This window comes from Blennius ocellaris (genome assembly GCF_963422515.1).
Source record: "Blennius ocellaris genome assembly, chromosome: 17".
Classification (NCBI taxonomy): domain Eukaryota; kingdom Metazoa; phylum Chordata; class Actinopteri; order Blenniiformes; family Blenniidae; genus Blennius; species Blennius ocellaris.
In genome coordinates, this window is record NC_137666.1 from 18441153 (window position 1) to 18585331 (window position 144179).

The 144179-nt window shown below is 42.2% G+C and overlaps 7 protein-coding genes across 8 annotated transcripts in view; 3 read left to right on the forward strand and 4 right to left on the reverse strand.

Moving 5' to 3' along the window:
• The window catches only part of slc35f4 (solute carrier family 35 member F4), a gene marked incomplete at both ends in the record, with an annotated part of 23307 nt that extends 6819 nt beyond the window's left edge, over positions 1-16488 (reverse strand). The window contains one exon of one of the 2 annotated variants that reach the window (XM_080513525.1): positions 16253-16488. In XM_080513525.1, the coding sequence (XP_080369651.1) occupies positions 16253-16487 (235 nt within the window). Of the gene's footprint in view, positions 1-5212; positions 5289-16252 lie in introns of those variants that run through there. The other variant, XM_080513526.1, reaches the window with a different exon arrangement.
• A 28877-nt stretch (positions 16489-45365) lies between these two features.
• On the forward strand, positions 45366-66989 carry pgfb (placental growth factor b; the record flags this gene model as incomplete). Its single annotated transcript, XM_080513423.1, has 7 exons — positions 45366-45428; positions 61434-61470; positions 64241-64437; positions 64520-64599; positions 66257-66286; positions 66381-66443; positions 66633-66989. The coding sequence occupies 7 exons, from the start codon at positions 45366-45368 to the stop codon at positions 66652-66654; spliced, it is 492 nt and encodes a 163-aa protein (XP_080369549.1). The 3' UTR covers positions 66655-66989.
• A 1770-nt stretch (positions 66990-68759) lies between these two features.
• Positions 68760-73230, forward strand: cipca (CLOCK-interacting pacemaker a). Its single transcript, XM_080512456.1, has 4 exons — positions 68760-69006; positions 69643-69756; positions 70926-71095; positions 71212-73230. Exons 2-4 carry the CDS (start codon positions 69654-69656, stop codon positions 71968-71970), a joined length of 1032 nt encoding a protein of 343 aa, XP_080368582.1. The 5' UTR covers positions 68760-69006; positions 69643-69653; the 3' UTR covers positions 71971-73230.
• Positions 73231-75549: 2319 nt separating this feature from the next.
• Positions 75550-76960, reverse strand: zdhhc22 (zDHHC palmitoyltransferase 22; the record flags this gene model as incomplete). The annotated part of the gene is made up of 2 exons (XM_080513532.1): positions 75550-75827; positions 76405-76960. 2 exons carry the CDS (start codon positions 76958-76960, stop codon positions 75550-75552), a joined length of 834 nt encoding a protein of 277 aa, XP_080369658.1.
• Positions 76961-95018: 18058 nt separating this feature from the next.
• Positions 95019-125749, forward strand: tmem63c (transmembrane protein 63C; the record flags this gene model as incomplete). The annotated part of the gene is made up of 22 exons (XM_080513520.1): positions 95019-95228; positions 101046-101125; positions 103121-103208; positions 107200-107237; positions 108751-108893; positions 109524-109575; positions 109683-109791; positions 111305-111378; positions 111494-111574; positions 111666-111786; positions 112090-112223; positions 112309-112431; positions 117380-117533; positions 117629-117735; positions 118170-118256; positions 119229-119294; positions 119395-119557; positions 119648-119753; positions 122352-122519; positions 123378-123490; positions 123573-123647; positions 125486-125749. 22 exons carry the CDS (start codon positions 95019-95021, stop codon positions 125747-125749), a joined length of 2556 nt encoding a protein of 851 aa, XP_080369646.1.
• Positions 125750-137528: 11779 nt separating this feature from the next.
• Positions 137529-138583, reverse strand: ngb (neuroglobin; the record flags this gene model as incomplete). The annotated part of the gene is made up of 4 exons (XM_080513017.1): positions 137529-137681; positions 137789-137908; positions 138005-138113; positions 138486-138583. 4 exons carry the CDS (start codon positions 138581-138583, stop codon positions 137529-137531), a joined length of 480 nt encoding a protein of 159 aa, XP_080369143.1.
• Positions 138584-141158: 2575 nt separating this feature from the next.
• fam161b (FAM161 centrosomal protein B) overlaps positions 141159-144179 on the reverse strand; it is a 6711-nt gene continuing 3690 nt past the window's right edge. The window contains 5 exon segments of the mRNA XM_080512680.1: positions 141159-141257; positions 141497-141639; positions 142838-142937; positions 143040-143207; positions 143303-143421. Of these exon segments, the coding sequence (XP_080368806.1) occupies positions 141176-141257; positions 141497-141639; positions 142838-142937; positions 143040-143207; positions 143303-143421 (612 nt within the window). The 3' untranslated portion in view covers positions 141159-141175.

The following is a 144179-nucleotide window of genomic DNA, read 5'->3' on the forward strand; positions in this document are numbered from 1 at the left end:
GAAGTGCCTTTGACCTTTGACTTATAGACCATATAGACCAGATTCAATGAATCTGTAATAACGTCAACGTTCAAAGTACATTTCTCAAACAGAGTCAAATCAGAGATTTTACTGTTGTTTAAATAGATTATATTGTACTTACTGGCAGTATTGGTTAACATTGTTAAAATTTACAGATGGCATTGGTACAGGAAATACACTTCAACATGTATTTCAACTTGCTTCCAGCTCTAGTTTTACCTCCAAACATCTGATGTGTCAGCTCACCATGTGCTCCTGCGATGTTGTCTGCAGGGTGACTCTCTGGATGGAGTCCAGCACATAAGGATTTATTGACCGATCGTCCTCAGTGATCACTACCTTCTTGCTGTAAAGGCACTAACGCACGGGGCAGGGCCATTGTTTAAAATGTGTGTGGTTAGCACGGTGGCCGTGCGTGTGTCAGAAATAGCCTGGTGGCCTCATGATGCAGCAAACACTGCACACTCGTCGTAGGCAGGTGTGCACAGAAACCCGACGCCCAGAAGGCCAGAGTAAACCTGAGCACACGACTTTCCACGAGAAAGTCATGACAACCTTGATCCTCACCGAGAAAAGGTAGGTAGAGAGATAGATAGATAGATAGATAGATAGATAGATAGATGGATGGATGGATGGATGGATGGATGGATGGATGGATGGATGGATAGATAGATAGATAGATAGATAGATAGATAGATAGATAGATAGATAGATAGATAGATAGATAGATAGATAGATAGATAGATAGATAGATAGATAGATGATAGATAGATAGATAGATAGATGATAGATAGATAGATAGATAGATAGATGATAGATAGATAGATAGATAGATAGATAGATAGATAGATGATAGATGGATGGATGGATGGATGGATGGATGGATGGATGGATGGATGGATGGATGGATAGATAGATAGATAGATAGATAGATAGATAGATAGATAGATAGATAGATAGATAGATAGATAGATAGATAGATGTTTTAGAGGCTTTACTTTAATCTTATGCCAGTGACGCATGGCCGATCTGGCCCGGTGCCCTAATGGACAATTCAACTCTGCTGTATAATACGTGAAGTGCTGTGTCTGTGTGTGTGTGTGTGTGTGTGTGTGTGTGTGTGTGTGTGTGTGTGCGTGCGTGTGCGTGCGAGCATTTCCGGAGAGGGGCTCAGATCCGTTCTTTTCCTCTCAACAGTGTGATCAATTTACACAAGGCCAGGAATAAAAGATGACATGTGCAGGGTGTTGGCTGGCCTGTGCTCCCTCTGCTCAGTCAGCACGTGAATCTCTACCATTTCCACCACGGCTACAGACTCCTGAGCCCCGCCAAACACTGGAACACTGCACAGGATACAGTGTCGTTCTCTCCAAAGCAGCAGCAGCAGCAGCAGCAGCGCCGAGCCATCTCAGGGGTGCTCATTATTACATCTCATAGTATTTTGTTAGTTATCTGCACAGAGGCCTCAGCAGGATCGTACACACAGGCACATAGATCTTGGTTTCATCTGAGGAAAGATGCGGAGCACGGCACAAACACTCTGGTCAAATAACCAACCGGTGCCAGGAATAGTGAGAGCTGTTTATTCATTGTGGTGTTATCTGACATATTTCTTGATTTACAAGGAGGGAAAAGAAAAAAATTTAATCAAAGCAAGTGGTGTAAAAATTAATTGACGTACGAGATCGTAGCACTAGAGCCTAATTAAACTGAGTCTTCAAATGTACCTGAGTGATTGTAAAGTCAAGGTAGTGGTGCAATAAGTACAATGGAACAATGCTTCACAACTTTCCTAAAGAAATGTGACTGATTTCATAAAAAACTGTATTTATTTTGGAAAACAAATAAACTTTATAAGTCATACAGTATCATATTATTTTCTTTCACTATGTTAGAATAGTTTCTAAATTCCATGCTCTGCCCAGTTCCAGACATAATCTGGAATTATAGAGCAAGGATGTGACTTTGAGCCTCACAACACATTTTCTTCACTGCAAGAATACAGTTGGATTTATTTCTGTTTTTAGTTTGCATCTTCTACCCAAACCAGGGTTTGAATCTCGACTCTCAATCTATCTGTCTCTTCTCTATCCTCCACTTTCCTTCTATCTCTTAACACTAACGAGATGCCAGAAAGTCTCCTCCTCTGAGTCCTTCTACAGGTTTCTTCCTGAGAAAAGGGAGCTATTTTCCTTTCCACCGTCTCCTCTGCTTGCTCAAGTGGAATTGTTGGGGCTTCTCTATCAAAGTGCCTTGAAATGACTGTGTTGTACTTGGCACTGCAGATATGAAATAGAATTGAACTGAGCTGTTCTCAGATTTCATCTCACAGACCAAAGACGTGCTTATTAACTTGTGTCTCAGGGTTTATTTGGTCCGCATTATATCATGGCATTCATTTTATATCTATTGAGTTGTTGCTCCTCTATCACAGAGCACAGCATAGTTGTATCCTGCCTTTCACTCAGGTTCAGCTGCGATCCTGCGCTGGATGAAGCAACCGAGAAGATGGATGGATGAATCTGTCTTTGGTTGAAGCACTGACTGCTCACTGACAACAGAAATATGATGCTTGTCTGTTTTGATATGAAATCTCGATCTGGAAAGGGTCCAGTAACCAGAGCTGGCAGATAAAAGTGGTGCAAATAGTAAAGCTGAACAGTAGTAAAAGTATTCAATTACTTTGTACTGAATGCATTTTTCAACAGGAATCCTGAGTCCAGCTTGGTGGATTAAAAAAAACAACCCCTAAAACTGTAAATGACAATGAAAGTCTTTTTTTGTAATAAATCCCGCGCCAAGTTGTTTTTCCACTTCAGTTCCTCTGTAAACATGCTGTCGGAAAAACTGTGAATAAAAAGCTCAGACAAGATGTTTAACCTCGCAGTAAATCCCAGCTGGCAGCGGTTCGACAGTATGCGGTGGAAGCAAAGTGTTCAACACTGATACAGTTTTGTTTCTGCCGGATCATCCAGGGATTCGGTCTAATTACATTCTGTCACAGCAAGGATTCCTAATCAACCTAATGAGGCCGCTGGTTGCTAACTGGAAAACTGAGATCTGATATTTCTGCAGGAGAGAGGCAGCACTTTTATTCCTTTCCCCTCCTTTCTTGTCTGCTTTTTCTTGTCCATCAAGCGAGGCGGTTAGTGTTTCACAGCACTGACAAAAAACCTAAAGCTTTTAGTGTTGGATGGGAGCCCACTTGTCCTGAGGTAAAAACCACTACAGGCTCAGCCGCTGCCAAGACGCAGTAATATTATAACGCTACTATTCCCCCGTCCCTTAAAGGAGCTATAATGGCCACAATTCTGCTCTCATAACAGACAGTGTTATTGCTGACTGATCACGGTGGTAAAGAAATTGCAAAGGAAACAATAAATCAGTGAAAAACACAGGCTGACAGCAGAATGCTGCAGAGGAATGCTTGGAAGTACTAATGTCAGTGGACCCTGTGTTTTTGTGAAACTGCTCAAAATCAGCAGTCCTGCTGTAGAAATAGTTTACAGTAACTCCTACCTCGGCAATCATTATGAGTCGTGGGTGTTTCTTCTGATAATTAGTCACACTGCAGATCACCGTGCAGCAAAGCACTTCTATATGCATGAAAAGTAAACGTATAAAGATTTCCATCTGTATATGAGCCACAATGTCGTTGGATTGTTTTCAAATACTCATGTGAAAGTAAACCGGACACTGTAGCTGCACTTTCATTAGAAACCTTTGAAATTAGTTTCTCTGGATGAAATATCTTCTCAAACTATTTAAAAATCATGCAATGACATTTTCCCTGTAATATCAAGGTATCTCATATACATACATCACTACTGATTCAACAGAGGCTTAAAGAGCACAGGAAGTATGTATTTTAACTATTGTTACACTGCTTAGATTATGATAAATGATAAAAAAAAGGTTAAATTACTGTCTCAAGAGTATAAATTTTTACTGGATGTTTTAATATTTTGATTCATTTACTTTTAACAAGCATATTGAATTAGATATCTGTGTTACGTGTATATACGTATGTATAGGTGTATGTGTTTTTGGATATGGGTTGTTTATAGATGGATAGATAGATAGATAGCTAGATAGATAGCTAGATAGATAGATAGATAGATAGATAGATAGATATGCAGGCAAATATTGATAGAAAATGTGAATTCACACAGAAGTAACGTAGGACTCCACGAAAAGTACTTAAACATGATTTAAAACTAGTTGTTTTGGGAAGAAAGTAAAAAATGTCAACTAAATTAGAATAATGTGAGTAATCAGTTACCTACTACAACTACAGACCTTTAAGAAATTGAGATATAAGTCATTGAGAGAGTAGCTGACTGTGTGCTAGCATTTCATTACAGAAAATACTGTGCGGTACGGGATCCTCTGCCCGTTAACTGAGCTGATCCACTCTGTGTGACGCAGTGCCTGAACCTCACATTTCAATCCATTCTTGGTTTTATCCCCAACACTGACAGTGACGGATGGAGCCCTGCTGAACCCAACGACAGGCTCACGTTCACGTCCGCAGTGTCGGTCAAGCTTAACGCAGGTCAAATGCATTCACTATTTAACTAACTTGAAAAAAAATCTAAACATATTTTAAGTTTATTTGTAACTTTTCTCTCTTGATTAGAGAAGTTTTGGCCGTACCATCACACCTGCTAGATTGGCTGAAAGCGTATATCACTGCTGCCGTACATTTGTGATCATGCGTGTAGCGAATAAAGCAGCGTGGTTCAATAATCTTCATTATACAAGAAGTGGAAAGATTTCATGACACAGTTGAGAGCTGGAATGCTCATCTACTGATTGGCCACAAATTGCTTTCTCAGCAACAAGAGACACAGCAACTCAAATCCTGCACACGTGTGTTAAAAACATTCAGAATCTGTTTGTAGATTCAAAGCTAATCTGCTTTTACACCTGTATGACATCATAGTCTCTGATTTCAGATATTCCGAGTCCATTCATCGTCATACTTTATGTGGCTCAATAGAAATATCCTTCCTCTCGGGACATGTGATGCATTATGGGAAACTAAACTAAGATAAAAGTTCTTCTGAGCTTCATGCATGCTGATGATTCAGATCATGACACACACACACACACACACACACACACACACACACACACACACACACACACACACGAATGTGGATGAAGCTCCGTGGTTCCTCAGGTTTACCTTCAGAGATGGGGCAGGTGAGGACCTGAGTGCTGTATGAGCTGAGAGGAGCCACTCGGGCCGAGTGCTTCTTCATCCTCCGCTGGGGGCACCACACACTGTCCTCCCCTGAAGGTGTGTGTGTGCGTGTGCGTGTGTGTGTGTGTGTGAGGGTAGAAATGTGTTGGGGTGCTGCACGCTCAGCAGCTCTTCCAGCACGAGCCAAGCATCCTCAGACTCCTGACTCCTCCGCTGCTGCTGCTTCTCCTCCTTCTCCTTCTTCTTCTTCTTGGCCCTCCCCCCCCCCCGCCCCCCTCTCCTCCCAGATCACTGCCAACTCTTCACTCTTCCTCCCGGCTCTCCGGTCCAGACACTCTCCCCTCCTCTCCAGGCCAGCGCTGCCCGTCTGACTGCCGCTCTGCCTCCTGTCTGTGTGGACGGCGACCCGGCCGAATGCCGACGGCTCAGTGGAAGTGCAGCGGAGTGGAGACTCTACTGTTGCGCTGTCATGCTGCGATCCGGCGCTGTTTCTGTCTCCAAGGGAGACTGAGCTTCAAGTGTGTGTGGCACGGTGCAATCACTCCCCTCATCTCTTTCTGTCCCCCCCCCCCTCCTCCTCCATTCTCTCCGACTCACGCGCTTTTACCCCTCCTCTTCTTTTGCTCCACAAATCAGCAGCTTTGTTTGGAAGGTAACCAAGCAGCCCGGGATGATTATGCTGTGCTGGCTGTGCTCCCTCCTTCCCTCCATGTCCACCTGACCAGGCTCTCCTCACTCTTTTCCCTCCCTGTCACTCTCCACACGCTCTTGTCCTCTGTCTTCCAATGACTCTCCTCCCTCGGCACATCTCCTGCTCTTGACGACTCCTTGAGTCAGATTATTATTAAGGCTCTTTCTCTATTGAGTTACAGTCTGAAACTGACGTTCGCTGCGAACATCAAGCACATAAAACAATCCCTTAGATATGAATTCTTTCAAGTAGACGGGTAATATTAGTGCTCTCGATTTTCAGAGGAGGGATAAGAGGCCTCTCTGCCCACATTGCTGCGCCATAACTCCATATTGCTCTAATATGCGGCCCACAGGAATTCCTAATTTATGCAGCTTAACATGGTAAAAGCAAAAATGCTCGGTTTCAAATTGTGGTATAAAAGGCCTCCCGATACAGCTTTAGACCTCCTATCTTTTGACCACACATGCTTTGTCTAAAGTGTTTTTAACATTCTCTTATATTCCAATCCTACTCACCATTATTGGCACTACTGAATTTAGCAAAGTTGCCAAAGCAATGCTTTGTCATCCATAATGTGACAAACGTAATCGTAGAAAGTTTTGAAAAATTTGTTAAGACAGCTGAACAAGCTATTTGTTCCCACTTTAACCCAACATACCGCACTTACTGTAAGCACTTTTATTTCAGGTACTGTAGATATTCCTACTCGGACTGTAAATGGAGCATTTTTACATTAAATATTTACATTGTGGTGCTGATACCTTGATAATTGTATTACTTGAATGCATTTTTCCTGCAGAGTGGAGGGAAACCCTCCCATCAGCGATCAGCGTCCATGTGGACTTTGCGGAGGGTCGGTCTGGGTCATGCCAGTCAGCTCCAGGATGGTGGTCAGGAGTTTCCATTTCAAGGAAAACCCTCAGGTCATTCTATCTCCAGCTGAGCGTTATGTGCCTGACGTCTTAATGGATTTCGATATTGCTTGGGCCTCTATATCAACAACATATCGACGGTTCTGCAGTCAGACACATGAAGCCGGACCGCCAGTAATTTAATCTTAATATAGCCAATGTTATGCAGTATGCTCACCAGTAAAATCTATACGTCAAAGACAACACAGGAGCACAGTGAACCCGGGGAGGTTAAAAACCGAAAAGATGCGACGGAGTTTAGGCTGGTTTGTTACGAAATGCTTCACGAGTGCTGTTCCACCGTGTGTAAGCTGCTGGGTTTCCGTCAGCATCACTCCGAGCCCCTCCTCTCCTGTCTGTCTCCTCTTTCCAGTGCTCATCAGCCAAAATCCTGGTGAAACTACAAAGAGCATAGCAGATCAGAGTGCTTTCTGTGCATTCTTCAGGCCGAGAGAGAAACGAAAACAGCTCAGTTATCGTTTGGCTGTTTGTTACGATGGACGAGAATAAATAAATAAATAAATAAGGCCACGTTCCAGTAAAACAGCAGTGTTAAACTGCAGGTTTTAATTCTGCCTCAACACTTTGAACAGGCGGCTCTCTGATGTCATTTTTTTTTTTTTTTTTCTTTCAGGACAATGCCACTGTGGTTACACAGTGAGACAGAATGAGTGTGACACTAATGCAAAAAGCATTACACGCTGTCACGAGAATGTGCTCTGTTTAAAATGTTTGTGCATTAAATCTGTGACAAGCACGAGTGAATAATGTTTGATCAGGTGTGAGCAGGGATAAGCTGGGGGGGTATGGATCCCCTGAGGAGGGCTAAACTTAAAAATAGCTCTGCTGATGAGAGGAGCCAACAAGCACTCGAGGAGGGTGCAGGGAAAAGACGGTGTCAGCACAGCCCAGGACGGTAATCGCTATCAGATTAGGAGAAATACCTGGAGTACAGACACTGGGGGGGGGGGGGGGGATGTCAATCTCAAATATTAGACATAAGGCTCAAAGTTTCGATTCTTCCTCTCTACTCAAATATCAATTCACAGATTCACATGTCACATCACCTCTTAACGAATCACAATATAAAAGTCCAATCAGAACCTTCTTCCAACAAAAAACCGAAATGAAACGAAATGACAAGCTCAAACCAAATGGTGGAGATGTTGTGTGACAGCTTCGTTTACATGTGTTTCAGATGGAAGCAGCCTTCCTGTTTACCTCCATAGCAACAGCGCCTCTCCTGTGCACACTGACGCACTCAACCCATTCACTCGCTTTTGTCATTTAAATGAACAACGAGCACCTCGGTGTATTGTCTCTTTGTCTTGAACCTCCTCTCTGTTACTCATCATATCTACATTAGGACCCGGAGGAGGGAAGCAGCGTCCGGTTGGAGCTCCAGTGAGACATCGGACAACCTCTGAATAAATCTCTCCTTGTCAGCTGAGTTTCCTGTGACAGTAACTCATCCCGTCAATTTGAGTGTGGACAGCACTGGAAGATGAGGCCACCTAGTGGCCAACAGGATCTGATGCACCAAAGGTGCAGCGCTGATCAGTGTGAGGGAAGTAAAAAATGGCATCGATACAACCTGAGGACCAATATCTGAGAAATATAGCAAAAAATTCAATAGGGAAAAGTATGCATGTGTTATTTTTCCCACTAAAATATGCTTGGTAAACTGTATAGTTGAAATTTTAGGGTTATTATGAAACTTTTTTCCTGTCCAGCCCACTCAAAATAAACTAAAATGTGTTTGACACCACTAAAAGGTTGATAAAGTCAAAGTTTTAAAATGCATTTTGAGTAAATTTGATCTTTTTAGTGAACACCTTTTAAGACAGTAGTATGATTTGTCATGCAGCACAGACTTTATGTGGATAAATTCACTTTTTTGGACTTTTACATAAACATCCACACTCTCTCAGTACGTGTGAGGCATTTTGAGAAACTATATTTTATATATTTATATTTTATAACAAGGATCTTTAATGGTGCAAAACAAGAAGAAAATAGTTTTACCAGTTTCAATTATCGCATAGTGTAACTTTGATTTCCGAGTCAACTTTTATCCTGAAAGTCAAATGAATAACATAATGACACACATATTAAACTTCCTGCTCACGTATTTAATCAATTCTGCTCCTATGATACAATGATGGATGGTAATCTTACACAATGGAATCTCTGCTCCTACGGAGACTGAATTCCATTATAGACCCTCAACAGGTCATCGATCGTCAAGCAGAGTCACAGCAATTTCTGAAATCACTCTGCTGGTTTGTTTGAAGCAGAGCTGGACAAGCGCCAGTGAAGCAGCTCTGATTGTCCTGCATGTGGTATAATTAACTATTTGTTCACATAATGCATGTAACAATGTGTACATTTTGCGTTTTGTGTGCTGTCTGCAGACAAAACATACCAAAATACAGAAAAACCTGACTGACGCAGTAACAGAGGCTTTAAATAGAATCAATGCAACGTGCAAGTTTTTATGATGAGGTATCGCCAAGATTGAATGTGACAATCGATCATCCCCTGATTTAAAGTCAACATAATAAACTACACATAAAGAGACCAGCAGATGTGAACCAGGAGTATTCTTGCGGTGAGTTGACAGTACTAACCACTTCTCCACTGTGCTGTGTTGTTATCTAACGGGTGTATCTATTCTTGTTATTAGATTTCCAAACCACAAGAGGACAGTGTTAAGCTGTGGATGTGCCTCCAGCGCTGGAGCTGCAGAGAGAAGCCGCCACAAACAAAACTCCCCTCACACTCCCTCTGTTATGTAATATTACTTTTCAAAAAGTTCACAAAGTGAATTTGCTGGGTCCAAGCAAAATAGGAAAATCACCTGACATGCAAGTACCACCATGTCTGACCGACTGCGGCGTGGCAGGAGCACAGGTCAGCACTTCTGCAACTCCAGAGGAGAAATAATGCTTCCATTACTCGCATGGTGTTTCTGCTCGTTCCCATGAGCGCGCAAGACTAACAGCACTCCAGGAGTCATTCAGGCAAACCTCATATCCCATTCGGTCGGGCTCAGTTAAAAATAGCGGCGGGTGAGCAGGCATGGGAACGGAACAGTCCAAAATAAGTATCAGCGCACACAGACTATCTGAGGAGGAAGAGATTCACCTGCTGCGAATCTGAGTGAAAACAAATACATCAGCTCCCTTTGGTAGACAGAAGTGCACATATAAAACACACTCCTCTGTGATGAACGCTTGCCTTTTTTGGCTCCTCAAACATCATTTCTCTCTGAGTGTGTCGACCTGAGGGAACAACGCTGGGAGAACCTGCCACGTCTCCTGCACTGGAGCTGCTCGCACGCACCCGACATCATCACGAAGATGCACAGGAGATTACGGGCTCGTTTTAGAGAGACGCTGAGGAAGTGGTCATGGCACACACTATCGTCTTCTGCTCCAACCAGGAGCCGGAGATTTAAAGTCAATTTGATTTTAACTTTTCTCTGGAGCACGCTTTTGTGTGGTTATTTACCCAGAGTGGTGGGGTAGGAAATGGTGCACTTTACTTTCTGAGAGTGGCATTCACTTACTCACAATCGTGTCTTTTTCACAACAGATAAGCCGTTATATCATGGCCGTATTTGTGTGTTTGACAGCCTAGACCCTGCCTCTAAATCTAGTCCATAATCCCCCTCTGAGGCATCTTCCAATTTACCACAGATGGCAAGTGGCGAAAACAACAAACTGGCAACAAGATCTTACTAAATTTATCATTACCCCAGGGGCTTGGCAGCATGACTCTCTATTTAGGTGCTCTTGTATATTAAATCATAGTTTATGGAAAATGATGCTGAGAAACAAGGGGTGTCAAGCACATGGCATCCAAGTAATAAATGACTCGATCTAGGCCAACAGGTGAGCAAGTTGACGTTAAATATTACACAGAAAACATTAAAGGTCCTATATTGGGCAAACTTCCCTTTCTAATGGTTTTCTAATGGTCTTCGTAGCATGTGTGTTAAGAATGTCTTCTCCTCCACTGGCTCGCTCCACTTTTTTGTGGCAAGTCAGAGATTTTCCCTTCATGACATCACGCGGGGAAATAATCAGTCCCTCTGGTAGTGGACACTCATTTTGACCCTCCCACAGGTAGATGAGCTCTGCCCTCTAAAATTGTAAGTGGGCACCATGTTGCTCTCCTGGCCAAGGCTACTGGAAAACAGAACCAGGAAACAGCCTGTTCTCAGTAGAGTTCACTAGAGGGACTTTTAGACTGGCTGAAAGTCAGAACCAAGGCTGAATTTGGGGAAATACACTTTGAAGTCAATGTTGTTGGACCTCTGACACCTACAATACGTGAAATGGTTAAAAAGATAAGTACAATATGGGACCGCTAACTATAATTTTCAATAAGAGTAACTTCAGTTTGTGCTTCATTCTCTTGCTTTAGAAACTTAAAACAACGGTCATCTGTTCAGATGTATCATGTCTTCAAACATAGTAAGCTGGGAAAGACTGCCGTGCCCCACAACCCTGCACAGGATTACGTGGTATAAAGATGAATAGATGGAAAGATCTGATGATGAACTGGTTGCATGGGTTTGAAAAAATGTGCACAGTGCTGCAAATTGACTCTTTGAGACATTTTACTATATTCTGCACCAGGAGGCGTCAATTTAAAATGATGTCATGCAAATATTTGCATTCACTTTTCTTTGTTAAAAATGGAATATAATCAGGTTTTGTGCAAATATATTCAAATGAATGTTAAAAAAAATTTCCATTATGAACTAATATCTATGTGCACATAAACAAAAAGAACAAATGTAGTTGTTGGCATGTACTCATTATTTTAATGATTTGGCCAAAGATGCTGTATGTGCCCCAAACTGATGTTAATGTGATACTTTCAGACAGAAAATCATTCGTCAGGAAAGTCACTTCTCACAATTGTGTTTCTAAAAATTGGCAAATAAGTGGAAGACAACTGTCTGCAGAGGTATTTCACTCAGCCTCCTCATAGTGACAGCACCAGCAACAGCATGTTTAATAGCCATGCAAGCAGAATAATGATGATAATGATGATAAGTATGTTGCCCTGAGGAACACCTTCTGTCTGACTGACATTCAGCTGATGGCAGGATGGAAAACCACAGGGGCCACAGATGGCATTTTTCTATCACATCCAATAACCCCTCCGCTCCCAGACACGATAACTTTTATGAGCTTTCTGTTGCCAACCAACACCTGCTTCTTACAGCTGCAGTGCATACAGCTGACACGCCATCTTTTATTATCCATGTTTTGAGTAGATGAATTAAAAGGATAGATACATTTGTGCTGTGCTTGGGCTGGAAATGGTGAGTCAGATCTGGCAACCCGGTAGCACCATGCGTTAATGTTTACGCTGGATTTATCGCTGTTTTGGTGATTTTTTTTCTGCGGCTGCAGCAGGACATTTACGAACAGTTAGTTAAAATATTACATTTCCAAATATGATACTTAGTTTGGTCATACAGTATGTGAAATAGCTAATGCGAGCTCCTGCTAACTGTAAGGCTCACTGCTATGGCTTTTCATATCATGATGAATTTATTCAGTGTATCAATAATCTTTGTAAGATTTTATCTACCTATGGGAGGGTCAAAGTGAGTATCCACAACCAGAGGTTATTTCCCCGCATGATGTCATGAAGGGAAAATGTCTAAATAGCTTCTCGGACAGACACTGGCTATGGGGACATGTTACTGTTCGAAAACCATTAGAAAGTGAATGCATCATATGGGACCTTTAATATACTGCACAGTCTAGAAATGTTGCTCTTATGATCTGTACTTCTAAGTATTGTATCATTTCAGTGAATTACATTGAACGAATGAACAAATGAACGAACAAATGAACGAACGTACAAATTAATGGCTTATTTTTGGTCATAAATCGACACATAAAAAATACAAACACCAATAAATACCATCCACTTTATCTGACCAAGATAAGGAACCTAGAATATATGCAACTTACAAACAAAAGTCCAAAAGGACAAAAACCAACAACAAAAAGAAAAACAAAACAAAAGAAAGGTCCAAAAGAACAAAACATAAGAATAACATGATTAATGATATTCCCTTTCTCTCATCCTCATTCTGAATTTTAACCCTTAATCATTCTGTATTTTGCAGTGTTTTTGACCGTTGACAGCGAGCTACTTCATTTGTTCCTCACTGAGAGTTTAACTCTCAGAACAGAATCACACTGTACTTTAATGTACATTTTACCGAGCTCAAATATGAACAGTCCTCTTAATGAGCCTTTCCTCTACTTAAATATTCTTGGACATTTTGTTGCAATAAACCATCCATATTTTCCGTTGTATCCTTTTCTCTACTTTAAACTGATATTAGATTATCTAAACCAATGATTCCCACCCATTTTCTTTTGGGACCCAAAATTCTGAGGATAAACGTTTTGGGTGTTTTGGGGTGTTTGGTGGACTGGTTCAGCTTTAACTGTTTCAAACTTTTAGTCTCCAGTTTTTAACCCCAAAAGATGTATTTAGCTCAAATTTCATCCAACGCTCAAATGAAGCTATATTCTATGTAACTCTCTCTAGTACACTGTTTTCTGATTTTTGACGGAGTCGTGCTTCTCAACAGCCTGATGCGCCACCATTTTCCCCGTGCTGCTTACACAAGGTAAACACTTCATCTGAATAATTTAATGACATAAACAAATTAAATGCTGACTCACATATTTTCAAAATATAAAAAAAGTTACACTCCTGAAAACCAAGAGGGCTTCGCAATGCCTCAGAAACCTTTCCTTTTACATAATTAGCACAATACACAAAACAAATACGGAAACACTCAATTTTGTTTTCAGGATTTCAGCCAAACTGTTGGTGCTGTTTCACGTCACCCTGTTTGTCTCAGAATCCATTGAGCTGTTCAATCAGCCTTCAATTTAAAGTAAATCAGGTCTTCGTTCACCAGATTCATCTGGACGAGTGGCAATATTCCCAAAGGAAACGTTTGATTGCTGTCTTGGTTAATCGACTGCAGATGGTAAGTCATTTAGTCGAGCTGATGCCTTTTGTCACAGTGTCAGATTTTACCAGTAAATCTGCGGCGGGAAGCCAAAATGTTGAGAGTGCACGTCTTTTCTCAGTGTGTGTGTTTGTACGTTAAGGAGTTTGTTCACTCAAAAACAGGAAATGCCACTGTCGTTGGCTATAAAACACAGTATTGTGTTGTAGTTACGCAAAAACCATGCTTTTCTTATATCGAGAGTTAGTTGTGTTGTTTGAAAGCATTGAGTAAATTGTATGAAAACTGGTTTATTATTATCTACTTAACAAAGTTATGTGGAACAACTTGAAACAAATTAAATCCAACATATCTTTTTTTGAGTGTTATTGTGCTTTTATGTAACAACCAGAGAGAGATGCTTGGGAAGCTTACGTGACAAGTCCAACTCAGTTGTAGTGAAGGATTTCAGCATCTCAACCTCAAGACAGGAGCAAGTACCGCCGATTATAATTTGTGAGGATTTATTTACAAAACAAATGTCCAATCTTTGCGTACAAATGACAAAAATATGAAATGAACAGGCCAATCGTAGAAAAAAAATTAATTTGTCTCAATACTAATCCTGCAGAAGCTGCATACAATCGCATTCAATAGACTGGACTACAATTATGATATAAAATCTAAAAACATCCACATGCCTTATATCTATCGACTAACACTTAATTCAGATCATGAAGCTGAACTGTTATTACAGCAACTCTCAATTATAAAACCACCAAGTCCCAGGAGATCATGGACTGTGAGTCACGACACTCTGGAGGAAAACACTGTTGTTATTGTCCATCGACTGAGCATGTGCAGAAATACTATTATATATGTGCAGAAATACTATTTACTACAACCTTAGTGCACATGCTTCACAGCAGCGTTTTCACCCTGCACACGGAGGGTCTGAACGTTTTCAAAAAGTTCCGCTTTGGGAACCACATGGCTTCGAGCACCGTCACCATGCAAATGGACCCCGAAAACATGACTTATATTGCAAATAATGTGATCATAACAATTAACTGCTCATTCAAATATACTTAAAAATGTCATCATAGTACCATTATCTGTGAAACCAATATCTTATCTTTATATTGCATGGCTTTGTTTGCAGTGAGTGTTTATGTCTGTTTGCTTGTTGGTCTCCATCTTTTCTAGGTTTTTCCTTCCCGTCGTGGCTCATGTCTGCTCACGGGGAATTGTTGGTTTTACTCTTTAAAAGGGCCTTGAAACAACAGTTGTATTTGAATAAAATTTAACTGAATATCAATATCTTTATATTTGTCCACACAATATGAGGACAAGGGCCACATCTGGGGGAATCTGGTTTATGACATTTAGAAAATTCTAAATCTTTTCAAAAGAGCAATGAAAAAGCTTTACGCCAACATTGTGATCACCAGGACAGAGTAACAATCCAATCACAGATTAAAAAAAAAGAAAAAAAAAGTTAGTTATTGTGATAATTACGCACCCATATATTCTGAAAATATCTGACCAGCTGAATATATTCATAGTCATAACAAAGTTGTTGTGTCATGTAAGTTTTACTATTATCATCCTTTAGCTCTGATTAGACCTTTTAATGGGTCAGTTTAGGCCCTGGGGCCCTAGTTTTGACACCCTTGCCTTGGCAGAACAGGAGGGCAAAGTTTTCACAGATCCTCTCAAATCAAAGTGCACCATCAGCTCCCTCCTTCAATCCCTGCTATTGTCTCAGCATCAGCAAAATCCACACTATTGCCCCACCAGTCAAAACCACATCGACAAATGGAAATTATAGGAGGAGCTGAACATATGGAGGCTCTGCAATACCTCAGGCGTGCAAGAGATAGCCGACAGCATTTGCGTGCATCGCAGAGGGAGATGTGTTATTCTGTAAATTTATGGTTTTAATTAAACGTGTGGCACGAACTCTCCATCAAGCTGCCATGCGGAATGTGAGTGACTGCGGACTGAGGCAACATGGGAGGACAACATATAGCCACAACTTTGAGTTTGAATATGGGAATATGATTTCAGACTTTGAATGTGTAAGTGCATAATACAGCAGTGTTAAATCGGCGTTGTATTTTACCCTCTGTTACCAGGGATCACACCAGCGTCCAGGTGAAATCATGATCGACACCAGATTGCTCCCAAATGGCCATCAAACCTCCTAATTTGGCCTAACTATGACGAAAACTAATTGATTTTTTTTTTTTAAATGCATAAAATAAACAATTTTTTTCCCCTTCCTGTGTTAGTATTACTAATGCAGCAGTTCTTTCTGTCACAGTAACCATGCATGCGCACGACCTCACACCTGGAAAAGAAATGCGTAAAAGTGTCGCATCCACTGACGCTCCCGCTTCGGTCCCACTCACTTCTGTGGCTGGAGTAGCCCGGGTTGTAGCCGTAGTAGCCGGTGATCCTTAGAATCCGGTCCTCGATGTCGTGCACCCCGTTGGCGGTCACTTTGTGGCCGCTGTCCACGGTGCCCGCGCGGCCGCCGCCGGTCGGCGTCGCATTGTTGCCTGGCAAGTGCGCGCTGCTGAGCGGCTCCAGGCGGATGCACGGCTCGTCTCCTGCGCTCTCCAGCACGCTCTCCTCCGCGCTCATCATGGTCGGTCCGGGCGGACAGAGATCACCAGAGACCGGGACGAGCTCTTATCGCCGTGCGAGGGACCCGTCGGGCTGCATCAACAATTAGCAGGAGGAGGAGGAGGAGGAGGAGGAGGAGGAGGAGGACGACGACGACGACGATGACATCCAAATCCACACTCACATTCCTCCAGTGACGCTCCAGGACGCAGAGCAAGGTTATCAAACTCCTGGCACACGTCAAACACTAGGCGGCGTGTTGCTACTGTCACATGTTTGACTTCAGTTTATCAGAGAGGAAAACTTCGCTGCAGACATTCGTCACATAAATGCAAATTCCTGAACACGGAAAAGAAAGTTAGATCATAACGGTTGGAAATACCAAGTCTGGTATTTTGATATACATATTTCATTTTGTGAGGGCCGGATGGCGGTGCCAAAACCAGAACAGAAAGTCTCCATCTCTGGTTCTGCAGGTGTCTTCCTGTTAAAAGGGAGTTTTTCCTTTCACCTCCTTTTGTTCATGAGGAATTGTTGTGTCTTTTTTTTTTCCCTGTAAAAGTGCCTTGACATCATATTTGGCGGTTTGGACATAAAATTTTATTGAATAGAACATTAGGACACTAAAAAAAAAAAAATCCCTCCAACGATATGGAGAAACAGTTTTGATGGTCCAAACATCAGTTTGGGTTATTATTTCCACTGGCACTCCTGTGTGACGCTAATTAACAAACTTGTTTCGGGAACACATCAGACATATTGCTAAACAGCTTTTCACATTCATAAAACGAGTCCAGTAGGAGTTCCCAACAGCCAAGATATGTTTATTCTGTTGAAATGAGAAACCATTTGTCTGACAAACTGAAGATCAGTTGGTCTTATGGGGATTATCAAAATGAGAAGGATTATTAATTCCAATAGCATCCATCCATCTTCTATACTGCTTTATCCTGGAGCACGACAAGGCAGGAACAAATCACCAGTTCATCACAGGTCATAACACACTCACACTCAATGAAGGCCTGTGGGCTGTGGGAGGAAACTCACACTGGCTTTAAGCCCCAGATGAATTAGACTCACTGATTTTTCACATAACATAAAAAATGTTGTCCTTTTTTTTTTTTTTAAAGAAAAAAACCCAATCCTGATTCTTTTCATTTTTATTGCTTTTAAATGTACTTCATAAATAAACTGGAGGACATGCAGACTCCACGCAGACAGGCTCCCCTGCCCACGATCAAACAGGGGATAACCGTACTGTGATTTGAGAGCAGTTACCGCGAAACTTATCATCTTGAAAGTGGCAAAGTAGTCAGAATTTCATTTTGAAAATTGTATTTAAGTAAGAGCCAAGTGACATGCTTGAAGAAAATGTTTGAAGAAAAGTAGATTACAAACATGTCAAGTGTAACTTAATTACAGTACAATGACGCAAATATGAGTGACAAGCCAGAAAGAGTGACATTGGTATATTATCTGTGAAAATATGATGGGGAACATTTACTGCCTGCATCAATGACATATCCTTTTCAACTTAATCAAGAAAACATTTGTAAGAATGAGCTCATATTCCACAAGTTAAAAGTCAACCACACCTCTGTTCAGAAAGTTTCGTCTATTGATACTCTGTAAACATCCATATGTATGTATACATTCATTATCAACAATATTTTTGGTCCTGAGCCAGCTCTAAGTGTAACCTTATCAAAACAGAAAAGTCTTCAGCCTAAAAAAGCCTTTAAAAGTAGAGACTGTCAGCCTCCTCAACTGAAACTGAATGTTCTGCCTCTCACCTTAACCTCTTTCTACTTTGTGCTGTCAGAATCATTCATTGTATATATAATGTTGGAAATATCTCAATATCTGTACTCTGTATCCCAGTACAAAGTTATCTCTTGCGTGTACTTGGGGGATATCAAACTATTTTAAGTTAGAAAAGCTCACGCTTGAATTTCAGTTGTTGTGCTTTCACTTGTCATTGAGGATTTTAACAGCAATTAAATTAGAGTGTATATTAAAATTTTTAACACAGTGTCACTTTCTTGTGATATCGTCACAATCTCATAAAGGCTTCTTTAACTTTTACATGTGCAGTATGTGCAATATATCGTCAAAGCATTTTAAAACAGGAACTATGGGTTATACATGAAACATATTTTTGTTTCCTGTGCTGCAGTGATATTTACTGAGGCCCCGTTTACGCAACAAAAAAGTGTCACATTTGCACGGCAACAATGTGAAACCAGTGTAAGTTCACACAGAAACTGTAGAAATGCCAAGAAACTAGCATGTTGGGCAACTAGTAGGTGCTGTTGTTTGTTATTGAATTGAAACCACACACACACACACACACACACACACACACACACACACACACACACACACACACACACACACACACACACACACACACACACACACACACACACACACACACACACACACACACACACACACACACACACACACACATGCATGTAGAGGACTGTCAACTATAAAACTACCAAGCCCCCGGAGAATATGGACTGGAGGTCGTGACACTCTGGAGGAAACGTTGTTGTTATTGTTGATCTACTGAGCATGTGCAGTAGCAGCAGTTCTACCATCCACTCAGACTGGTGTTTCCAGAAGTTGCATTTTCACCGGATTGCAGATTGAGAAAACATAGCATTTTGAAAAAGTTCCATTTTGGGAGCCATTGCATCAAATTTTCAGTGGCTCCGAGCACCGCTGTCATTTAAACAGACACAAAAAAACACAGTGGAAGTTTTGAATTTTCACTTGAAAACGTTGTCGAGCGAAGAAGGCCTTAGAGATATGAGCTTGCTAATTTGTTAGCCTTGCATTATTTCCATCTTGCGATACCTCTCCTGGGATGTACTTTGTTTTTGTGCGCTTCAAGACAGACTTTCTCAGTTTCTGAAGAGTCTGAAAATGAAAGCCGATGAGTCAGGAACCTCTGTCTGCAGCACTCTTTAATATCGACATGCCAGTCCAAGGAGAGAATAAATAGATATCGACTTCTCATGCACGCAAATAAATCAGAATTTATTTTTAAGATGTTATTTTCTGCATCCTCCTGCCTGCTCGTATTTCTGGACTCGTGCCGAACCTCCCAGTCATGCTTCCATTTGTTGTTTGCTATCAAATATGCATGTGTGTTGAAAAACAAACGCAGCTTTGTCCCGCACGCTGGTTCCCAGCTATCGACTCCTCTACATTTGAACGTGGGCCACAAGTGTTATTTCTATTTCCACGCCTTTTTGAAATGTTCTCCAAAAGCTCACAGATTATGAAGTTTGTGCACATAGGAATATGCCATACAAGATATAGGTTTTTCTTACTATTTTCAAGCCTTTATTATGAATTTTATTCTAAGGTAAACCCCAGAACAATCTCTTTTCCTCAGCTGGCCACAGGTTCTCTTTGCTGGCTCGCTGAAGCCGCTTCTTGACTGGATCCCCCAGCTTGCGGATGCTGTGGAAAAAAATTCAGGAAAAACAGTTTTTTTTAAATCCAATAAGAGAAGATGCAGTATTTCAGTGTCTCTCTGATACGCCTCTTTCCAAGTCCTCCCCTCTCTGTGTGAAATTGATTCCCAGCGTGTGGAGAATTTGTGCCCCTGTTGGCATTGTTGTGCAGACACATGCCGGGGTTTATGATGCCCTTGGACGGCAGAAGTGCTTCCTCCCCCCTGTCTTACTTACTAAACCAATCTCCACCTCATGTTCCTTTGTTTCAGTCTGTTTGCGCTCCAGAAGCACTTATCGCACACATTCAGTTCGGGGACAGCTTTGTGGCGACAACAATGAAATGCCAATGCCCAGAAACTTCCTCCACGCCTTTTGAGAATCGCTAATTTATTATTGGAGACTTTTCTTACAAGTCTGTGCAGCCGCGCTCCAAAAAAAAAAAAAAAGAAGAAAGAAAGTTTTCTTCATCTGTTCACTTTTGTTGTGGCGCTTCCGTCTGTTTCGACTCCCTATAGTTCAGGCAATGCAGACTGTAAACACTTTTTCTTTTTGATGTCCAAGGTGCTCGTCCAGGTTACTGTTTTCTCCCGGCTGCTCACGTCGAACAACGAATAACAACAAAGGGATAATTGCTCTTTGACAGCAGCGAACTGATTAGAAGTCTTTGCAGCTATAACCCGCGTCACAACGGCAATTTATGCACGAGCTGCGACAACGCAAGTCCTGGGTTATCAGATTTAAAAACAGTCTACTAGGAAGTCACGCAACGCCTTGCAGCAGTTTTTTTTTAAACAGCCGTCATTAAAGGATGATCCTCACATCGTTTTCTTTAATATCGCCTCTGATTTGAGTTCGAGTCCAGACAACATGATTATCATTCACAGCATCTCCACACAAGAATCCTCCGTGCACCACGAGCATCATCCCGCCTTCATTTCCTCTCACCTCTACTACCGCAGGAGGAGAAATTAAAGCCTGAAAACTCCAATTATCGCGTTGATGAGCTCCTCCAACGTTTCCCGCTATTGGCCTTAGCTGTGGGGTGACGAGGGATTTTACTATTGCTGTACAGCCGCGCTTTTCCACAGCAGCGTGTGCAGCAATGTGTGGGTTCTATTTTTAGATCCTGATTTTTGATGCAGACAGATGTGTATTTTTGGCCTTTTTTTTTTTACAGGCTAAAGTCATGATATTCATTTGGCTCCTCTGCAGGCAGCTGAACATAAAATATAATCCCTCGCCTGTAAGTGGACTAAAAGGACAGACAGAGGAGACAATATGTGCCATGCGACTGAATTCCAGCCCCCCCGGCACATCAGCACCCCCCACAGAGCCTCAGCAAGTCACCTTAGAGATCAGTGACCGACTCCCCAGCCGCCTGCTGTATAAATATTCAATGCGCACTAAAGATAACCTGGCATGTACGGTGGGGAGAGAGAAACGGGGCTGTTTGGTTGTCATTTGAATACTGTGGTTGCATGTTGTGTTGGCCTGCAAAGGTCATGTTTAAAAGCTTGGTAAATATTTTATGCCAGAATCACCACGCGTCTGTGCTGATGAATGGCCTTAATTGGAGAAAGAAAGGAAGGACTACCAGAGGTGAGAGGAGTACTAATAATTTATACCACTGTTAAATGGATTAAATTGCAGTCAACTACCAGTAAAGTACTGCTGTTAATATTTTAACCACATGAATAGAAAGAGTAGAAACCTTGATAGTAAAAAAACATTCAAACCCTAAGGATTTTTTGAATATTATTTAAAGGATCAATTTATATCCAAGGCATGTTAAAGTCTTCAAAAAATGACCTTTAAAAATACAATCAAAAAATGACCTTTAAAAACACAATCCTCCAGATGTTGATTAAATCTATTGTCACTTGATTAAATATGGTTTCCCAACCTGTAACATCTGATCTATTTTTTTCTCCAAAAACAAGCACCATTCTTGTGTAAGAGGTGCTTTTTCTGAGGAAAAAACAAACGAAACACGTCGTTGCTGGTTTGAAAGAAATTAGAAAGTTAGCAAATGTGGTAAGTTGTTTCAAAAAACATCGTCAAAAGTTTTATTTATTATTTATTCAAATTCTGGTGGGGTTGTGACTCGTGACTCATTAGTAGATTTTTTGATGTAAATTGCAGTCAAGTATCAGTCAAATTACATACTTGAAACATACAAATCCCACTAAATACTGCAGCATGGGAGTAATGTGAGTATTATGAGGGGGGGAACATGCATATTCAAGAGAAAAAGGATGGATTCAAACTGGGGATTTTCTGCGTGTGAAGTAAGAATGCACTGAATGTTGTTTATTCTTTCTAAAACCTGACATTCCTCCCATGAGACCGCCCTCTCACAACAATAGGTAGTGTGGATTCTTCCTCTTCATCTGTTGCAGCTCTGCACCAGATAAAATATCATAATGTCCTTTGAAGCCTCATCTGACCTTTCTTTGTTGTTTCCATGCGGAGGAAAACACAGTTGCTTGCTCGTGAAGTTACACAAAGCACCAGACCGCCTATAGCAATTCCTCCTCCTCCTCCTCCTCCTCCTCCTCCGAAACAAAAGTTGATTTGCCTGGAGGAAGCAATCAGGGAACCAGCCTGCTTGCTCTCATTTAAGGATGCCAGTCCATGTATAAATAAAATATACAATGACCAGACTGCATTTTTAAAAATAGCCCACCCACTGGAGCTATTCCTCCACTGCTTCACGCCTGTTTGAGCATGCTTTTAGTGGAAGACACTCAGGTCGTGAATTGAGAATACACGCTACCGCTGTAGTTCACACCACTGTCACATGTAACTCAGCGGGCAGTTTGCCTCGCGATCACATGCCCGATACATTTAACGAGAAGCACATGAAATTTTCATTAGCATGCGTGTAGGTGTCCACTTAAACTGAAGGTCATTGGCTCCATATGTGGCCATGCAGTAGAAAGCGGGAACACATGATTAAATGTTGACTGGACCCCCCCCCCCCCCCCAGTCAGCAATATGGAAATCACAAGATGTTTTCAACATGTGGCTCATATCCATGAGGAAGCACTTAGCATCTGACCTCATAATACATATTAAAGGAACAATCGATCAATGCACCAATCAAAAGCAGTCTGAACACTGCAGTAAGCACTTCCATCTCATCAGCTGCCAGCCACTGGAGTACTTTAAAAACTCTTTCTATGAATCTGTGCAAGATCACTTCTTCTGAGTCAAACATAATGTAAACGGCACTCATATATAAAGTATTTGCAGAGGAGTGAGGACAGTTCAGAAATTGCGAGACCGAAACAAAAAAAAGAAGAAAAAAACCTCAAGAATTTTGGATTGTTTGTCATATGATATCGTGTTAACAGTCTGCTTCGGTCTGAAATATTTTGAGGACATCAAAAATGTCTCGCTGAGGAAAATATCACGATACGTGTATAATCTGACACTGTTATTTCTTACTGCACATCGACAGCCTTCAGGCTATGTTTTGTGTGGTCATATGAATATGAAATATATAAATGACACAGTGCTTAGTGCTTTCTTTTTTTTTTTTTTTTTCTACAAGCGGGTTTCCTTACTTGATCTCACCTGCTGGATGTGAGATGCAGCAGCTGCAGATTTATGGTTTCTGGAGGTAACCGTGTTAAATCCCCCCGTGTGGCTCTCCGGCATGCAGCATCCCTCTCGGCTGCAGTCAGGATGATGGATGAGGCCTCTGGTGTGAGCAGGGCGAGGAGCAAAGGCTGGGTGACAGCAGCAGGGAGGGGACGTTTAGTCTGATTGACCGATGCAGGCGGGGGAGTAATGTTCATGCTCAGAGTCCGCCTCACCCTCACCGGCTCTGAATCCAGATTAGATCAGGATGGTTTCAATAACAACGAGCGTAATAGGGATTGCGCTATTCTGCACGTTTCGTTTTGATACCAATCTGGTTGAACAGAAACATACCTGGACACCAGGGCCGTCAAACAGAATTTCAAGGGTCACTTACACTCCATCTTGAGTGAGGTAGCCTCGTAGAATAGTGCCATGAGAATGTTTAAATGAAAGTTTAAGAGCTTTTCTTTGTTGTGGCAAAGAGAACACGTGATGAAAATGTCAATATTTTCACGAAACTAAACAATTACTACGGAAAATAACTACAATATTAACATAAAGCCAATTCTAGTGAAACCCTCTTCTGCAAAATACAGTGAAATGTTCAAAAAATGTCTCCTAGAGCTGTTACGTTATGGGTGCTTTTGCAAACTCCCCATGAAAACATGACTTTGACACTAGGTTTGATAGTAACGGGATCGATCGTCACTGATATCTCAGCTCCAGGTCCCAGTGTTGTATTGTTTCTGCTACTCTTAAACAAATTGGGAACAAACTAACAGAAATAGTTTTGGAGTAGGGGCCTCATTTGTGACACCCCTGACTTAAAGACCGAGACAGAAGTCAGACACACACCTGAGGAGCCCAGCCAGCCACAAGATGAAACATAAAAGTTTAATCAACTTGACATATTAATGTTAAAACCACAAAAGCAAAGAAACACAAGACAACATGAGCATGAGAAACCGAACTCACAAAGCCCCAAAACACAACAGTCATCCCCAGAGCTTTGGAAGATTGACGGCAAACAAAAAAACAAATTTATTTTAGAAAAGAGACGGGGGTCTGATCATCACTTGATTTGCATTTCTGCACCACGTACATTAGCATATAGAGAGCTTTGCCCGTCTCCAAAGATCTGCAGGTCACTATCTCATAATCGGGGTCAGTCGGACAGCCAGGCCAGCAAGACCTTCATTGTGGTGCAGCGCTGCAGGGTCTTGCTGACAATGAAGCACCTCACCTAACAACGTTTAACAATCTGATATCCAGACAAGTCTGTTAATGGTCACAGTGACACACACAATGCGCACATCAATATTTTCTGGCTTTTAATGGTGAAAAAAACACCATCAACAACAAGTTGCTGCACAATAAAACAATGTTCTTCAATACAAAACTATAATTTTTTCTATACTTTTGAATTTTCTCAGACAAAACTGCATTACATATATCTGTTTTTATGCGAAGGAGATTAAAAACATTTGTTGATGTTTTAAGCAAGCAAGCTATTTCATGACTGTTTGAGAGCCAAGGTTACAAATCTGTCTCGGATTGGAGTCTTTATGGCCTCTTAGGTTCCACATCCACATCGTTCTTTGAAATGCTGATCCTCTCCCCTTTCAAACCAGATGTAAACATGAGCACCAACCATTACGGCTCTTCTTTCCCGAAAGGCCCAGACTGATTAAAGCATCCAGGTCATCCAGCTGTGGAGGCGAAGTGTCACACGCCCTCTCCTGGTCATCGTCCCGGTACAGAAGAATGTACAGAGGATCGTTTCTCGCTGATCGCCACGACCCAGAGGAGTTGTGTCATCCAAAAAAAGCTCCAGCTTGGCGATGAAGAACTGACCAATAAAGCTTGTTACCGAAGCTTTTCATCAATACTTGGTTTTAGGTACAGAAGCTGCAGCGTTACATTGACAATGACAACAAACGTATTTGGAGAGACATTATGAAAACAATTCACTCAAGAAAGGTGTAACTGTATCATTGTGACACACTCACAATATGTATCTCACATTTCTGTCAGTTGGAGACACTTTTTTTTTAACTTTCAGGTTCTTACAAATACAAGTTATATTCAGCAAAACCATTGTTATAACTGCTAAAAGCTTGCAGAAGCCAGAGTCACATAGTAGCTGTAGTAATGGTGACATCTGCTCAAGTCTTGTTTCCACTTTATTATATATTTTATGGCTTGTCAATAGAATTTGCAACTCTTTGAGTTCAACTGTCTGTATGTAAACTGTGTGTTTACATACCGTGGTACAATAAAGTATCAGGAATGATGCTGTGATTTACAGTGAAAGGTATTGGTTTCATCTGCAGAAGTTTATCTATCCATGCTCTAAAATAGTCTAAAATCAGTTTCTTCTGAAATGTGTTTTGAACAAAACAGATATTTTTGTTTAAACTTACATTTTGAATAAAATGCTTGATGTGTCTGGGAAAGGAGTCAATAAACATATAAAAGACATGGCATATAAACTATAGTTGTCAGTTTTGTCTTATGATCTCTTATTGAACATCATAGTAATTCAACCTGCTTAATCAAAGTTACATATTTTGATAACATTTCTTTGATTATGTTTTTTTCTCCATGGACCTAATTGTCCATTGTATTGGATAGATATTAAGTTTCTTAACCCTTCACAAGACATTTATTAAAGTGCCACACAGTGTTATCCAATCATATTTGAATAATTTGAAGGCCATAAATTATTCAATGACATTATATAATGACCAGAATCACACAATTTCTGTCTAAAATAATATCTACGTTTGACTCCATGCTGTTGAGCACCACGATTAAAGAAAAAATAGCCTAAATTTGACCTATTTAAACATGCAGTGCAACGCCAGTCACAAAGTTTTCCGCCATACAATATCGTATAGTTTTGCCAGAACTTCCAGCTGGTACTCGAGCGCCCCCCTCTGGTCAAAATGCCACAAGCACAAGCGGGGCCTGTTTCCCAGAGGCATTTCCAGGAATGACAGGGAGAGGCCATGTGAGTCAGATGCAGCAAAAGTAAACCAGGATTAGGTTGTTGATGTGTTTGTAATGCGTAATTATAGACTTTGTTCATAAGATTATGGCTTTTCCCGGTTGGGGGGGGGGGGGGGGGGCACACCGTTTATTAAAGGACAACTCTCTGCTTTGACTGATGTTTGCCTACAACTCCACACATCAACACCATGAATTATTAAATTTAATGTTCACTTGTGTCAGTGTATTAATGCTGGATACTTTCTCGAGTTGCACTGCTCGGGTTAGAACTCCGTGGCATCCTTTCAGGCATTTTGGGAAAAATCAGATGACGTCCCCTTAAAGTATGCACAAGATGTTTCACTGCCTGGAAAAGACATACGACGACGACTCGCAGACGGATCGTTTATGCATATTTGATTACAACAGAGACAACTTTGTCACCAAACGAGGCTTATTTCGTCGTCTTTTTGGCTTGAAAAAGGGGCAAAGCTGAAATGAAATAAAACCTCTATTTGACTCCTATAATCAGGAGTTTCCTCGGTTCCCACCGTGTGTCAGCCTGCCGGCTCGGTGTCCATCAGAACACACCAGAATTCAACACACATGGCAAAAGTTATCACACTGGTATTACCACAGAAACACACTGTACTTTGCTCACAAATCCACGGCCAAACCGCGGTTCCCATCAGCTTTCTGAGAACCGAGATTAGGAGCAATTTCAGATGCTGGAATGACTGCCAGATCTCAAAAGCTGAAATTTGTCCAAACTCCAATTTTCTTAGTGATAACAATCTGTCTCTTAAGCATGGAACAAACTCATCGGCTCGACATGATCAATATCACTTCTGACAGACGGAGATGATTGCGTGGAACACATCCAGGGTGAGGGTCAATATACTCAGTAGTGAACTGAGGCTGTAATTAACCATGACCGTGCAATTTTTCAATTCTCATTAGGCAATCCAAACATGAGACATTTTCTCTCTATTTTTTATTCTTTTTTTTTTTTTTTTTCAATTTCACATCTCGTCTTAGTCACTTCTTTTTGATGTTTGTGTTAGTGTCAGTGAGACGTCCACTGGATCTGAGTGGTCTGCCACAGTCGGCCAGTGAGGGCAGTGCTCCACCACAGTGACGGAGGAGGAGGAGGAGGACGAGGGGAGCAATGGACAGACGACAAGAGGAGAAGGGAAGAAAAAGGCTGTGCTCGTATTGTGAGTTGGATACCCTTTTAACATAAAACACTAATACTTAGTAGGTGTGTGACATAAATGAATTAAACGCTGACACTGCTTTTTTATGACAAAATAAGGTTGTACCTCAATCGCAACCTGCTTGATAGTATGACATAGAACAGTGGCTGTATTTTTTTTTGTCATTTACCCATTTATTTCCCCTTTCTCTTTTAACTTTTTCAGTTAAATAATTAATATACCCTTAGTTTTTTGTTTTGTTTTTCTTGTCCTGCTTTCTCTTTTGTTTCAATTATGCAGCATGATACAAAGGCATGATTGCTTATTTGTGAAATCCAAAAAAACCCAATAAAACTCTGTTAAAAAGACAATAAAAAACAGATCCAGATGGCTTCACAACCCCCCCATAAATCTTTGCTCTGTGACGTGGCTGTCCACAGATGGGTCGATGCTGAAGAAGATAAGGATTAATGACATATCATTAGTCAGATCTCTATTTATGCATGTGGTCGTGGAGTTGGTATCCAAACTAACAGAAACAAAGACGTGACACATTTTTACCTGTGAAAGCGCTTCATCGTCATCATCATCATCATCATCATCATCATCATCATCACAGGCAGCTTTCAGTCAGAAAAACTCGTGTATCCTCACTTGACATTTTATTCATGTACAGCACCTGAATATTCTAATTAAAGATCAACATTTGTTTTTGCAGAAAATGTTTCACTGATGTGAAAAGGTCACATTAAGGTTCTTTGCCTTGAAAGGATTTGAAGTAATTGAAAGTTGTTGTTTCTGCTGTGACCACTTAGTTTTCACGCTCCAGAGACTGATGCTTATTATTTGATAAACCTCACAAATATCTCAGTTAAGCACTCTCAGGGTTTTTTCCACCAGAATATACACACAAAAACAACGCTACCACAATCTATTTGTTCATGTTTTTTTCTTTAAAGCACCCTTTTTTCTTTTTTGTTTTACAAGCCTTTGATTTCTTTGTTTGTGCTGTTTAATACATGTTTCGTATTGTGACCTGCAGTTAGTGCAAAGTGTTTTCCTGGTTCTGATTGTTAACAATGGAAAATGTTTGTTGTATGTTGAACTACTTTTTCAGTCTGAGTTTTTTTTTTAAATGTGGCAGGTAAGTCATTTTCCAAACATACTATGCTCCTTTCTGATTTAAATGTTTGATTTGCAAGACGAAATCATGATTAAGATGACATTAATAGAAAATAAGACACCAATAGTGTATTGTTTAATTAAAATGCAGTTTTAATTTCAGAAAGGTGTCACGTTTACACTGAAATGTTTTAAAAACGATGTCCATTTGGGGGTGCACCCCAACATTTACTTAGAAACTACATCGTTTTCAGCATTTCTGCTGATTTGTGTAAACGAACATCGCTCTCAAAGCGTTGCTACGTGTAAATGTGGAACTTTTATGAAACGAAACTGCAAAAATTGTAGTTTCATTTGAGACGAGGTCTTCAGTAGCCACTAATTGCATCAGATTGTTCCTTGTGAGTCATTTCTTGGGGCTGACCATTTTTTTTTCTTCTTTTTAATTTGTGGTTTTTCACTCACATGTCTCGGGAGACTCGCCTCTTGGCTTGCAGGCATCACAACATCTCAGATACCATCTGCTGTGGACGGGACAGTGTGAGCGTAGTATTTTAGCTTCTATTCGGCTGCATCTTTGAAATTAAGACGAGAACTCGTCTCTTCCGCTGCTCCACTTTCCTCAACTTCCATGTCGTTGCCAGGGGCAGGAAATGGGGATGCCATGTAGCTGTCAGTTGTTCCACTTGCTGGGTTAGAAATTAAGTTAAAAGCACGATTCCTCAGAAAAAAGAGCCGGTGAATAATACTTTCCCTGCTCGCTGGACTAGTTTGTTTCAGAGTGACGGTAGGTACAGGAGCGTTCTGTCTCAGAAACACGGCCGTCTTTAACTGTGTACCATCCTTCACGATTAGCTATTTCCCATGCTGATGTCTTCCCGATGTCTCCCAGCTGTTCAACATCTGCAGATGTGTGCTTCCTGCCCGGAGTAGCGAAGGGCTGTCCATTCACGGGCGTGTTTCCAGTCCCTGCGCGCTCGGCCTTATTCCGGCTGCTGCGTGCCACGTCCATCATGCCTGGAACCAGAGCCCCCCCCACACACACACACACACACACACACACACACACACACACACACCAGGCCGGGGCCTCCCTGTCACTGCAGATTGAAGATGAACAGCAATGTGCAGACTCCTCAACTTAAGTTGGCATTTCCTTCGGTGACTTCTTCACGTTGATAAGCGCTGTCTCAGGAGACGCGGGACGCAAGAAGCGGGTTGGGGGAGGGGATATGTAATTGCTGCTATCATTTGAGTGTGTAAAACCCACTTAGCAGATCCCACTACAGACATTATCTGTTCTATAAAAGGACAGATGGGATAGTGGTGGCGTCCCCTGGGCCGGTAAACCCCCTTTCGTCCCTTTAACATCTCTGCAGATTTGTCCCATTTTCTCCACAGTGAAAGTGGACAAAGTCACGACAGAAAAAAGCCAGACCTCTTGTGGTCGCACTGTGGGAATAGATCCTCCTGGGAGGAAATGGGAATAGTAAGAAGAGGAGGAAAACCACAGGGAGGAGGTCTGGAGGGAGGGGGACTACTTGTATCTGTGCCATCAAGAGCAGCAGATGTGGGACTTTCTTCTGGTTAGGACACAGAGGAACCCCCTTTGGCTCCCGTCCCAGCATTGAGTTCCAAAAAGTGGCCCGTGTAAGTGCTCTGTTGTCCCGTTTCTTCAGGCTATCCCGCATATACACGTCGGCACGTCGTGACCGCCAGTGTCACAGTTTCACATAAATCACCTGCCTTCATCAGCGGCGTGATTAATCTCCCCATCTGCAGCCTGCCGGAGGCGCAGGTGCCTCTGGGCTGGTGTTTCTTTACTGCCAGGTGTAGCAGAGTGAGAACGGAGCCCCGCCGGAGGCCACAGCGGAACATTAGACCGGAGTGGCAATTGTTCGGTTTCAAAATATGTCAAGATGACTGATGAGTTCAAGACAAAGTGCTCACTTTTGAATGGAGGGGGTATACAAAAAAAAACCATCTCTTAAGAATAGACTGCCGTTCCTCTCTGATCACTGGAGAAGACGTCTGATCCTTATCGAACCCTTTAAACGTTTGAAGCATCGAGGTTTGATCGTTTTAAGATGACAGGAACAGGTACGTGGATTGAAGGATACTTTCATCAGCTTCATCAGCGTTTCACTTAAATCCTCCGACTTGTCCATGACTAAGATCGTCTGTCAGGAGACGTCTTATCCGTAAAACTCCGGCCTGACAATCTCTGTGCAGCATGAGCAGGGTGTGATTCGGCTAATTGCTGGGGGAGTAGTTCTGTGGTATTCCTGCTGATATGAACGAGTTCTTTACATCTTGACCTTAGTGTGTGTGTGTGTGTGTGTGTGTGTGTGTGTGTGTGTGTGTGTGTGTGTGTGTGTGTGTGTGTGTGTGTGTGTGTGTGTGTGTGTGTGTGTGTGTGTGTGTGTGTGTGTGTGTGTGTGTGTGTGTGTGTGTTCTGTCTTGCTCTTTTAGTGGGGACCTGAACCTCATTTCAAAAGAAACCAATGTGAACTAGTGTCACTGTGTGGAGCAGAAGGAAGGTTCCCATCATGGGATAGGATGTGTTCAGGATCACGGCCATTAAACAAGTTTGGTTTAGGCAATTGGCAGTTTGAATCTGCAGGAAACAATCAATGTGTTGTACACATAAGGCAAAGGCCAGAACAGGCCAACCAAAGAGTCCAATCCGGCACAAAAGAGGAAATTTGCCTGCTGTGAGAAGTTATGACATTAACTGCTATATATAATTTGACCACCGGGGGCGCACTCGGGTGCAACTTATTCTCTCTCCACTTTAGTCTGTGTTATGTAATGAGTCAGTTCAGGTGATGAGGATTACTGCACAGATGGAGATAATTTCTGGAATGTGACAAGTTATTATATTTCTGAGTTCCAGCTACATGTGGCCAAATGTTTTCTGCCCTTGAAGATATAAATAGTTCAACAGAAATCCACTGTTCATTTGTTCATTTTATTGAGAGCCCCATTAGCTCTTGATGTTTTGCATGTTTTGTTTCTATTCTTCTATTCCTATCCTTCTTTTTCATTGCACATTTCATTTAAAAAATTACATACAAAGTCACACGCACACACACACACACACATAATCACAGCGGACAAACTGTGAGCTTATTCCAATTTCATGCTCCTTATGTGTTGTACAAGAATTATTATCATTTTTTTTTTTTATATGAACTTCATAATATATTGTTGCGCTAAAACAAAGACTGAGATTTAGAGATCTAGTTATTTATTCATAATAATGCTATTATTTACTGGTCTGGCCCATTTGACATCAAATTATGTACTATGTAACTTCTATAATGAACAGAGTTTGACACTCGTGACAAAAAGCAAAGAAATGTTTACTGTATGTGCACATATGTGTGTGCGTGTGTGTCCACCAGTGTGTGTTTTAGTTTAACCAAGCCTGTTGGGTGTCAAACCAGGTCGCCCACCTAAACTACATCCATTGTAACTGGGTCACCAAATGTTTTATGTGCACTGAAGAATCAACATGTGGTTTTAGGGTTTGCTTAAAATTAAGTTATGATTTGGGTTCGTGTCAGGTTAAAGGGGATGCACACAATTCACCAAGCCATGAGAATAGTATGAGATACTGTGAAACAAACTGATCGTTAATACTTTTTCCAGTGCAAACCAAGATCTTACGAGATCAAGTATGCGAACAGGATCTTGCCTTGGGAATCTTCGGGAATTTCCATGACGGCAAGATGTCAACAAACCTGGGTATGTTCCACGAAATTTAAATGCTGAAAATATGTTGTTGGGTTTTTTTTTATGAGCATAATGACAAATTTCCTTTACAGAGGTAATGACAGCAAATTAGAGTTGTACATCAACAACTAAAACTGGCTCATAAACTTTTGATTTACCTCATGTGGATTTTGGTAACTTTAATAGTCTTTCACAAAGTAGTAAAGTTTTGGTTCATGTTTCATACTCTCGAATTTATTTCACACTATAAACTATTGGTTGTTTAAATCTGTGTAAAGTGTGAGTGTGTGTGTGTGTGTGGGGGGGGGGGGGGGGGGGGGGGGGTACATATTGACTTTCTTTCATTTGAATTTGTCTCCATTACATTTATTAAAACCCCCACCACCACCTCCAAAGCTGTCTGGCGCCCACAGCGGCAGCCCGCCAACAACCCCCTTTATTATGTCAATGGGTGTGCTTCACAACTAATGATGCACAAATCTGTGTGTGTGTGTGTGTGTATGTGTGTGTGTGTGTGTATGTGTGTGTGTGTGTGTGTGTGTGTGTGTGTGTGTGTGTGTGTGTGTGTGTGTGTACGTGTCACTTCGAGGCTCCTTCTAATCCCGGGGTCACTCAGGTCTCCTTAAACACGGAGACACAGAATGTAAACACAGCCTTATTAACACGGCCAGACTCCGTAATCTTCCTCAATAACCTTCAAACACAACTTGAGCCTAGGCCTCAGATGTTCCCTGCTCATTTACAACGCGCCGCACCGTCGCAAAGTTTATAGTAAATGTTTCCCTCCATTTGGACCGGTTTCATTTTTTTCATTTTTTAAGAGTTTAAACCTTCCATCGCGACATTATAAACATGTGTTTCTTTCGAACATAGGCTTGATTGATTGATCTTGCAGAAAAGACAGGCGCAGTGTATTTACATAGTTTTTATTGGAATGTAACCAGGAGCACTCTGAGCACAGATGTCGATAAGGGTTGTAAATGGGGTCTCCAAGTTACGACTCCAAACAGTATCAGTGAGCGTGTAAACCAAGACATTGACATTGCAGATGTTCTGTGACATCCTGCTGAAAATGCTGACTGATGTCCTAAAATGCCCCTTTTTATTTCTCCTATGCTTATAAATAATATGGTTTTATATCTAGTAAAAAAGTTCTCCAAAAATTTACCACCGCTCAGAGATTTTCACAACCGATGCAGAAGAACAATAAAAAAATGAACATATTACAGTGTATTTAATCCTGAAACAACTTGAAAGAAAGCCAGTGTGTAAAATCGGTGGAAGTTCCCTTTAATTACATCGAACTAAACACGTTTGTTTTTTGTCATGGCTTGTGCTGAACCAGATATTATTTCATATCCCGTGGGTTTATCTCTTTCGCCTTCTTCCCTTATCTCAGACTGGAGGGTCAGTGAAAGAGCAGCCTCATAAATGCCTCCAGGGATTCAGTGTCTTGCTCAAAGACACTGCAGCAGTTAAAGTTCCATTGAATCTGGGCCTCTAACCTCTGGTTGAAGGCTGAACTTTGGAAACCGCGGAGCCATCCGATTCACTAAACAATCCCATAGCGAATGCCTTATCTCAGGACGCTGGCACGGAAAGCCAGACATTCACCAGGCAGCCTTAAGCCTCGTATCTTGTCCCTTCGCTCTCCCGCCTCACGATAGTCAGTTGCTCTCATCTCCACTGGGAGTTTCTGTTCCCCCTCTTGCTGATCTGTTTACAGCCCATCACCAAACAGCCACTGATAGGTCCACAGTTTGTCTCTGTCTGTTTACGCTGTAAGACACAGCGTGCACGTCAGTACTGAGCCGCGGGAGCCAAAGGCTGGGACTCTGGGGAAGCTGCAGATATGGACCCTGCGGGGCTGCAGGTGCACGAGGCGGAGCGGGAGAGGATTTTCTCTGAGAGCGTCAGACTCGTGATGAGAAGAAGACGAGGAATGCAACCAGCGCCCCCCCGCCTCACTTCTCCCACTGGCAGAAGTTAGTCGTCGCAAACCCAGATCAACACTGGGAACGAAAACACGAAGTCAAAGTTAACTCCCGTCCACCTAGAAGAAGCCGGCGGCGGCCAGCTGCTGTCCATTTTTGAGCGGGGATCGTCAGAGCATGACGTTGTTATCAAGTCGTCGTGTTTGGCTTTTTCCATGAGAAAGTTGGGAGCTGTTGGACCGGCTCCATGTGCTCACAGCTCTGCACCTCAAGGCAGTGCCTCCCACAAAACGGGCTCCTCCGTCATGTGATTGGGCTTCAAGGACGGCCACCCTTCCCATGGTGCTCATGTTCCTCCCCCTATCCCCCGGGGGGGGGGAGGAGGGCCAGGTTGGACTGTACGAGGGCGGGAGACTGAAGCAGAGTCTGTGTGACAGCCAGAGAGTGAGACAGAAAAAAAAAGAAGAAAAAAAAAGAAAAGAAGAAGAAACGGAGACATCTGCTTCTCATCTCTATGGGAAATTTCCCCCCCGATTGTGGAGATTGGGACGGAGTCCCCCAGACGGAGCGCAGCGGCTCCTCCGGGGCTCACCATTTGTAAGCAGACTCCCTCGGGCCTCGTTGGCTTTAATCCAGAATAATCCATCGGAGTGAGTCTCCGCTCGCAACAATCCTGTCACACATACAATGAAATAATCAGTGTAGTTGCGCTTGTTCTTCTCCATAATTCAGAGAACAAAACCAGCCTCCAACCGAGAGGGCCGTGTCCGCCGCCATCGAGGCCTCGCCATCCTGCTCTCATTTCTCCTGCCGCCGCGGCCGCCTGAGGGTGCCGCTCTGTTTATTTTCCCCTGATTAGCGCTGCACAGTTTCACCCCTTCGCAGCTCGGGGTGTGGGGACTCAGTCAGTGGTCTGTGTTCATTCAACGCCATTTCTTTCCACTCTGGTTCAAAGCTCATCACAACACAGCGCAACACCCCCCCCCCCCCCCCGCCCCCCCATCACCCTTCCAACACCTCGCATCCAATCCCCCGGTTTAGAGCCGACGCCGTGACGATTCTCCGAGCCCAGAAAGAGCCTTCTGCATCGGCAGCCTCCGTCTGTATAGTCTAACTGCAGCCATGCCTGTAATCACAGCTGATATTTCTGGTATGTTACAGTCTGATAGACATGATGGATTTTCTGTCCTTCATCAGAGATGTATGTAGGACGGACCGCACAGTCGGTATCCAAAGACAAACATCTCAATTGTCGAACAGATCCGTCAGCTAAACAAGGAGGATTATTGAAATCTCTGCAAATATCACACAGAACTGTAAAGGTCTGAGGGCTGCGAGGATCTCCGGAATCTCTGCGATCATTTTCTGTATCAATATGGATCCAATCACTTGAGTGAATTAACTTTATCTCTCATTATCTTATAAATACTATTTGAGCGATTAATGTGGATTAGATATGGGTTTGTTCTTGTGGCACAGACATTTAAATGGGAAATGACAGAACAAGGAAAGGGTTTCTTCTAATCCCCTTTCTCACAGCCTCAGCATCTTGGAAACTGTGTGTTTATTTGTTTATTTTCTGTTTTCGTAGAGTAATGGAAAGTTACAGTTCAGCCACCGAGGAAGTCGAACCATTTTCAGTCCATTTGTTGAAAAGAGCAAAATGAACAGAGACGCGTCGATCCCACCTCTCCACGTTCTCGTTGACTTAAGTCAACATGTTCATCCCACAGACTCAGTGTCACTGTCTGGCTGTTTCATCCACCCTGGTGGTCCTCATTTATTTGCCCCCTCAGGCCCGTCTGAGATCAGTTGCCTCCACCATCTCGTCAAGAGGCGACGCTTAATCGCGGGAATCAAACACACAACACGCTGTCTCCAGTAATTAAAACTTGCTTCTCAAAATGCTCCTGCACTTTAACAAGGCAGACGAAACCATTAAATAAATTGCACTGTTGCCAATTTCCCATCAGTCGGATGTGCTATTTATTATTCCCAGTTATTAACTTTCCCTGGCTCTCTGACCTCCACCCGCCCGCTCCGTGTGCTGCTCCCATTTCCTCGTTCCTTGTTCTACAAGCTATAGCTATTTGGGTAAATGTATTCGTCTGCGCATAAATAAATCTCAGCGTGCAATTTTGCTTGGCTGCAGTTTGTGTAAACAATCGCACACAAATGAACTTCACCTTACACTTGCTCAGGCCACGGCCTGCTTCATTGCTTTTCCTCCCAGAGTCCAGGACGATTCTACCTCCTTCCAGTCTGTGTGTGTTTATCAGCAGCGGATGAGAAAGTCTCAGTTTTTCTTGATTGTTGCTGATATTCTGGAGGTCAGGCTTTGTGCAAACATGATCATCTCTTCCAGTAATCCTCTAAATCACGATCCAAGCATGCACCCACCTATCAGATGAATAAGTGGGTGACATTTTTAGAAATCTGTCTTCCCTTACATTTCAATTAAATTAAATGAAACTTTTCTGAAATGAAAATGCAAAAACTATATGTTTTCACTTGAAACTTTGTGATGCAATTGCAAATGCAAGTTTCAATTCTTCTTGAGAAATATCTTAATGGAGACAAGACATTAAATATATTCAGGATGGTCTCGACTGTTACTTTCTGATATGTACATTGCAGTGCAGTAGCAACATTTAAACATCCTCTGAGTTTTAGATAGAGCTTAACTGTAATCTCATCTGAAAATTAACTCTTTCCCACGGTTTACTGAAGGATACTGGTACCATGTAATGCAGGGGTGTCAAACATAAGGCCCGTGGGCATAAAACTGGACCAAACGACTAAACATATGGTAAAAATTTGCTTTGTGTTGAAATTGTAGTCATTTTATGTTTGATTTAGTGAAAAAATAGACATTTTTGGACCACAACAACAACAAAAAAACTCTTTAAAGTTAAAATTTGAAAGTCATAATGGCACTATTTTATCATTCCGGCCCACTCAAGGTGAATTTGGGCTGTTTGTAGCCCCTGAACTCAAATGTTTTTGACACCCTGTAATGTTTGCGATGAGAGAACTGTGTCGTGAAAGCTTTTTCAAATCATCCAGTTAAAATGTTATATAATTTGGAGATTTTTCTAAATGGTAAAATATGTAATTTTGCCCACTTTCACAGCACAAAATGTTATTCTATATGAGTGGCGTGTAATGATGCCCATACATGCCAAGTTTTCAAGTAATATAAGTTTGTTTTTTTTAAGTTCAGTTTCCGCGCAGAAACACCAACTATTATTTTAACATAAAGTTATAGTTGAACATAAATGGAAAAAAATATCAAGTGCATACAAATATTGCTGTCAGTTTACTGAGGTTTAACCTACTTTATGAACGCGACAGATGTGGAAGCCTTTTAAAGCTCTTACACACAGACCCTGAGGGGGGGTAAACTAATTTGAGGCTCAAAAACAACACTCGGCATGCTGAAAAAATAAACTGCAGAGTCTAAATGTGATTCCAGTCCAGTAAATGCTGTTGCCTGATTGAGTTCATGTTTACTTAAGGGTCTCCCACTTCTAGGAACACTAAATCTAATCTCCCTGCCAATCAATCTCAATACCATATTCACTATTAAAAGATAGAATCCATTAGGCTGTCTCCGAGCCCGGCTCCTTCATCTCTTTTAATAACATGCCAGACAACAGAAGAAACGTTTACAAGAGAGCTTGTTTACAGAGAAAACCGAGGCTTGCAGCAGTACACCTGCTGCAGCTTGAAGAAGTGGAGATTATATTTACATTAAGCCTAATTTGGGGCTTATTATTTGAAGGGAGCGTTTTAACATGAGGGGGATGTTAAAAACATCTAATTTATCTGTTTAATGGCTCGGGCTCAACCACCACCAACGGCGTGGACCGGTGAACTCATGAACGTGCTCCACATGTGGGACCTCTTAATGGAGTTTAGAGTATCTGGTGCAGGCCTGAGTTATAACCCGCTCTCTGACTGCGGGACGACTTCCGCTCAGGCACAACCGCTCCGCTCTTCATTTATAAAGCCAACAGCTCTTAACAGCGGGCAACGACAGAAGCCGTGATAACTCACTCTCTGTGTTGTTTCCTCACTCTGTATTCGCTCACAGCCTTTTTCGCCTGCAGCTTCTGGGGGTGATGAAATTTTATCTTGGACAAACACTGGGTTTCCTCTCAGAGAAGCTGCTGCTGCTGCTGCTGCTGCCGTCTGTGGAAGAGAGCCAACACGAGCCAATCACACACCGAGGGTGGGGGAGAAGACGGAAAATTTACACTCCAGTGGCATCGCTGTTCCAAGCGGAAGCGTGTTCATTTTTAACCAAAATTCAAGTACATTGTCAGGAGCACGCTCTGGATTTGTTTCCATCTGGGCTCAATAAATTATAGAAAATGACTCTCGATCAGTGGTGTCAAACTGCTTGTAATTCAGGAGCCACAAGAGTGAATCGTGTGTATCTGGAGTGGGGGTTTTGAAAAAGTGGATGTTTTTGTGAAAGGTTTCATAATTATTGCAGACATTTTTTTCTTTTTTTTTGCAGTATTTCTTTTTATAGTATTTTCTATTTTGTAGTATTTACAATTTTGCAGTGTGTTCTATTTGCTTGATCATTTCCTCGGCTAGACTGGAGCCTCTGGCGGGCTGGTTTTGGTCCCTGGGCCTTATGGTTGACACCCTCACTCTAACTGTTTTAGTGTGAAACACATCTAGATCGAAATCTTTTTTTGTTTTTGTTGAATTAATGAACTCATTAGCTAGAAACACTCAGATCAACAGGTTTGAATATTGATTCAAAAAGCAGCTAAGAGGTACATTTCAAAATCATTATTTGTGTGATGTAATTAATAATGAGTGTTGGAGAAAAGCACGAGGGCCTGTTTACAAAGAAAAATGTTCTTTGTTATCAGCCAGGAAACACAAGACCTTTCAGGATTTGGCACATATGGACAACACAACTTTTTGAAATAGGCTCTCACACTCCAAAAAAAATCAGCTATGCAGTGTTTCAGTTTACATATCAGAAAATATGTTTGATTAACATGAGCATATTGAGTTTCTTGTTGTTAAATGGTTCTTTCTAATACATGTTGTTCAGATAATATGAATACATGGAATTCACTCTACTTAATGTGAATAGATTGAAATGTGTGACATGATTAAATTACATTAATGCAACAACTTATTTTTTGTAAGTCTGGAAATGGCTGAGAATTTTTTCTTTCAGTGCAAAGTGGAATTTAAAAAAACAAACTCTGACTGGAAATGGCCGAAAACACACATTTCTGAAAACACCCTGACTCTGCAAAGGGGGGAAAATGTCATTTTTCTGAAATCCTACTACTGTGCATGCACATCACGGCCGAAGGAAGTCGTAGCACGGACTGTTTCAAAAAGTATAGAATTAAATTTACTATTTCCATAAGTGTTTTGGGAGTGTATGCTAACTCTTCCTGTTAACATCTATCTGGTTATTAACCTGCCTCTATCATCCACCCATCCATCCATCCATCCATCCACCAATCCATCCATCCATCCATCCATCCATCCATCCATCCATCCATCCATCCATCCATCCATGTGACGTTGTCAAAAAGTTTCACACTCAGTGGTTCCGAACAGTATCGTTGAATAATCAGACCCCCAAAACGCAATGAAACGTTTGTGTTTTCACAGAAAAAATGTTAGGTTGTGTAACCCACGGCCTGAGGATGGGCCTGCGCTTTGGACATATTGCTCTTCATCTAAATATTTGTAACTTTCTCTACTTGGACTACCACCATGAAAACATTTTCTTCTTGACCGATCGAATGCAGCGCGATTTATTGTGAACGCTCCTCAGAGTAAACAGGATTAATGGATTCACATCCCCCCCGACACCACGAATGAGTCTTCACTCATCCTGGTGGTCTCCAGAGCCGGCTGACGTGGCGCCGTCCAAGACGCAGCTGTGTAAAGTCAAAGCGTGCCTGGAGGTTTGTGTAGTGACTGATTCATGAAGCACACGGGCTGAAATAACTTCCACTGGCCGGTGAACGCGTCGACCGGTTTCCGACGAGAAGCGAAACAATGCACATGTGAGCGCGGACAGGAGATGAAAACAGGATGACACCTGACAACCTTGGGACAGAAATGTGTCCCAGACGAAAATATGTGAATGGAGGTGGACGCGTAAACAGGATTCAACATGTGTGAAATGAAAGAAGCTGATTGTGATATAATACTAATCACCTCATGAGAGGGTAAGAGGCTTTTTTTTCACTCACAGCCGAAGCATTTCCTCGTTTCAAATATAGCGTTTTTCTCACAATGGTACAGAAACATACGTGATTCATAAACGTCCAATTAATGACAGGAAGACGGGGCTTTCGTGTCAGATATTACGGCATCCTGTTTGGTCTGACTGTCCAGGTGCTCCATCATGACTCAAATCATATTACATCATCTTCCACAATTCTTCACAATCGCATATATTGGCTCTCTGTGTCCGGTGGTCAGATTCGATCCGCATAATTGATAAATTACTACTTAAGATTCACGGTGATGCTTCTCTCTTCAGCTGAGCCTCGCTGATGGTCTCCAACTGATGTTAATGACATCCTTTCAAGTTGGCGGCACCTTCCTCTTCAAGGCCCCACTGTGGAGGAAACCCAAGCCGCCCCAACAATGATGGATGGACATCATTAACGGTGTTCATCTGCTCACTTTTTACTCTGCAGTTTGGGAAAACGAGAGGTCAGTGTTACGCACTTTTGCACTCCGGCTCCTGAGAGCCACCCAGTTCGCCTTCGTGTCGTCAAAACGCACCATGAACGACTTCTTTATTTGAAGCGGTAGGAAGTAAGGACACTAAAGTAGTTTTTTTTCTTCATGTGTATCCTGGAGAACTTTTTTTTTTCACCTTTATTGCTTACGACTTACTTGTTTTGACCTTCATGGGTGATAACTGAATTTAATTATGTTACAACACTGGGAGAGAAGGTGTTTCATAAAATTCAATTCAATTCACTTCAAGTCGTATAGTACCAAATAAAACAATGTCATTTTAAGGCAGCGGAGGAGGCAGTGGAAAGGAAAAAGTCTCTCTCAACAGGAAGAAACCTGCAGAACCAGGCTCAGGGGTGGAGAATTTCTGCAGAACCGGACAAAAAGGAGAAATATAATATAAAAGGACTTTAATTAAACTTTTAGACTCTATGTGTGTGCAGACATGTTCACATTCTGAAACTATATTTCAAAACATCTACCTTCTTTAACTTTCTTTTACTGAACGAAAGAGGAACACGAGTGTATGGTTCTGTTTTAGTAATAAATGTGAGTAATTTTGTTTATGCGACGAGCTCACCTTTAATCAACTATCCCTCTTCTTATGCCTCCATATCCAACTCGTGGTTCACCCTGGATGTGTCCCCAGTCTAATGCAGTGCAGAGATACAGAGTCACACACACAGTCACAAGAATTTAGAGCATTTAAAACACATGTTTTTGGACAATAGGAGGAAATACGTGGAGAAAAACGCTGCACACTCGGGAGAACAGTATCACAGTGGTTTTCATTGATCACCTTTCTTTTTCTTTTTGAGCATAAATGTGTCAATTTTAATTAAAGTTATGAACAAAGAGACTAAAGAGTGAAGGGTCCATGAACATTACCAACATACAACACGGACTATATCTTAAATTGGCTCACTTTGAGGGACACTGGATAGATAGAACATGGCAAAATCTGTGAGACATGTGGGTCTCCTATTGCCGTAGACTCGTCTCTAAATTCTGATTATTCAACAGGTGAAGCTGTGAACATCTTCGATTGGATTGATTCTGAATATTTTTGAACAAATTGTGCATGTTTTCCCCCAATAATTTCAATAAACAGCATCCCTTGAGGATAACTCTTTAAAGACAATCCATCCAGTTAAACAGTGAACGAGGAGACATGTGGTTCACACTCTCAGGCTGTGTCGTGTTGGTAAAAGCAACAATGGCCTCAAAGACGCTCCACATTCTGACAGTAGGAAGATCCGTCTTCCTCGGGGTTCCCCGCAATATCGTTCTGACCAGGCCCGCTCACCTTATCAGCGTGTATTTATAGTGCAAACAACTGAGCGCTCTTGTTGGTCCTTATCAGCTGGTGCACCGTCAGAAGACACAGATAGATCACGAAGCAGATGGCGAGGCAGCGGTGAGAGTCTGCCTCTGTCCTGTGGTCAAGCTGCTGCTGCAGCGCGAATAAGTGAAGGTCTTTAGCTCTTTCTATTGGGAGTGTATTCAAAACAAAACATGAAACTTGATATTGTGACAACGTTACATAACCTTTTTTTTCCCAGACAGAGGTGTCAGATTCACAACCTACTTCTGGGCCGTCAGGCAGAAACACGATATCGACATTGTTATAAAGCCAATGGCAGCGCAGAAAGAAAAGCAGCACAAGACTAAAAACTAAGTAATTGTAGAGTCGAGTTCCTTTTTTTTCAATGCCCATCCCTCAGTGAAAAGACAAATTCAGATAAGGCCCAGCGTGATATCTCCCGGTGTAATGAGAGGAAATGTCTTTCATAATTTCTGAAACTGGTTTGCGCTCACTGATGCCGGGGTGAAATTGGTATGAGGTGGGGGTGCGAAAGCTTCTGAGATGTTTAGAAACTCCACACTCCTGAGTTTGGTCTGTTCAATAGCAAGCTATTCAGCGCTGTTGAAGGAATGTGTGGAAGCCCACAAGGAATCCTTTGGTTCCAGGCTTTCTGCAAACAACGGAGTCCCACACTGAAGAGTAAGTCCATGTGTCAACAGAAATGGAATCTCCTTCTCTGTCTCTGCAAACTCCACTAAACGGCGAAGCGTCAGAGGAAAATCTCTTGGAAGCAGCAGTGAGTCGACTATGTCGCCACCGGTGAATAAGATCTCTAAATGTTTACGTTGCCGTGAAAAACTCCCACCGAATGCCAGGAGTGCTCGCAGCCCGCCTGTGTATACACTGTAGTGTAAATCACCGCCGCTGTATAACCTGCATTTCACAAATAAAGCATCTATAACATGATCATAAGTGCTGATAGGCATCATATAAATTACTGTCACAACTGGGGTGGAGCTTAAATGTGGGTATTTTTCCCTCCTGTAATCTGACTGAACACTGGTTGTGGACATACTTTTAGTTTGTAGAGTTTATCAATGTGTAAATTGCCAGAGATTCTTAATTATTGCATAATATAAACTGAAAACGGGACAAAACTAAACTAGAAGTATGCATGGGGTGTCAAATACAATTCAGTTCAAGGGCAACAATTTTATCTTAAAAAACAATGGTTTTTTTCAGACCTTTGGATTTCTCTTTCGTTATATTTCTGTATAGAACAAAGAAAAAAAACTGTGAATTTAGCTCGTAATTATCAATGATGAAATACAGCTTGCTCTTGTTTTAGACTGACGAAGCAGATGTTAAAGAGAAAAACCAAGGACAACATCTGTCCAGTAAACTTCAGGATTGCTTTGGACAGGTCCATCACGAGGCAAACAGTCACCAATTAGCCTCAATGCAAGCTTTTTTTTAATGTTGCTGTTACTTTTGTTTTACTGGAGAAGAAAACTGGAGTACGCAGAGAAAATCCACATATTTACAGGAAGAACTTGTAAAGTTATTGAAAACGTATATATTCAATTATCTTATGTGCCACTATCCTATTTAAAGTATTTTACCTATTTGTGCAATATGGGGCTGAGATTTAAAATCTTATCTTATCTAATCTTATCTTATCTTATCTTATCTTATCTTATCTTATCTTATCTTATCTTATCTTGTTTCGTCTCATCTTGTATCGTATCGTTTCATCTTATATTACCTTAAGCAAAAAGAGAATCAAAGGAAATAAGTGAATTTCAGCAGCTGTACATAAAGCCATATATGTATAACATTATTGTGCAATGCCAGAAAGACATTTTCTATGGATGTCCAAAATTATTTGGACGAAAGTCGAGGTTTCTAGAGTTAAAAAGCAATAATTTGCACTAAAATGCCCAAAATATCAACGCTCCAGTGTCAACAAATTAGAATTTAATGGAAAGTACTTCTCGGATCAGGCTTTACAGGGTTTTAATCTTATTACTTACAAAGAAAAGGGATGAACTTATTTCTGATTAGTAGTGTTTTTTAAAAAGAGATGTCAGTGACAGCACTGCTCTTCTTAACTTGGTGTTGGTGTCCTGCCCGGGCCCTCCCTGTACAAACTCCCTGGATCCGCCCCTGCCTCAGAAGAAGTGGTAAAATGTGGAGGCAGAGAGGGAACCGGGGGAAGGGGAGGAGATTTAAATGGTCAGCTTAAGAAAAAAAAAAAGTAGTGTGGGGGGCAATTAGACACAAGTGTTTCTCTCTGCGGTGTGGAGCGCAGATCGGAGCTGCAGAGTTGTTGGGTTTTTTTTTGTTTTGTTTTGTTTGGGTTTTTTTTTTTTTTTTTTTTTACGCACTGCGCAGATCCTCAAAACTTTAAAACTGCACTTTGAGCTGGACTTTAAAGTCAGCGTTGGCTCGATTTCCACTGTGGGTGCATGCCAGAACTATTTCGCCCAGCACTATTTCTTTGCAAACTTTTGCCTCCGGGGCCTGATCCATAAGTGAGCAGCATCCACTTTCAGGTTTCTGCAGCGGAGCAACGTGACACCGAATGATCCTCACCGAGCCGGCTCACTTGGAAATTCCCGGTCAGCATCTTTTTTTTTTTTCTTCTTCTCTTTTTCGGCTTCTTCTTCTTTCTTTTTTTTTTCTTCTTTTTTGGGGGGGAGTAGCCACAGTTTGGGGCGTCTGTTGGCGTGTGTTGGATTGTGTGTGATCGCGCGCACCAGGAGCCAAAAGAGCGTCTCTCCGCGCGCACACATCACGAGATGAGACTCCGTGAGGTCATCGAGACTGTGGTGGCGCTTTATCTGCTGCTCTCACCTGCACAGGTATGAACACAACCCCCCCCCCCCCCCCCCACACACACACACACACACACTTTTCATCACCTCTGGCTCAAACTCTACTCATTATTAATCTGCCCTTCTAATGCTGTGCCTCGTGTTTGATTTGTGATGAAAATGTAAAACATTGTTTCTTTGGTTTGATATTCTGGTCATGTTGAGTCATGAGAGGCAGACAAAGGAGGGATGATTGTTCATTGTGCTCCACCACCTTGATCCCAGAGGCGAATCCAGAGATATTTGGCAACCACTACCACAACTCTTGGAATAAACCTTTTTTTTTTTTTTTGCTTTTGTATTTTGTATTCTGTTTTCACTTTGTGAGAAGGCTGCATATATTTTAAATGCTCAATAGATTTCACTTATATTGAACTTCTGAGTGTCTTGCTCAAGGACAGTTTGGTATTCAAACAGGGGGAAGATGGGGTATCGAACCTGCCGTATTCTAATTGCGAGATGACCTATTCTATTAGCTAGATTCTATTAACCTAGTCTTCTCACTCGAACCCTCATCTTACCATTTGTCCGTATGTGCACGCCTCCATCCCTCAACTACAAATGTCTCCTGAAGCAGGTCAAGCACCTCGCCAGGCATTGGTGCAGGAATGTGGGAAAAGCTTGACTGCTGAAGTGGTGAGAACTATTAATAAAGTTCGATAATCATAGCGGTGTTTCACAGAAACTGCCTTTCATCACAGGGCAAAACTTTTAATTAAGTTTTTAGCAGCAAAAATAAAAGAAGACAGGGATTTCTCAAAGGACATAAGAAATCCCATCCAACATCTTTCAAATTCCTCTCAAGTTTATGCTGATTAACATGACTAAGAACCAATGAGAATTGGGGGCACGAGGTGACCAATCAGATTACGCGAGGGGTGCTGGTGCCCCCTCGTGCCACCACGGATGCTCCGCCCCTGCTTGATTCCCCCTTTGAATGAGCGCCATGCAGCACAGTTCATTCATAAGATGAAACGTGACAAACTGCAGCGCTCTGCCTGTGTAGGTGACGGCGCAGCGTGACTCACTGTTGTATTTATTCAAACTTGCTGAGCTTATAATTATGGTGTAAAGGCCAGTTTCACAGACATGGATTGTTCCTTCTTTTCTTTTGTTTCTTCATCATAGAAACACAGATTGTCCTTTTGGTGAAACACTCTCCAACTAAGTAATTTGCAATAAACTGTAATGTTTGTTTTCTCTAACGTGGTGACAGCCGCCCAAGACAGACTGAACGTTTTATGGGATAATGCTGACAGATTTTCGCGTGCACACGTTTTGTTTTACTTCTCTTTTGTATGTTTTATTTAAACTCGCATTGTTACAGATAATCTGGAAGATAAACATGCATATCTGTGTGTATGAATGAAGTCATTTCAGGCCGGTCGTATCACTGTCAGGCAACAATGGATCAGTACAAAGCGGGTCTGTTCCCAGTCGCCTGGCATTGCCTTCGTCTCTTAATGGAAATCTGCTCGAACCGAGCAAAGTTGAAACCAGAGTGAGGACTCATTCAGAGGCCAGAAACACTTGTAAGAGGGTGTGCCGTTGGACTCGTGCTACCTTCAACCTATTCGGTCTTTGATTTCCTCTCAGGGCGGCTGACAGCCTTCCCCGATGGCTCTCATGTTTAATGCAAACCAGGCCGTTCTCTTGTCTACTCTCCGCCACTGTCACACTTCATCTGCTGCTGTTGCTGCTGCTTGACGTTGAATCCAGGAGCACACCGACACCACGGTGCAGAAAAGATGCTTCACACTGCAGCTCACTCAGGCTTTGCAAAAAAAAAAAAGCTTCTCGTCGCAACCGAGTCTCAAACTGGATACTTTGCAGCTGCTGCTAACTTGAGAGTGAGTGGGAGAGGCATGGGATCACCGCGTTTCTTCTAATCCTCATAATCAGCTCATGGCCTGCTTAGTCAAAACAGGAGTGACAAAATCCAGGGCCCTCGACATGCAGCAGGTTAAATGCCCCCTGCTGCCCCCCCCCCCCCAAAAGACTGATGGCAAACGTAAACATGCGCGGTCCTAATATTTCATGTCCAATCTGTCACAGAGGATCTGAAGACTTGGCCAGTTGGAGGATATTGGCTCTCCTGCCGCTTTGCTGCGGTCGTGTTTACAGGATACTTGATATAATCATCGACAAGGGATGTATTTATAACTGACTGATGCAGAGATTTCTTAGACATTCTCTAGCATTAAAAAAATGTGCCCATAAGTGATAGTAATTCTTTCTCATAACTACCACAGCTGCCTCGTGACTCATGTGCTCATCGGGGAGCGGCCAGCGGAGGGCGAGGTCCTCTTCAACTGTTTAATAACTTTGCGGGTTTACGTTACACGCTGTGTGTGTAATCAAGCAGCGTTGACCCACAGACACACAGAACACCTCGGGGCTGATGCACCGAGCCAGGGATCGTTGCAGGATAAGACAAGGAGGAAATCTGAACCGAAAGGTTACAGCAGTGGCCTTTCAAAGTGTGGGAGTGTGGGATGAACCCAACTGCAGCCAAGTAGTAGTTTTTGGTCAGTCGTTGGACTTTCCCCCACTTTGTTTTATGGTTTCAGTTCCTTTTCATCACAGTTGCGATAAATTCAGTTCTGAAAATGTAAAAATTCCCAACACATGAGGGAGACAATGTGTTCCCTCGGCTCTCTGCTGGCGTCGTCACAGTCGATCATGTGACCTGTATACTTTATTTGGCACCTGTGAGGAAACAGAGACATGGAGGGAAAAAGGAATCCCCCCCACACCTGACTTTTTTTCTTCTGTTACGCCAACCTATAGTTCTTTTCTACAACCCTCATGATTCAGAATCCCACGATGGGATTAAAGCAGAAAAGCATAACCAGACAAGAGTTTTTGTGCTGCTTCCTGTTTCACTGCCCATCCACACTGACCAGAAACAGGAGATGTGAGGAACAAGAGTCCACAGCTGCACTTGAACTTTTCTCTTACACAATGAGGGCATTAACCTGCTCCGCTGCAGACGCCTCCCATAGGAACCACTGGAGGGTCATAAATGAGCAACAACTTGCTTCTGTTGTTATAATATAGTCGTCCGTCATGCTGTTTTCACGACTGTGATTTCAGAGATGATCCCTCCTGAATCATCCTTATTATCTAATGCAGTTATTTCAGTTGTTCTGATTGATCACGGAATCAATACAACCATCATTTCATCTCTGGGTTTGATTTGCTGCATGGATGTTGATGGTTGATCGCGGGTGGAAGCACCTGGGTTTCCCCTCTGGACAATTATAGTCTGCCGGTCAGACTGTTACAAAAGTTCTGCAGTGTTTTTTCACACACAGTGTTTTTCCTTGACACCCTCCACTATCCTGTGTGATTTAACATCCATTGTATATGCAAAAGACCAAACAGCTTGAATTTCTCTCAATAAAATCAGTTGAAACCTACAGTTGCCAGCCTCTGCTGCCTATTCGACCGCACTAAGTTGTATCCAAACCGGAGGTTTTTAAACTGTGGGAGGGTGAACCCCCTCTCAAAGAGCTTAAACCACATTACACGCCCATTAAACCCCCAAATGTCCACATGCGTAGTCTCACGCCATGGAGTCGTTTCAGGCTAAGACCAACTAATACTTTTACATTATCAAGGTATTGTCATTAAACGGCTGCTGCAATCCACAGGCAATAAAATTAAACCTTATAGTGTCAGTTAGAGGCTTAGAAGTCACAACTTACACTCAGTTGAAATATATGTAACAGCAGAATTTTATTGAAGTTATATTTTTTTTCTTTTTTTTACTTTTAGTAATTAGAAACACACAACAAAATGTATTTATATAAAAAAAAGTCAGCTGGAAAATGGAAAAATTAGCAAATAACATTGTATTTCATAGCTTACACTTAAAAATATCTCTAAAGACATAGGCTATAATTATCTTGAAAATGCTTTCACAGTCCTGTTATGTCATCTTGATCATGTTCCCACTGCCCTGCAAAAGACATGTTACTATCACAGAATCAATGTGCGTGAGGGTAATCTCCATTACCCTCACAATATAGTCAGTGGTAAAAATGTGCCTTTGTAGAAATGTGTAAAGTTTTCTGGTTGAAACCTCTCTGCAAGGCAATCGTGAATTTTTGGTGTCTGTTTGCAAAAGCTGCATTCCCTCTGATTAAATCATAAAAAAAAACAGATATTGGAAAACTTCTCTCCCGACATGTTGCCAGACGATTTGACTCATCACTTAACCAATAAAGCATGCTCCTAATGCCTCCCTGCTAAAGAAAGAAAGAAAGAAAGAAAGGAAGGAAGAAAGAAAGAAAGAAAGAAAGAAAGAAAGAAAGAAAGAAAGAAAGAAAGAAAGAAAGAAAGCAGTTCCCGCTCTTGTATGTGTGAGGACATGACGTTACACAGGTGTTTCCTTTACGTCATCACCAGCAGCAAAACAATACTTGAGACTGACCATCTGTATCACACGCACAGGCACACGCACACACACCCACACACACACACACACACACACACACACATACACATTTGCGATCATGTTTGTTTGTTTTTGCGTTTGCCTGCCGTGACGTCACATTTCCAGTTGTCACAATGGCACGAGCAGTAAACATCAGGTGCAGCTTTATTTTCTCAGAATCAAACAGGAAGTTGTCGAGAAGCAGGTCAGACAATCACACATTAAAAAAACAAAAAAAAAAACTATTTTGTGTCTGTTGCAAGCGGTGGAGTGCCAATGACCTGCTGTTATTTACGTTGTTGTGGTATTTCTCTCCAGTTGTAATACCCCGGCCCAGGGGAGGCGTACAATCTCAATCAGGAAATATGGATTTGTCCTTCCTCCTGCAGAGGAGGACGAGGCGGAGGCGGAGGAGGAGGAGGAGGAGGAGTAGGAGTGCTCGGGGCAGCCGTCTCCTCAGTGAGCTTTAATCTCCCATCTGGATGTAATTTACTGTGGTTTACAGAACAGCGTTTACTGTAATAGAGACCACAATTACCACCGGTCAACGTTATCACAAGACCTGTCGTGTGTGTGTGTGTGTGTGTGTGTGTCTGTGTGTGTGTGTGTGTGTGTGTGTGTGTGTGTGTGCGCAGACGGGGAGCACAGTTTACACAGAGACTGTGTTTGCATGTGTGTCTTCAGGGAGACATTAGTACATTAATGGACTTACGCTGAGGAAATCGTGTTTATCTAAATCAAAAATTGACATGGAGCTTTACTTCCCTCCTGTCACTTGACAGGACGACGACTCGATGACAAACTGATTGCAATTAGTGTGACTCAATTCACTGTGTAATCGAAAGATGTTTGTTTGGCTTATTAAACTGATTTACTCATCAGTTGACTGCGGGATCTCTGTGACGGTGTCCAGTTTGGGGTATCGATGTTGTAAAAGTAGAAGTAGAGACAGACTGCTTGTGTGAAAAGGCACTTGAGTCAACCTGATTGAGGGACGGGGAACGTTTTCAAGTGTAAAAGCAAAATTTGTGTTTTGGGAGTCTTTACATCACATTGAAAACCCAACTTTTTGGAAAATGCTCCCACTTTGTCTCCATGGAAACGGGGGGAACGCAACTTTTGGAAATGCTGCCATGGCACAATTTCACGTACGGGTTTTGCATTATGGCTATAAATAAAATAGTTGTGAAGAAATTCTATTTGAGACCTTCTTTTATTGTCGTTGTTAAAGGGTTAATCAATAGCAAAAGCACAGTTATTATTGAACTAGTTTGGAAGTAAAATTTAGATGCTTTTCTTCATTTAAAAAGCCTGTAATAACCTTATTTTAATTTTGATTGATGTTTCTCTAGATGTTCATTTTGAGGCACTTTGGTTTTCAAACAAAAAGAGGTAATGGGAGATTATGTCAAATAATAAAGAGTGATTCATAATTTCACGTTTTATTTCTAATTTATGGGTTTAATTCTGCATAAATATCAACTGCCTCCCAATGTGTGACTTCACTTTGCATTTCAAAGGATTACTTGGGGGATCGTGGCGGCACTTTCAGCCGCAGCTCTGCAGGTTGTTTTGGCTGCGTCGTGCGATCATGAGCCGTGACCTGACCACCCCGGAGACCCAGCTGGAGGCCGTCAGTCCTGTAATGGCATTGCTGTCACCCGTATGCTCACCTGCCTCGTGTATACAAAACAGGACCGGCTTTTCTTTTGTGGTGGCGGCGAACATATACGGTGACCTTCAGGCCTCATGAAAGGCCCAACAATTAATGTTGCGGTCACGGTGTCGATGATGTGGAATCTGGCTGACGGTGAAGGATGGATGAAGATCAGTGAAGCCTGGTTTCTCACTTGTCGAGCTGTCTCTGTGTTTGTATTCACTCGTTCTGCTTTAGTGCTTTCTCTCCCCTGTGTGGTCCCGTGTTGAGTTAAGCTTCAAGTAAGACCAGGAGGCGGTTGCCTCTGCGCGGCGTACACGTCACCTTTCATACTTGGATATTTGTTAGCTTTTGCTTTGTAAACAATATTTTTGAGAAAAATCTTGAAACTCGGTTCAACAATCGATTCCGTTGACAGAAATGTCCAAAGCAACGTGCACAGTATGTATTTCACTCATGTTATTGTTGAATTCTGCTGTCACTCATATTCAGCTTTTAAGAACTCCAGCACGGATCAGTGTTTGCCAATTTTCTAAAAAGTCAGCCCTTCTTTTCGTTTCTCCAGATTTTACCATGATTTCTAGACTAAAATTCCAGTGTGAGTATAAGGCCTCATTTACACAACGTCCCAAGTGAAAACACAAGCTTTTTAAGCTTCGGTTTCAGATAATTTTCACGTTTTACACTGCAACATTTTAAAAAACAATGCCCATTTACACAGAAATGCTGAAACCTATAGAGTGAGCTTGTCGAGCCACTAGAGGGTGCTGGTATGCTTTTGTCATGAAACCGTGCAGAGAACAATACGCTACAAGCGCTAACAATGGCGAGTTATTGGACGTTGGTATAGACAGGCAGCAGGACAATATGGACTGGGAGTCATGACACTCTGGAGGCTATTGATGTTATTGTCCATCAGCCTTTCCACGGGGACCAAGCTGGAGCGTTTTCAAAAAGTTGTGTTTTCAGAGGCTCCAACTACCGTTGTGGTGTAAACAAATGCATCGAACATTTTCAAGGTTTTTTTCAAGGTGTTTTTATTGTCATATCACCAGTAAAAGCCAAGTTTCACAGTGAATGAAATTCTTATTTTGCCGTCTACCCTGAAGCCGACCTACATAAATAAGTAAGTATATACACAAAAGAATAAAAATATAGAAATAAAATTAAATAACATAACATAGCAGTGCGAAAATATTAGTGATAAAGTGAGATGTGCAATGTAAACATGTCAGAAGCTGTTCAAAAGTCTGATGGCAACGGGGAAGAAAGAGTTTTTCAGTCCATTAGTTTTGCTTTTCAAGCTTCTGTACCTCCGGCCTGAGGGCAGAAGCGTGAACAGTCTGTGTTGTGGATGGGTGGGGTCTTTTAGTACGGAAGCAGCTCTACTGTGCTATTATTTTGTGTTATCACGAAAACCTTCAACTTACCTAAGTCACATCTGTCAAAAAAAGAAAAAAAACAACATAATTTTTTTTCTTTCTCACTTTTTGTGCAATATAACTTATATTGCTAATTCTGCTGTCGAGCTTTTTTCTTTATGGTGACATTCTTCTCGCTCCATCAGTCAAATACAACAATAATTAAGGTTTTTCTGTTATAACGTAACACCGTCTGTTGTCACAGAGTGACATCTAGTGGCCCCAGATGATATTTACCAAGCTATATTTATATATAAGTTAGTATAATTAAATGTAAGCCAATCAAACAAACAATTAAAAAAATGTGTAACCAAATGGCTTCCACTTTAAGAGAGGCACGCACAGCTTGATGCAGATCACACAGACTTTATAAGAAGCGTTTGAAACCAAAAGCGAGCTTTCAAGACTGGACGAGGAATCAAGAATGTGCTTATAGACGAAATGCACGCGATATGCTGCAAAAAAAACCAAAACAAACAAAAAACTGGCCGATACAGAGGGAACGCAGTCCACGGGGAGCAGGGAGGAGAGCGAGACAAGACACGGGGGTGTGCTATCAAGCAGAGGAAAGCGAGGAGACACACAACAGGAGGAGCAACAGCAGATATTCATGAAAACATGACATATCTATGATCATGATTTTGAAATACATAGGCATGCAGCAGGCCTGGGTTTTATCCAGATTTCTTCACTCAGCCCAAAAACATTTGGTCGAATTTGATTTTCTAATTTTACTACAGTTGGAACCACTTAAGGCCTTGACAATGACGGGGACAATTGTTATACAAAACCATATTTACAGTGGTGTGCAGTCAGGGGCCGCAGGGCGAGCACTGCTCGCCCTGTCACAAATGATTTTCTTTGGGTTTTTTTAACAATTAAAAAGTGATTCTGAAATCTGTGTCTGGAATCAATTAGTGGCTTTAGCAACTTTATCCAGAAGACGACTGCTTATATTTTGTGGAGCTCAATTCTCCTATGTTCTCCAAACGCATCACAGCTCCTTTCCTCTGCCGGGGGCCAGCAGTAACCTCATTGCTCCGCTCTGATGGAAGCTGGACGCTGCTATTGGGTTAAAGTGTTGAGTGACAGTGTCATCAGCCAATCAGATTTTAATGTGTTATGACAGAATGCCCTCGGGCAAGTGGAATTTCTAGTGCTGGCCGGTGGTCATCATTGAAATGAGCTTGACCGATTGGCCCATGGGCAGGTGGTGATGACGCTGATATTATCTGCTAATCTGGAGTGATGGCGGCTAGTTTCACAGCAAGATCAGATGATACGATAGCGGACCTGCTTCTGGGACCATTTTAAAGGTGCCGGTTTGCAGAAGAAATGGAAATTGTGAGTAGAAGTTTTTACTGCTGGCCCTGACTGAAACACCGCTGCACGCTACTGCGTATTTGTCAGTGGCTCATGCAAACACATGCTTTATGGCGTTGAGGCTTATAATCAAGCTCATGCCACCAGAACCAGGCCCTTGATATGGACCCGTCCAGAGTGTAACCTGCAGTTTGCTTATTGAAAAATAACCTCCAGCACTCCCTGCAACCGCGACTTGGACAAATTGGTGCAGAGTATGAATGGAGGGATTCTATAAACACACCGACAGGTGTTAAAAAGAGTTCAAATGAATAGATTAGACAATATTTCTCAATGATATGACCATAACTCAATCATGTGATGCAGATGAATGTCTAACTTTATTGAAATGTCTAACCTTAGCAACAGCACAGGACATTTAACAGTTGAAATGTTTAAAAGACAAAACTAAACAAGAGGCAATTAGATGATTTAAAAAAAAAACTAATCTTATCTGTATCTCCTTTGTGTGGCTGTAGAAATCATTGAATCATCTCGCAGCGTTGGAGTTGTGAAAGCTGCTTTTTGCCTAAAGAGCACCTCGTGGTGACTGTACTTAGCCGCACTGCCTGAAGATTATAGTGGTGAAAATACTCGCCGGCGTTGTGAAATTCATATCTTTCCGTTCTATTTTGAGCAGTAGAAATCAAATCATTTTTGCACTGCTATTTACAAGAGGAATATGATCCCCAAAAACTCAACAGAGTGTGAAATGATGTCTCTGTGGATGAGCAAGTTGTGTGATACTCCATCATTCTCCAATCAATCAGTAACTATGTATTTGTGCCAGCAGGTTATTGTGGAGGTTAAATGTTCTGGACTGAAATAGAAGTACTTTTTATCGTGATTTATGGGTTTCTGAAAGCTGAAATTTCAAATGTTGGGAAGCAAACCTGCCTCACCCTAAACCGTCATAAGACAAAACAGCTGCCATTTTCCAGCTCCGCCACCCAGGCGAGCCTGTCCCGACCAAGAAGTCTAAGAAACTGCAGGGAGAACTCTGCATCCGACTCGCGGAACTTTTCTTTGTTCGTCTGTGGAAACGCTCGGAGGACCGTGTTGGCCACTGTCCAGATCACTTTGGCAGACGTCCACAGTACCTGCTGTTGAATTACCCGTCACCTCCTCCCCCGCTCCACTCTCGAAAGATGAAAAATCATCTGACCATTACGCCGGGTCCCCTCGTCATGTTTTACTTGTGCTCCCTACGCACGCTGCCCTTCCTCTGACAGATGGGATAAGCAGTGGGGTTAAAGATGACGCAGTTCAGCTGTGTGGGACCGGAGAGTAATGAGTCCCGGGGCCTCTGCAGCCTGACGAGGATGCCACAGGTCCTCTGATCCGACCCACAAATACAGATTCCAACTCTCAAACACAAGCTTTTTACACACACAGAAGAAGAAAAAAAAACCTCTAAATGCCATATTCATGTGAGTTCTAATAGTAAGAGACGTTTTAATCCACACTCGCTCCAGCTAAATGTCTTGCCTGGCTAATCGATGTGGTCAAAGGCAGCGGCGAGGCTCAGGACCACATGTCAACAGCTGAAAACACATTGTGAGCTGGGAGGGACGATTACATTTCCACCTTGTTAACGATGTCATGATGAAGGATTTCTTTCCTGAGAGGTTTTCTGGCGCAGTGAGCGTAATAAATGAATCAGGCAGATAATCAATAATGGAGTTGAGGTCCAATCAATTATTAATGTACATTACAGGTCAAACTATTGTTGTTCAAAGTACTTTTGCAGTACCAAAACTGCTAAAATATACTTTTAACTGCTTTAAATTGCATTGTTAGTAACCGACTTTGACTACATTTAAACGTTCAAAGCACATTTCTCAAACAGTAAAATATATAAAATGACTCTTTGGTGAATGAAAAGCAGGAATTTTCAGTTTGAAGAATGTATTGGAAACAAAAAACAGATCAAAATGTTTGGAGATATAGACGGCGTTCAAGACGACAACGTTCCAGGCGAACATTCATAGTTTTTGCCTTTTCGTTTCTGAATGGTTTCGAAGCAACGTCGTGAAAACGATGTCTGTTAACATGGAAATGCCAAAAACACTAAAAACAATGTCCTTTTCATGTCGGTTCCACTAGTGGGTGCAGCTGTTTGTTTTTTGTAATGAAACCACACACACACACGCGCACACACACACACACACACACGTGCACAGAGAACAATATGCTATAAACATTAACAGAGCTCACGTGGACATTCAAATGGACAGCATTGATCATTTTATACCAGATTTCCAAGAACTCAGCCCTTCTTTTCTCACACAAAATTTTTAAAAGTGCAATATTTTCCAGACTATAACTTACACGTGCGTGTAAGACCACGGTTAGATGACAAAGTTTCAAGTGAGTCTTCGCGTTTTATTAGCTGGGATCAGAATTAGTTAAAGCAGTATTGAAAATGGATGAATACTCCGACCCGTGATGTTCAAGAAAAAGCAAAGCTCAGTTTCTCAAAAGAAATTATTTGTAATTATTTCGTGTCATAGTCAAACACGCTGAAAACTCAGAATCTTTGTATGCTGTTGTTAGAAAATAAAGGAGACGTGTTTCTTTTCTTAGAGAGATTCAAAATCAGTCATATGATTCGTTCAAAAAAATAATAACCCACGGGGTTTATTTCATTCCTGGTGGCAGTTATTGTTCGTGTTCGTACTGCGGCATAATAAGCTGAGCACAATGATGTGTCCGTGGGTTGCCCCACATTTTTAACTCCAGCACCGTATTACTCATCCTTCTACATGTGTAGTCGGGATGCGACTCTCCAGTTGGACCTGAGCCTCGAAGATTGATGCAGCTCCTCTTCTGATGATCTATTGATAATGGGGGGTGGAGAAATCTTTTGTCCTTTTTACTGTGTTTAAGGCCCTATTTACCAGCAACGGTGCTCGGAGCCAGTAAAAATGCAAGTTTTTGGAAATGGTCTGCGCCCGGAGTAAACAGTTCTTCTGCACATGCGCAAGTAGATAGACAATAACCACAGTATAGCCTATTGTTCTGGGCATGTGTGTGTGGTTTCATTACAAAAACAAATAGCAGCACCCACTAGTGGCCCAACATGAAAACGATATCATCCATAGACAAAGTTTTTCTGAAACAAAAACCCAAAACGATGTGTTTCCACTTGAGGCAATGTCATGTAAATGAAGCCTAAAGCTGCTTCTCAAGCAGACGAGACAAAACCAATCAAATCAATGCATCTAAAATCAAAGTATAGCAGCCAAATTAAAAAGTCGACAACTGTAACTGTCACAACAGTTTTTCCACTATATCTTTTTTTAGAGTTTAGATTTCTGTTCATTACAGCTGCAGCATTAAAAAAAATAGGCCTTTACCCAAATACTTGTTTTAAGCTCCACTTATGCATACCTCTTGGAATTATTTGTTTGATTTTGTGAAAACAGTAAGATTGTCATCATGTATACTCTGCACCACAACAAAGAATGCACTACTGGCACTATTTCATGGGTTCTGTTCACTCACAATGAAATTGGTTTGTATGTGGCCACTGGAAAACGTGTTTGACGCCTCTGGTCTGTGAAATCTCTGATAATCCAATCAAGTAATGTTAAATTAAATCTTCATGATAATTAGAAGAGATTAAGTTTGAACCAATGCATGCAGCCGTTACTCAAACAACAAATGAGATTGATTTCCTGTCTTAACAGTGACAAATTCAAAGCAAACAAAGTGGAGGTATTTCCTCCAGGATTGGGAGAATTTATAGTCAGGTTGTGTTTATTTGTGCAGTCCTTTGTCACAGTCGGTGTCAGAGGTTTTAACACCCACATTATGAAAACAATAAATAAAACTGACAGCGATAGTAGAACCTCACCGAGGACAAAGTAAAACCTTAAAAGGTCATGAGGGAGGGAAGCGAGAGCAACGCTCTGCCTGATCTGCCTTCAGGAGTTATTGCTCAGGTTTATACACATTTATTGAGGTAGAGCGCTCCCTCTTTTCAACAAGAGCCAAATCACCTCCAGGCACCTCTCACCTCGTAGATAACACCGCGGGCCCACGAGCAGGTCTGGTTGGGCTACGTGACGATCCTCGTGCAGGCTTTGATAATCTGGCAGGTCCTTTTGGGAAGTTCACTCCTCAGTTCTCCACATCAAGAGGTGCCAAAGATGTTTCCTTGTCATGTCAAGGCGTAACCCGTGACCAAGGTCAACAAACCCTCCCCACCTCGCCGCATTCTCAACAGCAGGCGAGCCGAGAGCCAAAAAACCCTTGTGATGTTGGAGCTGCCTTTGCTACAAGCTCCTCGACGCTCGCAGACGAGAAAAGAGGGAAACAGATCTGATGCCAATTACCAGAGGAAAAGGGTTTATTTTATCAGTCTGGCATTGCTTGTCGAGAATGAAAAACAGACAGTTCCCCATAGAGCGCGAGTGACTTTCAACAATAACTTAAACTGAACTGTGGCTTTCCCATACTGTGCAGAAAGAATATTCTGCAAGTGGAGCTGGCGTCCCGCTGCGTTTTTGTTCAGTCGACACGGTTCAGCGAGCGCGGCTCTGTAGAGCGACGCCGCTGTCACAGGAACAGCTGTACACTTTGGCCAGATGACCGGACACTTTGGGAAAGTGGGAGAGTCCTCCACAGATCCCCAAACGCAGGGAGGACCGGTGCTAAGTGGCTGACTGAAAGCTTTTGGGTATTTCTAATTTTAATGTCACGACGCGCTCTGCAGACCTGCTGACACGGGCCGAGCCCCTGGCATGCTCATCTGAGCCTGAATGCATCATCATCATCATTAAATCAGGACATTCCTTTTAAATCACAATGTTTAGACAAAAAAAAAAAAGGCTGAGTGTAGCAGCGCGCTGACAGATGCTATCCTCCAAGACCAATTCAAAACAGGAAGAGGCTGGACAGATGGTGTAAAACTCTGCCGTCTTTACACCTTTAAGGAAAATCCTCATTTGTGTGTTTGCTGTTCGATCGCACTGTCTCGTCCAGCACATTTCACAGCAGTATCAGTGTGAACTCGCACATTGTTACAGAGTGAATGTGATCAGATATGTGGCACAGAAAAAGTGAAAACCAAACCTCAAGCGATGAGGATAGATTGCGGAAGCAGGTCGTCTACCGCCCGTCCTGCACTACTGCCGGAGGGCATTTTATCAAATGGAGATTTCCCTTCCTGAAACGGAGTCAACCAGAGGTTTTGTGTTTTCCCAGGCGAATGAGATTCACTCTGTTTATCATGAGATGATGGGAAACAATCACGACAGAGGGGGAAACCATTAATGGGAAAATAAATAGACAGCTGAATGTTACACCACAGGAAACAGGTTTTGAACCTAAACAGTTGGGCACACAGAGAAATGTGATGTATTGGAGTGACTGGATGTGCAGCCTGACAGGAGGAAAGATGTCTCCACTGCACGGTGTAATTCCAGATGTGACCACTAGGGTTTTAAGATGACTACAATTCAAATGTATATGTTTGACTGGTATGTAGCAAAAGAAAACTCAGACGATTCTGAAGAAATCAAGGACGTATCATAAAAGGTGCATTATAATGCAGTAAAACACATTTTAGTTCAGAGGCCACAAACAGCCCAATTCCATCTTGAGTGGTAAAATAGTACCACAACAACCTTGAGCATCCTTCCAATGAGACTCCAATCTCACCATAAAGACAATTTTAATGAAACCTTCTGGTGCAAAATACAGTAAAATGTCCAGAAACGTTTCTTATAGCTGTTGCATTTTTGGTGTTTTGACAAACTCACCCTGACAGCATGACTTCGAGGCGAGTTTGTTAGCAACATCGCTTTCATGCCGATATGTCAACTCAGGTCTCAGTGTTGTGTTTGTCTGCTAGTCTGAACAAATGTCTTTAAAAAAATCAATGTTTTTCTTGAAATTTCCACTATTTGATTGGTGGTTTGGCCGGTCTGGGGCCCCTTGCAGGACAGTTTTGGCCCACGGACCTTATGTTTGACACCTGTTTTTTTAAGAATGGGCAGATGAGTCCCCACAAACAGAGCATAACCATAACACTCTGATCATCTTTGCTCTTGAAGTTGTACTTTTGATTGAATGTCAAACTGTCTAATGTTTTTCACATGAGAAGTTTTTTTATTGCTTTTGGGACAGATAGGCAAAAATGTATGTTGAATGTAAAAATGACAGGAAGCAAAGGAATAAACATGACAAAGGAAAGATCATGGTGGAAAAAGAGTCCTCCCTTAAAATTTCTAGTGCCCCCTAGAGGAGGATCGCCCTACTCGCTTTGGTCTGGTATGATTAACCAGTTTATTCTAGTGATATGAAAACAACGCAGTTGTACTGTGTTGGTGAAAAGGAGATAAAACCCGATAATTAAGAAGAGATGATAATAACCTGATGAAGGACAACCTAATCTCGGATTAGAACTTTATTGTCCTCTGTGATTTTAAGAGAGAACAATGTGCCAAAGATTTCAGTTTCCACAAACCTGCAAAGATCCAAACTCATGAGTCAAAACGCAACTTGTCTTTTCAGGTTCCTATAGTCCAACAGTTGGCATCGCCTCTGCAAAACTATGTTCAAAGACGAGCCAAGAAAAAATAATGAAACTGCAATTTAACCGCAAAACATGAACATCTTGTATGGGCTTGTTCATCATCGCACTTTTCAAGTTCTCTCATGAAACACGTCACATGGATGGATGGATGGATGGGTGGATGGATGGATGGATGGATGGATGGGTGGATGGATGGATTGATGGATGGATGGATGGATGGATGGATGGATGGATGGATGGATTGATGGATGGATGGGTGGATGGATGGATGGATGGATGGATGGATGGGTGGGTGGGTGGATGGATGGATGGGTGGATGGATGGATGGGTGGATGGATGGATGGGTGGATGGATGGATGGATGGATGGATGGGTGGGTGGATGGATGGATGGGTGGATGGATGGATGGATGGATGGATGGGTGGATGGATGGATGGGTGGATGGATGGATGGATGGATGGATGGATGGATGGATGGGTGGATGGATGGGTGGATGGATGGATGGATGGATGGATGGATTATATAAAAAGACATTCATAACAATGACTTGTTCTCTTTCTGTTTTGCAGTGTCTTCCCTTGTCAAGCATTAACAGCACAATGGAAGGTGAGATTCTGTGTTCTTTCACTGCACATGATACATATTTTAGACAAACTTTCACTACTTGATGATGTTTGCAGGTGAAAATGTGTTCCGGTGATTGTTGGTTCTGCCCATCAGCTCTTTTACCAGAGATGGGTGTTTTCATCGACAGCAGGCGGATCAGATAATGTGAATTACTTATGCCATCTGTTGATAACAGTTTGGAGCGGCAGGCCAGGGTTGAGGTGGTCTCTGTTTTTACAAGAGGAGACCAGATATTGTCTGCTAATTATTGGGGAATCAAACTTCTCAGAATCCCCGGAACCGTGCATGATGGGACTCTGGAAATGACACTCACTCTGACCGATAGTCAAACCTCGGATCAGGAGGAACAATGGGGATTTTGTTCTGGCTGCGAAACCACTTTTCACCCTCTTATTAAGATTATTAAGGGCACAGGGGGGATAGACAAGCCACCCGACATTTGTTTTGTGGATTTGGACAAGACTTAGACCAGTGACCTTCCCGAGGTTTTGTGGGAGTAGGAGTTATATTCACTTTCTGTGTTGAACCCTGCACAGTTTGTTTGTCTGTCCTTCTGTTTTTCATTTTCATGGACAGCATGTTGAGGCATACTCAAGATCAGAAGGGCATTTTGTGGCTTGGCCAGAAGGTGTCGTCTCTGCTCCTCTCAGACGAGCTCCTCCAGAACGGAAACACTTTGCGTCTTTGTGAAGCTGTTAGGATGTCGATAAGCACCCCGAAATCTGAGACTTTGATTGTTTGGGGGACAAGAACCCAACTCAAGCGCTCTGTTTGTTGGGCTGCGTCCATTCTCCACCCTCACCTAGAGTCAGGAACGTTTGGTCATGACCAAAACGATCAAAGTAGAGCCTCAGTATCTGATTAGGAATCTTGTCTAGTCTCTTCCCATCAAAGATCTACAGGGTATGTAGAGCTGAGAAGCTCCAGTGTTGTGAAGGACAGAGATTTTAGCTCTCATATGTCAAGAAAAAAATTAATTTTTCCTGTTTGTATTTGTTATTCTATGAAATAAGAAAGACAAAGATTTTGATTCTTATTTGAAAAAAGATTGCTGGTCTCTTCAAGCATAGTTTATTTACCTACTGACTGGCTCCTCCGGGATCTTCTTCCTTCAAATCACCGTGAAAATTAAGCTGCAGAAAATGAAGTAAATTGAGTGCTTGAGGATAAGGAGGACTTGTATCATGCCACATAATCAGAAGAGGAACACTGAGGAGCTCTCACTGTCCAGTGAACTGTCCATTTGTGCTGTACTACATCACGGTTCATGGCCTCCTGTCCCGACCGTGGACGCTCCCCCGGCCGCCTCCTCCCAGCCCGCCTGCGTTTATAAACAGCTGTTGTGGTGTCGGGCTCCATTCGATGACCCCCGGGGGTCACCGCAGTCCCAGAGGTGCCTACCGGAGCGACTCAGCTCCGACCCCGGCAGGGTCCTGTTCTTGGCCATGTTTCCACTGTTTGTTTTCTCTTCCTTCTGTGTTTGGTCATGGTCGTCCCTGTTCTTCCCCCTGCAGACCCCCACGGCGACTGGGACACTTTCACACATGTACTCCCACCGGAAAGCCTCCTGTACATTAGACAAACAGGACACACACACACTGCCATATCACAACCGGCTTCAGGACATGTTACGAGTATCTTGTTGATGGATTACAGAGGAAATGACGTGTTTCGAGCTTGGTGCATTTTTCCATAGCGTTTCCAATCCAACCGAAGAAATACATTCGCACAACCTACAAACTTTGGGAAGTTGTCACAGTAAGGCCTCGTTTACACAGCAATTTCAAGTGAAAATGCTCAATTTTGGTTGCAATTTGGGTCGATCAATGCGACAACCGTGCTCAGTGTCTCTGAAAATGCAACTTTTTGAAATGCTGTGCATGTGCAACACAACTGTGGTAAATAGTTTTCCTGCACGTGTGGGACTTGGGACACAATAACAACAATGGCGGCCTTAAGAGCGTCGGATTTGGTACTTTGATAGCAATCTAACTTGATCTGTCCATTTGAATGTCTGTGTACTCGCCATAATGAATGTTTATATCATATTGTTGTCTGTGCACATGTGTGGCCACTAGTGGTCCTATATTAAAACTACAGCATTGCCATTTAAAGTTACTCAACCAGAAAAAAAAAATCTTTGAAATACATTTCCCTTAAAATGTCTCACTTCTGCACAGAGAATAAACCATTACACAAAAATGAGACCATTACACTTTTTTCCACAAATTTCCAAACCGCAGTTGCCTAAATCGACCACGCCAAAGTCCCTATGTTTACAAGCAGATGGGAATATGTCGCCATCAAACTGTGTTTATGTTTCACTTAAGTCAGATAACGTCAAAGCAGCTCCAGCGAAAATATCCACATTTGACTGATTCAGCCCCAAAAAAGAAAGCCAGACTTTCTCAAAGAAAGACTATTAAAGCCACGGCAATGGTCTTAAATGTTGCGAAACAAATGTAGATGGTTTTTCAAGTGCGACTCGAGATCGAGTGAGATCGAGTGTACAAACGGGATCTTGTGACACAATACCAGGAGAATCCTCGGGAGTTTCCGTGACGCTAAGACGTCAACAAAGCGGGTATGATTCTCAAAATATAAATTCTGGAATTACGTAGTCGTGTGAGTGTAATGAGGAATTTCTTTCAGAAAGGTGTTGAACAATGAGATTGCGGCAAAACCCATAACAAAATAAAGACGTGCCAGTCTGTCTCTAACTCCTTCACTGTCCTTCTCTTGTCCGTAGTGTTGATGTTTCAAGAAGTGTGGGGTCGCAGCTTCTGCCGGACCATCGAGAAGCTGGTGGAGGTGGTGCAGGAGTACCCCACCGAGGTGGAGCACATCTACAGCCCGTCCTGCGTTCCCCTGGTCAGATGCGCCGGCTGCTGTGGCGACGAGAACCTGGAGTGTCATCCCACCCAAATCACCAACGTCACCATGCAGGTAAAGACAATCACAACGTCAAGCGCCCGTGTCATTTCCAGCTCCGTTGGATAACGTCTGCGTCGTTTCACCCCCCCGCCAGCTGCTGAAAATCAGGCCTTCCGACCCAGGACAGGAATATGTTGAGATGACGTTTGTGGAGCATCAGACATGTGAATGTAGGTAAGAAAACAAACCAAAATTTGTAAACATTAACCCTTTCGTGACTGAATTCAGTGGATTTATTCTGGTTTTCTTTCTGTTGAAATGTGAAAAATGTGCACTTTTTCCCCCCAAGATCACTTCAACTTTCTAACATTTTTAATATTAGTTTGTGTTTTCATGGTACTGAAAAGCTTGTGCAACAAATCTGTGAATAGGCCCCAGAAGCCACTTTGACGACAAATGTACGTCGGCAAAACTCCCATTTCGCTGCTTTCTGGTAGTTAATTCACCAGATGGCATAAACAGTTTAGGAATCATGGCTATGAGAAACACGCCTGACAAATCATGTCAACGCCAACATGATAAAAGAGTTACTGTATATTTGAATATGCAAATATAAGCCTGTTTCTCTGCATTTCTGTTATTTGTATCCATGTTTTTGATTAATGTATCGGTAAAGTCACATAATAATAACACTCATAGCTTGAAGTCAGAAATTACTCACAGGACGATACGAATGTGCATTTTGGGGCTTTTTCTTTAAGTATTTCTTTAATCATTCCCAAGTACAATTTGCACTATGTAAGCTTCTGTCAGTTTTATACAGTGTTTTGGGTTTTTTTCAACAAACATGTATTATTCAAATGAAAACTGTCAAAATTGAAAAATATGATTGGAATCTAAACAATCCTTTTGAAAAATGATTTCTCAGCAACAGCACTTTTAATTGCCACTGATTATAATTCCAGCAGGCTTACAGTAGCTTAACTTGGGTGTTTTGTTACAACAGCTGTTCCAACTTCACTGTATCTGCTCGTTCAGCTGTAAGAGATGTTAGGAAAATATTGCTGTCTGGTCCAAATATTAAAGAAAATATTTGACTTGAAGCCAGAATGAGAACACGTGTTAGAGTCAACCAAACACGCCATCCATTCCAACTTCCCTTCCCAGAAAAAGAGAACATTCAAAACTAATCAAGCTTTTAATCTTTCCTCAAGATGTAGGTGATGTACTGTGAATGAGAATTCTATTCGAGGAACTGTTCTGTTTCAGAGATGGATTTTTAAGGACCCGTTTACAACGACAACATTTCGACTCTTTCATTTCAGAATAGCTGCATTTTCTTCTGGAAACGCGGCAATGGATTCGAACCCTTTTCAAAAAGTTGCCTTTTCGCCTGTTTCCAGAGTGTTTTCAAAAAGTTCCTCCTTGGGAGCCGCTTTCACAATTTCCAGTTACTCCAAGCGTCTCAAAACAATGAACGTTTTCAGCTATCACTTGAAAACGTCTTGTCAAAGCACCTTGACGGTCTGGTGGTAGATGTTAAAAACAAGAGGAAACCATATAGTAAGACGCTCAGATGCCAAATATTTCTTAGGGAGAAGCAAGAAAATAACAAGCAGCCATATGAATTGTAAATCTTTCTGTTTCCAATGCGAATATGTTATACAATAAAGGTATAGAGATTTTGTAAAAAAAAAATGGTTTGAGCTTGTACTGCAGTGGTAAAAAGTGATATTACAACAATAATGGGGTCGAGACTCGTCTCCGAACTAAACTTTACGAACTTAGCATGTCTTTTCTGTTCTATATTTTAAGGGAAAGAATACAGGCTGTACTTTCTAATAATATTACCCCCGATATTATTTCTAAAGTTTCAAAATGTTTTTTTCAGGATCAGGAAACCCGTTGTTAAAGTTGAACGGTAAGAACACGCTGTTCTTCGAAGTATTGCGGTTTTTAAGGACAGTGTGAAAACGTTTGCTCACGATTTGAATAAATTTTTTCTCTCTGTGCAGGAAAAGACAAAGAGGAAGAGGTCGGAAGAGAAAAGAGAGGCAGAAAACAAAAGAGTGTGACAAGTAATGGCGCAACACATCATCACAATGCTCCTCAGCTGTTTGAGTTCATTAAAAGACGCGTTGGTGCCTTGTGTGTGTGTGTGCGTGTGTGTGTGTGTGTGTGTGTGTGTGTGTGTGTGTGTGTGTGTGTGTGTGTGTGTGTGTGTGTGTGTGTGTGTGTGTGTGTGTGTGTGTGTGTGTGTGTTTCAGGTGCCAGATCCCTCGCAGGTAACTGCAGCGGCGACTGTTGCAGTGTGACTCTCAGTTTCCTTCCAGCCCCGTGACAGCACCAGGAGTCTCCTTCACTTATCCACCATTACCGTGTCTGCGGCCTGAGGCTCAAACCGCCGGGTTGACGCGCTGACACGCTCTCCGGCTGACCGGCAGGGCGTTTGTAATGACAAGGTTCAACAAGAGGTCGTGTGCTCGCATCAGTGGAAACGCTGCTGTGGAACACCATGGACATCCCTGGGAGCCAGTGCAATGTAGAAACAAACGGACTGATGTTGTCCTTTTTTATGCTCGGTATTACTGTATACGTTCTATCAATTTGTCTTTTTTTTTTCTCCCCCCCCTGGTATTTAAAGGTGACTACACTAAAAAAAAAAAATTTTTAATATCTATATTTATTGATACGGCTAAATATAGGTGGACGAATAATCTTTTAACAAGTTTGTCATCTTTTCTTTGAAACATTATCCAAGGATCATTTTTGGCCTGTTACAATAACACAGACTGCAGCTGCTTCGCACATGTAAGAATGAAATGTCTCCCTCCAGTGTTCATGATAACTATTTAAAACTGCTCTATGTAAAAAGACATAGGGTTTCTTTTAAACATCAGTCACCTCATCAGCATGATGGTGGAAGGGCTTCTTCAACTCAGACCAAAACCAGAGATACGTTTATTTATTGAAGTGTATGGAATAATTATATGGCCATCTAACCTTGTTGATAAGTTATTTTAACTGATATATTATCCTGTCAAGACATTTGCCATGTGGAGTCTCGTCCTTGCTGAATCCCTCATGTGAAAAAGAGCTGAGCGAAAACTCTCCAGCTCAGGAGAATCAGGCCTACGAGCAGCACCAATTCAGTAATATATCAACAGATTTGAACGCCAGAAGAGGGTGTAGTCCAGATTTAAAAGTACATTTAAATCAAAGGGTTTACATTTCTCTGGATGGTTAAAATTTTCGACACATTTTGGAAAGAAATCATGATTTAAACTTAAAAAAAAATAAATAAGAAAAACTCACTAAACCTAACATCATTAGAAAGTATTTCTAGATATGAGTGTCAAATTAAAGACTTTGAGATTTGAGGTCTCACCAGATGTTTCAGCTCTTTCTGTTGATTGATTCCAACGTATGATCGCTGAATTATAATGGAAAAGAAGCATTAGACAGTTTAGCAAACGTGAGGCAAAGCATGTGTGGTGTTAAAGTTGGGGGGTCAGTGTGGTTCAAGCTGTCATCATCCAACACTATGACACCCATGTGGTATTTATGATTAATAACGTATCAATTTCCTCCAATTTGAGTAGTTCTCAGATAGGGCATGAATTAACTGTGAAAAGTCACTAAAACAATAGATTCGTCCCTACCTTGAAGAGACAGATTTTCCACAACCACCCACAGGCGTGTTTCTATAATATGATGTGCGTTTGTTTTGTTTTTTATTTTTGTGTACTACACAAGGAAAATCTATGATAATGTAAAAAGGACCCTTTTGACTGTTTTTACTTCAGTTGAATATTTATTTTGTAATAAAACTGATATGGTTGCCAGCTTGTCTCTTGAGATTTAATTCAATACCAACAGAATACTGTCATTGAAAGAATTTCTTTCCATATTGTTCTCCTCTCCAGAAATTGATTATGAGTAATAATGAATAAACGGAAAGTGTGCAGTCGCTCTGTCTCACAATAACAACAATCATAGAACATGTCATTCAGTTGAAATAAAGCGAGACGTGCCGCTGTGAGAAACGAGCGCCCTTCGGTCGTCATCCGGGATAAGACACGCGTTTCCCTGGCAACGATCAAACCGCAGGGGTAAGATCCCTCTGCGTGGTTTTGCAGGATCTGCATCCTGAAATCCCTAAAACACGACCTATACAAGAAAAGGCGAGCTACAAGCTCATATTCGCTAAAATTCAATTTTAAAATCTTAAAAATTCAAATATATTCAAAAGGTGCCCGTACGGTTTGCGATTTTCTTTTAATTACTTTGGAACATTTTGATGCTTTTCTACGGAATCCCAGAAGGGACATGTAAACCCTAGCTATAGCAGATACTTAGTATTTGTTCTCTGAACTAAATAATCATCGGTTTCAAGAAGCGTCGACTTATTTTTCTGTCTTCTGTCTCATTTCTACAATTTATCAATGATTAAATATTTAAAATATGATTCCGAGTTTTTGAGCTTGCCTGTCAGGCCACACGGAGGGAAAAACCGCACAATCGATTGATATCAACGCGTAGCTAACGTTAGCTCCACGCCAACTCGTCGAAACTACGGAATTACAACACATTTAATGCCGTTCTGAACGGCCATCACGCTCTCAAACGAACAGCATCTTGGTAAGATTATAATCTCAATACAAATAAACTAAAATGTGCCCCATAGATGTTGTTTGAAGACCCTGTTGTCGAGCTAAAGCTAGGGAATGTAGCGTCACCGAGCTTGTCGAGCTAACACGGAAACATGGATTAAACAACACCATTGATACTCAGCGGAGAATATTGTACTCGGTGTTTTTTTATTCAACTGCAGCGCAGTTGTTTCACCCAGTGAGATAAAAATGTATGGCTGTGATCGTAAACAGTGAGCCTGTGTTGAAAGCTGCGCACGTAAACAACCAGCTAGCGTGTTTTTAGCCCGCGAGCTCACGTCTCGTGACACACAGATGCTTTTAATTATGATACATGTTTTTATTGAACCGGATTTGAGATTATATTTGCGTACCAATGTGGTTTTATGTCCGAGTTGTAAGAAACATTAGTTGTCATTGACCTCCTTTGGTCTCCGTGCAAATGTCAGCAGAGATTTGATCGTGAACGGAATCACTGTGTCTTCAAAACAACAAATGAACAACAACTATAAGAAGTTACATCCACTGTCGTGGGGGAAAAAAAACACCAGTTATTGCTCCTATGAAGGCCGAGCTTTGTCTCTGTGATGATAACCTTTAACCTTTATTTTTCTTTTTTCTGTAGAAAGGCCCATCATGAGCAGCTTTAACCATCCAGGCCAACTCAGGAGCCTGTTCAGCAGAGTTCCACACCTGGGGATGTCCAAACAGGACCTGGAGAGAGATTCAGGCTTCTCAGGTTAGATCCTTTGGATTACAATGCTCAACAGTCATTTGTGACTGATCGACGTGTTGTTGGCTGTGTGTTTTGTTGTGATTGTTCCCTTACATTTTCCCTCAAATTGTTTAAATGTATTTATTTCACCTTTATTTTACCAGGGAGGTCAATTGAGAATCAGTTGTCATTTTCCGTTGTAAAGGAGATCTTTTTCAAAGCAGATCTGTAGATTATGTTCAGCATAATCGAAGGTCAGGAAGAGTGTCATTTCAACCAGACGTTGTTTGGTTTATTGTGTAAAGGAGGATTTGTTTCATAAAGAAAAGCAATATGGGATTTGACCTCCGTGAGCAGCACATTTATGTGGTTTTCAAACGTTAGTGTACTGTCGAGCCAGATAACAAGATACTTGTAGCTTTCAACGTATCCAATGTGGCATATTTCTGTTGAAAAACCATGCACTTTGTTTTATTTTGTGTTTAAAGCTAAATGGAGACTAGAAGAAGCTGGTTGGATGCAATGGAAGCTGAATTAATACCCAGAGAAACCAGTTAGCGATTGTGTGGTGCACCCTTTGTCGGATTATACAACAGGAATGGTCTCAGAACTAAGTGAGCCAAATTGTGACTGTCTGTCCCTCTACCAGTGAGAAACATGAGAATGGTGGCCACTGGTTTTGTTGAAAGTACTCATTTAATGTCTCTGAATTGCACTAATTAAATCAACCTGCAACCCTAACCCTTTCATCATTTTTAGTTTAAAAAAAATCAATTTATCAACAGAGTTATTAAAGCATTAAAATGATTAAATATCAGTCGTTAATGCTGCATGTGACCCACTGAACAGCTTAAGAAGCCGAATTACCATTATTGGCTATTAAAAGTAATATATTAAATATTGAAAATGCTTGAAACTTTTTAATTACAGGTTATTAGCATTAAAATGTGCCTGTATCAGCAGACGTCAGGCAGACAGGGTAGAAAGGTGAGAATAACGTTGAGTGTAAACGTAGATAATGCTCATCTCTTCATGAATACGTTAACCTTTAATCACACATGATGTGAAACTCCGACCTGGATCGGGTTTGACGATCGGAGATATTTTTTCTCCATTTGTTACTACAGCCTTTTGTTCTGCCATCGAACTTGTTTTCTAAAAAATAATGAGCTCGTCCCTCATGTGCTCCTCAGATACCAGCTCCGGATACCTCAGTGCGGTCGACCTGACCGACTCTGAGGATGCGGGACGGAGCGGCTCGATGATCGGACAGGATCCGGCCGGTCAGCCGGTGGCTGTGATGGGAGGCTCGTACCCGGGACTCTCTCCGATGATCATCATGAACAACTTTGTCCTCAAGCAGGTAAAGCTCGGCAGCGCCGTTCAGACTTCAGGTGTCGCGACGGGGAAGCAGGAGGAGTTTGAAATGCCCGCCTTGAACTAAGATGGTATAACATCAGATGTGTTGTTGCTTCCCAGCCGTCCTCCGTGGTTCCAGCGGACAAGCAGTGGGGTTTTCCTTCTCCCTTGGAAGTGATGCCCCAGTCCCAGGTGGTTCTCCTTCAGCCGATGGCCTCCAGTGGAAATGGCAGCTCTCTTAAAAGTGGCTCAGAGAATCTGCGACCATCAAAAGGTTACATGCCCATCCTCAAGTCGTACCCCAAGATCGCCCCTCACCCGGTGGACACGCCCAGCAAGAGGTCGGGGTCCTCCAGGGTGAGGTCGAGCTCGTCGAGGAGGCACCACCACAGCCACAGGCCGTACAACCCCCCGAACCCGGCGCCCTCGCCGCAGACGACGGCCACGCCCGCCCCCTGCTTCGAGGCGCCGACGAGCCAAGCACAAGGCGGCGAGATCATCGCGCTTCAGCTGGACGACAAGTCCCTGTTCGAGTCCATGTTCTCCGACGAGCTCAGGACTGCGGCGGACGGCGGCGGGATGCACGGCGACGAGGAGGCGGACACCGAGTCGCTGCACAGCTCCAAACAGAAGCGCTTCAGCAACACCTACAACATCCTCAACAAGTCGGGCCTGCTGGGCATCACCATGCGCACCAAGCAGCTGATCAAGGAGAACAAGCGCACACAGGGCCTCCTGCAGCAGCTCCAGGTGCAGACGGCTCTGCTGCTGGAGGCCCTGAGCAGCGGCAACCCGCGGCTGTGGACTGAGCTGCAGCTCTCGCTGCAGGACAGCAAGAAGGAACCGTGGGGGGGCAAGGCGCCGAGCGTGCTCGCCTAGAATCGGTTCCGGAATCCGTCGCGAAGCGATAGAGCAAAACTTAGAAATAGTTCAACTGTACGCTCTCACGCTCCGATCAGGGGCTCGTATGTGTGAATCTCTTATCTTCAGGAAAGCGGGAAAGATTTCAAACTGCCGCTTTGTCGTGAAGCTGAAGCACAGAAGGCATGCTTACATTTCAAACCCTCGCCTATAATGAAACGATCCTCCGCCGTCGCAGAAAGAGCAAGTGCCGCTTTGAGCAGGGCAGCGGCTCCTGGACACAGAAACACACGCCTTACAGCGCAGACGACGTTTAAATGTTGAATGTTAAAAGCTGTAGAGAAAATCCAAGCTTAATTATCTTGTTTCCAGATCAAATTCAAACGCCCGATGGACACGTTTCCATTGTGCATGTTTTGTCTTTTCCGTATTTTTTGGCCTTTTATGTTTGTTTTTGGGGTTTTTTGCCAGACGCCGTCTGTATCAACGAGCTTGTTGTCATTTTATCCCGTCCGGTGACGCGTGACCTTCGTGCAAAACCATTTCAACTGTCAGTGTTATTTATTCATTAAAACCGCTCCAACCAAGTCTCAAGCTGTGCGAATAACGTAGACAAACCAGGATTGCTGAGGATCTTCTGCCTGCGAGGACAAAGTAGGACTTAGTGAAAGTGTAGCAAGTGAAGTGCCGTAGCCTTACGACTCGTCTCGCCTTCGCACTTGTTTCTGCCGTATCCGTTCCCATTGTAGTTCCTCAATGTGGTGTGGCGTTTTGACATTTTAAACTGCAGCTAAATGTTTTAATTTAGTGTCATTTTACTGATTCTTGCACAGATTACTGACTACAAAAAGAAAACCCTTCTTTTTTGTTTGTTTTGAACGTGACGTGACTGTAAGAAGTTAAGTCGGGATGCCCGTGCCTTTGGAGTATGTACTGTACATGTTTGCACTTCGTATCGACGCTTGAGCAGCTTAGACTTTGTATATCTTCATGAGCTTAATGTGGAAGGAAGTTGAATGTATTTCAGGGTTTCCAAAGAAATGATGTTATTCTTAAAAGTAATAAGACGTGTGCATTTTTTTGTTTTGTTTGGATTTTAACTTTCCTTCTATTTATTTAAACAAAGGAATTGTTCGTGTGGCAATATTTTCTAATTATTAGATTTGGAGAACGAGGATGTTTGTGCTTTCTTTTTATTTCCCGTCACGTCTCCTTTGCTCACAATCATTTCAGGCCTTTCTCGCCCTCAGAACGTGTTATTAAAGACATAAAGCAACAGATCTGTGTGAGTCGAATACTTTTATTGGTATAACAGGAATAGACAAAAATATCTCTAAAAAGTATATTCATCAGAACCCAAGACGTCTTTAATGTTCAGTAGCCGCAGCAGAACTGGTGAGGAGTCCTTCATATAAGCATGTAAGACACAACTTTATGGCACATTGTGAATAATACCCTGGATTATAATATGGTGGTCGTCACGTTTCCCCTCACCCATTCATCACTTTGCCTGTCGGGAGTCACTTGAGTTGGAGTAGAAAATGTCAGTCCTCAGATCTGGCAGTTTGCGCCGTGGGCACAATCCTTTCTCCCCGTCTGGTAGCCCTTAACTCCGAAGTGAGTTATCGATATAAGAACAAGCCAAAGTTTCCTGAAGGTCACACACTGTGGCATCCCGTGAGGAAGTGTGGAATAACAATGCACTTGAATAAATATGGGGGCGCGGCGGCGCGGCGCAGGCTTCTGCCCAATGATACCAACGCACAGCCAAGCTGAGAAGCTGCTTTAGAACAGTGATGGGAGAGAAACTGCATGGAAGAAAAACCCCAAAACTCTTAATATTACCTCTTAAAAACCTACTGTAAGGATACACTTATTATACTATGCTCTTATTTCACATTACTTGAGCAGATCAGCCATTACACTGTGACCACTGAGGTGAATAACACCTTATTATTTATATGAAGCAGAAAGTGATGATTAAAGTGTAAAGATTTAAAGCAGGGGTGTCAAACATGAGGCCCGTAGGTCAAAAGAATGGACCAGCAAGAGGCTCTAATCTGGCCAAACAACCCGGCAAATTGTAAACATTTCAAAGAAACCAATCATTTTCGACGGAACAGCTATAATAGACGTTTTTAGACAGTTCACTGTATTTTGCACCAGAAAGTTCCATTAAAATTGGCTTTATGTTGAGATTATTGTCACTTTCTGGAGTAATTGTTTGGTTTTGTGAAAATATAAATAATTCATTGCTCTACAACACAAAGGGAAGGGGAAAAAAAAGTTTACATTTAAAGGTCATTATGGCATTATTTTACCGGTCCGACCAACTGGAGATGAAATTGTGTTTGACAGCTTTGATTAAAAGGAAAGCTTTGATGAGCGGGTTGTTCCTCGTCTGCACTGGTCAAAATCATCAGAGAAGGTTTGGCTCTGATGGGTCTTTAATGCACGGGTGATTTTCAAGTGTTTATTGAAGGATTTATACCCCCTCCCTTCCTTTCTTCTCCTGAGGAGCAAGTTTTGGACTTTTAATATAAAATTTTGGATTGTTGCCAGCTTTCCGGGTTCATAGGCAAGTTAAAAGCAATAGCAGAGGCGTTCTAGTTAGAGGAAGGGTATAAAGGTACGTCACAGGGTCCAGTGCAATGACCTTTCATAGTGCAAAAAAATAAGATCTTGAGCCCAGATGTCCGTGATGCAGCAGTGAAAAACCAGCTGTCTTATTGTGGCCAAAGCCAAACTGCGTGGGTGAACTTCTGAAGGCTGCAGAATTCATGCAAACTGAAAAGTGAGAAGCCGACATTCGGCTGAAGAGAAAAGAAAAAAAAAAATGCAGCAGAGACGATTTCAGCTGATTTCAGCCCATGAAATCAAAGTTGACAGACGTTGCAAGTTGCTTACATTTCCTATTTCAAGCACCTGAAAGCATCTTAAAAAAAAAATCAAATATCAAGTGAATATGTTTAAGTAATATATTGAATGAAATGTCAACTTTCTTTTGGATGTACTCATCCCTCTTTGCACTAAAACAGAAGAGAGATGGTAAAGTGTCTTTGTTTATAGGTTTTTAATTCTATTGCTTGACTGGTTTAGGCTGTTTGTGGCTCCTGAGCTCACATGACGGGTTTCAAACTTCTGTTTTGAGAGAAGAAGTCAGTTGTGTATGATTTTATAAACCCTGCAAATGTCCTAACTGTTCCACTTGGTTGGTTATTATGGCTTATTTCAGCTTGTTATGTTGTCCTAAAAACTCAAATCATTCCTTTTTTTAATGGTTCTCTTCAACAACAACAAAAATGCAGGAAGAAAATCCAGCATCCTGTCAGAAATGTCCGCTCACCTGTTTTTTTTTTTTTTGCAGATCCATCTAGTGAAGTTCATGTCTTAGTAATACTCAGCAAGTGGTTGTAATGTTATGGCTGATCTGTGTATATGGCTCCTGTCCTTAAGAGGAATGTGCACTAACAGCGAGCTACTTCCTGGAATGTCTTTAAGATAAAGCGTCCAATGAAACCCAACAAACACTTTCTCTACGACGTGCTGCTTGTTGGCGTGACGGAGGGTCGATGCGTCGGTATGTGTGTCGACCGCTCAGTCCTGTTTCGGGGGATCGGGGTCGTCGGAGCTCGTCTCCACCGTCTGGACGGGCAGGACGAGGCCGAGGAGCCAGCTCGTGCCGAACACATCCTTGAGATTGGCCCTCCACGGGCTGCAGCTCTCCACCAGCTGGCCCCTCTGCATCTGACACCAGGTCTGACCCCGGGCCACCAGCAGCACCTGCTGGCAGCAGAACCCGGCGCACACCAGGCCGATGCCCAGCCACACGTACAGCATCAGCACCAGGAACAGCTGCAGGCCGGAGATGGACCCTGTGAGGAAGGCGGAGAGGAAGAAGAGGTCAGCGGGTGAGAGAGAGACAGAGAAATGTTGTTGACGGCTGAATTATGTGCGTTTTGTCATCTCAACGAAACATCTTAACATGTCTCGACTTGATATCACATGTCAGGTGGCGCCGTCGGAACGTATCAGTCAGGGAAAAACATCCTTCGCTACTAAATTGTCAGTTAAAAAGGAGCAATTTCATAAACGTCAGTGGTATGTGATCGTGAAAGATGGTGACTGGGAAATGAAAGACGCTCAGTAAAAGTCTCTCAGCGGTCTAAACCTACAGTAGCCTCGCTAAGAACGGTCCAGTGTCCTCTGACCCAGCCGTAACTGTTCGCTTTGTCAAATAGAAGTCTAACCCAACCTTTAAAGCCGATGCTGTCAGCCTGACTGACACTGGGAGTTGGTTCTACGTGAGAGGAGCCCGAGAGCTGAGAGCTCCGCTTCCCCTTCTACTTTTAGAAACCCGAGGAACCTTCCAGGACGCCGGCACCCCGAGAACCAAGGGTTCTTCAGGGAGTTGACGTGGGACTAAAGACCTCTTTGACCGGGGACGCTCACCCGTGAAGAAGTACCCGGTGGAGAGGGGGAGGAGGGTGAGGAAGGTCAGCGGGTTCTCGAAGGAGATGGAGTACTCCACCGTGAGGAAGGCCACGCCCAGGACCAGAGAGTACAGACACGTGCAGGAGGTGTAGATGCAGAACATGATGAAGTAGCGCATGTTCCGGTTCCCGATGCAGTTGCCGGTGAAGAAGCAGTGGTGGTCCCTCTTCAGGATCACCTTCTTGCACAGTTTGCAGAAGTGGCGGCCGTTCAGCAGGTAGTGGGCGTCCACCTTGTCGGAGCAGTGCGGCGAGCACACCGGGACCGCGGTCTCGTTGGCACTTTCGGCGGGATACCGAATCGTCATGACGTAATTCCCCAAGGCGTTGAACATCAGGAAGAGAAACAGAGCGGTGTGGAGGGCGGTGGAGCCCTGCAGCGACGGGTCCGGGTTCGGGAAAATGGTCGGCAGGAAGAAGCCAAAGTGCAGAATGAAGGTGACGACTGTGGCCGTGAAGAAGTAGGCCGGCGCCACGGCGTTGAGGAGCCTCAGCTTTAACATCCGGGTGAACATGTCTGCGCAAAGAGGTGGAAACACACAGTGAAGGAGCTCCAGTACGTCACAACACACCTCATCACTGACGTGTCGCTTTCACACAACAACCGAAGAAAACACACTGCGCTTCAATAATTAAATGTGATCAGTGGTTATTAAAGTGTGGATCTGAGATGTTTAGAATGTTTTTCATACAAAACAATCACAAGCAATGGAAACGTGGACGGTAAAACAATTTGGGAGTGCATTGGAGAGAAATTGATACGACATTTCAAGAGGAAGTGTAACAGTTGCAAACTAGACGTATTAAAAAAGATATAACATTTCGCAAATGAGCAAGAGCATTTATATTTGACTGTACAGTGGAAGGAGAAAAGCAGCCATGCATGACTCAGATCTCCACTCCAGTCCTGTGTCGGGACTCTTTTGCTGGCAGTTTTATACTCAGATGAAGTCGTTCTGGTAAAGAACATTTTGGTCTTTACTAAAACGACGTCTGCTGAGACAAAGCATTGGAATAAAGGGTTCACAGTGTGTGTGTCAAACTCTGTGAGTGCAATGAAATGCACTAGAACGTGAAATGAATAATAGAAAGACTTTAAAAAAAATGCATTTATGTTTTGAAGCAACTTCTGCACAATTTATGAACATTTTGTTTTTGTACTTGCAGTTTAATGTGAATCAACGATTATATATTATTTTTGTATTTTTAAAAGGCAGACATCATTACATCGAGGTATCTGAATAACTTACTTATTAACCACATTTTGGGGACTTTAATCAAGCAATTGTTCAATAGTTTCTTGGCAGGAAATGTTGCTCAGACTACTTTACAAGTGATTGCTGAAAGACAATGACAGTAAGTCACATCTGAATCAGTTGAATAAAAATAATGAAACATATCATAATAGAACAATTAAGACTATAATACACATGTATAAAGATATTTATGACAAGTACGAGATAAAATGAGTAAATAGTAGATTAATTCAGTTAGATAGTAAAATCAGAATAAGTAGGTTAACGCCTGCAGATTAGTGGGGACAGATTACACGGAGCCTCGTGCAGAAATGTTAATAAGGAGAATAACAGTCTGCTGGAGCAAAGTGGGGTCTTGGGACTCTCGGGGCCACTGAGAATACTAAAAATACCCTGTCCTTCTGTGATCTGCTTGCCTACAGCAGAGTAAGCAGAGCAGGATGGCAGGGAAGCAGCAGCCACACAGACTTGCAGCCTGTTAGAGGGCATCTGAACAATGGATGGTCGCAGCTGAAGGCCACAGAAAGCCCCTCGCCGCACCGCATCACTACATCACTGCCCCTGCCTTCAGTCCAGCTGCTCCCACATGCACGAGCAGACGATGCCTGATGCGTCGATGTGCTGCGTCGTGGAGTCCCCACGCGCACACATCTGGTTACCTGCAGATGTGGCGGAGGAAGAAGAGGAGGAGGAGGAGGAGGAGGAAGAGGAGGGGGAGCTGTCCTTTCAGCACCGCGGAGCAGAGGAGCTCAGCAGCCGGGCAGGAGGTGTGAGTGTGAGAGCTGGTCCAGCCTCCTCTCTCTCTCGATCGCTCTCTCTCTCTCTCTCTCTCTCTCTCTCTCTCTCTCTGTCTGTCTGTCTCTCCGCCAGCAGCAAGCCGAGCTCCGTCTACCGCCCCCTGCTGGTCCGGTGCGTCTCTTCAATCTACCGCCTTCTTCCCCACTTCTGATATCAAATATATTTAATTATTAAAATGAATTCAATTTTTTTTACCATCATGTGACTTCTACGGGAGTATGATATACCCACATGAAAAAAAACTGACAGAAAAATATTTTAAAATATAATATTTGGCTATTATTATTATTATTATTATTATTATTATTATTATTATTATTATTATTATTATTATTATTATTATTACTACTACTAATAATAATAATAATAATGATAATAATTAATTTTTTGGACAGCTTATCCTGGTTGCACGGCTGAAACACATGCACTGTATTAAATTCCAATTAAAGTCACCAGTAATCTCAAATACATTCTGGATTGAGATACTCAGAGAAACTCCCCTCTCACACAACGAGAACATGTAAACTCTCAGACAAATTCCCAATCCCCAAAGCAAACCAGGATTATTCTGGCTGCGAGGCAAACATGCAAAAGCCTTGAATTTGATTATTTTATGAAATAATGAAACATTTACAAGAATACAGTATTTGTCATTTGTCTCTGATGAAAAGTCTTGTTTTTGAAATACTGTTCAAAGTCCAAAGTTTTGATATGATCCATTTGTGGTTGTTTTATAAAGATTGGAAAAGAATTTGGACAGATAAAGTTGCTGTAATATTTATGTATTTGTTATTAAAATCCCCCACAGTTTTGCTTTTGACATAAAATGTTCTAAGTTCAAATTTTGCGAGCTTTGTATAGAACTGTGTTTTAACGTGTGGGGGATCAGGGAGATGCTGTTTCCCATGATGACTCTTGCTTTTTTCTATTAATATTCAGAAAATGGTATTTCTTTACTGATCTGACATCCTGGACTTCAATCATCATCATTCTGGGGCCCATAAGTCCTTCTTCCTAGAAACGCCCCTGCCTACATGTTTGTCCATATTGTTTCTATATGCATGTTTTGTTAGTGCACCTCAATCCTTTTTCATGTTCACACACATTTCTGTCTCATTTGTTATGAAACAACAGCAACATCACTGAAATGTTGTTTTATGGAAACCTGAAGTATTTTCAAAGACAATTTTTAATCATGTCTGGGTTCCTACAAGAATATTATGTGTGATTTAATATTTTATGCATTGTTTTAGATGTGAACATTGAACATATATGGTAACTCTACTGCTTGTGTGTTTTGTTCTTTTGTATCTCAAGATGTGTAGGCATCTGCAGACGTTTAGGAGAAACAAACTACCAGTAGGTGGCAATACATCCTCAATTATTTTCTATTTGATCGCTGGCTGCTCAGTGAGATATAGAACGATTGTGACAGTATCAGGTTACAAGAAAGGTTTATTTACATATTGAACAAGACTGCTGAATACATTTCCTCCAGTGTTTCAGTCTGACTAAATATACACAATTTGTTTGTATTAGAGATACATTTAGTACAAAAACGTACTTGAAACACGACAGCTTATCTGGAAATTCCTTTTCATGAATGCAAGTATTTGTTGAGCAGAGCAATACATTTTTTCAATAAATACAATTTAACATGAAATACTACTTGGGGTACCTGGAGAGAATTTGCACATACACAGGGATAACATGCAAAGTGTCTGATCTGGACTTGAACCCACAACAGCACAACTATATAATGATAATATTGTGTTTATATATGCTGCAGTTCTGCTGTTTTCCTATACAAAACAGCATCATAGAAAACATATAGAGCTCCTGCACTGACCGATGTCTCATTTCCAATCAATGTGATTCAAACCATGTTTTTCTTTTTGTAGTTTAAATACAAAAAGAAATTTTTATTAAATTTATATTATATGAAATTTGAATTATATTTTGGACAAAAATTGTGTTTTTCTGTTATCACTTGTTATTTGATTCTAATATTTATTTATTTGATTGATTGATTGATTGATTGATTGATTGATTCAATGTAAAATAGAAATATACAATGGTATAGGTTAGCATGGCGGCTCAGTGGTTACAGCGGGAAAGTCGTGGGTTCAAACACCACATAATAATAATAATAATAATAATAATAATAGAATACAGGAAGTAAGTGAATCAGTAAAATGTATTCATAGAGTGCATTTCACAGATCTATACACAAAGTACCTTACGTCAATAAAAGCTGAAATTATATAAAAAAGAATTGAAATATGTACAAAGTATAAGTACATAGTCATGAAAAAAAGTCATAAATAAACTCACAGCAATTAAAGAATATAATACACCTTCAATTTATTCTGACTTTCTACTCATGTGATTAAAAAAAATGCTTTCGAACCGTTTTTATTCAGGTTTTCCTCTCTGTAGTGTTCTCAGTTGCTATTTGTTGACGGTCCCTCCGCGGGTCTGCTGCGGGTGTAGAACAGTCACACGGTCCCTGGGAAGGTGGGAGTTTCTCTTGTTTCTTGGTGTTGAAGGAAGAAAAAAAAAAAAAGAAAAAAAAAAACAGCATCAGCAGCATCTCCATCAGCAGCAGCCGCCCGCGACCAGGAAGCTTTGTGAGGTGAGAGAAGCCGCATTTTAAACTCTGCGCTCACTGCGGATCTGTTTGCGGACTGCAGACGGAGGTTTATGCGTCGTTTGTGGCGCAATCGTTTTCATCAAGTTGCAGATCCGGAGGAAGGTGGGTGTGCAGACTGCAGCAAACACAAGGACAGACATGGGAAAATGCCAGATTGGACAAGGAGAGACACATTTTATCAATATTAAAAAATAAAAAAAAAAGTAAATATTTCTACATGTATTATCGGAGGTGTAAAAAGTTGGCAGTGTGATTTGTTGTGGCTGCTGAGGATGAGTAGGTTTTTGGCAACGTGTCAGACTACTACACCCATAGCAGGTGCATGATGTCTCCTCACAGGGATACCTCATGTTTGTTCCTCCTACGGTGGAAAATACTGAGTGAGATTAATTTACTGTAATCGAGGGTCCCCATCATGTCTCATATGAGGAGGGGGGGTGTCTCCTCCACCACCACACAGACACAAAGCCCCCATCTGGTCATTTCACCATCTGGGCTGACCTGTTGATTCTCACTCCCATTTCACTGCACAGACACTGGCTGTTGTCGCCCCACAACGGGGTGTTATCACCGGGGTAAACTGAGGTCCCACTGAGGGGATCTGCCACACAAAGGTCATTTATATTCTGAACAAGTCCATTCAGCTTCTGTCGTTAAAGCGACAGTGTCTGTTATTGTTCCGTTTCAGATCGGTTTAATTATGACCACAATTTGCAAATGAAAACATGGTGAAACGTGTCATTAAACGGACTTTTTTTTTTCTTTAATGACTGAATGGGTTGGAAGTGTTGAGAGAAACCCAAAAATATAAAGCAAGCTTTTGTACAAAACCTTAAGCGTGAATGCAACTTTTTTTTTAAACGCTCCCAAGTTGTCTCTGTGTAAACAGTGAAAACGTTTTACTCCTTATGCACCCTACTGCCGTGGTAAATAGTTCTTCTGCACATGCTCAGTAGATGGACAATAACAACAATGTTCCGACTCGTGGTTCAACATGAAAACGTTTCTGTTTAAGTGTGTGTAAACAGACGTTTTCAAAATGTTGCCGTGAACAAACGTGAAACTTTTCTGGAACGAAAATGCAACAATGATGCGTTTCCACTTGAAACGTTGTTGTGTAAACAGGACAACAATTGCTGTAACCTGGAAACTGAATTTGCCCAAAATGAAGTCTGCTTTATCTTTTTGATAGCAAGCTTACCACATACCCAGTCTTTTAAATCCATAAATGTATCGATTATCAAGATATCAATAAGCAGAATATACATGTGGGGACGTCCTAACATCCTTTCAAGTCAGACCTGAAAAATTTTATGTTGTGTTTATATTTTAAACCAATAAACTCGGCCACCCATAATCAGAGCTGCATGACATCCCAAATGTATCATTGTGATATAATATGTGCACTTTATCACAACAGGCCGGATTAACTGTGATCAATGATGTTTCAAAGCACTGCGCTCTCATGCTCTGCAAATATGAGATGATAGAATTTTAGATTTATAAGAAAAGCGTGAATAATCATGATTAGTTGACAAAAATCAAATGAGGCATTTTCATCATGTTATCACAGGGCCGAGATGAGACGCATGCAGACCAATGACCAAAACCAACAACGTAGAGTAGAGAAATCTCAAAGCATGAACACGTCAACATCATCGACACTACAGTGACTCACTACTGCCCCCTCGTGCACAAATGTTGTAGTACTTAAATTCAGACACTGCACCTTTAAAGGAACTCTCGATCGTATTTTCAAATTAATTCTTGACTCTTTATTTGTAGTTTGCACCTAAAAGGCCTTAAGGAAGTTCAGATTTATACGTAATAAGACTTTACTAAGAAACTGTTATATAACTTCAGAGCTTCTTTTTTTGTTTTTTTAATGGTATTTTTCATGCTAGATTGTCATGATAATGTCTGGAGCAAAGTCTGACGACAATACCGCAGCTCATCAGGCCGATAATAACACAAACACGACAGTGATGATGTTGCTCATTAATTAGAGAGGATTTCTGTCATGTTTGTGCGTCCTCGTTCTTGGAGACACGTTGATAAACATCTCAGATATTCACAGCTTTATTTCAGTCACAATCCATAATTACCATAACAGTGTTACACTCTCTGGTGTTCACCAGCACCCTTTGATCTGAAAGGTCAGTTTTCAGAATAAATGTGACGCTCTCAGGAAAAAACAGAAACTACATGTGCTTTATTCCTCTATTTGATACAAGCCGGTGGAAGGTGTCCGATATTTTACATTTATGTTTTTTTTAAGTGTGTAACGGGTGTTTAAATGACCCATTTTCATCAGCTGGACACAATTTTTTTTCACTTTCTACCTTGGATAAAAGGCCTAAAATTGAATTGCTCCCTTCCCAGTGGGATGCTGGATTGTAATTTGCCGGAGTTTACCTCCTCAAGTGCTTGCCAATCAATACATTTTCTATAGGCTTTCACTTTAACCATCGACCCCACTCTGCAACAGGAAGGTTTTCTCTCAAGGAAAGGGAACAAATGGTCATCCTCACGTATCACACAGTCATTAATATTTCAGGAAACTGAGCAGAGATTGAAAGGGGAGCTTGCAGTGGTGTGTATGGTGTTTATGGTGTGTATGGTGTGTATGGTGCAGGTTGGAACAGCTGCTGAACAGACAGACGAAACCGAGAGGCGTGTTAAAGGCCATTCAAGGCGATTTAAGCACAAAACGGCTTCACGCGCACAGTTTTATTCTCTGTGTTTGTTTTATCAATGGGTGCAGGCAGGCACACATCCGGCTCCACGCAGCGATGTGATAAAAGAAATCTAATTTGAGCTGCATAAATGTCAAACGGTAGGAGACGCTCTGTTTTCCAGCTGAATTTTTGAAGAACTCAATGCTGCAGCAGGTATTTTCACATTGTGGGCGTGTGAAACCACACAACCTCTCAGGTAGCCATTTCTGGACTTGTTTACAGTACACAGACATGTCTAGAATGTGAATTGGTGTTAGCTGGGATCAGTTTTGTTATAAAAACATGATTTCAACTATATAACTCTGTATCTTAATCGCAGAAACACAACTTTATTGTAACGGGAATCCAACAGTTGTAAATTTTACACAACCCAGAGCAACAAATAAATGCTATTGAATTGAACAGAATGATTCATTATAATTTTGTCCAAAGCGAGAATGGAATCCTGTATTGAGATACACAAGCAAACCGAACCTTCTCACAATGAATCTGGAATAATGTGGACTATATTTAACGGTGTTCCAATTTATGACCATAGACTTCATAGAACTCATTTTACTCCAGGGGCTGCATGCAGTTTGTGGATTAATTTATTGGTAGTTGTTATACGTTTTTGTGCGTTTCTAAATGTTTTCTTTTTGCAAACAAAAACAAGTACAATAAAAATGTTTACATCCAATGCATTGGTGACAAAACTGGCCCATGAGCAGCTCCAATCCAGCTGCAAAACCACCTGGAAAATGGTCACAATTCAAATTGTGTAGACACAACACAACACTGAGACCCGAGCTGAGATATCGGTGCTACAGATACATCACATATACACACAGCCTGTCAATAAATCCTGTATAAATCCAGCCTGCTTTGAGCCCACAGGCCACATGTTTGACACTGTTTGACTTCAGTTCAGCAGGTTGCAGAATAGATTCCACATCTAAATCAATGCTACAATACACCCAATGGGTTTCATCCTTGTCTCGAGTAATCTGCCCATTAAAAACACTGGCGGCAGATTAAAAGTCCCCCGAGCAGCTTGGACCTGGGAAGGTCTGTTTTAAGTGGAGGATCTAAAAGATGGTTTTAAAAACCCTGAAAGCAGCGTGAATCATTTAGGAGAGGTTGAGAAATACATTTCCATCTCTCCATTTCTTTCGGTCCCCGGTGCTTTCCCCTGATAACCTGAGGGAAGAAAGTGTCGCACCGCCAAGATGACCTGCTTCACTTCATGTGGGTTCTGCTGCCGGAGGGCAGAGCACAGCGAGCCTGGAGGAGCAGGGAGCGACGGGCAGCACTGACATGTATGGCTGAGCATGTAGACCTGGTGAATCCCATTGCTTTTATTATCCTCGCGCTTTAAAATGAAGGTAAAACTTCCTCCTTAGCTTTGATGTGGTTTCAGTTTATGTTGCATTGATTATAGTCGATAACTGAGGCCATAACATTCCAGAACATTTCAGGTTAAAAAAAATGCTGGATTTTTGTTTTTAGAAAAGTTTCACGTTTCCACGGCAGCGTTTTGAAAATGATGTTCCTTTACTTGGAAACAGAAACACGGAAAACAATGTAGTTTTCATTTTGGGCCACTGGTAGGTGCTGTTGGTTGTTTTTGTAATGAAACTCGACACACATGCACGCAGAGACCAATACGCTATAAACATTAACAAGGGTAGTATGCGGACATTGGTGTGGACAGACGACCAGGCTGGTCCCGAGAGAAGGTGGACTGGGAGTCATGACACCGGAGGAAACCATTGTTGTCATTGTCCATCTGAGTGCCCGTGTGCAGAACAACTATTGACTATGGCTGTGATGTGCATACACAGTAGCATTGTTTAAAAGAAAAATTGCATTCTTCCTTGTTTACAAGGAGATGAAGCGCTTTCAAAAAGTTCCAACTGAGGACCCATTGTCAAAGAGTTAACGTAAACGGGGATTAGGCCAGATGAACTAGAAAGGTTCAAGCTTTCTTTTCATGAAAGGTGGTGGGAAGGTGACTTTATTTATCTCAGTTGACAAGATATTAACATTTTTCAATCAAGAGTCACATTTATCTCCGCAAAATTAGTCAGTATGTTTGTATTTGTGACTGTTTCAATATGTGAACATTTTCAGTTGAATGTTTTAGGGAAGGTTTTTTTTTTTGTTACACGTAGGAAAATCATTGTTTAGACGAGAGGTGTCGAGCCTAACTGGCCCACAAGAGGCTCCAATCCATTCTGCCAAACCGCCAGGAAAATTGTAAAAATTTCAGTTTTTAAGTCGTGACACAACATAAGGTGATGATGCCATGAAAGCTCGTGACCTCGTCGCTATCGAATTAGCCTCAAGGCCATGCCGTCAAAACACCCACAATGCAACAGCTGCAAGAGGAGTTTTTGTACATATTTTTCACTGGATGGGTTCATTTAAATTGGCTTCATGTTGAGATTTTAGTCATTGTTTGAAAGTAATTGTTTGGTTTTGCAAATGTCCAAACACCAGGACCAGACATTTCCATCATGTGTACTCTGCGGCACAACAAAGAAAAGTTTAAATGTAAAGGTTATTGTGGCACTATTTTATTGGTCTGGCCCACTTAAGATCAAACTGGGACACATGTAGATCCTGAAATAAAATGTGGTTTAAAAATATTTAAACAAACCCATATATACACATACAGTATGTGAATTATTTGCAGTTAGCTTTTACTTTTGATTCCTATTTATTAATTAATTTTGAAATTGCTCAGTCAGCATTAATAACTACATGGCTCCTCGAAACATGATTTGTGGCACATTGCTCATTTTATTATTGCAACTACAATACATTTGAGTATATTGTGCAACTACAGATCACGTCTCACATTCACGGCATTTTAGATCCAACACGAGTGAACAATTTGCAGTCCGGTAAAGGTCTGGACTGGGCCGTGCCGAGTCCACAGTAAACTCTCTGTGGGGTGAAACGTTCTGTGTTTGACGCTTTGTCACTCGTCTCCATGGCGACACAAGCGTGAGCAGCTGGTTTTGTAGGTGTGTGCTGTCTCTGGTGTTGTTGTGGCCCCTCCTGAAGACCCCGGGGGTGTGAATTCCACCCAGCAGAGAGTGTTGGTGTCTCACCCACGTTTACTTTTCAGCAGATTATTCGGGGGGAAAAATAATTCCGTACCGTTGGTTCGTCAGTCTCAGATTTGAGAAGCTCGTCTTGAGCTAATGGATGTATTTTCATCTGTTGTTTTTGTGGCACGATATGACGTTGGTAATGATGCCTGGAGCCAAAATGTAGTAGTCTTAACAGTTTCCAGCGCTAATCAGGAGCCGAGTATGGAAAAAGGATGGTGAACAATTTAGGGCTCGTTTACGTGACATTTTCAAGAGAAAATACTAAACTATCTCGCGTACTCGCCGTAGTTAATGTTTACATTCAGATGTCTCTGATGCGTAGAGGCTTTTTACTATTGGCTGATGTGTTGCCATTAATACATTAATGAGGTTTCTCCAGCTCTGAGCAGCTGAGACGAACGGCCCACGCTGCTGACAGCCCGCACACCCTCGTGTAGCGCCACACGGGCGTCTTGCTGTGGACAAAGATGGCGGCAGTGGCGACGTGAAGTACAGGCGTATTTCAGTGAGCTATCACGAGGTTTGAATAAAACCGTGGGCAGACACTTTTGACGGAAAATCGAACACAAACAGAATATGAGAACAAAAGCTTCGCTTGTGAAAACCTGATTTGTATTCCACACGGTCCTGTAACCATCACAGGTGTGTTCTACCGGCTGAGCTTTGTTCTTCTCGTGTCTTTGGTGGGAAAGAAGCTCCTCGCTATTTGAGATTCAGCCTGAGAATTGCCCTACGATTCCACAGAGCCCCTTCGCCCGCAGCGTTTTCACTGTGTGTTGTACACAAACTGTCTGGGCCATAAGCTTTCGACCCCACAAAGAAAACACATCAAACATTGAGGTGTCAGACTCTCCTGTGCTGTCACTGCTCTCTCGCTTTATGCGCACTGTGGCTGCTGAACACACATCGGATGTAAAGCTTTCGGTCCTCGTTGGTACTTTTAAGTACAGCAGTTGTGATATAAATAGGATTTACCCTGCAGAACGTTTTGGACCTGATGCCCGATGATTCTCATATGAGAGAAGCCGTTCTATTGCTTAAATATACATGTACATATCAAATTGGAATGTGCAAAATCAAACCTTTAAAATCAAATTCATAGGATCGAGAACAACTGCCTCATGTTTTTCTTTGAAGGAATTTGCTGTTTTGCCTTGTTGAATGTGTGTGTCCACCAGATTCACTGTCATGTTGATGCAAGTCAGAGTTCAGAGATCCTCAGGGACTGTTAACAACGTTTTATTTGACAACTCGTCATGAGTCTTGACATTGAACTCTGGAATGAAAACCTTGAAGATCCTGTCCAGAGTCTTCTTTACTTTTTTTTTTTCAAGGAACACATTAAAGTGTATATAGTGTAAAGTGTATATAATATAGTATAATGGTATTAGTACCTTTGTTCATGTCTTGCTCGAGGACACATATGGACAGGGCCACATGTGAAATCAAAACCTCTGCAATTTGATAGTTTGATCCTTATGGATCAATGCAAATCCTCACAAATTATCACAATATCAACATGCAATTTACATACTGCAACGGTCTGACTGGTACTATATCAAATTATGTCTCCATGCACTATGTTCTACATGCTCTGGAAATTCGAATGACAAAATTGAAAAATGAAGGAAAATTGCAAGTGATTAATTCTAAATGTTTTTGACAGAAAGTCACAGTCACAGCTGGTGGAAAATAGAGAGAAAGAGCATGGCTGTCGAGAATTTAAAAAATCTTAATGTACAAGATGAATTTGTATTGATCATAATTACAATACTCAACTCGAACGGGCACAGACCTTCGCCATTGCCACAGTTGTTTGCGAAACCGAGTTAGAATCGCTAGTATCTTAGCCATTAGCTCAGATTGATGCTAACTAAGTAGTTCAGACAAGAAAAACACTGAGCAGGGAGTGTCTCCATGGCAACAGACTCTGATCTCCTTTGACCTCCTCCATGAGGTGCCTCTCTCATCCGCTTTGATTGGGACATTTGTCCGCCTTTTGGGGGGATTTATTTGGAAAGGATCAGCCGTTAGCGTCCCAAAATTGAATCGATTGGTACTTGGATGAAGACGAATCATCCCTGAAGATTTAATGTAATTTGGGTTAATAGATTTTGCGAAAAGTTGGTAAATTTCATACATACAAATCAACAAAAACATAACCTTCCCCCAACAATTGTTGGAGAAGGTAACATGTTTACCTGCTATTGTGCAGCCAAATCGATTGTAAGCCATCCTGTGTCGCTGCTCATCTAAACATTGTGATCCCTCACTGGCCAAATTAGGAATGAAAGTTAATTTCATTGAAGAATTGTCATGTAAAGTCTTTGTTACTGTTTGCATTGTCCTTTGGAACAGATTTGACCCGTCGCCAGCCCACTTTATGGCCTTGGATCATGTGTTTCACGTCCTCTGGCATCGGTGCTTATGGGGATTAGATATTTCCTCCCTGTTAATCTCTTCCGACGTGCAGCATTTACAGTTTTTCGACGATGGTGAAGTGAGCCTCCGGATTTTAGGATCCAGTGTTAGAAGCTGTCGCTGGAATATTGTAGAGTCTGGGAAAGTGCAGCTCAGACAGACACTGTGGCTATTCACCTGGTCGGATTCAGCCAAATCCAGCATCTGTGTTGGACTGGAGCAGCGCTGGTGCCAGATGGGTCCTAATGAAGAATGGCTCAGTCCCCACAGGAACAGCAGCAGCAGCAGGAGAAGACACACACACACACTCCCCTGGGGTTTACTGAGCATGTGCAGACGGACAAGGAAGCAGGTGTTGTCTTGTTTGACCACGGTCTGTGCGTGCAGTATTCACTCGCGTCGCACACAGGCTCACTCAGCCTTCGGAGGGAGGCCGGGGAGGGTGTGGGGAGGCTGCGTTAACCGTGAGCTGTGAGCAGACACACCTTAGTGATCTGTGTTTGTGTGCGCCGTGATAGAGGGTGAGTTTTGAAAAGAGTTGAGCCCCCCCTCCCTTCCCCTCGGCTGAGCAGGTGGCGAGCAGATTGTGTTTAAATCTCCGCCCTGTTCTTTCCCTCAGGATGAGTCTCATTGCCCGTCCAGCACAGACGTCTGCCCACCGCCATCACTGCAGAGGCAACACTTCTGGGGCAATTAATAAGGGATAGTCTGGCATTCATGTTTAGAACCTTATATTTTAATCGATTTGGGTTAAGATGCGGCGCACATTCCCACCCTCCAAGAAAGTTGATTCGTATTCCATCAGCAGAGTGTTTGAGACAAGAAACACCAAACATATGATGCAGGTTTTGCTGCCTCGTGCAAATCATACAGCCTTCACCAGCATAAACAGAAGAGTGGTCAGAAAAGCCTGCATGTTTATCAAGGTTGCAATCAAGAAAGAGAATAGCAGCAGTGAAGCCATGGTTCTTTTATTTGTGATTGCTGCGTATTGTCCTTGGGGCTGTTCGTCTTTTATCTCATGGCGACTGGCAGTTGATCAGGTGCAGACATTTGGAAGTGAACAGGAATGCATTTTATTTATGGTCCATTTCTCTGGTGAAACAGGGCGTCACTCTCTCATTCCCTTAGGCAAGTAATGTCTGATGAAGCGAGGAGGGGGAGCTCCGCCAGAGCCACAAACCAAATGCTTTATGGTCTATATTAAACTATGAAGCAGCTGGAAATTATGATCCAGCCGCTGACATGTTTACATGTTACGATACATTTCTACCTTCGTAAATCTATCGGCTGAGCCTCACAGGACATTAATGCTGCAGCAGCAAGTTTCTAATGAGTTGATTTGAGTTATTGCAAGTTGTGAAAGGTGCAGTATGTAAGATTTGAGTACCGTAATTCCTCTTTTGTGCTCTGGGTGGGAGCAGTGAATTCCTATTGTCAAAGACCTCAACTTCATCTTAGTTCCATTTCATTTAGTGTCTAATTTTGCTGCTGCTTACTCTGTTCTTCTACTGAAGTCAGACTACACCATGTTGTGGTTCAATATGGTGTCATCTGCATGGCAATGAAACTGTATACTTTGTATTTATGTAAAACATAGCCAAGAGGATGGGACCTAGGACACAGCCCTGGGGGACACCAGTGGAGAGAGTGAAGCATTTCATCTAATTAAACTGTGTGCAACCAGAGAGGTCTGACTTGATTTAGTCCAGGGGTGTGTTGGATAGTCTGACGGCTCTGTGGAGGAAGATGGAGTTAGAGGAGGAGGAGGAAGAGGAGGAGGAGGAGGATGGAGTGGGAGATGGTGTCAAAAGGTGCTCTCATACCGAGGAGGAGGAGAATGGATAAAACTCGAGAATCAGCTGCTTTGAGGAAGCTGTTACTTCGACGAGGGCTGTTTCAGTTATGTATGGATTGTTGGTGTGTTTGATGGGAATTCGTTGCTTTTCATCTTGTAACATTTCAGTAGCCGTTGCCTCGTGAACTCAAATTCTCAACCGAGACCACTGATACTTGTTAACGTCATCATGAGGATAACTTTCCTCACTGAACACGCACAGAGAGGAAATAATGCAGTTTCCATCCACTGTGGCTTGGACCACAGCCTACATCACCCATTCTCTGATACCTCAGCTGTTTTTCTGGTGCAATGAGCCGACCTGAGTTCGCTGCTTCTTCTTTTCAGCTCACCCTTTTTTTTTTCCTGCCTCTCTGACTCAAACTCAGGTATGTTTCATCACCACTTTGCGGCTGCCGCGCTGACTTCAGCTTGTGTGATTAGAATAGTGCGTAGCGGAGCTCACAGATGAGATTTCACTCATTCTGCCTGCCAGCGGGCGGCACGACGTCGCTTCTCAGAGCAGTTTGGTTTGGAGGACTGGTACAAAAACAAGGAGAGAGAGAGACGAGCAGAAGGGATGGATTAGAGAGACGTCAGAGTCACAGAGTCGAATGAGCGGGAGGGGAAATGGACACCCTGGGATCAGTGTGAGCGTGTTTGAGTGTTTCAACAGACAAGGAGAAGAATAACCGTGGAGCCTCACCATTAATCTGCTGAGTCATGCTGTGACGTTTGTCCAAATGTTGTGTGAAAGCACACCACAGTCGGAGCGTATTCCTCAGCATCCCGCCCGGGTCCCGGAGCTGCAGAGGAAGAGTTTCACTTTCGGCATCAGCAGACCACGTAAGCGAACACTTTGCAGGAAAAGGACAATCAGGATGAGTGGATGATGAAGGTCTGTTTGAGCGTCTGCAGGGCAGGCTGATCAAGCTCTGTGTGTTTCCAGGTTACGATGAGTCAGGTGTGTATCTCTTCGCTATAAGAAATCCTCTCTGTTTGACTGCGCTCCTGTTGCTCCGTGTTACAGTTCAAACAGTGGCTCTTCATTTTAGTTGGCTTACACCAGCTCGTCTCAGGAATATAACTCACCGGTGAATTTCATTTGTGTTTCACGTGAGGCCTGTTGACTTATCAAATTGGAAGAAATGTATTGGTGACACGTGAAATACATCCATAGATGGTAGGATGGGTTGAATAGTTGTTACTTTACTGAACAAACGTGGGTGGGTTTAAGGATTTTTAGCAAGCATTACTTCATTTGTTTTAAATAATCTAGACAAGGAGGTCTATATCTTCATGGTTGGTTGGTTGGTGTCCAGCTGGTCAGTTAGTTAGTCGGTCAGCTTGCTGGTTGGTTGGCTGGTTCATTGATTGGTGGTTGGTTGGTCAGTTGATCTGGCGACTTGGTCAGTTGGTTGATTGGTTGGTTGATTGACTAGTTGGTTGGTTGATAAACACAATAACTCAAAACCTTGTTGAAGGATTTTGATCAAATTTGTTCGACTGAATAACTAACAAAATAAGAAGGGATTTAATTGTGGGTGAGATCTGGACAATGTTTGGAATTCAAAATATATAATATATAAATTATAGATTCATTTGAATATGTTGATTGGTTATCTGCAGAGGCAGATGAGAATGGATTTTGAGAGGTTATCCAGATCATACTCTGAATCCTAAATTCATCAGAAATGATTGAAATACATAAAATTATCCGGCTGTATACATGTAGCCTTGTTTCATAAGGGTGGGACAGCTGGAAGGTGGAAATGAAGGAGAAGTTTCTTTGAAAGCCTGATACCAATAAAAATTGATACTCGGGATCATTTCTCCAGCCTTTTAGCTTTGAGTTAATGGTTCGACCTTTACTGTCGGTGTGGGAGAGTTGACAATCTAATTTAATTGGATTTCAAAACACATTTGTCATGTGTGTGTGTTTATTCTCCAGTCTGCTGGTGAAATAGATTCAATCACTGCAAGACAAACTGATGGAGTTTATCTTTCAAACCTTCATTATTCATTGGAAGGAGAGATGTGTCGCCCAGCAAACCCCAACCCTAAATGTCATTTGTGTGAATATGAAAATAGAGTGTTTGACTCTTCTTTGCTTAATTTATTTCCCAATCTGTTCTGAGATAATCACGTTTGCTCATTAAAGAAAATCTCAATTCTGTGATAGTGTTGTACACTTTCCACACTCGAATGTATGTTGGTGATTTACTAGCAATGTTTGGCTTCACGGTAATCAATGATTTAAGAAATGTCCCAAAGCTTTTCTTAGCAGCAGTCTGTGCAGGCGTCTTGCAAAACATTGTTGGAGAATGGTGTGTCTCTTCCCAGTGCTCTAATCCAAACATTCGTAGTTACTCATCCATTTCCAGAAGAAAGTATCCTTTTTTAGCATTAGATTCATCATTGGCAATGAGAGAAAAAGTGATTTCCTGTCGCTAGGGTTTCTGGTTAAAAAAAAACAAACAAACACATGAGCAGATTGTGAGTATGTTGTATAGATTTACGTTGTGAACCTTCCTCGGGGAATCTCCTCTCCTGCACTCATCTCTACAGGGAGGCTCTGATGTTCGGCGTCTGACGTGATCTCAGTATTGACTTCAAGCTGTACAATTCCACGACACAAAGATGAGAATGACAGTCGTGCAGAAGGAGCCGCTGAAGGATTACCGGGGTGCGTTTTTGTCCGCAGACCTCTCGGAGTGAGACGTACAAGCGGTCCAGCCGCACTCCCATCGATCAGCTCGCCTCCTACACGAGAGAGAGAGAGAGAGAGAGAGAGAGAGAGAGCCCGCTGTGGCTTCTGTCGCACCACCAGCGCCGACTGGTACCGCCTCTAAGAAAACTGTGATGGAGATCACAGGAAGTGACATCATTTGGGCAGCGATAAATCACAGTTTGGAGGGCTTATAGTTACCTCACACAGAGCTGGGTTTTTTCTTGTACTTGCCAATCTTGTATTTCCCGTGAAATTTGATAATCGGCGCGTATTAGGCTCCGGAGTTCACAGTATTGACGCAGCGCTTTGTCGGCACTTTAGTGGCAGATCCATTTGCTGGGCTTGTTTATTCAGCGAGGGCTGGTGTGTACATGGGCCAAGCAGCGGGGAGTCGGGACTGTATTGATTGAGAGTGAGATTAGCGTGCACTGCTGGAGGACAGATGGTGCAGGCCTACACTCTGTGGTCATGCTCGTGTGAATGATCACATCCCATGCACGCTGCACAGACAGGAAGTACACAGAAAGCAACGATAAGCGCCAGTCCTCAACAATCTGTTCAAACCGAGGCGAAGCCTGAAGCTTTGTCTTTGATTTAGCAGTACAAATACATTCAATATGTATTGATAGTGCCGTTTACAAATCCACATATATATATAAAACAATATCCATCGACACGGAAATGGCAGAAATACTGAAAACAATGGGTTTTTTGGGCCACCAGTCAGAGTGCTGTTGTTTGTTTGCATAAAGTTGCGTTTTCAGGGCCTCTGAGCACCGTCGTGGAAACAGACACCTAAAATACTAGGAAGATTTTCTGCTTTCACTTAAAAACATTGTTGTGTAATCGACGCTTTATTGAACCGTGTCGTGGGCCTGTTTCAGCCTGAGGGCTGCATGTTTAACACTTTAAGTGAGACTGACACAGTGTCGACAAATAGCAACTCTCCAGACACTATTTGTTATTTCTTCCTATTGGTTATTTGTGCCAGATCAATCAGTGCTGATTGTTTTCCTCCTCAGGCATGGTCCAGGCCTGATGGCGCAGTCTGAGCTGTTTGTGCCGACAGCGCCCCCTGTGGAGCCGAGGCCTCCGGAGCTGGACGTTCTGGGCTTCTTGGGCCAGTTGGGGCTGGAAAACGGCACAGCGGAGAGATGCTACAGCTCACACTCCCGCAGCAGCGTCCTCCAGGGCCTGCCATTCGGGGGCGTGCCCACGGTCCTCGCCATCAATGTGGTGCTCTGGATGGTATACACACACACACACACACACACGCACACACACACACACACACACACACACACACACACACACACACACACACGATTCTCACATTTAAAAAGGTCGGGTTTAAAAATATGAAATCACTATTATTGATACTGATTATTTCATGAAAATGTTTCATTGTCAGTGTTGTGTTCACAACACTGTTTACTCCTGGCTTACAGTATTTGTATGACAGTTAATTATTATAATGAAACCTAACTTCTGTTGTTATGATAAAATAAAGATTACATACATACATGCAAACTCGGTGTGTTCAGAGGGAACCCAACCACCAAAATCAGCATTTACACTGATTAATATTTTAATATTTAGTCTCCTGAACACAGAATTGTTCTGTTAGGATCTCTGTTTCTTTATCTTCCTTTTTTTAACTAAGGCAATTCTTTCTAATTGTCAATATGACATGTTAATTGTTGTCAAGATTAATGTTTGGGCTCACCTTTATTGCATTATTCTCTTTATTTATTGTCCTGAGCAGCTTCCCAAAATCATTTGATTACAGTTTTAGAGGGAAAAACACAGAAATATCCTGAAAGTGAATTCAAGGACACAATAATTATAGTACTACTGTATACTTTCAGTGATTAAATTGTATTGGGTGTCCAATCAGATCACAGGTGGGACAAAAGCCCTTGATGCAAAGGACTAAAGCTCCACGTCTTTACGTTAATCCTCTGCATATTGCCTTTTTTAAACCAGAGATCTCCTCAGTCCATCTTTCTTTCTGCAGATGATCTGTAGTTTGTACACAGCAGCAGCTCGATGAGCCTCAGTAACAAGGTTCCTGAATATCTCCAAAAGCTGCCAACACCTTTAGAGGCACCACAAAGAGTGCCGACACAAACAGACACCGAGCGGTGACACTCGGTCCGAGGGCTATTTTTACAGGAGTCTGATTCACACCGTGCTGCAGACGCTTGATGCTGATCAACCAGAACAGCAGCATCAGGTGTGTGAGATCAGTTCAGACAGTTTTGTGTTCAAGAAACTTGACCATTGACTTGCTATATATTTAAGTCAAACGCTTTTTACCCCGGTTTCCTCCCACAATTCCAAAATCATGCATGTGAGATTAATTGGTGATCTTAAATTAAGACCCTAAGTGGGAGTGTGTGTGGTTGTTGTGGTTGATTGCTCACTTTCTTTCGAAGCATGCAATAAAATGATGGAGGAAAACATCTTGAAATACACAACAAAAACAAATCTCACAGGTGAGACACTTCTGGTGTCTGAGGGCAAAGCTGAAAACATACTAGGATTCACACAGGTGAGACGCTAAATCAGACATTTTATGTATTTTTACCGCAATTCTTTGTCAAGAACTTAAAATGTATTATTAAAAATATTTATATTAATAAAATACACAATTTATGAGTGGATGGATATTGTAAAAATGCAAAGAAGACTAAGTATAACCACAATATAGTACAACAAACCTGTCAAACAGATACATAGCTTTTCATAAAGATATATCTACTTTTCTATAATAAAACTGTCTAACAGGCTTCGTATAGTCTCTAATTCTCTTTAGATCCTAATTGATGTACCAAGATTACTACTTAACACTGTGTTAATAACACGAGAGTCTGTGATGAGTTTGAATTATTTAATGAAGCTTTAATCATAATAACTCTGGTTTAGTAATAAAAAATAAATAACAGGAAGTGGAGCTATATCACCATCTCGCTCGGAAAATCACACTGATATACATAGATCTGAACTAAAGTGTTTCAACCTTCAAAGGTCCATTAACAGACTGTATGATTGTAAGGTTCCTCAGCAGGAGAGGAAGTATGCGTGTTTGGAAAGAGGATAATATCACAAAAATATAAACAACACAACGTGTTGAGATAAGACAGCATATGGACCTGATGTGACAGATGGATCTTCAATTACAAGCAACACGGCAACATGTTTTTTTTTTAATCGTTTCAGGATGTATGCGACTCATATAAATACGGCCTAATTTAATAAAAAATCTGCAAAATTATGTTTTATTTCCTCAAACGACGTCATGATCATTTGGCTTCTCTCAGTGCAGGGCTTTCATGATCTCTGTGGGTTTCCCCTATATAAAACTCCATATTACATACATACATTACCATCCGTGCAGAGATGTGCGTTTAGATAATTGGATCTCTCTGAATTTCCTTCAGGTGTGAATGCATGATTAAATATTTTTAAATTACTATCATTTTCCCTTTTCTTCATCGTCAAAAGTAAATAGAAGCGTTAAATTAAGCCATAGCTTTGCTATGCTGGCTTTACTCCTCACATTCATATCTGAGCTACAGCGAGGGGTGTCTGACACGTAAACTCACAAAGAAGACAAACATTTTTATAATTAGACACCTGCTGTTCCTAAAATGTCCACTAGGTGTCCCGTGTTTCAGTAAAACAGAGGTACCTAAAGAGCTACAGCTCCAGAATCATTTTCAGCCATAACTTACCTACATCAGATTGAAATGGCAAGCAGTTTAATGTTTCACCGTTTTTGTGTTTTGATTTCAGTAACATTTCGCGTTTAAACAACGTTTTGAAAATGTCTGTTTCCACAGTAAAAACAAGAGTGTATTGCTGCCTGTACGTACGCATGTGTGTGTGGTTTCATTACAAAAAACAAGCAACAGCAGCCACTACTTGTCCAACATGCTTAACTACATTGTTTTTCAGTATTTCTGCCGTTGCCATGTAAACAGACATCGTTTCCAAAACGTTGTTGTGTAAATGTGAAACTTTACTGAAACTTAAATGCAAAAACGATGCGATTTCTCATGAAACATTGTGTGAATGAGGCCTAAATATGTGGTTTGCGAATAATCATATTTACAAACAGAGAAGTGTGTTTGTCACATAATAGCAGTCCTTCAGTCTGACTTGTCACAGGTTTCCGTTCCACTGTTAGGCCTTGTCAAGCTGATGTCACTCCCCGTCTGCCTTCCCCTGGTTTTAATTGGTTTATTTTACCCCTGCCTGGTTGTCAAGCCAACGCAGAAGGTTGAGCGCCGTCTCGTAATGACGAGCATGAGTCAAAGCTCCCCCCCCCCCCTCCCCAGGTGATGAGAGCATCAAATACATCATCTTACAGAATAAATCATCAGTGGGACTTGAGGAGAGCACGCCGACGCATCAAGACAGATTATCGAAGAAAGACAACAGGGAGGAGCTGAGAAGCAAAGAAAACACACATTCTTCTCTTGAAGAGTTTAGACCCTGACTGCTAATGTGAACACAGCTTCATTATTCATCCACTGGCCTCAGTCAGCTCTTCCTGATTGTCTATGCACGACTTCAGGCCGCTAAAGAATGAATCATTCGGCCTTAATGGGAGCTTTCTTCCCATTAACACCGTTGTCATTCCCGCCCACTAAACCAAGTGTCGTCTCTACTCAAATCAGGTAATGATTTAACGCCGCAATTGAAATCAATCCTCCAATAGCACTTTTACCCTGATTAGCATTTGTCAACATTCATCACTGATTCGGCTCGCGGGTGTTTGAATGGGCGAGTTCACTTTTAAAGTGACTTTTTGTTTGAATAGGGCTCTTTTCTTAGTCCCTCATTGTTCTGTTCAGTTTGCTCTCCACTTGTGTTGAAATGGAGGCTATTCAGATTTATTCTTACCATTGACCGCGCTCATGTGTCATTACTGCACGCCGTGCGTTCATGTGTGCACGCTGACCTGTCTTTAGCAGTTTCCAAGACAACCCCGCACTCAATGCACTAAAGAAACATCTCGGCTCATTACTGAGGCTGTATTTTGACTCTATTGTTTGTGGACTCCTCAGCTTCACAATCAAACAGAATGGAGGACATTAGACCCACAGGAGAATACATGCATGTAGATTTGTTTTGGGAGTGGAAAACCAGTGCCAGTTTTTTTTTTTAAAGAAAGTATGTCATTCCTGGAACTTCAATAGATTTGATTTGTAACTTAGGCCACGTTTACACGTACTGGGTAGTTGAAAATGGAGGCTTGTGCTGGTGAGGTTTGCAGCCGAGTGTGAAGCAACTGGGATGAGGATCATGGTACCATGGTTCTCGACCGGAAATGGGTGGCTTGCCCCCGTCAGGTCGGTGGAGGGCCCTTGCCCCAAGTGGAGAAGTGCAAGTATCTCGGGGGTCTTGTTCATAGAGTGGGGGAAAGATGGAGCGTGAGATCGACAGGCGGATTGGTGCAGTTCTGTGGTCGTTGTATCAGTCCGTCGTGGTGAAGAAGGAGCTGAGCCAAAAGACCGAACTCTCGATTTACCGGTCGATCTTCGTTCCCACCCTCTCCTATGGTCATGAACTGTGGGTCATGACCGAAAGAATGAGATCCCGGATACAAGCAGCTGAAATGAGGTTCCTCAGTAGGGTGGCTGGTTGTACCTTTAGGAACGCCTTGGGGTTCCACCGGAAGAGCTGGAGGAAGTGTCTGGGGCGAGGGATGTCTGGGCATCCCTGCTTAAACTGCTGCCTCCACGACCCGGCCCCGGATAATCGGTAGATAATGGATGGATGGATGGATATTTGAAAAAAACAGTGATATTTCTCTGCGTTTGGGCCACGCATTTACACATAAATGCAGCTATGACTCACCACAAACGATATACTTGAAAACTCCGGCCACAGTGGAGCCTTGGATAAACTGTCTGCGGTTGCATCTAAAGGCAGGTTGGCAGATATTTAGGTCACAATTTGTGATGTCATGTTTTTTTCCAGGGTTCTGATTGGCTATCATAGCTTCATGCCTCACGCGACACTGCCCCCTACAGGTTTAGCATGTTCATAGCAGCTCTGACCCAGGTGTAAATGTGGTCCTTGTAAATTAAGATTTATTTTTTATTAAGCGTAGAGAGCAATATATATCTTTTTTTTTTCTTTTTTTTCTTTTTTTTCCTGGGTACGTGTACGCGTGGCCTCAGTTCATTCAGGCCCCATTTAACAACGTTTAGAATTAAAAAAGATAAACTTTGATTGTGTTTTGTATGTTTGTTTCCATGAAAACGGTACTCAGAGCTACTGAAAATGAAGCGTTCTGAAAACGACTCCCAAAGTGGAACTTTTCAAAAAGGCTCTGACGCCATCGCCGTGGAAACGGGAGAAAATGCAACTTAAAAAAAAAAACCCGACACAAACACTGCGACTACACCTGCGCACAACAGCTGTCGTCAATAGTTCTTCTGCACATGCTCAGTAGATAGACGATCACTACAATGTTTTCCTCTAGAGTGTCTTGACTCCCGGTCCATCATAACAATATTTACTTCATCGTCTGTCCGTATGAACGTCCTCACCATTGTTAATGTTCATAGCATATTGTTGTCTGAGTGCACGTCTAGTTTTATTACAAAACTACACCGTTTTCAGTTTTTCTGCCGGTTCAAGCAAAAATGCCAAAATGATGGGTTTTCATTTGGAATTGTCATGTAAATTACTTAGTAAAACTTACAATTAATATTCTAATGGGATAACTACTCCTTTTTTTATAGAATATATATATATATATATATATATATATATATATATATGTGTGTGTGTGTGTCTATATATACATGTGTGTGTGTTTGTGTAAAACAAATCACTGTTGAAATATTACAATTTGAAACATCTTCCCCAGATCAAGCAGGAACAGCTTCTTAATAAAACCACATAACATGCTGCTGTTGATTCAGAGGTAAATGTACAGGTTTCAGTTATGACTCCGTCCTGCCCACACACGTGTTCTTTTGTTTCCACGTGGACCTTCAGAGAAATGAATTGCCGTCTCCTGCCTTTCTTTTCTCTGTGTTGCAGTTTTTGTTGCTCATCTTTTCTTGCCTGAGGAAGGCTGCGTGGGACTATGGCCGCCTGGCTCTGCTCATGGAGAACGACAGGTAAAACCCCTCAACACGCTGAAATTCACCACTTTGGAGCCCGAGAGCCACGTCAACATGTAATGTGCAGTGAATAGGCTCGGTGGTGTGAGTTCTGGTGCTGCAGCTCCCTCTGCTGAGTGCAAACTGCTGCTGGGCCTGTCCACATTTATTTATCTTCTCTACAAAATGTATGTTCATGTGTTCATAAATGGCTTTATTCATAAGGTCAATACATTTTATTTCAAGGTAGTTAAAATGGAATAATCTCATTACATCTTCCAATTACAGGCTACACGTATTTTTGGGGGGAGAATTAAGCACAATGTGCATAAAAACAGATTATGTCGGTCCAGTATCGACACAAATTAATGCTATGCTGCCATATACTGTCAATAAGGTTGTAATTTTATATATATACATATATATATATATATATATATGTATGTATGTATGTATGTATGTATGTATGTATGTATATATATATATATATATATATTATAGTCTTTCTTACAGCCATACGTGATCTTCAATTAACCAATGCATTTATATTCTGGGGAGGAATACATTTTTTTGTCAAAATATCTTTATTCAGAGTCAAGTACTATTAAAAAAAAAAAAAAAAAAGCTAGACCAAAATAAGGCTTTGTTCCAGGACAGTAAACACGTAAGTAAGGTGTGTGAGTGAAACATTTTACTGGCTCACATACACTTAAACTATATTGTAAACATAAACATACTTCAAATCGGAAATCTTAAAAAAAAAAAAACAGTTAAAAAAAAAAAAAATGTCCAGCGAGAACAAGAAGACTTCAGCTGTGGTCTTTGTCCAACAATAAATACAATGTGCTAAAACCATTAAAAAAAACCTCATTCAACACTTCAACATTTTTGCACAGGAGAGGCTGGAGCTGGTTACGGTTTGTAGTTTGATCCTGGTAAATAACATAATGGACGCGCAGCCATAAAGCTGGTGTTATTGAATATTTTCTCTTATAAGCTCGTAAAGAAGGCAAAGCCTACATTTCATTACTCTTTTCTGCTTTACGACTTCCCCACACTGCCTGTGGCACTCAGCCTGACGTCCGCTGCTTTATTTCCCTCTGAAGGTTCAACCTGTAAAAACCTGTGGTGCAAATGAGCATTAAAGAGAAATATACAATTTACCCTACAATTATACAATTTAAGTCATGCCTCTGGTGTACATTAGGTGGCAGTGTTGAGTCACATTAGTCCGTGCTGTTATCGTTTTTTTAGCTCTTTTTAATTGAAAGTTGCATCTCGTCCTGTTTAAATTACTTGTGGCATTAATTTCTACTACAAGTCTAAACAAGTTCAAGCAACTTGAAAGACTTGCTGATTTTAGTAGATTTACCAGCAGAACATCACAGAACTTAACAACATTCTGGCGATTATTGGAGTTTGTATAAAAATCACATTAAACCAAGATGCCTTTTTTTTTTTTTTTAAGTAAATAACATCACAAATCACACAAGCAAAGCTGCTTTCAAGCATGTTTCTTCGTACAAAAAGCAGAAAGTGTTTGTAATTACACACATTTTCTACGAATATGGACACGGTGACGTACAGTGAGAGTTGAAGAGGAGACAACATTTGTACCATTCAGAGATTAATCGTGCGCCTCTTCATATTTATTGATCAAAGCTTTGAGACGGTGAAATGACTGCAGGTCTGCATGACTCTGCAGCAGTGCTTCTTCTGCTCGACCTGGATCTCCTCTCCCGGGGACTGTGGGCGCGATTAGTGCCGCCCGACCGACGGCGGCTTCGCGTCACTCCGGGGCAAGAAGCATCTGTGTGTCTTCGCTCATAGTAAATTCAATTAGGCTGCTTAATTTGACACGCTGCAGATGTGTCGGCAGAGGAAAACACTCACACGAGCCCCGATCACACAGATTGAAGCACGACCTGTGTTTTTAAAGTGCTGATACAAAGTGCTGATACATGATGTTGTTTTGCGATGACTTCCTGTTGTTGTGTTATTTTCTCTGCTCAGTCTGACGTCCTTGTTTTATGGAGAACCGAGTGAGAAAGAGAAGTCTCCCTCTGAGTCGAGCCCCTCTGACTCGGACACCAAGGACATGGTGAGTTTTTCATCACAATCGTCTGTACATACGAATGTCCGTCTGCTGCCGTCGTTGATGTTTATAGCGTACTGATCTCTGCGCCCATATGGGTGTGGTTTCATTACCAAAACAAACAACAGCACCCACTAGTGGCCAAACATGATAACAACTTCTTCCTCGCGGCATTCCTGTCGCTTTCAAGACGTCGCCATTTAAAGGCGAATGTTTTCTGTAATACCAACACAACAGTCATGCGTTGTCACTTGAAGCGTTGTCGTCTAAATGAGGCCTCTGTCCTTTTTACTACGCCTTTTGTGTTAAAATCTGTCAAGAAAATTCCTAATCAAATGTCAGGGAGACACAGGAATCAGACTGAAAGCAACTGAAAGGTGTTAGTAAGAATTAAAAAAAAGAAAAAGAAATCGCAACATCTTCCCTCACAGCCCAGCAGGATCTTTGATGAGTTCCCAAAACAAATTCTTCAAACAGAGTGAATGTATGATTTTGTCATGTTGTTCTCACTCAAACCACATGACGGTGTCTTACCTTTACCAGTACAGGCAAACTAAAGCGCAAATGAGCGTGATGAAAGTCTCTGGCACACGGAATTGATGAGATTTGATCAGCTTTTCGTTTGTTATAACGGTGGAAAAGGCCTCCCAGCATGAAGACCTGTCTCCTCTGTGGGAACAATTTCCAGCTGAGGCGTGCTTGAAGGTCGGACTGAGGGTGGAGTTAGTTTAAGGTTAGCAAAGGGTCAGAGTTTGGTTGTGGTTGAGGTTAACGTCGGACTAAGGAACATTATTTTAAGTGTGAGTGTGTGTTTGAAAGTTGTCTCAAGGGGCCGGAGCTACTTTTTAGGGCCAAGATACAATCGCCCACATGTTCTTAAGGTTTAACTTATTATATGTTTTTTTAGGCTGAGGGTACAATTAGGGTGAAGTTAAGATGAAGGATGTGTTTGTGATGGTGAAGGCTAAAGACTGTGCTACGTTAATGTGTCGGCCCCACACATGAAGACTCACCCACCAACATGTGTGCAGCTAATAAAAGGTAGACATGAGCACATTGTAAAGTGTAAAACATGACCAAGGGCTGAACAGTTTAAATAGAATTTGCAAAACAGAGACCTGGAACTAAATGGCCCTTTAACATCAGCATCAGATCTTTACTGTCAGGGTGATTTGTGTAGAAAAAAAAATCTATCCTGAAAGGAGAGTCCAGGAAGTAATAGGATTTTGTCGACATGAGAAAGAACACTGTGGCACAATCACGACATTTCAGCGACATTTTGAACCTTTATTCATATATTTAGCAATAAAATTGAGAGCATTTGGAGTTTTCGTTACTCCTAAGTTATCATGACATCGTTTCACTCCGGACTCGAGATATATCCGCCGTCATATTGGAATCCATCAATTTGAGTCGTGGAAAAATAAATAGAAAAATTTGATTTCTGTCCATTAAACGGAAGTGAGCCAGTATCAACAATGTGTGTTTTTAGGCTTAACATGCACAATATGCAGAAGGAAACAGGTGAGAGTAGCAGATGAATACAATCAGGAAATGGCTCAATTGACATCTTTCATAGATGTAAGTTTGAAAAAAAACAAAAAACTGTTTTGCGCTGAAATAAACATAGAAAGATTGTCCAAATTTACTCCTTGTATCTTTTTTTATTATTTACAAAAGCTGATTATACAAGATGTTTTTTTGTTCTTTTTTATGAATGATATATATCATTATCAGTATATTGGTTATCTGCCAAATGTTTACTGATCTGGTCAGATTAATATCTAAGGAACATTATGCTGCACTAATATACATTTGACAAGCTTAATGTCCAGTGGGACAAACATCCAAATAAGCTTTTGCAGTGACAAAAGAACTGCCTTTTTGTTCAGGGAGAAAAAAAATAAAAATCCTCCTTGTTTTAGGTTTTGTCTTAATAATTTCTGACACTTTCACATTTTCCAGTCACTGGCTTCATTCCCTCGTCACCCCCGCGAACTGCCTTGTTGCCTCCGCTGCTTCCAGCTTCAGCTCAAAAACAAGCCACACACTGGAAACTCCTCCGCTGTCTTCAGCCGTGAACTGGAAAACCTTGAAGACGTTTTATAGTTACAAGGACAAGTTTACAGCTAATTCATTTCTATTTAGTTTTACGATGGGACAGTCCATGAGATCTTCAGTTATTGGCTCGCAGATGCCGCGAACGTGACACTTGACTCGCCTCGCCCTCTCAGTCAGAGAGTTTCTCAGCCCGAGTCGCATTGGAGCTGGAAGACGTCCAAAACAATAAACGGTGGCCCACTCGAGCAGACTAATTTCCACTGAGCGACCAGCAGCTACAGGCACCGCGGGGCACAGTTAGTTACTCTGATAGAATAATTATAGTGAAGAAGTGCTGAGTTTGAGGAGCCGGCAGGTCGTCTGTTTGCTGCACAGTATCGGGGAGAAAAAGATTATTTCTACACTGACCGCTTAGTCAGCTTGTGTTTGTGTTGTGCTCTCCACACACAGCAAACTTCCTGTCATGTCCAAGATTTATTAGAATTGTGTCAAACAGTATACGTAGGAAGTTGTGAACGCATAAGATTGTTAAAATCGCACAGCAGGTAGCATGCATTAAACCTGTTATAGACTGTGCAGGGTGTCCTTTCTTACTAAAGGTTTAAGAATCACAAACACACATACTGTGTGAGTCGATCGACTTACAGCACGCACTGATCTATTTAATGTAGTTATCTTCATGAATTATTGGCAAATGGATCAATAGACAACATGAATTACTGGCTTCTGAAACGCCTGCTTTGTTAATTATTGTGTGTTTCATATCTGAAAAAGTGGCGCAAATCAGCTCAGCCTTTAGCACAGATGCTTCTTCATTGCCTCAGCTGGCTCTCCGCAACTTTTCTCAGTGGAGTTTATCACCTCCTCGATTGCTCTTTTAAGTTTTTTAGGCAAATTCATATTTACTTTTAATATTTACTCCAAGTTCCGTTGTTGCTATCAAGCTCGCCTCACAGCCATGCTGCCAGGGCGAGTTTGTAAAAACATGCGTAATGCAACAGCTATAGAAGACATTTCTGGGACATTTCGCTGTATTTTGCATCATTAAAAGTGGCTCTATGAGGAAATTATTGTTTGGTTTTGTGATGATATAGACATTTTCATCATGTATACAATGCTACAGCAAAAAATAACTTTAAAAAGTTTAAGGTAAAGATTATTATGACGTTTTTTTACCTATCCGGCCCAGTCAAGATGTGACCCCCGAGCTAGACTGTGTATCACACTACTGGTCCAACACATGCCAAAGTGTCTCTCATGTTGTTGTTCTGAGTAAATCACCTGCAAATCCCACGCAAACAGAAAGCACAATCTATCGCCTGAGTGTGCAATTCAGCCCGCTTTATGCAGGACCTTAGAATGTCAGGCCCATATTCAGCTGGGATCAGCTCCTTCAGTTGGATAATAACGGTCCAGAAGCTAGATGGATGGATCGTCACCGATAACACTGATCTCGAGCAGTCTGTCTGCTCTGGTTTGCCTTTGTTTACACCGGTAATACCACCCTGTCACCTCTCGTTTGCCAATGATGTATTGTGTCTGAAATTGCTCCTTGTTGGGATCTCATAATGCCGTCCAGTTGTCTGAGATTGCCCTGTGTAAACTGTTGTATGGGGAAAGTTTGACTCAGCGAGACTGTAACAGCATGACACCTGTGTGATAGACTGAGGTCACTCCCTGCATGTTTATAACAGTGCAAGTCAAAGAGTCAGACTGGAGTCATCGCCCTGTGCCTACACAAAAGCTGAGGCTGCAGTAAAGTGATTACAGCTCCAGGCTAGACCTATTAAACATCAATCTTGATGTCACCCTGCAGACTGTATTACTATGCAAATGGCGGACGCAGTAAGCCAGATGTGGTAGACGCAGACGTGCATGCATATGTCTTTAATAACTGAATAATCGCTTGTTTTGTGGTTATTTTCTTCCCTTGCAGGGCTTCTGCTCGTGGCTCTCATCTCTTTACCATATGAAGTAAGTAAACACAAAGCAGCCGTAATTATTCGACCCTTTCCTCATTTCAGCCGGCGTCCTTTCATTGGCCCCAGAGCTGATGTCACCGTCGAATGTAAAGCCTTGCGTTATATCTCATTTAGCAGCGAAAACAAACGAGTCTGGGCTGGTGTGACCGCTGGTGCCACGGCTTCCCCCCCGTTGAATATTTGCACTTGCTGGAGTCTGACTGCACACAACACATTTAGACCCGTAAAAAAAAAGAAAAGCAATTTCCACGGTATCCATGGTTTCCATAGTATTGTGGCGGCGTTTGGGTGCCTCTGTTTTTAGCCGCCGTGCTCCCGGCTCTCGCTGGGACCTCAAGGAAGAGCAAACCCACCCTGCGAGCTCGCGATGTGTGGGCCGCCATCAGACCAACATGCACCGCTTCTTTTTTTCATGCATTTTTTTTTCTTCTCCTCCTTCTTTTTTTTTGGTTCTATTTTACGACGCCGGGTTTCCTGAACCTCCCGCCTGCTCACCACAGCTTCTGACACCAAAGTAGTGGTGCCACTATTACTCATGATGAGTTGGGAGCTGTGGGCCGGCTCCACCGGCCTGCGTACATGATCTAGATTGAGATGCAACTCTGATTGTCACTACATCTGGTTTTTGTTGAATTTTCATATTTGAGGCCGAAGAACAGTTTGCAACATTTCATTTCATGATACTCGAGAGCAGGGATGTCAAACAAAAGGCCCCCGGGCCAGTAGAAGGAACGAGCCAGCCTGCAGGACTACCTTGCATTAGGAGGAAAGCCACGATGAAGTAAGTCAGTATATGACATGAGTCTTCAGAGAAACACAGTGGCAGGATTTTTCAGTGCGTTTGTCATGGCATACATTTCGTTTCCTGTGTTATTTTGTAATTCGGACTCATTTCAGGCTCCTTGCCTCGCCTTCTCCTCGTCTCCTGTCTGTTCTTGTTGTTTCACACTGTCAGTTTGCTCAGGGGAGGACTCCATGTTTTTGGACATGGAAAAGCAACTAACACAGAGTCAGAGTCTCATATAACACAAGAAACGAAGTGTGTACCATGACAGTGTTTCGGTTTTATGAAATGACGGAGGTGCTATTTACAGATTATTTTCACTTTTGACTTCAACTCCGATAAAAGATGGAACACCTGTACCTGAGGTGGTGAAGCCTACAAGTATTTTACCATAATTCGATCGCTCCATCCACGTTCTGTTCTGCAACGAGAGGACTGGAACACTCTTTATCTTCTCGCTGCTTCATCTTTGTGTGATTTAACATCATGGTGTGGCTGAAATTGAAGGAGAGATTTAGTGAATCAACTAATGTACGTTAAAAAGGCTTCAGCTGACCTTTCTCCATGATGGTACCAGCTTCCCCATCTTCCTGGATCATAACATTGACCACCAGCTTATATCTGCTTTCATTCAGATCGAACTGGAACTAAAATTAACTTGACACCACTGATATAAAGACTTTGGGTTATTTAATTTCCCTTCTGTCGTTATTTTCTGCAGGGACGAGGAGATTCGCAGCAAATGTGGGATCGACGCCGTTACGTACCTGTCCTTCCAGCGTCACATCATCCTGCTCATGACCGTGGTTTCGCTGCTGTCTTTGGCCGTGATCCTGCCGGTCAACTTTTCCGGGAACCTTCTGGGTATTTCAGTCCTTTCAGACTGTTTGAAGGGAGATGCACGTGGGGCACCTCGCAGGAAGAGAGCGGAAGGCCACACAGACACAATCACAGCAGAGGATAGTTAAATGCTTTCACCGATTTTGCTTGTGGTCAGGTCCAGTTTTTATAAAAAAACATCGTCGCGCAGGACTCCGGAGGTAAAAACAATACTTGTGTGCATAAAAGCTACACTTTGCCTCAGTGGGAGTTACCAGCACGCCAGTGGAAAGTCAGCAAGCCCTCCTCTGGGTCAGCTTGTAGGAAATAAGAAAGTGGTTTATGTCCTCTGTCATCGTACTCATGGAGGTGTCAGGTTTGGGGTGGAGGAACTTTTCTGATTACTGCTGCATGTCATCATTTGAACCAGTGTGTTACACAAACCAACAGGGGCTGCCCGGAAAAGTGCAAACGAAGGGTTGCCAGGTCACAGTCATGCATTTTGTGCTGAATTCATTGATATGATGGGTAATTTATGAGAATTAGACGGGAAAACGTTTTCTTTGAATAGCTGCATTGCATCATTTCTGCCTCAGCCTCCATCCGGATTTAAAAAGGAGCGGTTTCCCTTCACGGAAGTCCAAATGACTCTGTCACGTGTCATTATTTCTACAGGAGACAGTCCGGAGAACTTTGGAAGAACAACATTGGCCAATGTTAGTGCAAAGTGAGTCGAACACTCGCAGCCATGACATCAAGTTTCACCAACGATCCCGGGAACGGTGAAAGAGCGGAGCTATCTATAACCGTTCTGTTTGTTTATGTGCCTCCAAGGGACAGGTTTCTGTGGCTGCACAGCATCTTCGCTCTGGTTTACTTCATCATCACGCTGCTGTGTATGGCTCACCACTCGATACGCTTGGAATACAGGGAAGATGAGAAGGTATGTCACCATCGCATCGTTGTTAACCACCGAGGCCTCGCCATCCTTCATGGCACAAACTGCCTTATCATGCCAATTCAGCAATTTTAGTTGGGCAAAACAAGATTTAAAACTAGAGGTCTGCAGATTTTATAGACAAGATGGTTGTTTTGTCCCAAATTCACAAAATCTTATTTGCCTGGACCCTTAAATCAAATTGAACTGTCAAAGTCTCACGGCTTTCTAATTTAGTTCTACATACCACAACTGTAGGATAAATTGTGTTTCTGACATCTGCTGAAAACATCCTGTGATGTTAAGCTGGATGCTGATGCAGCAAGTTAAAGGATACAGACTGACCTGGGACCCATGAGCAAAGGGATTTGAACCAGCTAACTTCTGGTTCCAGGCCTGTTTCCATCACCTCCACACCAATAATGAAATTAAAGAACAATCATTAGGGAAAAAAACTGACATTTTCTTCTCATTCTTTACTGTTTTAACTCTTTTATCACAATTGTTTTTAATGTTTGCTATTAAACGTGTCACTACTGGAGTTAGAAACGCAACTTTCTTCTGCTACAGTGCAAATAAAATGACACATACTAGTTGCTGAAATGATGAAATGCTTCCTTTAAAGGTGTAGTTTGCAGACAACTTTATATCATATCCATCTACCTCTCATGAGATAACAAATAAGAGAACCTACCGCTGCCAAAACAAACAATTTGACAGGAGAAACAATGTGTCAAAACATGAGTGAGCAGAACTTACATTAAATGGAGAGTTGAACAGGTAAATAGATAGAAAAAAAGAAGGTGAAATAAAAAGCTAAACAAACCAACAGACTCGCAGACAGACTCAGACCTTTATATACACAACAGGAAGTGTCTGTTAATCAAGGCCAACACGAAACATGAATTGCATTCTAAACTAATCAAGGAAAGTAAACATAATATGCAGCGCTACATCTATCGACAATTCATCAGACACGTAGTCGATACCAGGAAACATGAGGGAATCCTAAGATCAAGATACGAAGCGCTGCTAGTGAAGCCAAGACAACAAAACTATTTAGTATTTGCTCTGTTGTTTTGTCAATATTTATATCGTCAAAACAAGACAAGATTAAAAAGTCCAGGTCATTATAATGATTCGATTGAGGTATACCTCAATCAAATACAGATAATAGTGCAGCTGAACAGATAATACTGCACCAAGGTCAAGAAGGACATTTCTGAAACCTTTATGCACCTCAATACTGATTTTATTAGTGTTTTTGATAGTGTTAAACATCAATCATAGAAAATGGGTTGCGTAGATATTAAGCTATAGCGACTGTATGTACAGTCACTTGGCCATGGGATCATTACCGGCAAATTGACTTTACATTTATTTACCCCCTTTGTTATATTCTGCAATTCATTGTTACAGACTATAACAAACAGACAGATATTTCACATATTGTGTGTTTTTCCCGTTTGGACCTCGTGTTTTGCTGACGTGCCCATGACTTCTGTGTTCCATGTGGCAGGTGGCCCGGACGCTGATGATAACCTGCATACCTAAAGAGATCTCAGACCCAGGACTCATCACCAAACACTTCCAGTACATGTTTTCTTCTCCTCGCCATTGTTAAAATCATTGTGCTTGTATCACCGCCTTTTCCACGGTCCACAGACGGTGCAGAAATAATGACCGTCCTTCCTCCACGTGTTCACAGCGAGGCGTACCCCAGCTGCACCGTCACCGACATCCGCTTCTGCTTTGACGTGCACAAACTAATGAGGCTGGACCTGGAGAGGTACAGTGGCTCCTACAGACTGGAGAAACACACACACCTTTGGCATTACGTGGCTCCTGGCCTTTTATTCTATACGTGTTGTGTTTTTCAGACGGAAGGCAATGAAAGGACGGCTGTATTTTGCCACGAAATCTCAAAAGGAGGGGAAAATCATGATCAAGACCCACCCCTGTGCTCAGATCTTCTGCTGCGACATGTGTGGATTTGAGAAGGTGATTTATGTTTGAATTATTGAACGTTGTGCATAAATTCTGGTCGCATTTGCACAGAAGGAGTATTGCCACTGGATGGCACTGCAATGCAAATTTAAGTAAATCAAAGTAAAGTAACTGCACGAGAACAAGACAGGAGAGGTCGAGAAAACAGTGACAGGAAAAGTGTGTTCGTCTTTATGTCACCATAAATTTCCCCTGAGGTAAAGATCTATGCAGCAGACACTACAACATTACTATTGAATGAAAAAGTATGGCTTATTGATGGACGTGAGGGTTTACAGCTCTGACTTGGTTCTGCAGGTGGATGCTGAACAATACTACAGCGAACTGGAGGAGAAGCGCACAGATGAGTTTAATGCTGAGAAGAATCGCATCTCCCTGAAGAGGCTGGGAATCGCCTTCGTAACTTTCCGTGATGAGAGGATGACGGCTGTGTGAGTAAAAAAAATTTTTTGGGTAAAAAGACTTGCCATCATAATAAGAGAATTAAGCGACGGGATGTCGTCTCGTCCTCTGCAGCATCGTGAAGGACTACGGCCGCGTGCACTGCCGCCGCCGACCCCAGCAGTCCAGCATCACCACTGTGGTGCAGTCGCACAACTGGGGCGTCGGCTACGCTCCCGCTCCCAGTGACATCATCTGGTGAGCAAATGTAGCATCACAATAACTCCATATTACTTCACTCCACTACAAGTTGTGCACATGTTTTGTGGCCTCGTCTCCCAGCGCCAAGGAAAAGTTCTTACATGTTGATGACACGGGCCAGACGTGACGTCTTGTAAGTCCTTCAAGGGAACCCCAACAACAACAACAACTCAGATTTAACAGCAAAAGTTAAAAATAACAGCTATCAATGTCGCGATATCACTAAAAGTAAATACAAAATATAGACTGAGATGATTGTGACTTGAGACTGTTTCAATAACAAGAATCAATCAACCTATCTTTATTTATTAATCATTTTCATACAGTAAAAAGCTACACAAAGTATTTTACATGTTAAAAACGGAGGTGTTCCCTTCCCCCACAGAAGCTCAAGCTATAAAGAGAGATATGCAATATTCTAATCTCGAATGTTAAATAATATTGTGTGAGAAAGCATTTGGCCTAATATGAAAATACCGGTGTTGTAGCGCTGCTGAATTATCAAATGAAAGCAACCAGCCTCAGCATGAATCTTGTAATACCACTTGATACCACAAGGCACCGCTTGATACCAAAATACTGCAGAGAAAGCTAAAGCCGATTTTCAGATAAAGCTAAAGCTGATTTTCATTATGTAAAATACAGTGAAATGTCCACAAAAAAATATCTAGAACTGCTGCATTTTGCATGTTTTTACAAAGTCACTCTGGCAGCATGGCTTTGAGATGGGTTTTTTTTTTTTACAATTTGCTTGGTGGAGTCCTGGCCTGGATCACAGTGTCTTGCGGACCAGTTTTGGCCCATGGGCCTCATGTTTGTGACGCCTGAACCAGCATGGGGGGTAAAAACAGTAGCGGGAACAACAATGGCTGGAGTTCATGCTCTGAAACGTGACCAGCTGAAACACAAACATTAAATCACTGAAATCTTACATAGTGCACATGGCCAATTGTGAGATTAAGCTATTATTAATGGGTAGAGATGTCGTTCTAAACATAAAAGCTGTTTGGCAAAAAAAGAAATAATAATAATAATAATGGGGGAGTTTGTAATAGATTGTCCGCTCTTGTATGTAAATAACAGTTGGGTTTCAAAATGAGCAGGATGAGTCTATCCACAGAGGTCATTTCACACCAAATATTAATTTTATTTTTGAATGCTGGACTTTTTTTTTTAAGCTTTTTAACATGAGATATCATTGCTCTGGGCTGTTGGCATCAATCCAACCATCCTCAGTGTCTCTTCCTCCACTGTCATCCAGCTGACAATGGCCAAAGCCAGGGCACATCCAGGATGGGGCACCAGCCCTTCATAATTCAGCAACAACAATTAGCGTCCATGCCTGTTTTAGCACAGTGTTTGGAAATCTTATTACTCAATTACCGCAAATGTATTTGCAGGGAGAACATGCAGACTCCACACAGCAAGGCCTGCGAGCCGGGTTGTTCTCTCATTGATGTAACAGTGCCAACAAAACCACTGGGATCCACTCTCAGGATCCATAAACAATATAGAGCTTAATTCTTTTTGTGCTAGTTTGATTATTTAGGAATATTCTTTATAAGTCTTGATATGGAGTCTGCAACTGTCTCACACTTCACACTTAAGATTGGTATGTCTTTTAAATTTATATATGATAGTTTCACATTTTCTTCTTCACTTATTCATTTTTATCATGATTCCATCTCTAAATACTGGATGATAGTGCAACTGAGTAGGGTAATTAAACACAGTGCTTTTCAGATGCAGCGAAGTCGATGGTTTTGGCTTCTTGTGTGAGAAGATGGTCATTTAAGTACTTCACATATTGTATAATGAGAAAACAGGAGTCTGTGTTGAGCAAGTTGACCCTTTTTATGTCGTAGCACAAGGAACGACTGAAGTGCGGGTGAGCGGTAGTTCATGCAGAGGTGGTTTGCTGAGCGGTTTGTGCAATGATCGTCTCAGTAATCATCTCCGGAGCAATCGCCCCCAACTAAGAGCTGACCTTTTTATCAGCTCGCTCGGTTTGTTCGTGAAGCTGCTTTAACACAACGCTACAAACAAAACTCGACTTGCAACATAACGTAACATCTTGCAGCGGATTGTTGCAGAACGTGAGAAATGGCTGCGTTACATGTCGGTGCATCTGCACTTGTTACTGTCTGTCACCTCTTTATCCAGGATGTAGATGGTCTTGTTCGTCCTAATCCAACAAAGTCCACCACGGTTTCTTCGGCCCTAAGTAGAGGTGGTTGTTCCCACACCAGGCCACAAAGCGGTCCGCCAGTTCCCTGCACTCAGACTGTTGTCCAACACTGACACACCCCAACACTGCAGAGTCATCTGAGGATTTCTGCAGATGACCAGAGTTACACAGGAAATGTAAAGTGCAGAGGTTTTTTTTTTTTTTTTAAAGCGGATTGGGGTCATCTCAGTCCCTTGCAGGGCCGACATGCATGTGTGCAAATGGACAGAATAAGTTAAATAGGGATAAAAGTAAAGCTTTATAATTCAAAGAAACTACAAAGACATGTGCAAAAAATTTTTAAATATGTTGAATGCCAATCTCAATAAGTGAGGAGAATATCCGGAGGTATAATTTGTTGGCTGTGACACACACCAGCATCAGCTGACCTGATCTTGTTCACTGAAAGCAGCAGGCTCGGTAATCTAACCTTAACCTGAAAAAAAAAGGGTTCTCTTTTCCAAAACATCCCGATTGTTTCTGTCAGTTGTAAATGTGCAGAGCTGCATCAGGATCGTGGACAGGAATGATGAGAAGGAGCTGATGTAAACATAACATTGGTAGTTTCTTTATAGCGTAGGTATTAAATGATAATCTTGTAAAACATAAAAGTGACATTACAAGTTTAAATGACCATACTAAAGAGGCATAAGAGATTCAGAAGGGATTCAGGTCTAAATCAGTATAACAACATGCTGGGATGTAAAAAGTAGTTTTTGGGAAGTGGGAGGAAAGTGAACAACAGAAAGTCTCCTCCGCTGAGCCTGGTTCTGCACGTTTCTTCCTGGTAAAAGGGAGTTTTTCCTTTCCACTACTCATCTGGAATTGTTGGCTTTTCTCTGTAAAAGTAACTTGAAATGACTGTGTTGTATTTTGCACAAAACAAACCCAATTGAATTGAATTGAATGAACAGAAGAGAAATGTGCAGTGTGATCTCCCTTTTCACGTCAGGAAACCTCATGAGCAGCAGTCCAAAACCAATTTAAAGTTTAAAAAACAAAATCCTGTTGGGGAAAAAAGCATTCTGAACCCCAGATTTCTACTACTGCTGATTTATGTGCGGGCTGTTACTTCCAGCACTGTGAATTGATCTTTATTTAATGAAATTGGCTGTATGAGTGTACGCTGCCGCACAGTCCAAATGTTACCCCGTTGGAGTCGTATGATTTCCTCCAGTCACGCTTGAAACGTTTGCGCCGTACCGTATCTCCCCGTGGCTGCTGTCCGTCTGTCAAGTAATCCACTATTTCATCCCAGCGCGCACTGGACAAGAGGCTGAGCAGACACACGGTCACACTCACATTCACACCTCGAGTGGATGAAATGTATCAGCCTGGGCTGCCTGGCGTCTGGCTGTGGGAGGAAACCGGGGCGCCCAAAGGAAACCCGCACAAACACACATTCACTGTGTGATATTCAATTTTTGCATGACTTATGCATCATTTGAACACGTTCCCCTGTCATTAAGCCCGACATATTTGTCATCTGTGGAAGCCTCTGAAGCGAGACGGTACGTTTAAGCCAAGCAGCATGTGAGCTTTAATAATGCTTGTGTGTGCAGCATTAGACGGTAATGACAGGCCGACGCTCGGTTTACGTAGAGGAGGGGGACGCAAATAAACTTCGTGCAGACATCAGGCTTTTTCGGCCCCGTTTACTCGACAACGAATACGAGTGTATCCGCAAAGCTTTCTTCACTTTTGGGGGATCCGTTGACACGACACCGGTGTGTGGATCCACACACAAGTTTTTATCGCAGCTCCCAAGGTGGAAAGATTCTTTTACAGTCACTATTCCCTTCCTGCAGATACTGCCGGAGGCTACGGAGCACTTCCCTCCCCTCCCGTTAAAAATACAGTGGTTCCTTCTGGTAAACAAACATGGCTCCTGATAGCATCCGATTCGTCATCAGTCCATATGGATGTCGGTTTCTCTCGATTTTTTTTTTTCTTCACATTTATAGTGTATTGTTCTCTGCACACAAGTCTCTGTGGTTTTATTACTAAAACAAGCAACAGCGCCCTCCCGAGGCCCGGCATACTAACTACATCATTGTCAGTGTGTCCACTGCTGCAGTGTAAATGCAACATTTTTTCTTATTTTTTGTTTTATCCACGGGTTAAGTGTTGTCACGTGTTGTGTGAATGGGGCCTCAACCTGCCACTGCCTGCACCCACATGTCGATTCTTTCTTTGTGGAAAAGTCAAATAGAACATGAAACGGTGTGTTGTTGCTTTTGTGTAACCGATCCCAGCGCCATCCAGACCTCAGTCACTTCCCATAATTGGATCAGCTGCAGTGGCTGTCTCTTATCTTGGAAAGCAAATGCAGCCGGGTCCCAGTGAGATTATGTAACAAATGAGGCGATGCATATGTATGTTGAGATTAGCCGAGGAGATGGTCGCGCTCGCCGTTTGTGCTTCACGCCTGAGTGGCTGCAGTGTGTTTGTGTTGTGTGCAACTGTGTCTCTGCGCTAACTGGACAACTGGAGCAGCCACAGGCTGCGAGGTTGAGCGGGGACTTTTGTTCCTTCGTTAAAACTGATCGCTGAAGTGTGCTGTTCCCAACCTGAGCCGACTATTTCAGGCACAATGTCGCCACATGAAGCGCCGTCTTGTCGGGGGGGGGGTGCAGTGTGTTACCTATCCTGTCCATCCTGCCCAACGATTGTGAGCTGAAGCTCTTTTTTTTTCTTTCTTCTTCTTCCCATCACCAGGGAAAACCTGTCAGTGTGCGGATCTCGCTGGTGGCTGCGCTGCGTCCTCCTCAACATCCTCCTCTTCCTGCTGCTCTTCTTCCTCACCACTCCCGCCATCATCGTCAACACCATGGACAAGTTCAACGTCACGAGGCCCGTGGAGAGTCTGAGGGTCCGAGTTTCACAGTGGTTTTCGACTTTGCCGTGCTTCGGTTTCACCCCCGCGCAGTTTCACTAATCAGACGTTCGATGCCGCATTTGTTCCAGAGCCCAGTCGTCACGCAGTTCTTCCCGACCCTCCTGCTGTGGGCGTTCTCCGTGCTCCTGCCCTTCATCGTCTACTACTCCGCCTTCTTCGAGTCCCACTGGACCAGGTACTCACCTGCCACCGGCCGCCGCACGCCACTCTCTCCTTCATGAGGAGCTGCTTGTCTTCCTCTCATCTCTCTTTTTCTTTTTCTTTTTTTTTTAACTCTCTTGTCACTCTTCCCTGTTATTCTGGGCAGGTTGTCATAGAGATTCCATGTGAGGATAATGATATGCACAGTAGTCGCCATGCGCCGCTCCTCTCGCCGGAGGAGCAGAACAACTGTGCATGAGGAGACAACCTCACGCAGCACCTATAAGCCTTTACATAACCACCTCCACAAACGTGTTGTGCAGGCGTGATGTGTGAATGCAAATCAACTGTTTACTGAAGGGAAAAGTGTCGCTGGTGCTGTCGAACCCGACTGGCCCGTCATTGTAGAGTCAGCGGATTTTTATTTTATTTTAAATTTTTTCTTTCTTGGTGTTTTTGATGTTGCAGGTCTGGTGAGAACCAAGTGACGATGCACAAGTGCTTTTTACTGCTGGTCTTCATGGTCATCATCCTGCCCTCACTTGGACTGTCCAGGTACATCTCAGTTCAACTCAGCTTTATTTACAACGCTGACGCCTTATAACACTCAGCAAGAATCCTGTATGAGCAGCAAAGGCCACAATGGAAAAGAAAAACACAGGAATAAATCCCTGCAGATCCAGAATAGGATGTGGTGTTTTTTTTTTGCATGAATATTAAGTCTGTAGGCCTTATGACGTATAACATTTCTGTCCCCAACACATAATTATAAAATACTCCAGAGCAAACACAAGACCCAGGGGCTAAGATCAGCCTGCAGGAGGCTCCAGTCCAGTCCAACAAAGCAAATTGTTAAAATTTTAAAGAAAACATTGATTTACAAAAAAAAATTAGATAAGAGTTGAGAGTTGAAAATATGCATAATACAATAGCTATATTAGTTTTTTGATCATTTCACTGTATTTTGCACCAGAGTTTCATTAAAATTGGCTTTATTTTGAGATTGGAGTCATTTTCAGTAGTAATTGTTTGGTTTTGTGAAATAATAGACAATTCCATTACATATACTGTGATATAAGTGCAAATTTAAATTGTATTATGGCACTATTTTACTTGTTTAGACCACTCAATGTGAAATTGGACTGAATGTGGCACCTGAATAGAATTTTTTGAAACTCCTGGTCGGAGCCCAAAACATTGTTAAAGTTCAAATGATAAAACAGCTAATAAACTTTTGTATATATAATTTTTTTCTGAATATGTCAAAGTTGAAGTGAATAAAATAAATAACAATTAAGACTGACAGCTTGTCAGAAATCCTTCAACAAAGTCCAGAGAGGAGAGGATAAAGAGGAGAGAGAGACTCATAGAGTTAATGTCACATAAAGGTAATATGGGAATTGATGAGATTTGAGAAGCTCCTTGAATTGGTTAAAAAATCTAAACCTAAGAAACTAAGAAGAAAAATCCCAACACACATTCACCTGTATTCACACTGTATTGCCTGTTTTTTTGTTCCGACCACAGTCTGGACCTCTTCTTCACCTGGCTCTTCGATGTTCATTTTCTCGATGATAAGAATGTGAAATTCCAGTAAGATGACTTTCGTTAAGTGAATCTTGAGTAATGAAATAAGTTGAATTACAAAGAGATGAAGAGTCGCTTCCAAACTCTGGTCTTCCTCTTGCTGCAGGTGCGTCTTTCTTCCCGACAACGGAGCGTTTTTTGTGAACTACGTCATCACGTCCAGCCTGATCGGCACGGCGATGGAGCTGCTTCGCATCCCAGCACTGACGGTGTACGCCCTGCGCCTCTGCTTCGCCAAGTCCCAGGCCGAGCGGATCCATGTCAAGCGGGTAAAAGCAGAGACCCCCCCCTGCTGCTTATCTTGGCATTTCGATTTGGACTTTTCCAGAAGCTCACTGTGATTGCGTGTCCATCTGCAGAGTCAGGCCTACGAGTTCCAGTTCGGCCTGGAGTACGCCTGGACCATGTGCATCTTCGCCGTCAGTGTGACCTACAGCATCACGTGTCCCATCATTACACCCTTCGGTGAGCGCCGTGCAATTAGACCTCTGCCATCATCGTCTCACTCTCTGTCCCCCCCCCTTCTGCGTCCCGTCACGTTCCCCTTCGAGTGGCGTCTCCTCTGGCTGTAACCTCACTCTCCTCTCCTGCCTGCCAGTCCGATGCAGACTGTGTGAATTTGCTTCTGCGGGCCCAGACACCCAGACACCCAGACACAGCGAGCTGCGAGCCAGACGCCCACTCTGCTCCCGTCTCTGCTCCCGTCTCTGCCCAGAGCTCACCAAGCTTATATTTACTTTTGCAGTCTAATCTGCAGCCCCGGAAAGGCCCCTTTCATACACGCCACATCTGCTTCCGTGTGTGTATGTGTGTGTATATATATATGTATGACACAAGTTGTCTCCTGCACAGACAGAGCCAATCATGACAAGAATCCAGCATTTGAAAACATGAACGCAAAGCAAGAAGTACAGCAAAATGCGTTCTCGGTATTTGAGCATCACTTAAGAAGCAGTTGGCAGCTACTTCGTAGAGTCCGGGGAACATTTCCGGGATAAAGGCCTTGCTCATGGAGCCACAGTGTCTGCCTGTCTGCAGCGAGACGCTAATCTCCTTGGATTAATGTTAAAAGAAAACGTGAAAAAAAACCAAAAAACTCCTCTATATTCCTGTTGTCACATACAGGATTTAGCATACGTGACATATCTGTAAGTCCCACGCAGTCTATGGTGTCTAGAAAATTCAAAAACTACCCAAATGTGGAGACACCCACACACACAGAAGACTTCTCCCCACCACACTGGCACCAGACACTTTCAAAAGACTTGCCGCTCCTGCAGTGGACGTTTCTTCAAGTCGCGCTGGTTAGCTTATGCACATTTCATATCCATGGATAATTACAGCTATTCTGAGGCTTCACTGAATTATATAGTGCACATTTTAGGTTTGTTAACTTATGTTTTAAAGTCTTGTTTCACTGTTTTTCTTGGCTATATTATAATTCTTTTATTTTACCCCTATTTTAGGTGATATAGTGCATCTATATTCTTTATTATTATTATTTTGAGGGATGTTTTCAAGCGAGATAAAATTTAAATTATACTGTGTCTTGTTTGTACAGAAAGAAGGACAATAAAGCTTACTTCGAAATAGAGCTTTGTGCTTTACAGAGGCTCCCCAGTACAACTGTCCAATGACGACATGTCTTTTCAGCTCTTTACGACTGTCAAAAATGCACAAAACGGCACGAATAACATCCAAAGAAATCCAGTCAGTCTGGTCATAAAAGGGTTAAACTGGGACTGATTTGTCTGGAGATGTAGTTTAAAATGTTTCATGCATAAAATTGTATCAAAATAATTGAGCTGCAAAATCGGACTGAACTATTTTTATTGCGGTCAAACATTAATAATGTTTGACCATAACAGAATTTTAAATCCTGTCTAAATTCTCTCTGTTATAAATGTAAAATGCATAAAAGTACTTTTATCCACTTATTTTGGTCACGTGAGCACATCCAGAGGGGGTTCACTGGAGATCACTGGGAAACACTTTTCACCATCTCCATCTTTTTATCTTTTAAACCATCACCCAGTAAATCTTTTTTTTTGAAAAGGACACTAAATCTCTGCTAGTAATCATTTAGTTTTTAGCTAAAAAAAAATATATATATCTTGCTGCAGTGATCAAGTCTCCAAGTTCCTGTGGTCTACATGTGGTTATCGCAGATTTCAGCATTTATCCCTCTTGAAAAACTCTGATCAATTTTGGAGGATAAGGAAATCATTGTACTCCTTCCTTCAGAAACTATAACTGGTGTTTAATTTCTGACTGACTATTTACTTCCCTATTTGTTGCATAGTTACGTGTTTTTTGGTTTTTTTTTGTTTGTTTGGGAGGTTTTTTTACTTTGCTTTGTGTTGTTGTTGCTGTGTTTTTGTTTTTTTATTTGTTTTTTCCTCTCTTTTTCATTGTTCTAACATTGAAAAATCGATAAAAAGAGAATTAAAAAAAATCTATTTCATATCAGCATTATTGGCAAGGCAGGTATTCCTCCAGCAATATTCAATAGGCAGTTCATAGTAGTTTACAAGGAAATGAAGGAAATCTACTGCGGCTACTTTATCTGAGACGTTTTCTCTGGAGAAATCTATCTAGAAACCAGAGGAAGTTGTCGAACAAAAGGCTTGGAAACTTAATTCCCCTCATAAATCTCATCAAGGAGACAGAAAACATAAAGAAAGGTCATATTTCTTCAAGAACAGCATTTTTAACTTAAAGCGACTTTTCTTTCATTCTCAGTTTCTTTGTTGTCGTGTCCAAACATCTGGCAGTCACACACAGGCTGAACTTGTGAACTGGTATTAATAATCGTTCCCATATGAAATTTAATCATTTGATTTATTTTGCTCAAATGAAATAAAATCTGAGCTTATAATGATGTTTTTTTTTGTTTGTTTTTTTTGCTGTTGCAGAATTTAAGGGTTGATCATAAAGAACAAAAGAAGATAAATGGATCACATCAGTGTTTTTTTTGCTGGTCATTCAGTTTAAACTCAGTCGCTCATTCACACACTGTTTCACTGTTATAACTGTAGTTATTGTGTCGCCGTGTCCCTGCAGGTCTCCTCTATTTGATCCTGAAGCACATGGTGGACCGATACAACATCTACTATGCATACGTTCCCACCAAACTCAACCAGCGGATCCACAGAGCCGCCATCAGCCAGGTCATGGTGGCTCCCATCCTCTGCATGTTCTGGCTGCTCTTCTTCTCTGTGCTCAGATTAGGTAATTTACCACCGCATGTTTTTCCATTGTGTCAAAGTTTCCACAACCGGCATGTTAAAATGCATGTTAGTGTCGTGTGAAAACCACAGTCAGACCACGAGGGAGGGAGGGAGGGAGGGAGGGATGGAGGGAGGGGTCTTTTCCCCCGAAGACTGAAGTGCCTGAAGTATACGTTCCCATTAAATCTGTGGACTTTAACACATTTAATCGCACTTTAACGAAGAACAATTATCAGTGTAATTGTACTCCTGAGGTAAAATGTGCAGAATATGCAACTAAGAACTTATAGGTCACCTAAAGAAATCCAAGCCTTTCCATGGCCTCTATACTAAACATGTAGCCAGCGAACATTAAAGGTATTTGCAAATCTTTAGATAACACATCATTTTGTCAACACACACAATAGATATGATTCTTCTCTGGAAATGTCTGCGGGTTTGTGTATTGATTCATTCTGCTTTCAATATCATTTTGAATTAATTCATTTCAAAGCTTCGAAGCAACTAAATCAAATCAGCGTACTTATTAAAACACATTTTTTAGAACTAAATGTGTCGCACTATATATTGCACTTATCAATATCACAACATTATTTTAAATCAAATCTGTTGCACCCACAAATGTCCTGAGCACTACATGAATATTATATATAATAAGGAAATATTAAAAGTGGTATTAAATGACTGTGAGGGGTTTAGAGGGGATGTTGCCGTGTGGAGCAGAGATAGACTTTATCATTATTCACGTAAATGTTCGCATTTTTACCTAATTATATTGTCATTGCAATACCCAACATCATTATTGCGATGAGGAAGGTGAATCTCCCCCTGATCCATGTTTCTCTGCCTGTCATCACAGGTCTGCTACATCCCATCACCCTCTTCACTTCAGTGTCTCTGATCTCCTGCGCCGCCTGTTATCTTTTCCGCTTGTGCCTTAGAAAGCAGCCCGACAGGTCGACCAGCTACCAGGTGAGCTCAGCTGGAACTCGCCAGCGGCAGGTTCAACGGCCGCGGGTGAAGGTTTTCACATTAATGACGTTCTGAGTTTCAGATGTCTGATCAGCCGGCCGAGGGAACGTTCGCCGACACGGACCGGAGCACGTTGACGTCCACCACCGCCTCCAGTGTACAGTATATCTGTCTGATTGTGAGGATAGAATAGAAAAGGCTTTATCCAGGGGTGTAGCCAGATTATTACAGTCAGATAATCTCACAGCCTCAGCAGAACATATCTTAATATATCAGAGAAGTTATATATAAATATATCACGTGTTATATCAGAAAACTCAACAATACAGGTTCAATCCAATTTTGTTAGTAATCCACCAGATACAATGCAGTCATATCAAGGCACTTTTAAAATAAAAAAAAAACCAGCGATTCCACATGAGCGAGCAAAGGAGACGGTGGAAAGAACAATTCAGTTTTACAAGAAGAAACCTGCAGAACCAGACTCTGACGTATAGACTCCAACTCGGGAAATTCTTTCTGAGGTGTAGGTTAACCACTGCGCCACAGTGAGACGCTCAGCAGGATCCCTTCTAGTTATTTGTGCAAGAAAACATCACATGGGATTCGTATTGGAATGTACATGGAGATGTAGCGAAATTATAAAATAAGCTTAAATACTAGTGCTGTCAATCGATTAAATAAAATTAACTAATTAACTGTTAAATTTCCTGTAATTAATTGGAATTAATCGCATTGTTTTTCTCCTGAAGACTGATGCTTGTAATGGATATTAATTCAGGGAAAACCACGGAATTAATGTGGATTCAACACACACTATATTTAAACTCAAAGGCTACTTTTATAACGTCCTTTTAGCTTTGAGTGAAACTGTTTCTATCCAAGAAGAGCAAAATAATAAAAACATAAATTAGTTAATTAATATGGTTTTATTTAGAGTGCCGGTCCACCACTTTGAGAATTTAATATTTCTAGAAACAAAGTTATGAACTTATTACATGAACAAAGTGGCAGTGACATACTGTAACACACACGCACACACACACACACACACACACACACACACACACACACACACAGAATACAGGAGAGCCAGTTTTGCCACCAAACTGCCTCTTTCCTCCAGTTTTAGCAGTTTGGTGGCTCCTGGTCAGCCAACATGGCAACCTGCTGTTTTGCTGCAGAATCACCTCTGTGGTTGTTAATTTTGGCTTTTCAAAGTAAAGCTCATGACATTCACTTTCTCAATGAGTCGTCAGGGAACTTTTTAAAGTGAAACTTTCTGCGTTCATATTATTCCACTCAGTATTGTGCTGCTCTGTAATCAGGAATCTGGAATTAAATGTTTCAGACCAATTAATTACATTAACGCGTTATTTTTGACAGCACCATTAAATACAAAACCAAAAGTTCAACAGTTGCAAATTATTATCCTGATCAAGTATGTTGACTTACATGCTCAGGGAAATAGATTAAGCTTCCTGTTGTTTTTACAGGCAATTAATTTTTATCCCGATGAGGGTTTTGTTCGCTTCTTGATCCGTTTTCATGATAAAGATCTGCTGGAAGCTGCAACATTGTTCTTGGTTCGCTTGCACTCATCATGGATCGACTGAACGGATCAGCGAGAGCAAAGGGACGTTATCAAAACATAACAGCAAATGCATCAACAACAAAAAAAAGAAAATGATAATATGTGCAGATAATAGTCAGATCTCCACCTTCTGTTCAAACATGTTTAAAACAGACATTGTAAATCACATTGTGCATAACTTCTTCTATAGCTGTTGTAATATTACAAGCAATGAGGTAGCTCTCGTTGAAAAAAAATCATGGTTTTCTTCGAATTTTTAAATGTAAAGATATTTTGAAAGTATCCAACCAGCTGGTGGAGCTCGCCCTTTTTAAATCTTCCATATTATGATGTTTCTCTGTGAATTAAGTGATTTACTTGGTGTCCCACTCATGAATTCTCTGTCGATTTCCCTCCGTCAGCTCTTCGTGGCGTCCGTGTTGCTGGAGCCAGAGCTGGCTCTGACTCCGATGCCCTCCCCGGCCCACCACAGCTATGGCGCCATGGCCAGCTCCCAGAGTTCAACCCACGGCCCGGCGGGGGGGGAGGGGGAGGAGGAGGAGGAGGAGGAGGAGGGGGAGGGCGACGAAGCGCACGCCCAGACCCGTGAGACCGAGCTCCAAGACCCCCCCCCGGACCCGTACTGCTCCGGCCCGCTCATCGACAGCCCCGCGGGCTACCAGTAACGCCCGGCTCCCCAAAACTGACGTCCGCACGTCCGTCACAGATCACTCAAGGCCGTAAATGCTGCGTTTTCACCACTGACCTCAGACTCCCAACAGCTGCCTCAGACCCCCGAGACCAGATCACGAGTGAAGGGAAGGAACTCGCCAAATCCATCAGTGCACGTCGCAGGCTTTTTTTTTCTGAGCTTTACAACGGTTTGAAAGCCTGGAGGGTGAACTGGGGTGATTGGCTTAACGGGGTTTGCGATGGGGGGTGGGTGGGGTGGGGGTGGGATTGGGGGGGGGGGGATGGGAGCTTGGACTTGGAGCGGAGGTGAAAGTTCCCGTGAGAGTGGGCGGTGTGAGCAGGCCTGCCCCGGCAGGCTGACAGAGCGGCCCGGGCTCGGGTGATATCTGGTTCCTCCGAGGGTGAGGCCAGCGAGTTGCGAAGCCATCTGCAGTGAGAGAGCAGACAGACGGAGGGCCCGATGGGACTCGGGAGACGTACTGTAATTTATGTACGCTCCCTCCACGGAGACACGTGCAGCTCGACACTCGACCCTGAAGCTCCACGTAACTCGTACTCGATTGGAAGTCGCTATTTTTGCTACAGTATTTTCTCTGTCATTGATATTGTGCTTCGGGACTCTGTGTTGTTGGGGGGTTTTTTTGAATGTGAGATTTTTAGTTCTCGTTCATTTCTTAATTCTTTAACGTTATTATGAACACACACGTTTTGTTTGTTGGATAACATCAAGGTGGGGCGTTTAAAAAGAATCTAGTTGTGTCTGAGCTTGTCTTTGGACACAGAATGTGTGAAATAGCTTGAAATGACTCTATTTCTGACTATGAGAGTGATGTCAATCTTTAAGACGTAGAAGCACACCCTTGATTATCAACATTTTTGAAGGCAGCAGAGCAAAATGGTTCCATTTCTTCAAATAATTATATGAAATGATAATATTTACACTCTGAAATGTATTGTTTTGCCAGCCTTTATTTGTACACATTCCAGAAATAGATACATGTTGTTACCACAGTGGCTCATAATTCATTATTTGTGGCTTATTTGATCAAATAATTTCTTTAGTTTTCTGATGCAAATTTTAAAATCAAAACACCATTATATGCCATTAACCATCTTTCAACACTCGGCTGCATGTGGATAACACTGTATAAATGGAGTAGGCAATAATATCTTTACCCTTTTTCCTAATTTCTGTTGAACACGTTTGATGTTTGCGAGAATTTTGTTTCACTTCCGCTGCGATGGGTCAAGGTCTTTCTAATTAAGCTGAATGTTAACCGATTGTAGTTTGTTTTTCATGTCCTTTGCTGTGCCTTGAGGAAGCAATGCCCATTACGTGTGACAATCCAGCATGGCCTGATATATGCTGCATGGACTCGATCCTAACAGGGGGGGAAAAGACCCTCTGTTGAAAGCAGAAACACAAACAAACACATAAAAAAAAAAAAAAAAAAAAAGTTTTATTCTGCAGCTTTATTGCTGGATTCACTCAAACAGTGAGTTCACGTCACTGTGTGAACGTCATCACACTGATATAACAAGGACACCGGTTTCATAAAAAATTCTAAATCTTTTCAGAAGTGATCTGAATAAGATGCAGGTTGAAAATACTACAGAGGAAGAACAGCAGTGATAAAAAAAAAAAAAGAAGGAAAAAAGTCACTTAAATAGAGCAGCTACTTTAGAACACAAGGTCAATTTCTTATTTATTCTGGATGAATCATATTAAGCCAAGGAAACATCACTGTTACAGACTCTTGAGTTATAACCGGGCAGGTAGTTTTCAAAAGGACAAAAGTGTGTTGAGGCCATTTGTTAAAGCATAAAACGGCATTTAATGTGGATACCTACAACTCAAGGATCATTTCATACTTTGATTTGTTTCATCAGCTTTCCCAGCCAACTAGAGCAGCGGCGTTGAACTCATTTTAGTTCAGGCGCCACATACAGCCCAATTTCAACTTCTGTGGCCCGGACTGGTAAATTTGTGCCACAATAACATTTAAATTTACATTTTTCTTTGTTGTGGCGCAGAATATATCAGATGAAAATGTCAATATTTTCACAAAACCGAACAATTACTCTGGAAAATGACTACAATCTCAACAGGAAGCCTATTTTACTGAAACCTTCTGGTGCAGAATTCAGTGAAATGTTAAAAAACTAAATTGTCCTCCAGCTGTTGCATTATGGGTGTGTTTGCAAACTCATTAGTTAAAATATGTGTGTGTTCTTTGAAATGTCAGGACGATTTTGGCCCACAGGCCTTATGTTTGACACCGTTGTAATGAGGTTTTCATGGACGGGTGGATCCGAGCTAAACTGGCATCCTCTGATCTAACATTTCAACTCTTAAGTGGACACAAATATTACAGTTGTTCAGTTTATTTCTTCTTGGTTTTACTTTGCAAGGTAGCCACATGTGACTCCAGAATTTTCCACAATCAACATGAAGTGAGGTTGGGTCTGTCTTCATCGTCACATTGTCCTCTAACACATCTGCTTCAACAGTTAGTAAACTATTAGTCAGGTATTTCTTTTTTTTTTTTTTTTTTTTTTACAGAAAAAAAAGAAATTATGGCCATAAGTCACTTCCAGAGTGTCAAATATTGAGCCCGTGGAAAAAAAAAACGGGTGACAAGAGGCTCCAATGTGGCCCAGGAAATGACCAAACAAATTGGGGGAAAAACTGTGACGAAACTGTTGTTTTTAACACAGTTTGTCAGGGTGAGTTTGTAAAAACAATTCAACTATATTTATATAGCACCACATACAACACAGTCATTTATTGTGCTATTAGCAGAGAGAAACTCAGCAAATCCATGCAAAATAGAACAGCTATAGAAGTTCGTTTTGGTTTTTTTAGGGGGGGGGATTTCACTGTACTTTGCAGCAGAAAGTAACATTCACACATCAGGGTGATATTCAGCTGTTTGTGGCCCCTGAAACTGAAACGTGTTTGACATTCTGACTTGGAAGAAACCGAGCAAGGACCTTCCTGGTTGAGAATCACGGACTGAATCTTGTGACTGAATCGTGTGGCTGCACATTTAAAAAATCCAAAGCATTACTTTTCTTCACATTTTCAGATGCTTTGCGGCCTTGTCTGTGCCTTGTTGTTGATTCTTGCTGCGTCGCGTAGGGCCGAGTTCTCTGTGAAGAATGAGTGTTGCTCCGGCAGCCTCATTCTCTGGTTTGTGGTTTGTCTTTGGGTGATTTTTCGTCCATTTAATAACGGTGACAGCACCGTCCTGCTCCAGTTCACCTCAGACTTCCCTCAGAAGAGGCGAAAAGCTTCTTGTGGTGCAGCAGCCTGATTTTTAATCCATTTGGTGTTCAGTGTGAGAGAGTGTAATAATCTGGTACTTTCATTTGCACTTTCATAAAATTGATGGGACATTATTTCATAAAATTAAACACATTGCGCTCCTTTTTTTTTTTTTTTTAATAGGGAGCGTAATTGCAGTTCCTCACTGCTCCATAAAGCAGATGAAAGCTGTCAGCAGAGAGAGTATGAAGTGGTCAGTGCCGAAAATCATGAAGTCAAATCTATTTGTAATATTAAAGAAAAAACATCAAAGAGCATCTCAAAATTTCTGTGTGTGAACTGCCAGCATGTCCCGCAAGGTTCTCTTCCAGAAGCTTGTTTCACAGGCCATTAAATGTACTTTCCTTTGAAAAATGCAAAAGCAAAAACCTTATTAGGGTATTCTTAGCTGTAACGTTCACGCAAAGAGAGACTGTCCGTTCCTGCTTTTGACCGGTTTTATAGTATCCCGGTCCGTCTGCTCTGATGCGCCCAGCTGTTCCACAACGCCTATTAGCTTTCCAGACATGCTCGCTCCTGTTCGTTCCTGGTTAGGACGTGTATCATGATTTCAGATTGACCTGTGCTGTAAACGTTGGGACGGAGCGCGTTGAAGAAATGATTCCAGTCGGGCTGGAGATTTTTTTTTTCATCTGTCAAAAGTGAAGTGCTGTGATCTGAAATTAAAATGAATTTGTTTTGACTCGCCACGTGCTTTGTTGTACTTGTCTTAAGACGGTTACATGGTGAGTGATAAAGGAAGAAGCTCAGTGCCGTAGACGTCTCCCAGCAGTCTAAACCAATAGCAGCTAAACTCAAAAGTGGTCCAGTGTGGCCTGAACTCGTTCTAACTGCAAGTCTTATTAAATGGAAATGTCTTACCTAACCTTTAAAGTTGAGACTGTGTCAGCCTCTTTAACTTCCACATGAGAGGAGCTTGAAAGCTGAAAGCTCTGCCTCTCATTGTTGTATTAGAAAACCTGGGAACCTTCAGTGAGCAGCAAGCCGGGGGCTTTTCCACCAGAAAGAACAAGGTGCGAGTTTGGAGCCAGGACCACTTCTTTGTCATTCCACCACCAAAGCTCCGACCAATCAGGGGCTGATCGGGTGCGAAGGGCGGAAGAGACCTACACAGAACCCTGGAGTAGCTATAGAGAAAAAAATAATAGCGCGTGGGAACGATGTAATAAGTTGCTCCCTGAAGTTAATTATACGAGGGACCGAGATCATTTAATTTGTGATGGTGGAGCCGTGGAGCCTGCGTCGAATATTTAGAAACCGTTTTCTGTTGTCGTTTTTTTCAGACTCATATCATCATTGTAACTAACTTCACTTCCAGGCCTTGTCATGACCGCAGGCTGAGGTCTGCATGCGGCTGCGTCGCTCTCTGCACCATTATTTTCTACCCACAGAACTTCTTTATAATGAAGCGATACTTTTGGTTCATCAACAACTAAAAAACAAAACTACATACTACTGTAAATGAAAGCTTGGATTTTTTTTTTTTTGCCATAAAAGGTGCCTTTTAATGGCTTCATGTGAAAGAGAACTGTCATCAGCATGTGGTTGCCATTGGAAATGGCTGTAGAGCTGCGTTCTATCATTCTACACCTCCATTCCTCCTGATGTTGAAGCAATTGATTCAGACACGTCCAGGAATAAAGTGAAAGGAGCAGAAATTCACTATGTAATGCTGAAATGTTGGGCAAAATAAGCCCCAAGTTAATTCAAGAGTTTTTTTTCTTTTTTCCCTCTGGCCACACCGCGGCTCCGGACTAAAGCAAGACGGACATGAAAAAAACACCACATCCCTTTAAACTGAAGGAGGCTTCGGTCAGGAAGGGAGCTGGAAAAAAAAGTCTTGCTTCTCATGCTTCTTAGTCAATAGTCATGCTTCTTTGTTTGGTAAAAAATGTTGAATATCGAATCGGATGGCATGAGACAGGGTGAGAGAAAGTGGCTCCAATCTGCAACTCTACCAGACCAGCGGATCCCAGCTTATATCCATCAAGCAGAACACACACATAATTTGCCTATTATTCTAAACAAGCTGATAACATACCATATGAGTTAAGCTCAGGGCTCTGTGCAGCCTCGCAGGATGCCATGTGACCTAACTTGTGATCTGTGACGTAGCATGTGATCTGCCTCGGCCTCCTGGGCCGGCCAGCATAACGGGGAGAGGAGCTGACATGAGAACAAAACAAGAACTAAAACATAGGAAACTTTTATATGGATAAGATATATAAGAAAATATAAATGTGAATTGAGAAGTATCATGTGACTACATTTTCCCTGAAGAAACTATTGGGATCCTAACTGTACTTACTGCTGAGTGAGAATGTCGGCTCTCTCATGCATAAGTCAGTGTGGATTCATTCCGTCTCATCTGCTGACTGTCTTCGTTTTCAAAAAAAGGAAACATCAAAAGTTTCCTTCATTTCATTCAGCACTCAGTCGAGCCATTCATTGAGAATATGTGACGGTGTTTCTGCAGACGGGAGGGATTCCTCTGATCGGACCGAACCCCTTCAAAAATAATCACGGGGCTCAAGCGATTCATTTCACAAAGCTGGAGAGAGGCCACCGACGGCTGCAGGTGCACGCCGGCTCGGTGTTTGAACATTCCTCCGTTCACACGTCCTGACCTCGGCGACCCCTTGGAACCACACGAGAGCGTGAACGGTCCGGCTAACTGCACCAGCAGCTGCTGGAGGCCGAACCGTACAGGAAAGAGGAAGCATGTCAGCGCCTGTCCAAGACGCTTTTCCAGCAAAGTGGTCAGGGTGTGTTTTTCTTTCCGTCTGGATGCGTGGCATTTCTCTTGATTGAAAGGCCACCCGTCGAGGGGGGGGGGGGGGGGGGGGGATGCCTCCATTATATACAGAGTTTCTTCTTCATGGCTCGGAGTTACAAAAAAGGAGAGAAGAGCTGCTGACATTTCTCCTGTCACCCGTAGCAACTGCCGGGAGCGTGTTTCTCAGTGAAAAGTGAATCCCTCTCGGTGCGTGGCCTGACACCCGCCTCCCCCCACGACCCGCATACTTTGAATAGAAAAGGTCTCTGCCTCCTGTAGCAAACATATGATCCAGTACAGATGGGTCACTTCTGTTTGCAAATGAGGCTCATGAAGTCGGTGATGTATGTCCTCTGAGAAAAGTCCACTCAACCCTTCATCAAGCAAGTGACTGTGGCTTTAAAAAAAAAACTGACAATGAGTTAATGACTGCCACAAAACAAATTACAAATGTGTTGTTTCACACATTAAAGTTAATACCAATTGTGTTGGATTTTGAAAATGTGTGTGGGAGTTTATTATAATGAATGGATCTTCGCTCATCCCCTGCAAACTCACACCCATCTGGAACAATCCTGACATCCTACTAAGAAAGAAACCAATAAATTTCCCGGAATGGCAAACATAGGAATAGGAAACTGAGAACAACTCCTCTCCACTACTCTTTTATTCCATTTATTGACTAAGTTAAATCATATGGAATCAGCCAAAACAGCTATCTGGAACATAAATCAATAATACAAACTAAGTTTAATCGAGAACAGATTAACCTCAGACGGCGAAAAGCCTCCTGAAGATCTCAGCATCAAAACCACTTTCTAAAATGGATTTCACTTAGAATGTGTTATTCAACTGCTTGAGCAGCCATAAAGTACTTTACACTGTAAATCACAGTTACTATTCACACAGCAGTGGAGGCAGCTGCCATCCATGGTGCTTAGTCCGTCCCTTGGGGGCATTTTGGGGTTCAGTGTCTTGCTCAAGGACATTTTGACATGTGGACAGTGGGAGATGGGGACTTGAACCTGTAACCTTCCCAGTGGGAGACAACCTGCTGAGTTGATATAAAGGTAAACTTAATCTAGAGTAAGACAAGAGTTTTTTGTCCGTGCTGAAAAATGATATATTAAGTGGTAAACAGTCCAGTATTTATCGAAAGAAGCAGGTGTGTCAATCTGGCCAAACCACCAAAGCAAACACATTATTTAAAAGAAATGTATTCAGAGTCACAGACAAACACAACACTTGTGAAAGCTTAGACACGTTCATCACACATACCCTGCCCCACAACAAATAAAACTTTAAATATAAAAGCTATTGTTCTTATATTTCAACAGTCCAGCTCACTCAAGATGAAATTGGACTTTATGTGGCCCTGCAACTAAAATGTGATGGACTCCCCTGATCTAGTGATTACGTCTAAGACATGTAGAACAAGAGTTCAGAAAAGAAAATTGGGTCTATATATATATGACGAGAAGTCTCATCGCCCTCACTTTCATGATAATAACATTTAGAATAAAAGATTTTCAATCTGCTGCCTGCACTCACCTCGAGACTTTTCGATCACACTGAAAAGGCTCACATAAGAACATAAGCTGACATCATTTTAATGAAAATTGCAGACAGGCTGTTCCCACTGTATAACATTTTTTTATATATATAATTTTTATACTCGCAGGTGAAGAAGAAAATAAGCGGAAAATCTGTTGAACTCTTGAAAAAAAAAATCCTGTGTAGACATGCAGAGGGAATTTGTTTGTCTGGGGGGAAAAAAAGCCCAAAACGAATGCAGGACTGGCGGATAATTATCAAAAGAAATCCACCAGGGCGTCACACTGATCTCTCATTGTTCCCAAATAACTTCAAGTTTACTTACAAGCCACAATTACCCAACACAGATAGTCTTGCTGAATTATGGATCTGCATTACTGAACGAAAAACTAAATTAGACAGGCGCTAAAGCTTTCTTCTAAATACAAATAATAGGTTCTCCAATCCACTGGTTAAAGTGAGTGAGATGTCGTGTTTTGAAGTCATGTTTGAAGGTTTTTTTGGGAGTTCACAGTCCTGCAATTTTTCATGTCTTCATGCTCAAACATGCCTGAATGAAATGATCAACAGGATCTTAAACATACATGTAGTGTTGTGGATTGCCTCACAGTCACAATGGCACAGAGTTGGCCTGCTTGTGTTTTCTCCACTTTTCCACCCACGGTGTAAAAACACGTTTGAGGTGAGTGCGTGGCTCTAAACCGATTGTACACGTGTGATCATCCGGCCGCAAGTGATCCCGAGTTGGATGAGGCCTTCCAGAAGATGGATTGTTACAGATTGATATCTTAATGGGCCTGAGCTGCAGAGAAAAAAAAGAGGAGTTAACAGCACCAATTCCAGATGAATCAAAGTAATCTCATTATATGAGAGTGGCTGCTGATGGACTGCTGTGGCTGTTGCTTGGCAGGATTGTTGTCCTGGAAGCGCGATCGGAATGAGCCCATTAGCCCGAGCCTGCATGCAGAGTCACCGTCCACTTCTCACTCCTCTCCACAACGTGATTTAGGATGAGTGAGCGCCTGAGCAATGCCTCCTTCTTTCTCTCTTCCTTCATCACAAACAAATGCACACTCTCTCTCTTCCTCTCTCTCTCTCTCTCTCTCTCACCCGCACACATCTCATATACGACCATCACTTAACAGTTGCCATGACGACATTCAATACCTCTCCATACCAAAACACATTGCAGACTTTCTAAAAATAATACGTGTTGTCTTTTTCTCGCAGACTCCTCTCCAGACGACAGCCTTCAGAGCAAATCCTCCTCATGCACTTCAAGGTAAGCCTGGAACTGCAGGAACTGAGTGATGAATTACCAGCAGGGGAAATAAAATGCTTGCTGCTTATTGGATTTTTGTCGGTCAGAGACACGAGACGGTGAAAGAGGAGATCGGTGACTGGACAAACTGAGAATCAGTGTTGCTTTGCAGGCTCGGAGCGCGACGTGAAGCCAGGAGAGACGCAGCAGACTCTCGGTGGGACAGCGAGGGAGAGAGACAGATTAAGGCCATGTCAGCTGCTCGTCTCACAGGCGAACGGGCAGCCGGCTCACGGATGTGACTTTAACAGTGATGCAAACAAATTGTCTCGATAGGAGACCGTGTACGACAATGGCTCATCATTAACGGACCCTCCCTTTCCACCGCTTCTCCTCATCACGAAGACCTCTCTTCAGACACACAGAGGGAGAAGACGCACATGTCTGCAGGGTTTTGAGGGAAATCTTAATGCATTTTTAAAAATAAATAAATAAATAAACAGTGAGGAATTTGGTGAGCTTCTAAAAAGATTCTTGATGTGACATTGTGCAGCTGCATGAGTAAGTGGGCTGATGTGCCTGAAGTCGCCCTCGTCTCTGTAGCCAAGGGCGTCGAGCCATTTGATGCTCGGATCTTATGTAACACTCGGGGATGGGCTGTCAGTGTGGAGAGGGAATCAGGCATCGTGCGATTGATTTTGAGAAGCCGAGCAACAATTCGGTCTGTGGAGAGAGAAAACACACTGACCTCATTCATCAGTAAAATATCCACAGATCACTTTATTTAATCCCATGTAAGCACAGAACAGGTTTTCGTTTGTTTACAAAGAGCGTGGCGTGTACTAACTCAAAGAGTAACCGTGTGCATTTTTGGTTGAAGGATAACTAGGTGAAGTCATGGCTGTTGGCTAGCAGCTGATACTGGTGAGGTAGACAGTGACACACCCAATATGTACACATCTGGATGCTGAGAAGACGACACGCTGGCGGTCAGTCATGTCAGCCGAGAGCAGCGAGTGTCCGGTCGTTAGGAACAGTGACGAGGAGAACAACAACCTGCATAGGCCTGCGTGCTGATACTAAGAAAAGAACCACTATAAATACACCACCGACACAGCCTGTTAACAAACATTTACACCTGTGGGCTGGAACATACAGACCGATCAGACGATGTAGGAATAAACGAGTTCAACAGAAAAACCTTGCTTCTGTGAGAATTGCACATTTAGACATTGAAGTGGTAGAATCGATGCAATGAACCTGAAAACCTGTGTTTTCTGGGTTCATAGATTTAAATCCACCAAAAATAACATCATATCTTAAGGATATACTCTTCAAGATGTCACGTCTTGAAAAACAAAACAAAAAACAAAACAAACCAAAAAAAAAACTAACAGCTTTTTCACTCCACATATAATTCAGAATATAAAAATAAACTTTATAAATATAAACTCAGGCTAAAGCGATAATAACCACACATCAGCAGCTTGGATTTACAGTTGTATGGTGTTATTATCTAATACTTGGCGCACTGTTGCTAAGTTACTTGGCGTTATGGCCATGAATGTAAACAACAAATGACGATGATGCAAACAGTGTTATGACAGCAATAATAATACACATGTATCGGACAGTGTCAGCACACAGTATTTCTGTTTGTGTGTTAATGTAATCCAAAAGAAACGGCATCAGTTCAGTTTGTCTTTGCTTCGTCAGTCACAACAAGTGAGAATTTCCTGCTTAATTTCCACATAAAAAGGTCCACGGTGGAGAAACGCTGGCTGCTCTGAGTATGTTGGCCTCTAAAGTTGAGGCAGTACTACATTTGTAGCCACGACGACGCAGTTATATAATGAGATAAGCAATTACAATACAACAGAACTACTTCACACTCACAATAACTGGGAACTGATAGCCAGGGAATACAGATGTTACAATTCTTCCAAAGATGCCCTTTACTTTCAATCTCTAAAGCTCACATAACAGTCTATGAGTTAGAAGTTTAACAGTCAAAATACTCCAAAGCTGGACTGAGGCCGATATCGCACTGCCTGTGAACGTCATAACAGTCGTAGATCACAGAAAAAAGAAAAGAAAAACATACGCTATTGGAGAGTATAACAGTTCTTGTCAGTAACTATTAAATATTATAAAGTTTGCTTTTCTTCAGTAGCTTAAAAGTTGGATTACAAAGTAACTCAGGAAAGGTGTAATGTTGTGCGCGATCAATAAAAAAAAAACACAGTTATGGTGAAGATTAAAGTGATTAGATGCTTTTGTTTTGTTTTCCTCTGTTAAACCCCTCTGCGTTTCCCCACAGGTCTGAGGATTGGCTGCGTCGCAGTTCGATAGATGGCTGCCAGCGCTGGCCACAGGAACCGTCACAGTTTGAGTAGTGTGTGATGCTTAAATATGATATTTAGTGTTTCACAAGAGTGCAACTCTTCTAAGGTACATCACAAAGACCACTACAGCCACTGTTATCGTTTGAGTAGATATATCAAAGCCATTATATACAAAGAGACTCTCTAATGCTGCTTCTGGGTGCGAGGCGTTCAGATTAGCGCCTCCAGGCCGACGCAGGACGGCTCCGACTCCCGCAGCTGTAACGGCAGCATCCCCCCCCCCCCCCACCGAGCTATTAAACATCCACAGCAAGAAAAAAGATCTCTGCGACTGGCCGGTCCCACTGAAAAGTGTAACTATACCATACAGTCGCTACGCTACACGACCCCACTCACAGAGCAAATGTACAGCAGCTAAAGCCACGACACTGCGAGTTACACAACCTTATCCCATGGCAACCATGTTGACGATTTGACAGCAGCTGCTCGGCAGCTCCCGCTGCGCGCCTCAGTCGGCCTTGTCCTCGCCGTTCTTGGCCCACCCTCGGCTCATCGCTGCCACCACGATGCTGTACATGTTGAGCCAGGCTTGACGCAGCGGCGCCGTGTAGGCCGGCCCCAGGCTGCACTGCAGCATGTAGAGAAGGGACTCACCCACCACCTGCAAGGGGTGGGGGAAAGGGAAGAGCACACAAGACCACATTTTTAATATCTCATTCACTTGAGGAACAGCTGCTTGAAAGTTGAACTTTGAGGTTGTAAGCCTACAGCAAATGACTGCGTGTGCACGCCCACTGCCTGATGCTTGCGCCCGAGGTTGAGCAAGAAGTCCTCCAGAGAGTGAAGGTCGTCCAGGTGGCTCACCGCCGCGTCGATCACGAGCATCACCTGGGATCAACGGCGGCACGCGGCAGGAAAGGAGAAGGAAAGGTTCATTCAAGACTGTGCACACGTTTGGTGGCTGTGCAGTGGATTGGAGCTCACCTTGGTGACATGGTCCAGGAACTCCGGGCTGGAGAGGCAGTCCTGTGTGGAGCCACAGTTTGTGCTGTAGTGGAAAAGGCTGAGAAGCGCCGGGTCCAGCTCAAACAGTCTGTGCACACACACACACACACACACGCACACGCACGCACACACACGTTATTCTATAGGTGCACACACAGCGACGTGCACATGGACAGAAGGCTCCCTCTATAAATCATACATCTACTAATCTCTCTCCTGCTGGTGTCTGATTTAGCAGCAGCTGTCTCAAAGTAAATTGTGGATTATTGCAGTCTGTCGCCAAGCAACAAGTCAAGCCTCTGGTCCCTGCACGGGGAAAGTGTGCAGCCAAGAATCCAGCTCCATTCTCGCTCCACACCTGAGTTACATTCTCCAACACCGGCTTTCAACTACCAAAACACATCATCGCATTATCTGCACACAGTAGGAAGTGGCTTCACTCACTCACTGCATGCGTTACCTGGAAAACATGACGACGCCATGTGGAACTTTGTTTTTGCCCAGGCTCTCCCAGCTGCCTCGTATCAGCTCCTTGTCTTTCGCGGACAGCTTCTCCATCCTCCCCTCAGGCGGCGGGCACGAGACAAGTTCCTTACGAAGGGGAAACACACGACTCCTCTACAGGACCACAAGTCTCAGTGGGAGGAAAGCCATAATATTCAGGTGTATCCACAGCTGAAACTTCTGTAAAACCCACCTGGAAGAAAAAAGTCAAACATAAAGTGAGCAGAGAGTCGCGGCGGAATCTAGAAGATTGTTTTAAAGCCGATGGAGGAAGGGCACTGATCCATACCATACCTTTTGAAGGTCAGTCTTCTCTGTGAACTTGTCCTGGTGCGGTCGGACTGTTTCTGAGTGTGTGTGTGTGTGTGTGTGTGTGTGTGTGTGTGTGTGTGTGTGTGTGTGTGTGTGTGTGTGTGTGTGTGTGTGTGTGTGTGTGTGTGTGTGTGTGTGTGTGTGTGTGTGTGTGTGCAGGCTGCAGCCTTGCCTGACACTCTGGTGCACTTGTTCTCTCTTTCCGCTGCCCACAGTGCAGTCAGGAAGACAAGTTCTGCCACGCTCTTATCTGTCACACTGCCTGCTATCTCTCTCTCTCTCTCTCTCCCTCTCTCTCTCTCTCCCCTTCCCGCTTGCCTCCTGATATGCTCTCTCTCCACCACTGGGGATATTATTCTTGCCACTGAAGGAGAAAAAGAGGGATCTTTCTCTTCAGCTCTGGAGAGGCTGCAGCGAGCAACAGCTCCTCCTGCAGGAGCGCCGAGGACCGAAACACGGTCGCACACGACATCACACAGAATTCATTGGATTTAACCAAACAACTTGGCCACTGGAATGTTAGGTCATAATTAAGGGCATGCAAATAAACAGGGAATTAAAATGAACAACAAACCAATCATAAAGCACAAGAGAAGCATTTAACATTGCAATTGCTGGTTTAAAGGCAGGTGAAATCCATTTGGGGCCTTTATTATCTATTCTAGGATGTTTCCTCAGCTGCCGACATTTGCTAACCGTGCATTTACAAAATTAAATGTGTGGGAATTTTAATATCGCACAGTGGCTGCAATAATAAGAGACCTCAACATGCCACCTTGGTGAAATTATATTGTTCATCGGCTGAGCAGCGCCACTCCTCAAACAGCGTGATCATAACATTCGGCGGCTAAGCGTGTAGCCTCTCATTAATCTAAATGAGATGTGTTTGTTCCCTTTCCCAGCCTCCACACACACACACACACACACACACACTGGGGGCAGTTTGTTTAAATAGATGCCACCGGCAGTCGGCTCCCGCACGCATGTTCGCGGATGCAGTGCGGCTCTGGGATATTATCTAACAGGTTGGGAGAGATTGGTTTTGTTTTCAGCTGTGCATGAGGGAATCAGAGGTGCACAAGCGTTCCTCCTGAGGGACCACGTCGCAGCGAGGGGAGGGATACACGGTTCCCATGACAACCTGACAGGATGGAGCCCTTGAAGCTTTATCATGTGATATTTGAGAATTCAAAGAAAGGACTCATGAGGGCTACATGACAACATTATCCTTTTACAATGGGTTTTTCTGTCTAAACAATTGAGATGAATACAGTCCGACGTGCATCACCATTGTAATATAGTGCATGTCACACTTTTTTTTTTTTTTTTTTAAACTTCTGCCAACATTTTCCATTTTGAACTGAGTTTTGGCTTTGATGGTTCCCTGCACGATCCTACAAAATGTATATGGTATTTACAGATCTCTCTAATGGGCCTTTTTCTTTTATTATGTCTCTTAACATATTCAGACGTTCCCATATGGTTTGCATGTAAAAATGACCTCTCAAATTCCTGGAAGTCAAACGTCTAAGGACAAGAGTGCAGGGGAGGCCAGTGAAGGAACGTATTTGATGTGGACGTGTCGGCTTGGAGCAGACCACTTAACTGGCCTGTGTGACTACAGAGCCACTGTGAAGGCTGTTTATTTAGGTGGCAGTGCGGCGGTAGAAATAACCGGGAACCTTGAGCCAGCCTTCTAAGAAAAGGTCCATGTCAGACGCTCGGTGTTCTCGCAGGACCTTTTCAATCAAAGACGCGGACATAGTTGTGTGTTTAAGTTGAAGGCAGGTATTTAAACTTTACAAACTGTGTCTCAGTGTACATCACGATGGAAGTGAGGCCATTTTGACACGGTTGTCTGAAGCGTCTTGATTTCCACACTGAAAGATTAATACTACAGGCACAGTGGTCTCAACTGGTGTTCTCCTTTAGCTTTGAGCTGTTTATTCTGGTAACCACGTGTTCATCATCTGCCAAATTACAGTCTTCATTTTCCTTGGCAGGAAAGCTGTTGTAAAAGCAAACGCTCTATATATTCTGTACACAGAATTTAGATATATAAAATATACACCAAAAAAAAGTGTGTGTTTGTGATACATATAAAATTATAATTACCTATAAACATGTACAGTTCTAGAAACTTTTCATTTCTTCCCACCATGGCTGTAAAGTCCAGATGTTTTGAAATGTCATGATTCCTAACTGTACATTTAAAACATATCAAACGTCTGGAGCCGACTGTTTGCCGTGACATGAATCATTTTTGAGGACAGCGTTGTTTTCTAGTGGGGAGGCCACAAAAAAAAAAAACTCCACGCCGCTCAACCTTTTTGATCATGGCATTTCTTCCCCTTTGGACTTCACGCTCTTCTCTTCCACATCTTCAATTTTCTCCCCGTCGTCTACACTTTCTTCCCTAAATCAGACATGTCGGGTTAGAAAATGGCTATATTATAATTACATCAAACTTTTACTTGGCTGCAGTGTTTGTCTTGTCCTCACTGAGGCTGCAGCTCAGAGAATTATGTAATGTAAAAATGACTAAACCACATGAAGTCCTTGGCTCTGCAGCAGCCGGGGCTATTCATAATTTTACCGGGTGGCAGTACACAGAGGATGAGAGCACACTTGCTTTAAAGTTCTTGTTTTGCGTACCTGTTGGGAGCGCTGAGGCCACAAGCGTCTGCGTCGTCTTCACAGGTGTGTGCTTCTCCGGTTTCTTCAACAAACTGCTCCTTCACACGGGCTTTCTGCAGCTTGTTCCTGAAGGTTTGCTCTGCTTGAGCTCGAGCAGTTTTCTGCCAGCAACAACAATCACAACAATTACTATCATATTGCTTAAGATTCCAGGAATTCCAGGTGAAGTTATTGTTCAAAACACAAAAGTACAAAACTACTGATACTACTACATATCAGGGATATTTTATTAAAAAAAGTCAAAAATGTGTTTTGAAAGCACATTTTTCAAGCTGTTAAATGTTAAAACTGTTCAAATCTGAACTCTGGCAGTTCCCGCATAACCGTTGTTGTTTTAGGAGCGAATTTACAGAAAACAATCTTTGGGAGTAAAGTATGTATTTATGAGAGTTACACAAATAGGTAAAGAGTGATTCCCTGGTTGTGAGAAAGTCTCAGTTTTTTTGTGGAGGAAGGAGTAATTAGAGTAGAAATTTGGAGCCAAGTACTGTTATTTTGTGTAAATTGTACTTAATTACAATTGGACGTAATGTTATTAAAGATACTCGAGTAAAAGTAAAGAACTGTATTCAAATATTACCAAAGCATTAATTTCTCTGCTTGTAACAAGCCAAAGTGCAGGCCTATTGGCATTTGTACTTTGTACCCAGATACAACTACTATTACATTTCTTAAAGTGTACTGGCTTACAAGTAAAAGTACTGCTCAATAAAACTACTCACATTGACTTTTTTGGCTGCTGTTAATCGCAATGTCAACAGGATCTGCATAAAATGTGTCTCAAAGAAACATTGAAATGCTATAAAAAGGACCGTAAACAAATTAGTTTAAAGTCTCTGTCCGAGTTCTCTAATACCCCATAAAGAGAGCTTCTGTGGAAGGTAAATAGTTGGCCTCCTTCTGAATAGTTCACATGAAGTATTTACACGTGTTTACTGCGAGCACATATTGACTGAAGTCTGTCCTCAAGTCGTCTTACATGGTCTGAATTGTACTCAAGTGAAAATATCTAAGAAAAAAAAAAATACTAATTTGCATTTCCATTTGAAAACATTTAGCTGTATAAAATATGTTCAGAGCACATTAAAGTACATAAAAATCCCACTGTTGTGTTTAAACTATACAATTACCAATAAACCACTGGCAGATTCAAATGTGGACATACTTAGTTGTTTTTTTCCCACCTTAAAAAAGGATCAATCTATGATTGTGAATTGTACATAACTATGAGTACAGCTAGTTATGAGAAAGAATCCCATTTAACTCGCGTAAGAAAGTTCAGGCTTGATGGTCACTTACCTGTTTCACCTGTTCGAACAAATAGGGGCGTTCTCTCACTCGGGCCTTCATGTCCCGTAACTCTCTCATGTAGTCCCTCATCCGTTGTTGGTCGGCCGTCCTTCAGGAAGAAGATCAGAGTTTCAAGTGTGTGTGTTGTTTGTGATCTGAACAAAAAGTCACAGAAGTGCAGAGAGATGGACCTCGCTCCACCAGAACTCACCGATGGTGCTGCAGCTTCTCATTATACACTTCTTTCAAACTGCTGAGGGGATCCAGCAGCTTGGCGTGGAGGGCGACGGTCTTCTTCATGGCTTCGGATTTCATCTGGTAGTTCTTTAACCACTGGCCGCTCTCCTCCTTCCCGCTCTCTCTCATCTCCATTGACTTCCTGTCCAGGTAAAGAAATGACCTGGCAGATAACACCCGTGCTTCGAGAAGCTGCGTGGACGAATAAAGGGTTGAAGCAGAACAATCCCAGCTCACCTGACGACTTCACAGCGCTTCCTCACGGCATCTGTAATATAAGTGGGGAGTGTAGCGGTGGAGATTGACGTGAGGGCCCCGAGAGACTTGCTCCTACTGAGATTATTCATGATTGGTGCCTGCAGATGAAGGAAAAACATTTTTTATTTAATTCTGATTGAGTGTAGCTATAACGGGGAAAAAGAAAACGTGCCGGCGGGCACTGGAGTAACTTGTTTGAACCTCCAGCTTCCACCTACAATCTGAGTAAATACTTCGTAGGGTAATGGCTGGCTGTGTATAACTAACAACTGTGGCAGCCATGTGTACTGAGATCCAGTCGTCTGTCTACTTTCTCATTCCTATTCCCATGTGAAGGTCACTCCACTGGATAACCTGATCCTTTAATCAAAAGTTGAGCCCAAACTAAAGTGATGACGAAATGTTCTCAGTTGCTAATATTGTTTGTTGATTAAAAAAGAGCCATCTATTCTTGCCAAATAAATATGATGAAAAAAAAAGTGCAATATTTTGGCCTTTCTGTGTAGAATTTGCATTGTATCTCTAATTGGTGACTGTAATTAAAGTTGCTCTGAATGTCAGTGTGCGTGAGACCGAGAGCCCAAATTCAATGGATTATTGTTTATTAAGTTTTTAGTGGTTATGGAAAAGGCATAAACTACATCTGGAAAAGCATTTCTATAAAAGTTAAATTATAAGATAGTTTAAAGTTTTATGAATCTTTTATAATAATATGTCATATCAATAATGTGTGTGGTATTACTCTACAAATATCACAACTATTGAGCTGAGTGTGCAGCAGCTTTCCTGTCTTCAACCATATTTAGCATTAAAAACAGATGAATCAGCTCAAAACTTGTCTGACAAGTTTCACAAA

Excerpts from the sequence above, each read along its gene's own strand:
- cipca (XM_080512456.1), top strand. The coding sequence starts at position 69,654 with ATGAGCAGCTTTAACCATCCAGGCCAACTCAGGAGCCTGTTCAGCAGA. Across the intron at positions 69,757-70,925 it reads GAGAGATTCAGGCTTCTCAG|ATACCAGCTCCGGATACCTC; the intron begins GTTAGATCCTTT and ends TGTGCTCCTCAG. Across the intron at positions 71,096-71,211 it reads ACAACTTTGTCCTCAAGCAG|CCGTCCTCCGTGGTTCCAGC; the intron begins GTAAAGCTCGGC and ends GTTGCTTCCCAG.